Source organism: Lytechinus pictus, chromosome 1 (assembly GCF_037042905.1).
Source record: "Lytechinus pictus isolate F3 Inbred chromosome 1, Lp3.0, whole genome shotgun sequence".
NCBI lineage: Eukaryota > Metazoa > Echinodermata > Echinoidea > Temnopleuroida > Toxopneustidae > Lytechinus > Lytechinus pictus.
Genome location: NC_087245.1, coordinates 9,775,373 through 9,895,019, shown reverse-complemented (window position 1 = coordinate 9,895,019; position 119,647 = coordinate 9,775,373). Strand labels below are relative to the sequence as shown.

General features: G+C 35.0%; 4 protein-coding genes and 1 long non-coding RNA gene across 22 annotated transcripts; 3 read left to right on the top strand and 2 right to left on the bottom strand.

Moving 5' to 3' along the window:
- Positions 1-3,961: 3,961 nt before the first annotated feature.
- Positions 3,962-31,617, bottom strand: LOC129257082 (islet cell autoantigen 1-like). Of its 4 annotated transcripts, XM_064095658.1 has the most exons (14): positions 31,498-31,612; positions 27,933-28,048; positions 27,064-27,099; positions 23,261-23,344; positions 22,224-22,332; positions 21,086-21,158; positions 19,821-19,944; positions 17,569-17,767; positions 16,106-16,330; positions 14,725-14,832; positions 11,661-11,779; positions 10,771-10,970; positions 9,159-9,407; positions 5,514-8,045 (listed from the first exon to the last, which is right to left on the bottom strand). In XM_064095658.1, exons 2-14 carry the CDS (start codon positions 27,944-27,946, stop codon positions 7,777-7,779), a joined length of 1,809 nt encoding a protein of 602 aa, XP_063951728.1. In that variant the 5' UTR covers positions 27,947-28,048; positions 31,498-31,612; the 3' UTR covers positions 5,514-7,776. The 4 variants fall into 4 exon arrangements, with proteins under 4 accessions (XP_063951731.1, XP_063951728.1, XP_063951734.1 ...); XM_064095661.1 differs by lacking the exon at positions 27,064-27,099 and having other exon boundaries at positions 3,962-8,045; positions 31,498-31,617; XM_064095664.1 differs by lacking the exon at positions 14,725-14,832 and having other exon boundaries at positions 6,476-8,045.
- Positions 31,618-42,872: 11,255 nt separating this feature from the next.
- Positions 42,873-57,963, top strand: LOC129257079 (uncharacterized). 3 transcript variants are annotated; one of them, XM_064095532.1, is made up of 7 exons: positions 42,873-43,127; positions 45,122-45,178; positions 46,419-46,441; positions 47,836-48,046; positions 50,362-50,520; positions 52,111-52,611; positions 53,124-57,963. In XM_064095532.1, the coding sequence occupies exons 6-7, from the start codon at positions 52,158-52,160 to the stop codon at positions 53,474-53,476; spliced, it is 807 nt and encodes a 268-aa protein (XP_063951602.1). In that variant the 5' UTR covers positions 42,873-43,127; positions 45,122-45,178; positions 46,419-46,441; positions 47,836-48,046; positions 50,362-50,520; positions 52,111-52,157; the 3' UTR covers positions 53,477-57,963. The 3 variants fall into 3 exon arrangements, with proteins under 3 accessions (XP_063951602.1, XP_063951608.1, XP_063951610.1); XM_064095538.1 differs by lacking the exon at positions 45,122-45,178; XM_064095540.1 differs by lacking the exons at positions 45,122-45,178; positions 46,419-46,441.
- Positions 57,964-59,671: 1,708 nt separating this feature from the next.
- LOC129257071 (ubiquitin-like modifier-activating enzyme 5) lies at positions 59,672-74,152 on the bottom strand. 3 transcript variants are annotated; one of them, XR_010292719.1, is made up of 12 exons: positions 71,529-71,608; positions 70,726-70,815; positions 69,846-69,955; positions 69,027-69,113; positions 68,044-68,125; positions 67,512-67,616; positions 66,709-66,836; positions 66,044-66,179; positions 65,385-65,463; positions 64,247-64,350; positions 61,107-63,479; positions 59,672-60,711 (listed from the first exon to the last, which is right to left on the bottom strand). XR_010292719.1 is itself a non-coding variant. In XM_064095522.1 (12 exons), exons 2-12 carry the CDS (start codon positions 71,565-71,567, stop codon positions 63,381-63,383), a joined length of 1,059 nt encoding a protein of 352 aa, XP_063951592.1. In that variant the 5' UTR covers positions 71,568-71,574; positions 73,749-74,152; the 3' UTR covers positions 59,672-63,380. The 3 variants fall into 3 exon arrangements, 2 of the variants coding, with proteins under 2 accessions (XP_063951592.1, XP_054751284.2); XM_064095522.1 differs by adding an exon at positions 73,749-74,152 and having other exon boundaries at positions 59,672-63,479; positions 71,529-71,574; XM_054895309.2 differs by having other exon boundaries at positions 59,672-63,479.
- LOC135153202 (uncharacterized) lies at positions 72,220-80,218 on the top strand. Its single transcript, XR_010292720.1, has 3 exons — positions 72,220-72,438; positions 72,779-72,907; positions 73,801-80,218. It is a non-coding gene; the product is annotated as an uncharacterized LOC135153202 (long non-coding RNA).
- Positions 80,219-92,109: 11,891 nt separating this feature from the next.
- Positions 92,110-119,348, top strand: LOC129257062 (phosphatidylinositol N-acetylglucosaminyltransferase subunit A-like). Of its 11 annotated transcripts, XR_010292714.1 has the most exons (15): positions 92,488-92,612; positions 93,219-93,376; positions 101,087-101,177; positions 101,505-101,570; positions 102,447-102,569; positions 104,392-104,567; positions 105,380-105,495; positions 106,607-106,714; positions 108,646-108,752; positions 109,296-109,378; positions 111,488-111,573; positions 112,356-112,483; positions 114,923-115,078; positions 116,054-118,385; positions 118,468-119,348. XR_010292714.1 is itself a non-coding variant. In XM_064095495.1 (14 exons), the coding sequence occupies exons 3-14, from the start codon at positions 101,088-101,090 to the stop codon at positions 116,252-116,254; spliced, it is 1,440 nt and encodes a 479-aa protein (XP_063951565.1). In that variant the 5' UTR covers positions 92,240-92,422; positions 93,219-93,376; position 101,087; the 3' UTR covers positions 116,255-119,348. The 11 variants fall into 11 exon arrangements, 6 of the variants coding, with proteins under 6 accessions (XP_063951542.1, XP_063951565.1, XP_063951571.1 ...); XR_010292716.1 differs by lacking the exons at positions 92,488-92,612; positions 93,219-93,376 and adding exons at positions 92,110-92,261; positions 113,141-113,201 and having other exon boundaries at positions 116,054-119,348; XM_064095495.1 differs by lacking the exon at positions 92,488-92,612 and adding an exon at positions 92,240-92,422 and having other exon boundaries at positions 116,054-119,348.
- Positions 119,349-119,647: the final 299 nt, after the last annotated feature.

Sequence of the window (119,647 nt, the reverse complement as noted above, 5' to 3'; positions counted from 1 at the left end):
GTTTAGTCTATTGTATAGTTATCCACTTGGTCCTCAAGCAGAAGGTCTAACTCTCAGATCATTGTGCACCATATACAGTGGTGCTCTAAAGTTAGTAAACCCCACCAGGAAATGTGTACAAGTTCTGCCATGTGTTAGATATTTTAATTGTGAAGTCAGATGATAAAATATTACATTCAATGTATTTTGTTTCTCTGGGCTCGCCGAACATTGTACATGAAGTGCTGTTTATATTGAACACTCGGCAGGATGGAGTACATTTTGTTGTGGGGTTTACTAACTTTTGAGCACAACTGTATGTGGGGATAAGATGAAAAAGGTTGTCTAACTGGAATTTGAAAAATTGGTAGCAGTGCTGAATGTCAATTAGATGAAATGATTAGCAGACACACTGGATGTAGATGAAGTAGGATTAGACCATGTGAGATGCCTGGAGTGAGATGAAACCAAACAGAACCCTTGTAGCGATATATCAACTATTTAGTTGGAGATCATAGATTCTAGAAAGCCATGACACATTGTCTGTAGTGTTTGTGAAACTGATCAGATGCCTTGAAATGCAACTACTTGGTGAGACAAACAAACTCAGTATTCCCAAGATTCATTAAAAATGAGAGGGAAACCAATTTGTTTGAAAGTTTTGATTCATAAGACAAGGAATTGATTTTATAAAGAAGTAATGGAAATACATATCCTGGTATGGTATTTCAAAAACAATTTTTGTGCATTAATTGTATTGAAGCAAAAGAGAATGAAAAGTTTTGCTTGTATGAAAACAGAAATATCAAAGAGTAAGATCAATGAGACTTGAGAACAACTGGACAAACAAGAAGAAAGTTATGAGCATTTGAATGTTGGAATCACTAATGCTATGGAGATCCTCATATTGGCAATGTGACCAAGATTATATCACAGAAGTTCCAATCTTGCCCATGCTTCAGTAGTACATGGATAGACTTGATGAAAGTAAGTATAAAGTAACTGGGGAGTTTATGCAAGTGTGGCATCATCATAGAGATTAGTATACATCTCTATGGGCATCATACATCTTGGTCGCTTTGCCAGAGGAAGGATGTCCTCATCATTAGTGATCTCAACATTCAAATCATTATAACTTTTATTATTCGTCCCAAATTTCATTAATTGGTTTATTTGGTCTTCCTTTTTCACACAAGCTACAATGTAGGTACCAGGGGTTTATTCTCCTTTTATGTTAGAGGCATTATACTTATGGGATTTCAGTGTATGCAAATCTATTTCTATCGGATACTTAATAAGAAGAATCTTGTGATCAATTTGTTTAAAATTTTTGTGCTGAAAAAAAATCAATCTATGTTTCAAAATGAACAGAGATTAGTCTTTGTTTGCATCATAACCAGTTCATGATTATTTTCAGCATTATGAGAACATAGGCTGCAGTTAAATAAAAATCTAGGTGAACTTTTGACCACATGGCTTTATATATTTCAAACAAAAGTTTAGTTTGGGAGATTTCTACATATAGCAAGGCTGTAACAAAATAAAGGGTGTAAGAAATGGCAGAAGGCTGTGTTTGAAAAAGCAGAATAATGGTCTTTTCCTTTAGAACTTTGAATTATGTAATATGGGTATTCTAGTGAAGTGAACTCACAGATGAATGAACAGGAATGCATTGAGGCCTTGGTTTTACCCGGAAAGATAAAAGGCATTTAAAGAATCTGTCTGCATACCTAGGAGACGGTAATGCATACTACCTATTCATTCCTTTTGTATAAAGCAGCGAGCTCTGTTCACTTTCTCAATAACAGCTTTTATTTCTCATTTTACTTCTACAGGGGTGTGAGTGGCCACAAATAAAGATCTGAAAAAAGCTGAAGAGTGTTGAAAAAGTCTGAAATAGAAAGAGCTCCCATACTTTTTGTACAGAGGAAAGCCAAAAATAAGCTGAAATCCAAAAAAAAATCTGAAATCAGATAAAAATCTGAACTCTCATACCCCTGCTTCTATCAAATTTTAGTTCTTTTTCTTCTTTTATCTATCACATACACCCCGCCATTCTTTCTAATCTATCTCCTACCCCCTTTCTTTATTTATCTTTCTACCCCCATCTCTCTCCCTCTCTTTCTCGCTCTGTTGCTCTTCTCCCTACCTCTCTCTCCCTTATGCCCCCCTTGTCTCTTTGTGTTGGTCTATTATTAACATACCATCCACCATGCAAAGCTCATAAGATTCACTGTGCAAAAGCTTTCAGTCAGATTTCTTTTCTCTGAATTGATAAAAAGTTGAATACCTCTTTTGCAAACATAAAAACACAAACCCGAGGTAATTCCAACAACAAATATCGATCTATATAAGCATCAATGGAGAATGAGAATCCATGACTGATAAATATGTTTCTTGATAAGGATTAAACTCTTTATTCCAATCTGTTTATCTGTATATAATCCACATATAATTCACCAATCGTATGCTACTGCAGAACTACTCAACAGTACTGGTAACAGAAAGAATGTCTTCTAGCTTTTGGGAATGTACAAAGCCTAAAAAGAACCATGAAAGAATATCAACAGCAAATAAAGTTGCTTTGCTCTACATAACTGTCATGGGAAGGGCATTAGAATGGAAAAATGAAATGTATAAAACCCAATGCAGGTTAGAGCATCAAAGTGGAAAAGACAAACCTATTCATCGCTGTCATAGTGAATACATAGAGACTCAAAAATATGGCACTAGTGAAAAAAGGTATTAACAGTATTATAACACATGAAAATACAAGTACCAACAGTTACAATGAATAAGAGTGATTATTAAAACTAATGTAGTACTATACTTTATCAGAAGATGGTTATTATGATGAATGTCCATCCTAAAATCACCATCATATAGAGTACTTCAAGGGACAGAAAATACATAATAGTGACTGAAAGAGAAAGTACTGGTTGGAAAGGATATTAACAATGAAAACACATCAGATATGCTGCCAGCACCATGCCTATAATATGTGCACACAATATAACTGTATGATTGGTTTGTTTGTGTTTTTGATGATAAAAGAACAGAGGGAGGTATCTTCCTAACTCTTATTTTTGTGAATACAAAACCTTGCCAGAAAATAACATTTGACACAAAATATACAGAGTTAATGAGAATTTACTAGGATGAAACAGGGATTGATATTCAAATGATGCAACAGAAAGTAAATGGGATGGCTCTAATAAAAGATCAATCTGTTCTAAATTCAAAGTCATAAACCATACCCTACTGGGTATTACTAGTAAGTTGAATAACTGACCAAGTCAGTGCTAAAATCAGAGTACATGTACACTATCCTGATAGTCTAGTGATATAGAATATTCTCCAGAGACAAGTACACCCCTCACAAACACGGACCTTTCAATGCAGCTCTTCACTCCAAAGACAGTTCATAAATCAGAACAATTATCAAAGAATAGAGAGCACATGACAGCAGTGTCGAAATACCTAATCTATTACGACCATAAAATATCTTAAAGGAAGCTGCATAGACAGTTATGCCCATGTAGGGAGTGCTTACTTCTGTTGGATACTGTACATGCTATACATGTATGCACACCTTAAATTCCTTCAAGTTGCCCAGCTATTCATGCAAGTCTTCAATTATTCAATTTTCAGAAGGTTGGCTGTGATTTTCCCATCACAATATGAAGAATTGGTTTATGTATGTTTTACATTTCCTATACAACTATGTGAGAAAGGGTTTTAATTCTTTGATTCTAAGCCTCTAATGTCAATACAATGGGTGGTTGGGAATCTAATCTAAAATACAATGAAAACTATTGCAGAATATAGCCCAAGATAGACCATGAATAACATGAAGTACTAAACAATGTAGCTACCACAGAATAACTGAAAAATAAACAAGGCTACATACATACTACATTAAAGTTTCAAATTCATATACAAATAGAACAAAAAAAGTCGGTTTTAAGTTTCATAATCCAGATTGCACGATAGTAATACTCAAAAGCATGTAATTCAACAGGAAAATTAGTAGCATTTTTCTTTTCATTTCAAATCAAGACAGACTCATTATTTACTTCCTATATTATATCAACTGCTGAAATATATCAAAAAGAGAGAAAAAAAATACAATGTATGCTAATGTAGTGTATAAAACGACCATGAGACATACAATACAAATGCAAAGGACTTAACCATTTCATATATATGTACCGATAGTTCCTTTCCTCCATATTATCTGAATAGCATTTTGAGAGTTTTTTTTTTTAATGTTTGTTTAATACTTTTTACAAAAATCAAAGAAAAAAAAAAAACAACCAATATACAATCTAGAGAAAAATAACCCATGGGATAATGAATTTCAATATCTTAGAAATACACCTATAAGTTAAACAAAGATAGCTAAAATAGTACAATACAAGCAAACTTTCAAAAAATTGTCAGTGCTGTCAGTCTCATGCAGGCCAGAATATGTCATTTTAATCATAAGGTTTCTACCTCCATGTTTTTATACATCATTATAATGCCTTAATATATATAGATAATAATTATATAATATTGCCTGGCCTCGAGGGGAATATCAAATATATCTCAGTATACTCAGTCAGAAGAGCAGGGGTTTTGATTCCCAGTTGGTGCGGTAGTGCCCTTTGGTAAGGCATTTTAAATCCTCAGCGTGCAAAGTCAGAGTGCGCATAGAGACCAAACAAAGTGCAAATAATATACCTTTCCCTTCCCGACATTCATGATATATAGGGCAATATTGTATATGACCAACTCAGATGTTTGATACAGGTAATAATTCATATTATTTGACATAGTCCATGAAGTAAACATTAAGATGCCGTAAAGGTGAAAAGAACTATTGACTTTCCACATCCTTCATTATGAATCATATTATTTAGGATGAATACCTAGGATGCATCACGACAAATTCCTCTTAAGATGCCATCAAAACCAAATTATAAGGAAAAAAAGAGAAAAATTTGTCAAAATGCTTGGAATGAATATTTGTGTGCAATTCCTGTCACTCGTGTATTTCTACGTATCGTGCATATGACGCTTTGCAAAATTTATACATTTCTGATCATCCCCATGATAACAAAATCTTACCGCATAAATATAATTATTGGTTGTATCATAATCAATATTTCTCTATCCCTATGAGACACTTTCTGTCACATATCAATCTCAGACAAGAACTAAGTAAACATTTGTAGAATACATCATTTGAGTTACAGGCTAAAGACAAACAAGGAGATACTACAAATGTCATTAGATTGCCAACCAGGCTAAAGCAAGGGTAATAATATCAGTGCCTTGAGCACTTGGTAAAGTGGATACCGATATGTGCTCTTTCGCAGTTGCATTATTATAGTATGATTATATTACTATTGTTGTTAAATATCAGTATTTCGTATTTTATTATCCTGATACGATCATATGACATGAATTATGCTGGTGGTAGAATGAATATCACAAGTTGTAAATTAAACATTATCACATTAAATCAAACAAAACATTCCCAACTTTTTCAAGACTCTGCAAGACACCTATTTATTCAAATAATGAAATATTTTTCATCATTCCAACTTTCTACTACAATAATTCAAAATGAATAGATTAACAAATGAATGAATAATTAATCAACCAACAAATGAATGAATTAATAAATAAATTGTATATTCATTCATCTACTTTTGCAACAATAACTTATTTATGCATTATCTATCAGTCTGCTTACTTATTCACTTATTCATCAATCTATCCACTAAATTATTGATTTTTTAATGGGAGGAGGACAGGTATGGAACAGACATCACATGTACAGTATATCATGGACAGTTTCTGACAGCTGAACATAAAATAACAAAGGTGACATAATGTAGAATACTTTCCCAGATAAGGTAACATTTTGAATACTTACATTAAACTTTTCAGGACTGGTTTTTATCATTAACTAAAAGAAGAAATTTGAATAGATTATGATACAGAAACAACAATTATTGTAATGAAAATCAATTCATGAGAATAAAGCAGCATATTGGTTTAAATTAAAGGGGAATGAAACCTTTGGAATACGTAGAATTGTGTCGAAACAGAAAAATCAAAGAATAAGAACAAAGAACGTTTGAGAAAAATCGGACAAATAATGAGAAAGTTATGAGCATTTGAATATTGCAATCACTAATGCTATGGAGATCCTCCCATTGGCAATGCGACAAGGATGTGTGATGTCACATGTGAACAACTTTCCCTGTGATGGACTATAAAATACCCTCAAAATGTCTCTTTCTACTTTTTCTTGTGGTGATACAAACTCTTTATCCATGATGTATTCTTTAAAAATCTGTATTACATGCCCTCCTATAGAAAGAACACATGATCTACTGATAGATGTGATAAAAGAGGCAATTTAAGTGAAATATATACTAAAGTAATGGGGAGAGTTGTTCACCAGTGACATCACACATCTTTGTCGCATTGCCAATTTGATGATCTCTATAGCATTAGTGATCACAATATTCAAATGCTCATAACTTTCTCATTATTTGTCAGATTTTTTTCAAACTTTCGTTGATCTGTTTCTTTGATTTTTCTGTTTTCACACAAGCTATCTTGTTTCAAAGGTTTCATTCTCCTTTAAGAATGTTTTTCAAGGGGAAAAATCTCTGAACTTTTTTTGTATGTAACATTTTATGCGTTAAAAAGAATCTAGCTATTGAATGTAACCGCAAAAAGCACAATTTTTACGTACATCAAGACCCCCCCTTTCCCCTCCAAACAAAGTAATAGTAATAAAAAAATAACCAATAAATGGAAAAGTAAAATAAGGGCAATTTGGCAAGCCTATTTAGATGGCATGTAAAATAAAGACTGACCCCACTATCAAAAAGAATCTTTTGATCTGTGCCTGTCATAAAAATCCTCTGAAATAAATAAATTTACTCACTTAGTTGAATCTCTTCAAACTGCCTTATCAATGTTATCCTCATCACTTAATAGACATGCATCTTTGATCATTCATCTTTACAAAGGCTAATTTCACATAAATACATCATCTCATACAAGAAAATCTACCAATGCTAGATATATTACCCCATCCATCTTACACAATTTGGAGAATGCACATTTTTACAACAATGGAATGCAGTCAGTTCTAGTAATAATTTGTTTTTCATTATCTCCTATCTAATAACAAATATACAAGGGGTTCTTTATCATGACTTCATAGAAATCAATGTAAAAAGATGACAAACATTGTATGAAAAATACAATCTATATTGTACAGTATTGGGGTTAGTGAATGTATAAATATATTTTGATATTTAATACATTCATGTATCTTGATTTTATTCCACAATTATATGTATCTTGTTCGCCATACCAACGATACATCTTTACATCAAAGCCATAGTGAACTGGTTTATATCAAATAGTATCTGAGATAAATGGCCCTGCACCATCAATAATACACATAGTGATTTAACTTGTATAAAAAAGCAAAACTATGCTGCCCTACAATGACAGGAGGGATAAAAATGATATATCTACACAAATTTTGTGAATTGTCATATTTCACCCAGTGTTCCCTTCTTTTGGGCCAGATTTCATGCATGAACACTCATACTGCTCAGAGATATGTCAGGCAAGGCTACACAGAATTGAATGACAGACCCATATTTCTTTGCAGGAACTTTTGTCACTTGCTTCCACTTGCCATTGTTGAGCAAATATACATGATAGTTGTATGTTTACATTGGTTGCTATGAAGTCACTAAATGCATGGATACCATGCTAGCAATTCCTATCTTCAACCTCCTTGCCCTCCTCATGTCCAATATCATCAGGATTAGCAAGGGGATCAAGATCAGCAAAGAGATTAAACCAAGCAGACATGTCCGTCTTCTGTCCCTTCTTGAAGGCTTGAGGTTTACTTGAATCTGTTTTGTTGGACTGTGGTGGGGTCTGCTGGGCTGCCATTCGATCAGCGAAGAGGTCTGAGTATTGGGGTGGGGCTGGCATGCCCCCTTCCCTCCCACCCTGGGGTGTGGTAGCAGGGGAACCTATTAGGGGATGAAAATAACAGGTGTTTCACTTACAGGGTATCTAAAAATGAGATCGGTGTCAATGCAGGCATTCTATATACCAGCACACTTACAGATGGACTGAGATTTACATGGTTACATACAGTCTGACAGAGCTTCAAAGAAACTTCTAGGTATCAAAACTTGAAAAAATAATACTCTTTTGTTATCTCTTATTATCATCATTATAATTAGGTTTTTTGTACTCATGGCATATTTAGGCCACCCCCCTTCCCATAAAATGAAGATTAATATCATCCAAATTTCAGATGGGGGGGGGGGGCAGCTGACCATTAGATCTTACCCGTTAGAGAGAGGTCATTCACCAATCTCTATTAGTTTCAACAATGAGGTCACTCTATCCTAGACAATACTTATACCATATTTAATATCTTTTAATGATCAGACATCTCCAATACTAAACAATAAAACCATTTCCTGGTTCATAACAGAGCAGTGTAACCTGTTAAGATTCCCATGTGAAAGATACCCTACAGCAAAGCTCTAGGAAAAACCCTCCCAAAAGGGCAAACCTCCCAAGAGGACAACTCATCAAAATGACAACTCCCTTGAAGACTACTATCAGGTCACCTGGTTATTTGTCCTTGTACCCTTGTATAATGGTTATGGAGATTTTATAATATGTGACCTGTTACCCCAAACCCACAATAAGTCACCAAAAATATATTTTGAGATTTTAACGAGCATGAAAAACATATCCTGAGCTATAAAATGATATATAACTTTTCGAAATTGATAAACAATAACCCACTCAATGTACTTAATTCAATGTAGAAGAAAGTCAGTGAGAACTTCAAGGAACAAAGTTTAATGTTTGGAGTTCACGCAACCTTGAGATGAGCACACTGTGCAATCTTGGTGAAACTTCTTAAATGTTATGTCAAAGAAACTTTTGAATCTTGCATTTTATTTAACTTTAACATTTTACAGTATGAAGAAGAATTACTCTTTCAGATTAGTAAATTTTTACTTTTTGAAGATCAAATTATCATTTTGCCAATTTACAGAGAACTTCACCTGATAACTTATTGTTGGTTTTGGGGTGTCTGCTCACATATGTGTTCAACTAACCTGTAGGCAGTTCACTCATCATAGATGTAATCTCTAATAGATCAGATGGCATGAATCCACCCATCCCCTGATCAGAGGATTGATTCCCTCCTCCAATCTCCCCTGGTTTGGCGCCCTCTACGGGTGTAGGTAGCTCTGATGGAACACCAGAGGGCGTATTTAAGATCTCATTTAATAAGTCCATCTCATCCTTCATATCATCTTGGTTCGGTAAGTCTCCCGATAACAGGTCGGCTGATGTGTAGGCACCTATGAGCAAAAGTAATTTTTAAACATATTTATGACAATATCTAATAGAGTGTATGATTTTTATTGTTTTTTTTTTTGCTTCTGTCTTTTAAAGTCACATTTTAGTAACTGGAAAATGAAAAGTTTGATAAATACATGTAGTTTTATTTTCACAGGTTGATGGTTGACTATTACAGACAAAAATATGCTGAATATATCACAAAGAGATGAAGATCATCTTATATCGTTTTGAAAAATGAGAAGGTGATAATAACTCCAAATTTCCCCTCCCATAAAATAAAAAGGAAAAACACACATGGTTTGAAAATTATGACATACCCTTTCGAAAGAAAACATACATTTATATCAAATGACCCTACAAAATTAAGCTTTCAATTATATCAACATAATTGAGCTTTTGACCAATACATACAATAGAACCTGCTTCTACTTGTGATGAAAGGAGTTTAGAGGGTGTGAAATACTTTCTATTCATCCACTAATAGCTTCTAGACAATGAAAGGATTATCACACCAAGTCTACAAGTCAAGACAATGGGAGTGACTGACTAAGGTAAGGGATGTCTATAGTTGTGATAAATCAGCATCTATAATTGAGCTTTCAGTAACCAGAGATCTAGCTTGAATGTAACCTACACATGATTAACCTATACAGCTTGCAATGAGCTTGGTTAATTTTTAACACAATTTTTGTTATCTTTTCATATAACCAATTTAAAGAAATTACACTGAATTATTTTCATCAATTTTCATCAAAACAGGAATTTACGCTCAAGGGACAATAAAAACTTAATTGGGAAATGATCTAGTGTGCAAGTAACTTGTCTTTGAAATCAAGTCTCTATATACTCATGCCCTTTGATAAGGTATCAATCTTTGTTACCCAGTCCCTCTGAAAAGTCACAGAGCTGTCAATCCCCTGGTTATTAATTTACAGGCAAAAAACACTTTAAAAAATCAATTTATACCTTGGTCACATTTGTTCTACGGCGGCCGTACGGCGAGTCGAAAACAGTCGTTTTATTCATTTTTATTCAAACCACCTATATGTAGCTGGTACAAAAAAAAATGTTAAAACGGCTGTTTTCGACTCGCCGTACGGCCGCCGTAGAACAAATGTGACCAAGGTATAAGCCAGATTTATCAAACAATATAGATCTGGGGTTCACTTCATAAAGTTAGCTGTTAGGGTTACACATATCTTTACAAACATCTGGTATGTAAATTGCCAAGAGTGACCCCCCCAAAAAATATATGACATAAGATAATAACTAACTAACTAACTAAACTAACTAAATCAATCAATAAATCAACAAAAATTAATAAAGAAAGAAAGACAATTCTTGATATAATGACAATCTTACCAAATTCTTCTTTATCTGCTCCTTCTTGCCCACCCATGAGATTCATGAAAGCTGTCCTCTCTTTCTCTGATGGATCTATCTCCTCTCCAAGAAGATTATTAGCTCCTTGTCTAGAAGGATCATGTACACCATTGTTCCTTGCATCTAGGGACCCTCCAAGGTCTTTGTGCCTTTCAGGATCTTCACCAAGGGATATCAACCTAAAAAACACCAAAATAATGATGATAAGAAATTACAGTCTCTTGCTCCAATTCCAAAACTGTCAAAAACCTTCTTGTTTTGAAGGATTTTGGATCCATGGATCCCCCTAGGTTTTTGTGTATCTCAGTATCTTCACCATAGAACACAAAACTAAAAAGAACAATACCAGTCTGTTTCATAAAGCCATTCGTAAGTTACAAATAACTTTATGTACAACCGATGACCCTTTCTTGTGCTAAATGAAATACTGTACATATACATGTATATAGCTGACTTAGAACCTAATAGCATGCTCAAGTTTTGCATAAAGCTGTGCATATCTTTACAAATAGCATTACGAAACATCCAGCTGGACTTGTTCCTTTGAAAAATGATTCTGCTGTTGAATCAAGGATAGACAACATTCTAATTACATAATTCAAATAAGTATCTGGCTTTAAGTTTGAATTTTTTTTTCTTTTAGTGTCACATTAAATCTTGGTCCTATGTCACACCTGAAAAAACAACTAATAAGAATAAGTTGAAATAGTTTGGCAGTATAGACACAGTATATTGATCAAAATGGACCCCTGTCAGAGCCAACTACCGGTACACACATTTCACATGAAAACCAACAAAATGTTAGATCTGTGTTAGAGTGTTGCATAAGTGTGATTGTAAATCTATGTACAATGATTGAGATAAATTACCTTTGTCGAGCGACTTGTTCAAGAGTCTCTCTTACTTCTTGTGCTTCATCAACATCTGTCCGACTAGCTTTCTTAGGGTTAGTCTCTTCAGCCAGCTGTTTACTGGTCTGTGTCAAGTCCTGCAATGCAAAATAATGTGTGGTCAGATTCAATTTATGCAATAAACTCATAAATCACACAAACAAAAAGAGAAAGAGAGAGAGTAGTTTATCTGTACACAAAGGCTATATATTTTTTTACAAGCAGAACAAGTACAAATGTCACAAAAATTGTATATATTCAAGATTTTCTGAATTGTAAATGGTAGGCAGGTTCCTTTATTCATTATGTTTTTAATGAAGAAATCTAAAGTAATGCAGACCTGATTCAATTTGATATTATTAGAAACTATGTTTTAACCCTAAAAGGACTGGGCTATTTGAGATGTATTAAGGACTGGGGGGGGGGGGCATGATGGCCCCCTGCAGATCTTGGCCGCCGTTCACACGATCGCGTCGAAATTTGGCACGCACATTCTTTACCACATAAACTACAAGCTAGTATAAAATACAAATTCTGAAAATAATTATTTTTTATTTATCATGAATAAAATATGCAAATTCATTAATGAAAAACATTATTTGCATATTTAACACCCAATTTCACTTCAAATTTTCTTCTTTTTTGCAGATGTCATCTTTGTAGTCTAAATTAAAGGTTTCCACACACAAAAATTGCAAAAGCCAATTTTTTTCCTGATGTATTTCTTTGTTTTTGTTTTTTCAACGGAAATGATTACAGATCAATTAACAACTAAATTAAACCCTAAATTAATCATGCAGACCAATTAGAACGAAATATAATCACCCTTTTATGAATTTCATCTCCCATTGGCTTTATACCCACATTATAGAAATGAGCCATTTTCGCCATGACATTGTCTTGTGAAAAGTCATGTGATGCTATAGTCATGCTATACCCATATGTCGCGAATTTGGTCTCAAAAGTTGCGCGAGACTTCAAAGAAAAGAGTAATAAGATTTTGCGGAGTTAGCTTTTTGTGTTTCGGAAATATCGCGAGAAGTGTTGAGTCCTTTTAGGGTTAAGACAATGTTTTGAGGCAATACGTCAGTTATGTTAAAGAGCACCAGCTCAAGATCTAAACTACTCATACAGAACACGGCTCCTTACCCAGACTGCAATATTCTGAGCACAGGCTTATAATATATGCCTTCTAGAATAATAATTTTTATCCGCATTCACAGTATGCATCCAAGTGCATGTATTCTTGTTGTTCGATAATGATCAATGCTAATAGGAACACATCAAGCTTAACTGGTTTGTATATAATTCTATTACGAGGTCTTCTCCTTTCCTCCTTTCATTTAATTAAGTGTTTGTGGACATAGTGATAAGATTTTTACATAAGTGCATTGCACATTTTAGTATGTTAGAATTCTGATAAGATATTACATTACCATCCAAACAATAAATACACAAACATGACGAATGTTAACTCCAACATGACCCACTATGAGTGAATTATTACATAAATGAAAAAAGTTATCGTTTGCAATAAGTAACAAGAATTTTAATAATTATTTGATGTAACTTTTTCAATGACAGCCTCATTGTAAATTTTTTTTTCGAATAATTAATGGAGTGCAAATAGAATGAGAAGTGATAGGGTGCATTGAAATGATATAATAATCAATGATACACATAAGTGCAAGATTGGCAACAAGGCCAAGATCATGTTTCATGAAGTCTCTTAAAATGGCCATTTCAATGACAAAGTTGATCTCAGCCAATCAACAGACATGATTTCAATAGCTTTTAACAGATGTTTACTTGTAAGGGATCAATAAAACAGGACCAAGATCATCCTTCCATAAGCCAGCAATGAAAATGAAATATTATACTGAGAAAACAAATTCAAGCTGTAATCATCAAGTAGCAATACATATAGAGTAATCAAACTCTTATACTACATATACAGTTACTCAGAAGATTGAAAATGAAATAAATAGAATTTTACAATTTTGAATGAAATGAACCAAATGTAGGAATACCATGAAGTTGACCTGCCATGACACCATAGATATGTTAAGCTAATTTGACTAATCTATTTCCTATCATGATAACAAATCTTTAATTTCCTGCTGAATACATGTATGCATGGAGAGGAAGGAAAGACGAACATAAAATGATTCCACACAGCCATAATCAGATACATGTATGCAGAGAAAACTACTAAAGTGACTACATTGTACATATAAGTATAAGTAGGACGCATTGAAAGAGATTTGAAATCAATTGCAAAACAATTATATAAGTCTTGCAAGTGGTTAAAATGTTCATTTTGGTAATTGAATGCTGGTAAGCTTTTCATAACAAAAATAATATGTATATCTTTTAAAATTAAATTCACGTTATCATTAGCAAATTTGTGATTGATTGCAATGGATAGCAAATGTTTTGTATAAAACTCCTGTAGACCGGTCAGATGGTGTCCTGATGGTGCCAGTTTGCCAACCATGACTGGATGAGCATGCTTCATTTTAAAAGCAAACCTCTCGCATTAACCATGCATTTGTAAGAATTCTACATTTCTTCCAGGGATTGAAGTTAATTAAGCCATTTATGTACAGCACTTTGCTTTCCCCTATATCACAAGATATCATAATAATGATAGATTTATAATGCACCAAAATCCACTGAGTGTTTTAGCATTTCTTGTGTCTATTCTGAGATATAGGAGCGGAGCACTTCATTCTAATCACAGTATTTTATGGTATGCCAGTATCATTTTTTTTTATATTGAGAAAAAAAAAAAAAGAGCCGAGGGAGGAATTCTTTACCTAAAAATAAACATGACCCCCTCATTTCAAAGGCAATGAAAGACGAAGTCTTATTAAAACATCATTTTAACAGAGAGATAAAAAGAAAAATGCATGGCCAAGTATAAGCATTCCAGGATATTCAGGCCATAATCCCATCACCATAATCTACAACATGCAACAAACACAATGAGATGAAAGTTAATTGGAATAAATAGTATGATCGTTGCAACGTGAAGATTTACGTTTGTTTGCAACCGGTGTTCAGCTCTCTGGTCTAGACCATCCAAATCAGGGGCTACATCTTTAGCTCCAGTCATCTCTGCTAGCTGTTTACTTGTCTCTGAGAGCTCCTAGAGACATCATCACAAACACATACACAGGGTCAATAACAAATTAAACAGGTAAAGTCAGGAAAGGTATTATGGTGAAAGGACAGTTGATGGGTGTTTCATATTTGACTTCACGCACGACTATATACACGACTAGAACATGTTGTTAGGTGCTAAGTCAGCTAAATAGAGATTATCATTTAGTACAAGAAAGAGTCAGCAGTCGTTCGTGAATTCGTTTGTAATTTAGGAAAAGCTTTATGAAACACCCACTGGAAAAGGAGGGACAGCAGGACAAAAACTTTGATAACTGGGGAAGCAGAAAACAAAAATGGCATGTGAAAGCTGAGGAATTATGCTATTAGGTTGTACATGGTAAGATTTATTAGAAAAATATGTTTCCTATACTGATCTGTCCTCACATAAAGCATGATTTTTTTTCATTGATTGCCTTAATAAAAAAAGCCAAATTCTTCCTTTTCCTCTGACAAAATACCACGCAGAAGGCCATTCAAAAGTGAGGAATAACAGCAGCCAATGAAGAGAATTCTGCTTTTGGCATTAATAAAAAAATGAGAAATCATAAAGAATTTTTTCAAACAGTTTTTTGATCAATGACTTACTCTCCTTTGAATATCATTTTAGGAAATCAGGTGGGTGTTTCATTAAGCTGTTTGTAAGTTAAGAGCAACTTTAAGAATGACTGGTGATCCTTTCTTGTAAATAGTATACTGTACACCAAAATGTTCATTGGCGATGGTTTAGTAAGAAAGGTTCACCTGTCGTTCTTAAAGTCGCTCTTAACTTACAAATAGCTTTATGAAACGGCCCCCAGGATATACAGTTAGTGTATGGCAATCACTGTAAAATAAACTCAAATTAACAATGAAAAAATGTGTATTTCACTTTAATTGCAATAACAAATCTAAAACATTTGCAAAACAAAGGAAACACAATTGCAGCATACAATATTTGTACTACTAAATGTGAACCACATGAACAAGATGAAAGGGATATAATAACAAATGAGGGAAAATTTCTTAATGACTATTCATGCAAATAAGAAATTCCTGATGATGTCGCTTATATAAAGATCACAACAAAGGTTCAAATTTCTTGTCTTTCATGTGGTAGGCCCCTAAAAAAATAATAATTATGGGTATTTATATTGCGCAAAGTCAAACTTGTTGATAAATAGTGATGGATTTCTGACCGAGGGTGACTGGCATTCATTAACATTGAATTCACTATAACACCAATGCACATAGTAATTGAGTAGCTGTCAATACCATACCTTGAGCATATTGAATTCATAATGTTGATATCCTCTGAATCCCTCTTGGACGGCAGCCATGGTTCTTGAAGTCTTCTCCCAGAAATGAAGCAGTGTGTTCTGATATGAAGCCAGTGTGTGAGAGAAGAGATTACATCTACTAGCTCCAAGGAGATCCACTTTCTGACAGACGTCATTCTTGAGCTTCTCAAAACGTGCCTTGGTGGAGCGTACCTGAGCCTGAACCTGGTGGGATCATATCGTACAGACTTGATAGTAACCAGTGATTCATAGCATGGTCAGGGGACATCAGACACAGTATAACAAACAATTTTCCCATGCATGATTGTGAACCTGGCAAAAAAGTAACTAGGGCAATTCGATTAGTGTTTGCAAGGGTTGCCCAGTAAAGATAAATGGCTGTTCTGTTTGGCTTGTCCGAAATTTTAAGACAAAGAACACTATTTCAACAGCAAGAATATTTTCAACTAGTTTTCCTTGGCAGAACTGTGCGTGCTCAATGACATATACAGAGCTATGGCCAAAATATATTTTTCTTGTGATTTTTTTTTTTTTTTTAGATCAGGTGGGCACCAATTGACTAATCGTTTATTCAGAATGCTCATGAATATTCAGAGAAGGAATATACTGTAAATTGTATATTACTGTCATTATAATATTAAAACCTTCTCAAAGTATAGAGACCATTGAATAATTTTTTCATTGATTCTTCATATCTGAATTTGACTCTTGATGAGACTAGCACATTTCCTGGGTAATTTTATTATTGTTCTTGATAAAGGCAGTTCAATAACTAAATGAATTCAATCATTAGATATCAGAAATCTATCAAGAGTGTACTGTATCCCGATTTTTAGGGGGTCCTATTTCACTTCACTTCAGAAGTGACTTCATATAAAAAAGAGTTTTAGATCTTGGATTGCATCTTTGTCCTGAGTCTAACCGTTTTTTTTGGTTCCGTTTGTTTTGTAACATTTAAGCTGTATAGTGTTGACGCCCTCTAGATTCATTGGTCACAAACAGAACATTATGGCTGCGTGCACAGGCAACAGGATTACATTAAACCTCTTCGGGCCGATAAATTCAAGCAAGAAAGAAGAGAAATCCTGCTTCATACTATTGTTTTCAAAACTATATTTCATTGACCAAGCCTTGTAAAAAATAGTACCATGTGAAAATTGTTAAATATTGATCTAGGTAAGGAAATACAGTCCTAAACGTGGTTGATAATTCATAGACTTTGGTGAAACTAAATTTCTCATGTGTTTCTTTATTTTAGCAGCGTGCCAGTCTTGACAAATATGCAACCGTGACTACCATCGTCGGGCAGGCACCATATGACTGCCCAATTCGACTCAGGCCTATTTGCTTTTTATTTTGATCTCTGATTTGAAAACTCAAACTACTACTACTAAGAGTAGTTACTTATCATGAAACTCATACAAGATACATGGGTGTTGTACCTTTCTGAATTTCTCCAACTGTTTATAAGTATCTGGATCAAGTTCTTTTGAAATATCTTTCATCCACAGCAAGGCCGCTCTGTATTCACACCGAGCTCCTTCCATTCGATTGATTGTCATCAATGTGTCTGAGATAGCACGGTAACGGAACGTCTCAATTTCCTGATACAGCCTTGCAAGAGGAGGACGCAATGCCAATCTGAAAAACAAATAATATCATTTTAATAAAGATATTCAAATATTAATCACTTGTACTGTCTGTGAAGTCATCTAAATAAAAGTAGGGGGGTTTAATAAATAAAAGTTGCTATAAAGTAAAAAAAAAAAGACATTAAACCTCTCAATCCATCTCAAATATGGGAAATCAAATAAAATTCTCACAATTTTTATCTAACAGGCATACATTGGATATCAACTACACTAATTTGTTATACTTCGGTGAGAAATATTGAAAACAAAATGACACTACGTGACAATTGTTTATAACATAATGTCTCTTCATGTCATATTGCTTGCCAATTTTCAAGTTGTTCTTAACACAAAAATACAACCCTACAGAAAAGAAAACCATAATGAAAGTCTCTACAATTAAATAAGGGATTCAAGAAAATCAAGATCAGGCAATACTGTATATGGTCATCGTCCAGTTTTCTTGAATTACCAGATTTTTTTATATTCCTGTTAATATAAAAGAAACATACATATATGTATATAGATAATAAAATAATGCAAACTGATGTACTATAAAATGTAAACTCTTCTGTAGATCTATCTCTAAACCATTCTCAAATCTAAACCCCAATCTGTAATCTGACTTGGATTCAGAAGTGAATGCCTTTTATATTGGTCTGGTCAAGAATCGCTTGACCAAAACATTCTGTACCACAGAACTTTACTCTGAATTGGGGGAGTGGACCCTTTTAGTGATAACATGAGATGTAGTCAATAAGAAACCTATAACATACACGTGTGTGTGTCAGAAGTTTAGCTGGAAGACGAATGAGTCGGTAATACTTTCTTAAGAGAGTTGGAGTTGGTAAACAAACGGTTTCCTGTTATACTTTCTGTAGAAGTATTGATTGTGTATTGATATATTATTGAATATGTGAGATATGTCTTTTCATCACATAAAAATATGTTTTGAGTTTAAATTAATCACATGTCATTATCAATACCTCCAGCTTGGGAAATAATTAGTGGACCATACCATATGGGAGTTTAGTGGAAAAGTGGTCTAATGATTATTTCCAAAGCTGTAATTGCAGAAGATCTGATTTCAAATGACTAACTGCATGTATGCTAGCATACAATACTTTCCAAAGATAATTCCTGAAATCTACTGGTATAACTTGAGCTATGAAACCAGCAGGGTTGATTCAAGAGCTAGACTCCATGTAATCTAATTACAATCTATCTACAAGCATAGATGATAACTGCATGATATTAGTATTGAATTTCACACACCGAGGCATATCACATACAATCCAGGGCTGGAACTGGAACGGGAAGAGAGGGGGTGGTTAGGGGCCTTTCTTATCCTTGCATGATTACACATCTGCTTTTTAGCATGCCATCATGAATTGCATTAACAATCAAATTAATGTAAATGTCATTGCTTATTGTTATTTACTCCTCTTGTCTGTTCGGAAAAAAAACAATGATGATTATCTATCTGAACAATCACCGCAAAAGGTAGCTCATGATGTCACAATAATATTTCTCTGTGATGTATGAGTATGCCTTGCCAAAAAAAAAATCATATTGAAATGCAACTAACAATGTACGCAAGTCTCAAACTTCCGCTTCCTTCTGATGTTTGAATTTTCATCAAGACAAATTGATTTACCATGAATACAACAAATTATGATTTGAAAAAAAAATCATAATTGTTCTAAAAATATCTATATAGATAATGAACTGAATTATTAATAAATGTTTAATAACATGGTAATCATATTCTGATTATGGTTGCAATTATCTCATTGTCCAGGTATGATCTCTTCTGGTTTTGAACCTATACTGTATGTACATGTACAAAAATATAACAATTCACCATGAAGTTGTCAAATGTTAATCAGGGTTAAATAAACAAATAAATAAATAAATAATTGAATGAATAAATAAATAAATTGAATGAATGAATAAATAAATAAATAAAATCAACCAATAAATAAACGTGCAAATAACAAACAAATGAATGAATAAATAAATCAATAGATATATAAATTAATAAAGAAACAAGATTTGTATACCTCTGTTCTGATGAACTTGTCTGTGCTTTACCCACTGCAGCCATCATTTTACCAGCTCTTGTCTTATCTACACTGCTGCACTGCTTCAAGAAACGACCCATTCCACCTTCCTCCTGAGATAGAGCTATATCAATAATAATAAAAAGATTTATTGACGCAAACCCTACACCAATACCACCCCAATGAAATGTAGCTTGTCCGATACCCATGGGTTATTTGTGCCATTTCACTCTGGGTGCAGAAAAGCTTGATGAAATTAAATGTATTGGAAGCAACTTTAACATTGTCAAAGTGGCCTGTTGATATACGGTCAACATCCTTTGTTCTTTTTTTTTTCAAATTGAAATTCAATTCAGTTCCCTTTAATTTTTTCATACATACTGTACATTTAATATTCTACAGAATAAAAGTCTGTCAATATCATGTCATCATTCATCTCTTGTTTTATTTGGTGCTAATTCCCATAAAACTTAAAGCCAAAATTCTACAATAAAATTTTCCACAGCCAGCTAATAAAGACAGGTACATGTAGCTTATAACAGGTGCTGAATAGACAATGTAGAACAAAGTGACCACAACAGTTGTTTAACCCAATAAATTTTCAATTTAGACAAAAATAATACAAAAATACATCAGAACAAGAAAAAACCTACACATACTGTGCCCAAGTTTAATGCATCAGAATGTTTAATTCCAAGGAGAAAAAATATTTTATAAAGAAAATAATCTGTTAAATCATTTAACAGTCAGTTGCTTGAGGTTATTAAGAAATAAATACATCTTCAAATCCATCAGCACATGCAATAATGTTTAAAAAAAAAGAGTCTAGAATTAGCCGCTAGATTAGAACTTGCTTGTATATGGGATGAAATGAATAGCCAAAACTTTTTATTCTGTAAAGTGGATAAAGAAAAGTGATCATCAGTAGTTGCATTAAAAAGATCTGAAAATTTTCCTGATCCTCAATATAATCATGAATTCCGAAGAAAAAAAATTAAAATTCCATCCTTGTAAAATGTATATTAGAACAATACTTTGGAAATATTTTGAACAATATTCTTTAAAAAAATGGATATTAACTGTTGCAAACTGAAGTAAATTTGTTGAGTCCAACACCTTATAATCAATTATCTGTTTATAAATACCCAAATATACTTTCCAATAATTTTCCTTCATGTAGTTTCATTCAGGATCATTCTCCACAGTATGCAATATGACATCACAATGAAAATTATTTGATTCAATTAACACCCAAAGTAACTTACCACACAAATTGTCTTGATATTTCTCTATTATTCTCAGCATCTCCATACATGTGTTCTGAATTGACTTGAAAACCTGCATAGATATTAACAAAAAAAAACTTAACAAAACTGAAAAATTACCTGTCCATTGATTTACTTTAAGTACATGCACATTTTGCAAAAATGCAATGCAATTCTGTCCTTTTTTTCTGTCCTTTTTTTAAATATTCATTTACTATTGATCCCCTTTCATTTACTACACTTCTACCCTTACAATAGAACCCAATACAGATCACCATACACACATCAATACCGTACTAAAAGATTGATCACATTGCTTCATGTAAACATTCTCCTTGTTTTCTTGTCAAATTTTTGCATGCATAGCAATGAAATTATTTCACTAGTCCCTAAACATATGGATAAAATGGATCTTAATCAAAATTTCAAGATTGGTCAAGAGTGTACACTTGACCTGTTGCATAAAATTTATGGTAGCTTTGCCTTTCAATGGTCACTGTATGTACCATGGTAACGGTCCTCAACTGCCTATCAAAAGCAAGGATTCCATGTAAGATACCATTTGAAGGGAAAGTTACTAAGCATAATAGTACCTTTCATTCAATGGGGCCAAGGCATTAGACATTTTGTCCAACACACATTTTTAAAACTTTTATTCAAGAGATATGAATGACTATCAAACAAAGACTTACATCAATACCTTCTAAAAGAAACAATATGATTTGTTGGGGCACTATTACATACCACATTCCATAACTACAAAAAAGAACATAAACCCAAAGCCCCCCATTCCATTATGCCAATTCAAGAATGCTGATTTTTCATGCCAATCTTCCCGAATTGAATAAATGCCAGCTATTACCCCGTCCTCACAATCTTTTTGCTACAATGTTCCTGATTTAAACCAATTCCAATACCTCCCTCTGCCGATCTAATGATCTGGATGTATTGGGATTTTATATTGTGGTTTACGGAATGACCCCTTGAGGATAAATTCAGAACTGTTCCTTTAAATTATGTGCATACTGTATATGTTTCTCTACCAAAATAACTCTTTAAAATAGATATAGTTTTAATAGCAGCCTAAAAACACAATCTGAGTACCTACTCATCCCTCCACCCACCCTGAGAATCATACCTCTAATTTAGCATCAAGTTCTGAGTCACCAGCTATCACATGTTCATCTTCTTTCCTTCCAAGTTTCTTGATCATACTCTGTTTGGTAACCCAATATTGCTGCTGCATTCTAAATCATGAGATAGGACGATAAGGCAAGAAACTCATATCATTACTCTGCACAATTTGGGGGAACTGAAACCTAGTTTTTCTGCTGCATTCTAGTTTAGAAGACATATGAACTGTGAAATCATAATTTATGTTGTTACCAGTACCAGAATTTACATGTATCTCTTAACTGAAGTGGAAACATTTGATGAAAATACATGTAACTTCAGTTTCTCTGCAGAAACTAAATGTTGTGATCCCTTTCAGTCTTACAAAAGCCCAAATCTCCAGATCACATTAATTCTACCTGACTCAATTTCAAATCGAAATTCAAACACACATAGAAACAAAATACATGTAAACAAATGAATGAACTAAGTAGAATGAACCATACTATTTTTTTCATATATGGCCTATGTATGTACCACACTATCTGTGTGCAAAGTTTGGAGAAAATGATGTGGAATTAATTTTAAAAGTGGAACGTTGTTACCTATTAAAAGCAGGCAGCAATGTCATGTATGCCAAATACAAATATTGCCTGCTTCCTTTTCAGTCCATGGTTACCTCAGAGGCTCAGGGCAAATATTTCTACACTCCTTTTTAAACCACAGTATTTGAAAACTCTTTTATACTTATAATCACAAAATATAAATTTGTTGACTTTGGTAAAAACACCATCAAAGGAAAAGACTGCTCTGTGGATAACTCTGAAACTCTCTAAATCTGAGAAAATAGCCAGAAATACAAAGAAATTAGTCTTTCATTAGAAGCTGAATCTAAATGTAACTTCATACTAAACGGAAAACCCTTGTTATTACAAAAATGAAATTCCGGAAATTAATATTGTGATGATTTTTTTAGAAACAAGTATTGCAACAACAACAAAAATCCTTTGAGTTTGAGAATTGAATTTCAGGAAGACAGAGTATTATAGAGTGTTATCTTACCTGTTAGCAACAGATTTCTTGTTTCCTGACTGTTCCTGTACATACTTATCATAGGAAGAGGAAGAATAGCCAGATTCCCAACTTCTGAAAAATAAAACAGCATTTTGGAATCAATCATTCATACATACATGTGCACATTGATGAGGTGTACTCAGAAAATGCAATGGACATACAGATGTTTATCACAAAACCATTCTAATTTCTACTGAAGGGCTATGTATATGTATGCAAGACACAAAATTCACTAATCAAACAATATTTTATAGAAAATTACACTTGAGATTTTCTTTTCAAAATAAAAGCAGCAATAATACATTGAGAATACACACGCTTAGATATTAACTAGTACAACTACACAATTAGATGGTTTCTGTCAGATGATCTAAAAATGATGTAACAAATTTAAAAAAAAACCCAGAAGAGTCATAGAAAATTAGGAATAAGAGTACGACTGAAGGGTCTTGGGATACATATTGTGATATTTTAGCTTGAATTAGTACTACAGTGTACATGTACTATGTAGTTATACTGCATTTGTTGGCTGTATTAAGACCATACCTTATGAAGGCATTGAGCAAAACAGTGTATACACTGCTACTTGTACTAGCATCAGGAATTTCAGGATATTTACATTTGGACCTAAAAGGTAATTATGGCAATAAGTTTGACCAACAAAATCTAACAATTGTCACTATGCTACTCGGTGTCCACCAAATGTAGACACCAAGTACCATATTGGCAGAAGGAAATCTACATGTAGTCCTAGGCCTCTGAGGTCTATAAAAGTCCTTGGCTGTGGACAGGATATTAAAGGGGAAGTTCACTCTGACAAAAATTCCATTGTTAAAAATAGTTTTAAAAAAATTACATTAATACTAGATGGCTCAGAATGGAATACCAGTTCTTTCCAAGACTTCGGGGAAAATATTCCATGAATCGCAGATGAGTGGAATATTTCTGGTATTTCATGAAATTAACCCATCCAATATCATTATTATCTATCCCACCCCACAACAAAGAGGGAGCAATTTGATTGAACAAGTCATAGATCACTTTATGCCATCATCACTTCATTGGACCAATTTTGGTCGTCAACATGCGACTTGCATGTAGCTCATTATGACGTCATCAAGCATAATTGTGCTCTATGCTGCGCATCGCATTTGCTTTCATTGTTGTACGCGTTGTATATTTCACGCATTCGCGCATGCGCATGCTCTCATATTCAATAGCAAATTTTGTACAGGAGCCTATGGGATATTCATCAGATTTCGGTCCTTTTTAGGGATACGCGATGATAGGGCAATTGATGCAGACTAAAATACACGTTTTAATACATCGCTAGAACACTCTAGATGATAATAAAAAATATTGTTGAATGTTCAAGGAAAATCCATCAAAGATTTAAAAAGCTATTAGAATTGTCACTTTTTGATTTGTGACGTCATGTGTTACAATATGATACAATTTACATACAAAAGCTCATACTTAAAAAAACAAAAAAATATGTTAATGTAAAATAGCAACCAACAAAAAATTGTGCTTTCAAGCTATTATAGTGTGTTAGTTGGACTGCAATGCAAAAATAGTGGCAAACAGAACTACAAAAGTATCTGAACTATAAATTGGGAAAATCTATATTATTAATTTACAGTAGGCCTACTATCTAAATTACAAACATAAACACAAATCTATTACCTTTGTACATGTAAGGAACATGCAGATATGCCTTTAAATAGCAGTACTTGTACTTGTACTTGTACATGTACTTGTATCTATATTCTGTTACTTTTTGAAATAATGGTCTCTAAATTTCCAACATTTTATATGGAAAACAAAAATTTTTCATTTCCATTTTAGATTAAAAACACTTAAATACCGCAAATAAGAACATTTAAAAATTTCGAAGAATCAATATGATTTTTTTGGGGGACAAATTATCCCCCCCCTGTAATGGTATCAAAATTGATAGGGAAGGGGTGTTGAAGGCGATGCATGTTTATTTCTAAACGGAGGCCCTATAGCAAATAGCAATAACTTAAATCAGCATTAACAATATTTTTGTCACCTTTCATTAAATACATATGTTAGCCAGTCCCCATCAGCTTGAGTTTCAAACTCAGAGGTTCAATAGAAAACCTGCAGGTCAGCTTTGACATTTTTGTGCAAAATAGAATTTTATTCTTCTATGGTGAATTAAAATATCATATGTCTGGTAAAATTTTAGAATTTTGGCTTCAATTTACAGTACTTATAATTGCATTTTTTATTGAACAAGTTCAGCATTCTTTGTATTTTGTAATCTACATGTGTTATAGCAAGGCTCCACATTAACTTTTTTTGGTGGTGGCCCGTTCGGGCCACCAAAACCTTCAAATAATTTTTTTTGGTGGCCCGATATTAAAGTTTGGTGGCCCGAAAAATATAAAGAAAAACATTAAAAATTAATAAATGGGTATAAATGGTTTAACCACTGTCAAAAAAATGAAAGAAAATAATAAAACGGCAAAAAAAAAGTGTGAGAAAATTCCTTCCCTATATTTTCCAAAATGTTGGAAAATTCACATTTCATATTAATGAAATGCCTTCCCAAAGTATTTACTTTCTCAAGAGTTGTTTAGGAAGTCATTTATAAACAAGAAAGAAAGTAACTGTCTGTTTATTTTTGGCTAGAAAAGACCGGAAAAGACACAGCTTCGAAAGAAACCAAGTAACAACATACAGTGTACATACAAATGCACACGTGGGACTGTGATGTACTCACCTATGTGTTTTTATGTGTATTATTTTCATTTGGAAATCGGTCTTTTTGAGTCAAAAGAGAGGTCATGATTCCTCTTTTTAATGCTTGCAAATAATCAGGATACACCAGATTTTAGCAAAAAGGTCTGTAGAAGGGCATTTCATTGGTGTAAAATGTGATTTTGACTTGGATTTTCACAGTTCTGTGGAAGATTTCTTAGCAGCAACATTTCGTATTGCAGCTCCCTGAGTCTGAATAGGCTGCTGACTCACAGCTGCTTGAAGCATGCAAAGCTCACGCCAGCTAGCCGGCCAGCACGGCCGGCTGGATAAAAGCTACTTAATGCTATAGCGGTAGGCCAATTTTGTGTGTGTGTTTGTGTGTAGATCAACAAAAAGGGCGCATGACGAACTGGCTTGCAATTTGAACTGTAGAAAGTTGATAAATGCGTGCAAAATGGGGAGAAAAATTGCGCTATTCTGAAAATTATTGGTTGCCCGATTCGGGCCACCAAAACTTAATATTTTTTCAATAATGGTTGCCCGAGGTGAATTTCTGGTGGCCCCGGGCCACCGGGCCACCGCTAATGTCGAGCCTTGGTTATAGCCTAAGTGAGAATCACCTCACTTGGCCTGATAAGAAAGAGAATCCAAACTCTCTTCACTTTCTTTCCAGACAGATCTGGGGACTTTTTCAAAGAATGAAATCTGAGTACAACAAGTCATGCTTAAATGCCAACAATACACACATGATATTTTATGTGTAATCTTATTGATGAATATGCAATAGTTTTAATCCTATGCATGATTTGATCAATGCTGCGATGCATTGTACCGCAAACAATTTAAAATTTAAGAGTGATTTCTTCATCTAGTCAGACTGAAAGCTTTATGAAACACTCCCTGATCTGGCTCAAATCAAGTGCTTGGGCAAACTCATGGCCGATGGAGAACTAACCATGCAATCTACACAAAGGCTTTGAAAACAAATACAAGTTTGATGAATTTCATGCTCTTGAAAGAACAGCACTCTAGACAAACAAACATCAATCAATACTGACCGTTCTACCAAAGGACCTTCCTCTGGATTCGCAGACCTACAAAATATTTATCATAAATATGGAGGTTTGTTTTAAAAACAAAATAATTTCTTCCTCTATGAGAGTAGTATTTACTGTTGGTGTTTTTTAATGTACAGTGTAAATCACAATAATTGCAATTGATTGATTGGATATGAATCATCGCTAAATTCCTATAACCATGTGTGTATACATGTATGTAACATTTTTAATATTTCAGATTCTCGTGTAATAAACGGAAGTTGATCTTGCAGGAAAATTAACATGTACCAATAACAAGTTGAAAATGTTGAATAGAAGTTAGAACCCAACTTATTCCACATTTTGAGAAGAATGAACACCAAAACGAAAGGTACAAGAGCAAGAAGTAACATGTACATGTAGGTAAAGGCCTGAAACCTGCAATATTTCTATCCTACATGTAGCTAAAACATTAAATGTATGACACTGTAATACTGAATATGAAAAAAAAAAACATCTAAATTTGACATTTTAAAGAATGGTTAAGCCAATAAACACAGAAATATAATTCTGAAAACTGACATCTTTGTTGACTTTATGTTGTATGGCATATTGTATAATTAATGCCACTGTATTTAGAATTCGATTTCACATTTTCAAAGCTTTAAACATCTTTTTATAACTTCTTACATTGTATATATTTGTACCAACCGACACAAGGCCAGCAAGCTATTATCCATTGATTATAAAAAAAAACACATGTGATTAATCAATTGGCTTAAATGTCAATCAGAGGTTCGGAGCAGACAAATACTTTGCCCACAAGTTTCAAGACTTGTTTTAAGCCTCATTGGGGGTATTTGTGTTTTAATGTAGCCCATGAAACTTACCTTTGCTGATGCATGATGATGCTTGCTAATCAGCTGAATAGTGAATGATTTGGCGTTCCTGTTATACAATCTTTTGGATTATTCAACAGCTACAGATACGTCTGTGAATTTCTCGCCTGAAATGAGAAGGAAACCATATAAAATAGACTATGAATGTAAGTCTAAATGCACAATCAAAAGTCCATCTGGGGAGCGTTTCATGGAAGAGCTTGTCAGATGTTTTATCCGACAAGTCCTGTTTTATCTGAACAGTAACAGTGCCTCTCAGCCAATCAGAAATCAAAGAAAGCCTTTGTAGTTTTTTGTAGCAAAAAAATATATTTTTCCTATTTCTCTCTATTTTTTTACTTTTTTTTTATCAAACGGGACAATTTTTTAAAACTATTTTTACAAAATTTTCCCTATTTTCAACTCACAGACTATTTCTTTGCTATTTTTACAGGTGAAATAGAATAAAAATAGGCTATTTTTTATTCTTAATGCGCATACTATTTTTTTTTTGCTATTTTTTAGCCTTGCCATGTTAGCAAGGCTATTTTTTAATCAAAGACGTTTGTATCTATTTTAATGCTTCATGTCATGATGGCAGACTATTTTACATCTACTTTTCCATATTGTATTTGTAAGAAATTTATATAGATCTATGTTTAAACTAATTTTCTTACTTACTTGTCATGATGCTAGGCTATTTTGTATCTATTTTTTATAGTGGGAAGTTGCATCTATTTTTGAATCATTTTTCTTACTTGGTGTCATGATGTCAGAATATTTTTTTTTCAAATCTAAGAACCTTGTATCGGATTTCAATTTGATTTTCTTACTTTATGTAATGATGCCACGCTATTTTTTTTTCACCAATTTGTAATAGGTTTGTATCTATTTCCAAACTATTTTCCTTACTTAAAGTGTCACGATGTCAGGATATTTTTATTACCTTATTTTCAAAGTCTGTATCTATTTCAGACTATTTTTTCTTACTTGGTGTAGACAAAAAGAAAGGGAACAAGTATTGGTCATTTACTTCAAAAATGATATGCCTGTTTGCTTGTCTTGCTCCCCCACCGCCTATCAAAATTCCCCCCCCCCCCCCGGACTACCCCTGATTTCATCTAAGTTTTGAATATTTTCTTTTACTCTAATTACTCATGTAAAAATTATAAAGGGTAAAGGGACTTAAAAAAAAAAGATCGCCCGCGGAACTTTTAAGCACACTTCGCAGTTCCGCCAGGCCAGGATATGAGTAAAAAAAAAAAGGGCAAGCACGAAATGCAGCTACAGTGTAGCCATGGGCAGAAATCCCATGGGGGACGTGTCCCCCTACCATAAATAGTAGGGGGAACACAATATCAAATGTCCCCCCTACTATTTTTAGTCTTTTATGATGGAGAAAGAAAAATCATTCACAATTGATCGAAATAATTGATCAATAACATGTATTTTGGACTAAATGACCTTACATTTTGGGTGAAAACCTTTCTTTTTTTGGTCAAATTTTCCAGCCCCTGGTCCCTCTACCTTTGGGGGCAGATTTACACTCATGAGTGTAGCTAAGCATGCGCACTTCGACATCACTCCCGCCATTATTTGAAAAAGCCATCGTAATTCCCCGTTCCAGTAATAGTCGAGAAGCTGAAGATGGCCATAAATAATTCAACAACAACCAAAATGAAAGATGTTTGAATATAATTTTTGTTAATTCGATTTGTTCTGAAAGGTATCCAATTGTTTTAATTTTCAGACTGAAAATATCTCCTTGGGTCCGAGGATCAGGCTACTTGTATTTGCATGTACTGTAAATAACAATACTTTTACACAATCCATAATTAATGTGCTACAGTATGTACGCCCTGACTGAAGTTTTTAATCAAGCAAAGTCAAAGGTTCTTCATTTGCTGTCAGCTACAGCTGAGCGTACGGACACGCCAGCAGATTGACACTGACAGCGATCGAAGAAGAACCTGGCTGATCCTGATCTATTCGCCATTGAAATTTGATATTTTCCAGGCATACTTTCGGAAAGGTGCTAAGCTGAATGTATTTAATATAAATTCATCTTATTACTTCTTCCCTTTTACCACTTCAAAAAGCAAAATTTGAGAGTAACCAAGGAGGGTGCGCAAACCACACCCTTTCTCCATAGACGCTGTGGTTAAGTGGCAGTTGTTTGCCCCAACATTACGAGCCCAATAGCTGTCATCGGTCTATTGACGAATGACGGAGGGGATGCCACGAAGCCAGGCAAAGTCTCAGCAGAGCATATCCCTGACAGAAATAAAACCCTTTTATTTTAGGGACAGTGATTTTCCATTTCTAATAATTGCATTTTCTGTTTCAGAAAATCTTTAATACCGTTTCAGCATGTCTGAAAATGGAAATTCCATTTCCCATCTAGACTTTGTGTACATGAAAAAGTGACAATTTACAAAATTATTCCCAAGTTACTAATGAAAAATAAATTGCAAATGTATGGAAATTAGTAATTTTGGTCACAAAAGTGATATTTTAATGATTTGTTAAAGTGTGTGCTATGTACAGCATTGCCATTGGCATACCATAGTCCTATCTGTAGATTCCCCACAGGCAGGATGGTTGCAGTCAACAAGCAGTAGAGGCGCACGGCCAATATGGGAGACTCTCTCCAATAGGGGAGACAATCTCCCACTTTGGAGACTTGCTTTGCAAAAGGACAAAAGAAACAACGCCAACAAAAGCATGATTTATTCCACCCCAAATTTTGTCTCACTGAGGTCAGAAGCCCATTTGTTTTGTGTGTGATTGACAACAAAAATCCTTATCAAAACAAAAGTAGACGGTGAATTTTTAAAGTAGACGGTGAAAAGGGGTAATTTTTTATGAGGAATCTGCTTATCACATTTTTATTTGCCGCCAAGCCCGCCCAAGGTAATCCTTTTGCAGCAAATGTAAACAAAGGAAATTGGTCTCCAAAACTGGAGACTGTCTCTGAAATTGGATACCCAAATTCTTTACAAAAGTTTGATATTGGAGATAATCTCCCACATTGGAGACAGTCTCCAATATTGGCCGTGCGCCTCTACTGACAAGTGATGTAAACCGACTACTCAAAAATCCATCAATGACAATGAAATCATGTTCGTAGACCATACGTACCGGTAGTCGTAGACGTAGTGCGAGCGAGGGCGAGGTTAGTATAGCATAGCCTACTAACCTTGCAATACGTATGAGTGGGTGAGACATGAAAGATATTACGCTGGCTGTATGATTTTAATAATATAAGATTATAGCTTCAAGAAAAGGAAAGACACACACCACACTACACCTCGCACAACCTACATGCTGTGGCAGACGATTTCGCTCATGCGCTATTCCAATACAAATAGCATGAGATCGTGAAAACGCCTGATATTGTGTGCAAGAGAAATTGTACGCATTGGTACCGGTACTTGTGAAATAACTCTTGCCGTCTTGTTGCTGAGTGGAGGATGCGGCGCAGCAGCAGGTAGACTTTCAGCCCATCAGAAACGGACACCAAAAGAAAAAAAGTAAAAACATTTCGATGTTCAACGATAAAAATCAAACATCTTACCATCCACTTTCATCAAAGCATGACTTGACTCCACAATGTCCTTTTAATCAACGAAAAAAAAATTGTAACATATTATTCATTACGTGTATTGCTCCCAATTTTTTTTAATAATATCACTATAGCGCCAGCTTTAGTTTTTGCGAAGATCGAAGAAGAAGGAGGAGGATGAGAAGAAGAAAGAAAGAAAGCCGAAAGAACGGAAGGAAGAAATAAATAAATAAATAAGTAAATAAATAAATGAATAAAGAAAGAAAGAAAGAAAGAAAGAAAGAAAGAAAGAAAGAAAGAAAGAAAGAAAGAAAGAAAGAAAGAAAGAAAGAAAGAAAGAAAGAAAGAAAGAAAGAAAGAAAGAAAGAAAGAAAGAAAGAAAGAAAGAAAGAAAGAAAGAAAGAAAGAAAGAAAGAAAGAAAGAAAGAAAGAAAGAAAGAAGGAAAGAAAGAAAGAAAGAAGGAAAGAAGGAAAGAAAGAAAGAAAGAAGGAAGGAAGGAAGGAAGGAAGGAAGGAAGGAAGAAAGAAAGAAAGAAAGAAAGAAAGAAAGAAAGAAAGAAGGAAGGAAGGAAGGAAGGAAGGAAGGAAGGAAGGAAGGAAGGAAGGAAGGAAGGAAGGAAGAAAGGAAGGAAGGAAGGAAGGAAGGAAGGAAGGAAGGAAGGAAGGAAGGAAGGAAGGAAGGAAGGAAGGAAGGAAGAAAGGAAGAAAGAAAGAAAGAAAGAAAGAAAGAAAGAAAGAAAGAAAGAAAGAAAGAAAGAAAGAAAGAAAGAAAGAAAGAAAGAAAGAAAGAAAGAAAGAAAGAAAGAAAGAAAGAAAGAAGGAAAGAAAGAAAGAAAGAAAGAAAGAAAAGAAAGAAAGAAAAATCGATCAAATAGGCCTATTATCTGATGATAAAAACATAACTGGCAGGGAAGAGAAAAAGAACACAGTCTGTATTCAGGCTAAATCAACCGTATAACATATTGTTTGCATCTGTACTCGCCCTGACGGTCTTTCAAAAATGTACTAAGCATTTTGATAATCATTCTATTGTTACTTTATTTCTTAAATTGTCGCATAAAAAACGCGATTTGTGTTCTCGCTTACTTTCGTTCATTCTATTTGCAGACGATTATCTGACCAAGACACAAATGTTCTCCTAAGAACTGCAAATACGAAACTAATAAATATTTCACAATGGATCAGATCAAACAAATTTTCAATCAATCATTTTAAACTAAATTTGTATTATTTAGCAATTTATCTTCAAGGCGTCTTAATCATTGTCAACACCATGTTTTTAGAAAGCTATACCTCAACTAATGTTTTAGGAATTATCTTGGAAATGTCACATTAACAGCATATGTAATTCTATTTCCAGAAATATCGGAACAATTAAGGAATTAAACTTTTATTTGCCATCCATATCTCTCTTAATGTTATATTCTACTGTGATATTCTATTATATCTTTATCACGGTATCCTTGCTTGGGGAAACGCTTCTAAAGTTCATCTTGACGAATTTTACCTGCTCCAAAAGAAAATTGTCCATATTATACCAAAAAAGGGTTTTAAATCTCACACTATAATCCAATTTTCTATGCCAATAAACTTGATCTTTCTTACTTTCAATAACGAATATTCATGTTTAAATACAAGCAAAAGAAGTGCCAAACATTTTTTTTTATTTATTCACTATAGCTCCATACATAAGTACCCAACATGACATTCAAACTCTTTTCACATTACATTGCATCCATTGACAAGAACAATTTTTGCAAATCTATTCTCTCCCCTCCCTCTCTCACTCTCTCTCTCTTTTCTCCTATCGATCTTTCTTATACTCTTTCACATCAGATTTTCATTCTTATTTTTGTCTACTGTTATTATAACAATAATATGATTTTAATCTCAGTTTAATCACTGTGTGTGTACTAGCTGTGTATTATTCTCCGCAAAACAGCGTTTTATTCACTCTCTGTAAAAACAGCGTTGATAATCACATAGGCGTATCCTATTATATTGAAATATTGAATGATAACAGTTTCGAAATGTGATAAAACCGAATTATTTGACATTTTTTAAAATCAACATTTTACAAAATCCCACACACTTCCACACTACAAATGTTATGATTAGTTTGTTGGAATGTATCAAATTGTGATGCTATATATGTGTCAGAACTGCGGCCAAATGCGACCAGTCGAGTAATTTCAAATAAGATTTCAAGAAATATTGCAACATTTATTTTTGCTGTCCCCTGTAAAAGTGAGCAATGTGCCTGCTCATATTATCCGACAGGAAGCAGCGTAAAGTAATTATCATTACAAGAGCATGTTTCCTTTTGTAATTCGCCTGTAAGTCTGTAGGCAGGAATCTTGTCTACAATCTGCAAGAAATATACAGTGTGTAACATATTATATCATTGCGGCATCAAAGTGGCTATAAAGGAAAGTATAGGTTTGATGGTATCTCCCGAAGGTTCGTAATTCCGAAACACGTAAATTGTCCATAATAGGCCTATATGTCTGTTAATCCGAAAAACAAAATAGATAGGGTTCGTTATTCCTAAAGATCGTTAGTTCGAACTTCGAAAACAAAATGAGGTTCGTTAGTCCGAAAACGAAATAAGGCTCGTTAATCCGAAAAAAATGAAGTTATCTGCGGCGAAGCCGGGAAACTCGGAAGGGCAAGCGTGCACGGGTAAAACACATATGTTATGAGAATGGGAAGGAAGTCGGCGGAAAGTATTTTCATTTTTTTTTTTTTTTTTTTGGGGGGGGGGGGGGCAAAGCCAAAAAAGGCACGTATATGTCTAAATGGGCATTTTTTGCACACGGATATTTTCACCAGGATATTATAATCTGCATGAAGTCGGAGGCCTATGTAGGCCTAATCAAGTTGAGCAAAGCCTTTTTGAAGTGATTACTTAGTATGATAAGATGTATATTTAGGCTTAATTTTTCCGCTATAGAGTGTAGCGTGCGAGCGGTTTTGTGAAAAAAAATTCACTGAAATCTAATGTACAAATCGGTTTTTGGTAAAGTGGCGCAAATTACTGTTAAAAGGGCATCCTTGTGAGATGTTGCGAGCGCGAATCGCAAGCTCCAACTTTTGGACATTTCAATAAGAAGTAAAAATTAAAAATTCCGAGCAGTTTTTGTAATCATGAAAAAGATTTGAATCTGACTAAAGAATTAACGTGAGCGCGAAGCGCAAGCTGAAATTTTCAATATACTGACCACGAAAGGAACGGTTAAAGTGATAATCCGTGATTCTCCTTCTGTAGACACCTTCAAAAGCAGACTCAAAACATATCTATTCAATGGACTGTAGTTCGATTCACTGATTCCATGTCACCCCTGCTGTTTTCTTTAATTACTTATTATAATATCTTGCAATGTAATTTAATATAATGTAATTTAATGTAATATTATGCAATTGTAATGTAATATAATTTATTATGCTCTTCACAATTCTTATACATGTATTACGTTAAGATATAAATGTTAAGCGCTTAGAAACTACTGTAATAAGCGCTATATAAATGTACAATATTATTATTATTATTATTATTATCATTATCATTATTATTATTATCATCATCATCATTATTATTATTATTATTAATAATAATAATAATAATAATAATAATAATAGTGTATATTTGTAGAGCGCGCACACCGTCAGTAGACGCTCATGGCGCTAGCCGAGCAACAGTTCTCTTTTACAATGGAACATGAGATTTTATAGAAATTTATATAAATACTACACAAGAACCATGAACAAGTACAATATAAGAATAATAATTTCACATCTGCTTCATTTACCCCAACCCATCCATCAGCCCATCATCATGCGAAATTATTATTATTATTATTATTATTATTTCCATTGTCCACAACTTGATGTTCTGTTGGTATATTAAACAGCAACCGGACTTCTTCCAGAAATCTAGGGTTATTGTTCTATATTCTATCAAATGGGTCCTCTTCTCATTGTTCACTTCTCTTTCTAATTCAAGACCTTCCGTAAGATATGAGCTGTTCCAAGCAAGCTTGCCTTCTGTATCGTTTCAAAGGACACCTCGACTCCTAGAACAGCCAGAAAGCTTCTGTGTCTTGTTGTCACTGTTCCTAAGGCTCCGATGACTATTGGTACCACCTTCGTCTTCACCTTCCATATCCTTCTCAGGTCCCATGCCAGATCGTTATACTTCTGTATCTTTTCCTCCTCTTTACGCCAAGCTCTGCAGTCTCCCGGAATCGCAATATCTATGATGAGACATTCATTTTCCTTCTTCTTTAAGAGAACGATGTCTGGTCGTCTAGCTTCAATGTCCTTGTCTGTCTTGATATTAAAATCCCATAAAAGTTTTACATCGTCGTTCTCTACTACAGGCTCTGCCCGATGTTCGTACCATTTTTCCGCATGGGGTAAATGGTACTTCTTGGCCAGACCCCAATGAACTGCAGCTGCTACTCTGTCGTGCCTTCCTTTGTACTCTGTCTGTGCCATTTTGCTGCATTCACTCACCAGATGAGACACCGTTTCGTCTTTGTCATGACACATTCTACATGAGGGAGATGTATGCTCCCCGGGTATGCTCCTTTTCAACTTTGGCTCTTCGGTAATTTGTTCTAATTGCTTGGTCCTGAGCAGCAACTAGCATACTTTCCGTCTCCTTCTTAATTTAAACTTCCTCGTTTCAGCCACTGCCAACTCTCTGGTCCAGCAAACTCATCTGTCTGTCTTAAATGCTGCCCGTGCATCACCTTCTCTTTCCATCCTTCCAGTCTCATTTTCCTTTGATCAGCCTTCAGCTGATCAAAGGAAAATTATTATTATTATCATTATTATTATTATTATTATTATTATTAAAGAATGCATATAGTGACTCATGAATAGGATACATATTTCCCCAATCGAACATTGCGAGCGCAAAGCGTGAGCTGAAAATTTGTGATATTGCAAACTGAAAAATAATGGACATTCTAAACATTATTTTTTGTAACAAAAAACAGAGTGAGTATCTTGTACTAAACAATAACTACATACTTTTTTTTATTTTCTAACCTAAAATGTATTATGTTGTATTTTAAAAAGGGTGGGCCTATTTCATTTCGAAAAATGTCACATTTCATTTTGAAAAAGGGTAATTTCCATTTTGAATAAAGGGCATTTTTCCTACGGGAAATTTTTTTAGGGGGATGGCAAGTTCCCTATGCCCCCCATGTGGGAAGGGGCTGATCTATCGTTACAACGGGCGTTTACGTTAACAGAATCCTCTCAAATGGGTGATCATAGGATTATAAGGCTATAGTTCTTAATATTGATCCCTTATTCTCAGGTTAGTGTAGGCCTATTGATGCATTTTTAAATTGAAGAAGAAGAAGTTTAAAAATTCTACTAAAAGATCCATTCTTGATTGAATCGTTTACCATATTACTTCTCTAACCCTGTACTCTTTCCTTGCCTTCTCCTTTCCAAAAATCTTTCTTGATCCTGACAATGTACAATTATGCATGAATGTAATTTTATCCCAGGAATTGTATTAGTTTTAATTGTATCATTAAAGGGGAATGAAACCTTTGGAACAATTAAGTAGGCTTATGTCGAAACAGAAACATCAAAGAATAAGAAAAAAGAAAGTTTGAGAAAAATCGGACAAATAATTAGAAAGTTATGAGCATTTGAATATTGCAATCACTAATGCCATGGAGACAAGGATGTGTGATGTCACATGTGAACAACTTTCCCTTTGATGGACTATAAAATACCCCCAAAATGTCTCTTTTTGCTTTTTCTTACGGTGATACAAACTCTTTATCCATGATGTATTCTTTAAAGATCTGTATTACATGCCCGCCTATACAAAGAATATTATGCTCTACTGATAGATGTGAAAAAAAGAGGCAGTTTTAGTGAGATATATATACTATAATGGGGAGAGTTGTTCACAAGTGACATCACACATCTTTGTCGCATTAGTGATCGCAATATTCAAATGCTCATAACTTTCTTATTATTTGTCCAATTTTTCTCAAACTTTCGTTGATCTGTTTCTTTGATTTTTCTGTTCTCATGCGCACAAGTAATCTTCTTCCAAAGATTTCATTCTCCTTTAAGATCAATGGTATACGGTATATACTTTTCACACTCTTGAACTTGTATTGTAAAACGTATTCAAAGAAAATATATTGTATTTTTAACTTTGTAATTCACATGCAATTCAGTTTGTTAACTGCAATATATGGAGAATTTTAATAAATACCATTTATCTATCACAATGTGATGTGTGCACATCCTCCACTCCCTGGGGAGTATTCCAGCCAGTCGCCAGTGAGGCGCACACAATACTGGACAAGCTATAATGACTATATACGGAGTTATTAAGGGATGGTCCGTTCTGAAAATATTTATATCTTAATACATACAGTAGAATACACTAAGCAAAATGCCGAGAATTTCATCAAAATCGGATAACAAATAATAAAGTTATTGAAGTTTAAAGTTGAGCAATATTTTGTTAAAACAGTCTTCATGAATATTCATCAGGTGGGCTGATGACGTCACATCTCCACTTTCCGTTTTCTTATGTTATAACATAAAATCAAATTTTTTCATTATTTCATGCTTGTGTGCAAATGTCTCCATTATAATGAAATAAGTTGCAGCAATAAATATCTAATGCACTAAATGAGTTGCCAATCCAAATGAATAAACCTAATTTCATATAATAAAATACAAAAGAACCAGTGGAGATATACACTCTAAAAATAAATCAGTCAAAAATGACTAGTTAAAAGGGTCAGCTGGGTGCAACTCTTATTTTAGTCATATTTGACTATTTTCTAGTCATATTCTACTAGAACAGAGTTATTTCTGACTAGAATATATGTCAGAAATGTGATTATCAGGGATTGCCATATCAGTTGCTCCCAGCTAACTACTGCTCTAGTCAATTTGACTGATCTGTTTTAAGTGTATATTAGCCCACCGAATGAATATTCATGACGACTGTTTTCACAAAATATTACTTTAAAAATTCAATAACTTTGTTATTTTTTTTCCGAGTTTGATGAAATTTTCGGCATCTTGCTCAGTAAATTCTACTTTATTTATTAAGCTATACATACTTTTAGCCCGGACCATCCTTTTAATGAATGGCTATAATAATGAATTTGTTGTGAACTATACAGTTCGAGCGAGCGAGCGAGCACATTTTCAGTAGTTGGAAGACAGACATGATGACCAAAATTGTCTTTCATGAGGTATAATTATTGGATAATGTTTCGAATGAGCATAGCGTCTTGGAAGAGGTTTTTAAGGGTATTTGTATAGGGGTAAATGACTGCGTGCGTAATACTACCATGAACGACTATCACAATCATTATGATGGTTATATTGTAATGGATTTGTTGTGACGTAAACTACAGGAAACAGAAACAAAATGATTATCAAATCGCCTTTCAAGGGAGTATTATTATGGGAGAAATTGCGGCGGTGAGCGTGGTTATAGCGAGCGTTAAAAAAGTTGCTTCAGTCGTTTAAAATAATACGCATGCCAATATTATCAATAACGTAAACTTTAGAAGGATATGGACAAGAAATATATAAAAAGAGCAAATAGGGATTTAAATAGTCGAGTTTATAGTTTAATGAAAACTCTTTTGCTCAAGCACTGGTCAAAGGTGAGAGGAGGGTGAAAACAAAAAGTAGGATCATGATTATCAGGAATAAGGGTGCCATATGAAACTCATATAGGCCATCACAGGCCACAAACTTCCAAAAAACGTGGAAATATCACAATGATGAATACGAAAATGAAAGATTTAGAATAATCTTAAAGGACAAGTCCACTCCAACTAACATTTGATTTGAATAAAAAGAGAAAAATCTAGCAAGCATAACATTGAAAATTTCATCAAAATCGGATGTAAAATAAGAAAGATATGACATTTTGAAGTTTCGCTTATAATTTCAAAAAACAGTGCACATCCCGATCGATATGCAAATGAGGGAACGGATGACATCACTCACTCACTATTTCCTTTATATTTCCTTATATGAAGTATGAAATATTCTCATTTTCTCCTCATTGACCTGTGAGACAAAGTTTTATTTCTCCCTGAACATAATTATGTGGAATTACCATTGTTTGACATTTTATGGTTCAGTCAAGTTTTTTTTTTTTCAAATCCCTAAAAATCGTAAAAAACAAAAGAAATAGTGAGTGAAGGACATAATCCATTCTCTTATTTGTGACTAAATAATTGTGCATATATTTTTTGAAAAATAAGCGAAACTTCATAATGTCATAACTTTCTTATTTTACATCCGATTGTGATGAAATTTTCAGCATTATGCTTGTCTCATTTTTCTCTATTGATTCAAATCATCATTTTTCTGAGTTGGACTTGACCTTTGAGATTATATTGGGAGATGATATGAAATCCAAATTTTGAGCAAAATTCATTAATGAAATACATTGTTGGGTAATTTACTGTGATTTTAAGTCCCCTATATAAGTCGATAAAATGGTAAAGATGACCGTTTCATAAAGAGCATTGGTCAATGTCTTTAATATCTCATCATATACTTTTGAAGAATACGGTAGGCCAAATAATTTTCGTACAAACCCCCACTTTCACAAAGGTAATTTCAATTTTAAATTTCGATTTATTTCAATTTCAACAGAACAAATTAAAGTGGTCGAAATAATTACAATGAACTTATACAGACATTATAAATGGAGGCATGTACAATGTATGATATTTTTCTACGAGTAAAACAAAACAAAGATAAGCAAAATATCATAAACATTACAAAATAACTACTGAGAAAATGAAGGGTTCCACTACAAAGCAGTGCTTGGTTTGTGTGGACCCCTCCCGCGCTCAACCTATTCCTAGATACAAGATGAACCCCTCCCATATTCACGAGTGTATTTAAATGTTTTGATTCGTTTATGATAAAAGTTATAATCATATTTGAAATTCATTGGAATCACATATTCATTCATAAATGATGCAGTGGAATGAGTGGATATAACCTTTGCAATAATCTAAGTAGGACAGCCAAATGATTGTAAGAATAGGCTGAGCGCAGGAGCGGAGCGACCGCGTGAGAAAATAATTTCTAATTTTTAGAATGCAAAATTTGGATAATTTTGTGATTAAAAAAATATTTTTCTATCTTGAAAGGGGAGGGGGATGATTGTACATGCTACCCCTCTCCGACATTTTTTTTGGGGGGATGCCTATCCCCCATCTCCCGGGATTTACGCCCGTGAGAGGGGAGGGGGCAGAATTAAATAATTTTTTACTTTAAAAAAAAGAAAGCAAGGGAGCGAAGCATCCGAGCTTTTCATTAAGGGGCTTTTGCATTTTTTAAAGTGAAATTTGAGGATTTCATGCATTTTGTGAAAATTTCAAGTAAAAATAATGATTTCTGGGGGCAACTCATGGAGTTTTGGGTTTATACAACTCTATGGGGCAACTATATAGGGTCTATAACCGGGGTCTATAAACAGTGGCGGATCCAGGGGGATGGCGCAGGGGGCGCGCGCCCCCCCCTAATATTTGAGCGGCGCCGAAGGCGCCGCTCAAAAAAAAAAAAAAAAAAAGTAAAAGAAAGAAAAGGCGCTGCTTGAAAAAAATAAAAATATAGGAGAGAAAAGAAAAGGCGCCGCTTAAAAAAATTATACACTGATATAATATTAGCAACAGTAAGGAAAGACTATCCCCCAGCAAAGCACAATCACATCATCTTCCTTATCTTTTCTTTTAACTACCCTTTTCCGAACAACTTCGCCGGTTAAAAATAATCAGCAGTGCGCTGCCTGCATATAACTGGCGCCAATCAAGAATAATCAGCGCCACCTTAATCTAAATCGGCGCCGGACAATAATAATCAGCGCCATTTGGTTATAAATCGGCGCCGGTACAGAAAAATCGACGCTGCCTGAGTTCTTAACCGGCGCCGATCAAGGATAATCAGCGCCACCTAAATCTAAATCGGCGCCAGACAAGAATAATCAGCGCCATCTGGTTATAAATCGGCGCTGCCAGAGTCTTAACCGGCGCCAATCAAGAATAATCAGCTCCACCTAAATCTAAATCGGCGCCGGGCAAGAATAAACGGCGCCATCTCGTTATAAATCGGCGCCGGTAAAGAATAATCGGCGCCTCCTGGTTCTAAATCGGCGCCAGTCAATAATATGAATTGCCGCTGCCTGAATCTTACGTGACGTCGGTAAAAATAATCAGCACTACTTGTTCTAAATCGGCGCCGGTCAAAAATAATCAGCGTCCCCTGGTTCCAATAAATAGGCGCCGGTAGAATAATGAAGAAGGGCCTATTGCCAACCAAATCTAGATCGGCGCCAGTCAAGAATTAATGATCAGTGGCACGGTTATACATTTTATTGTTGAATGGTCATAACAAAGCTTATCGCATGCCCTTACAGAGTGGACTGGGGCGGGGCAGTTGCCCACAGAATGACAGATGTCATGAAATCTTTAATTTATTTTAAAAATCCCAGAATCATACAAAAGCGTAGAGCAAATCCTTTAATTTTGATCTTATTTTCCAATGCTAATAAAAAGAAGGTCAGTCACTTTTCTTCTTTACACATTCCACATTGTGCTACCTCTATGGCCTTTAGTTTAAGACAGCTACTATAGTGTTGTGTAAGATGGGTCGATATTTTAGCCCAAAACTTTGCTATAAAACCCGTTGCTAGTACCAGGAGTGTATAATTACGCAATCAGTCGTATATTGAGATTGAGCTACACAACTCGTTCTTTATTTAAAATCGTGCTTAAATTATCCGCTTCTCAGATTGGAATATAAAAATTTCAGTTCGCGCTTCGCGCTCGCATCATTTCTGTAGCAAAACCCCATACTTTTCATGATTAAATAGGTGAATAGAATGTCCCTTTTTCAGGACTAAACGTCAAAAGAACTCCCGCTTCGATTTGCAATAATATTTTGCTGGATATAATCTTGTTCTTTATTACAAACGTCCATTAAACTGTCATTTTTTTTTTAAATTCGAAATATCAAAATTTTAAGTTCGCGCTTCGGGCTCGCATCTATTGTTTTTTTAGATACCCATCTTAATCATTGGTACCAAAAATGCATAGAATATCAAGCTTTCTTGTCATAATATAAAGAAATTTCAGCTCGCCCTCGGCACTCGCATTATCTGTGTAGTGAGATATGTATCCTCCTCATGAGTTACTACAAACAGTCCTAAACAGGCACCTTTTTCCTGTTTTCAGGTCAGTATACTAAAAATTTCAACTATCAATCAATCAATAGAGTCTACAACAGTTAGACTAGCTACTAAAGGTGCGCGGGTCCAGGCAGAGTGGGGATTCCCCATCTATGGGATTCCCCAATTCCCAGCCCGCCGCCTCGCAGCGCGCGCTTGGTGACCCCAGCTAGCCGGCCTTGTCCTTCGATCAAAGTCGTCTGGATTCGCGCTTCGAGAACAAAATCCATATTAGCTTTCGTTCAAAGCAGGCCAGGTAAAGGCAAGGGGACAAGTGTCAAAACTATAAACTAGCTAGCCTAGATGCATTAGAACTTACAGGGGCCGCTGCGGTATACTACTACTACTTCTCCAGGACCAAGTTCAACAACGTTAGTGACAGGTGAGGTTTGATATCCGAATACTTAGACTAGAGGTAAGACTATGATTAAGTATGAACAGGCCTTTTCAGGGTGAGCATGATGAGTAATATTTGGGCCTAGATCTATATAGAGTCTAGGCCAGATGATATTTTCTGGAGGAAACAAACTAGAAATGTTTATGTATATATTCTAACTTAGTACACAAATCAAATCCTGAAGTTTGAATAGCATCATTTGACCAAAAATATATTCTCACAATCTTAGTATTATGCGATGATGCTGTTGAAAATGAAATCACACTGAAGAATAATTACCATGCAATCTCTTCTTGGTCAGTGAGGTTTCTCTACCGGGCAAGTCCCATGATGGGGTAGCGCAGGCACTAATCCGCGTTTCACTGAGTGCGTGGCTTCAGGAAAAGAAGATCAATCATTGCAGCGTGTTGTCTATATTTTGGTACAGATTAAAGAACGATGAGCTACGAGTACAAGAACTAGTTTATCAAGATCTATTATTTTAAATTATCGAATACCGGTATAAAAGGTAGGATAGGATTATAAAACAAATATTTCAGGCCTTTATTTCAAGAATGTCACAGGAATTATTCACCAGTTGTATTGGCAATGTTACTATTTTTCCTTTGGGGGAAAATATTAATGCCAGTCCAACCTCGAACAATTAATTCCCATTATACTTTAACTCAAAGCCTTGTATATTTGTATAGTGTAACTGGATAATGCATGGGATGAAAATTTCAGGATATTATTCTAGCTGTCTGTAGCTTTCTGCTATCCATATTTGGAAGATTAGTGCTCAAAGGGACTGAGAGTGCGAACTATAGTCTTATCGAATTTAAATTGTCCAAACTCAATGGATGTGAAAAGATTTTGATTTAAAGATTGGAATGTTAATAATACAGGGTATAATTTATTTACATTATTGTCTTTAAACAGGCTTTCAATTTTATTAATGATTCCTTACAGTTGGACATATTACTAGCTAATATGGCCGAAGAACTTGATCTTGGAACAATTATAGGTTTGGGTCTCGTTGTAGTTGCAATCCTAACTTTTCAAAACACAAAAAAGTTGCCTGACATAAGTGAAAAATCCAAACTGTAGTTGAGAATTTGAGATTCATCCTTGGCTAAACTTTAGCCTTTTGAATTGATTTGAAAATTAAGAGTGAAGTAGATTCATTAGAATCTCAACTATAAAATGACATCCTATGATAAATAAAAAAAAGAAAAAAGAAATAGCATTTTGATCTTCATTATGATGAAAACCCCAAATTCTTGTGTTTGAATGTAATATTCAACATCCAGTAGCATTGCAATTTATATGATTATAATAATGATAATGGTAATAATCATGATATATAATTGATAATGATAATAATGCTGATATTTAATTGATAATAGTGATGATGATGATGATGATGATAATAGTAGGCCTTATAATGATAATAATAATAATGATGATGATAATAATAATGATAATAATAATCATCATAATGATAAAGTAAATAATGATGATAGCGATGCCATGAAATGTTATTCACCCATTGGCCCGAAGGTGGTTTTGAAAACCCACGGTTGAATCCATGGTTTATGTAGATTTCCTGTATAAATTACGCTTAATTTAGGGCGTATCGGGCGCGTGTATGAAAATTCCAATGCTGATGCGCGCTTTTGTTACAGTGCGCAAAATTGATGCCTGTTGCCGTGGTTATCGACGCTATTTTATTCATGAGTCCACTCTTCAAACAGTGGACTCATGAATAAAATAGTGTATCTAACCATGCTAACAGGCGTTAATTTGGCGCACTGACGAAAGCGCGCATCAGCATTGGAATTTTTTATACACGTGCCTAATACGCGCTAAATTAAGCATAATTTATACAGGAAATCTGCATAAACCATGGATTTAACCGTGGGTTTTCAAAACCACCTTTGTGAATTCGGGCCTTTGAGTTTGACCAATTATTCAATAATTTTCACTTTTTTTATTCACAGTTGGCAGTAGTGTCTGTAAAACACCCATAAAACTGTGTTTAAACAAACTTTGTCCAGGTGAGGAAAAAGAAATTGATAATATTTGAGAATATTTCCCTTCAAACTATATGGGCAATTCCATAGGTTGGTGGACATGAGCTTAAAAATTCAAATTCAATATATAGCCCATCTGAACTGTACATTTTAATTGTGTTTGCCTTACTTATACTTATTGCTGGTTCTTTAATTGATGTTGAGGGCTTGAGGCAAGAAATGGAATGCATTTGTTTTACATTTTTTGATTTACACAGCCCAAGCCAGATCTCGTATAGTTTAGTGAATACATTACCAATATACTGACCAATAAGTAAAAGAGAGGAGGAAACTTATTCAGAATGTTACCTTTAAACATAAACTGGTGTCTGAAATCTTACTCATATTATTACAGAAACATAAACGCACATTATTGAAGTTTTAGTGACATTTATGTTGTTGACCATACATGAACAAAATATAACATGAGTAACCGTAATGTGATTAACCATTTTATCTGCACCCCTAGTAAAAACAATGTGTTCTTTATTTTTTGAATTATATACAAAGTTTATCTCCCTAATATACTTCTTTTAAATGGATATACCGTAATCAACTTTCATAAAAGCCTTGTATGAGGACACTTTTCACTTATGTCGACTTTTCATTTTATGCATGTCCAAATTATGTAACATGAGTAACCGACACATTTCAAAGATTTTCCAGGAGCATAATAACATTTCCCAAGTTTTGTTTTTATACAAAGGATAGTCAGACTGCATACTTTGTTGTGATAAAGAGATGTTTAGTTCCTATCAATAATAATGGAGTTACAGCTCCAAGTACGAGTCAAGGTGTCTCCAAATGTAACGTGGGTAACCGTTGGATAGCCCATATGCCAATAATTTGGAGAAATCGAATGAGAATGATTGCCTCCATTACATAATTTTTTGTTACATGCTTTGGTATATACCAGAGGATGAAATCAATGTTAACATTTTTTTCATGTTACAAACCATGAACATCAAAATGTCTTTATGTATCTTTCAACCTCACGCTCAAAATTTTTTTTTTCTTCTATATACCATGCTTAACTTTATTTTGCTTCCAATTAGTTGACATGTATCTCGCTTTAATGAAATTGGGTCTTTGGTCTTTTGGAGATTTGGTATAATGTGGAATATATCATAAAACAATTAAAAAGGTAAATCTGTTGGCGTAACTGACCAATTTTACAGTTTATTTGGAAATGATATCATATGATTCTTTCTTTTCTCACATCTAGGGAGTCTGAAAACTGCAGATGTTGTGAGTATCAACGTACCATGTCTGTCTTTATATCAACCTGTACCTGTATTTATAGCACTGTTTAGCAACTGTCATGCTCATTGTAAGGGAGGGGGGGGGGGAGAGAAACTTCTTAATTACAAGCCCATAGTCAAGGGGGGGGGGGGTGTTAGTTTGAACCCCCCAAATGTCCAAAACAAAAAATAGGGAAGGAAAATAGGGTTCCATGACATTTACTCTGGCGACAATTGCTCTGATGGAAAATCTGCAAATGAAGCCTAACATAAAATCAAACCTCCAATACTAATTAAACCATAATCCTTATCTTTGCATTATTCTGAACCAAAAAAATCTATTACAATCCTAACTCTAACCGTACGCCACCTTAGATATTAAGTCCGGAGCAAATGTCACAGGAGCAAATGTTTTGTCACCAAAAATATATTTTCTGAGACTAAAGGGCCAACAATTTTGACAGATGACCCTGCTTGTCAAATTTTCAGGCAAGGAAGAAAGGATTCAAACTCCCTATAAATTGAAGACCCTGGCTACAGCTCTGCATTAGTAAAAATTTCTTTAGTCCACTCTCCTTGGTTGCATACTATGAGCAGTATAGATTACTGAAGTGTGACGTCATCAATTTTCACTTTTTGCATTTCAGCGCTATTTATACAATATTTTGGTAGAGCATGATGAAAACACCCACAACCCAAATTTGGTGAGAATCGGTCAATGGGGCCCCAAGATATGACCTCATGAATACATAATTAGCCCCATTGAAGTCAATGTATTATTGGCCTGGCACTAAAAGTTAGGAACCAGTTCAATAATACATTGACTTCAATTGGGCTAATTAAGTATTCATGAGGTCATATCTCATGCCCCCATGGGCTGATTCTCATCAAATTTTGATAGTGGGGGTTTTTCATCATGCGCTACTAAAATATGTTATCAAAAACGCTGAAATGCAAAAAAAAAGTTTTGTGTGACCTCATCACTTCGGTACTGTATAATGCTGAAAGTGAATATAAAATTGATAGTCTTTATTGTCATTTATTTATGAGATAAACTTTATATATCTCCATGGAAATGCAATATAAACACAACGCAAGTACGTAAACATAATGAAAGCATTCAAGATATTGCATAACAACTTAACTTGAGATAATAAAGTTCAAGTGAGTAAGGTTGTGAAATATCCATGTTTTTTCAGGACTCAATCTTAAGTACTGTAAGGGACTGGATACACATTCTTTTTTTCAGTTGTTAATAACCCTTCCCTAGAAACATTTAAACTAAAACAACTGCAATATGTCGAATGTTTGTGTCAGTATCTTTCTGATAGAATCAACCATAAGTTTTATTTTATTCTGAATATTGTGTGTCTTTGCTGTTATTTCAATTTCCTGTTACAGGAAAATCCTCAATCTTCAAATAGTCAACAGCAAAATCAAGATAGTAGTGAACGTGAGCGCTTTATAGAAGTCCACGGTCAAACTCATCAAGGAAGTGCAGAAGATCCTGTTCCTGGGACGAGTTCACCAAATGATGAAACTGATAGATCTACACTATTAAACCAGACAAGGTCTTCAGATCGTCTTACAGAGAGGAGTGAAATACCTGAAGGTACAATATTCAACCTTTCTTGCAATATTCAGCAGTAAAGGGCAATGTGCCTAATGCTGGGTTGTAAAAGTTTAAATTTTCCATTAGGCCTGCAAGATTTTTCAATATTGATATATCATGACAAAGAACCTTCAGTGAATAGACAGTAATAGATCCATTTACTTATATCGCAATATGGAAGTTGTGGCTTAACCCTAAAAAGACTGGGGGGGGGGGAATGATCCTGCCCCGCCTTTTCCTTTTTTTTTTGTGATAAATCCACGGCAAATTTTTTTGGACCGCATTGCTTGCTGACATTTTACTTTCAAGTCTTGCGCAACTTTTAAGACAAAAAATGCAACCGCCCGGGTATGCGGCTCTGAAATTACGCAATATTTTGTAAGTGCATGCAGACCCAAAATTGCTTTAAAAATGTGAATTCGTCTACAAATCCAATGCAAATAGTGTTTTAGCAAAAATTCATTAATGTATCATTATTTTTTCTTTTACTGATTAACATAAATTAATTTCTTCTCGATCATGGTCAAAATAAAGAGTCCGACAATTTCCATTGAAAAAACAATAAAAAACAACAAGTAAAAAAAACTAGGAAATACATAAGAAATTTAGAAAACAATTATATATTGTGAATGTGATGTTGAAATTTTGTTAAAGTACTTTTTATCAGATTCCTCTAAAGAGACTGTGAACCAAAAACTAGCATTTTAGGGGCATTATAGAGTTAATTAGAGCAAAGTTTTGATTTTAAGCATGTAAATTAGCATAATTAATTAGCAGTGAGATTTTTCACAGAATCAGATCATATAGTTTTGTAGATTATGCCATGGGTGACGCGCGTGACAATTTTCTTTGCGACCGACGGCTGGGATCATAAAGGGGGAGGCCCCTCATCTTAGGCGTTGAAGTAGCGCAGTCTATTTAGGGTTTATGCATTTCTGCAGTGAATAGAAATAAGAAGCTGAAATGTCTTCCTTCTTTTTTTATTTCAAGTTGCTTTGTATTAACTTTCCCTGTGTTTTCGATATAATACCCTCTCCTCCTGATCTTATATTTTCAATTCTGAAAATTACCAGCCAGTTTTCTAGTGTTTCAATATCTACTTAAGATTATATTTTATTAAGCTGAAAGTTTTGTTGTTATTTTTGCTTAAAAATCGATGTCTTTCCCAAAATTGTGTCATTGGAAATTAATCTCTTTAACTGACTCATTCAAAAATCTTTTTTTAAATCTGTCTTTTTACTTTTTTGTTCTATATGTACCCTTAGCATTCTACATTGTGGATTTGGTGCGTTATATAAAGTCACATCTATTGTTATTTATTTATTATTATTATACTACTACTACTATTATTATCATCATCCTCATCATCATTATTTTAAAACCACCATGTCACCCCTTTTTTAATTTATTCTTATTTTTTTTCAAATATCATTTTGATACTAAAAAAGATATCTTTATGTCTCATATTTTTTATTTTAAACCAGTACTGGTCTTCTTTATTTGAATAAAAATATGCACACATATACATGTACACAAACAAAAGTTTTACAAGTTATTCAGTATTAAATTCCATTTGCTCATATTCATGTACAAATTTTTCTTTCGTTTACCTCTCTCATTACCATATCTTTTTTCCAGAATATATATGAACATAATTTTCAAATCATAAAACTTCATCTTTTTCATTGTAACTAATGTTATCTTGTAACATTTGTAAATATAATATAATGCATAATTCAACATTAAATTAATTTCTTTTCCTTTTTCTTTTCTTAGACCGTAAACAATATGCTGAGGCTTCAAACAAAAATTTTGAATTAGACATTTTCTTATGAGTGCTTCGACGTATTTCCAAAACTTATCAACCTCTGTACACAACCAAAACAAATGTAATAAATCACTCAACTTATTGCACTCACTACAAATATCTGTGTTTCTTAAATTCCATTTTTTTAAGTTACAAAGAGTAGGTAATAAATTATACATAAAATTGAAATTAAAATGGGCTATGGTATTATCTTGAATACTTTTGAGTTTCAGTGTCCATGTAAACAACCATGAGTTCATATTTTCTTCATCCAAAATTTCTCTCCAAAATAATTCGGCCCTTGATCTTTCAACATTTAATTGCAACATCTCTTGATAAATTTGTTTTACTATAGAGTTACAATTAAGCAATATATTTACAGATGGCATACAGGACTCATCATTCAAAAACAAAGTAAGGTTATTTTCTTTTAGCTGTTCTCCACATTATTGGTATTGTCTCATATTAGATTCTTAATATTGTCTCATATTAAATTCTTATTCTGAAGGAAATCATTCAATTGGAACTACTACTACCTCGCCTGTGGTTAATGCTGAAATCCACGGTCAAACTCTTCAAGGAAGTGCTGAAGATCCCATTCCTGTGACAGGTTCACCAAGTGATAGATCTTCAGATAGTCTTACAGAGAGGAGTGAATTAATTGAAGGTACAAGATAAAGAAACATATATTCTCAGTATCATACCGCAACTGAAATTCAGCATAAAGGGCAATCACCATGAATGCAATGCTGGGTTGTCAAAGGCACTTCCATTTTCCATTAGGCCTGCAAGATTTGAAAATATTGAAATCAGTTTGGAAATTTAAACTATTGACATTATTGACAAAATCGGTTTATACCTCAGTCACATTTGCTGCGGCCACCGTATATTCTACAATTTCTACGGCGAGTAGCAATTCTACGGTCGCCATAGAATTTCCACGGTCACTTACTGTAGCAGTCACATACATTAAGGTTGCACATGGCGTATTATAAAATTCATGGAGACAGAAAATCTGCGGCTGATGTATGTCCTTGAAATTATAATTTATGTCGCCTTAGGGTTATCCTGCGGCGGCCGTAGGTTTTTGACAAATACTACGGCAGACGCAAGGTGGCCTTAAGGTGCCCTCAGGGCGGCCACAGTGGGACTGTACAGAGAGTATACAATGAGTGGCTTGTCAAACTCATGATATTCTACTGTAGACATTTCATTTCAGAAAGTTTCCAAAGTGTCGCACTCCCAAGCAGAGAACACAAAAGGAGAAGGGGAAAGGAGGGAAGAAGGGGAAAGGAGGGAAGAAGAACACGTCTTTCAATTCTACCGACGTGCGGCCGCCGTAGACCATTCTAGTCTAATTTCTACGGCAAGCGTAGAAATGAAAAAATTTAATAACTCTGCACTATAATTGTACTGCCAACCCTATGGCCTGTGGCCGGCACAGAAATCTCTGGAATTCAGGTATTTACGTCCGCCGTAGAGCAAATGTGACTGAGTTAATAGAGATGTAGCCAATACGGCAGTACATTGTAAGTCGTGTGTTAATTCTATAATATGACGCAGACTTCCAGCCGTGCATTTTTTAGTGCAGCACTCTGCATTTAATGTACAGCACTGCATTTTTAGTGCATTATTTTCCCATTATGCATAAAAACTAAGATGCCATCTAAAATATGCAAAGAAAAGGGATTTTGATCCACTACTTAGGCCAACATAGTTAATACTCCTGTGATATCTTATTAAAAAGCAGATGAGACCTCATCGTCTGTGCGATCATAGGAATATTTGAGGGATTAGAACATACTTCTCCTTCAAATTCATTTTGCCAATCTGTTTTATATAAAAAATTATGCACATTTTTAAATTCCCAAAGTTAATGATGATACATGCATCATTGTTATCTAGGCCTACACAATATTATGCAAAAGCACTTGGCGAAAGCGTCTCATGCATGTTGCATATACCCTCCAGTCAGCAGTATCTCCACAGTTGTGCATTATTTGTTGTATAATATGGGGTCCAAGATGTATCACATCTCAGGTCATTTTGAACATTTGAGATTTTGATTATACGGGGGGGGGGGGGTCACTGCCATTGAGTGGATAGCTCTTGAAACTGTATGCAGTCACGTGTACATATAAATTTTATCATCTTGCTCTTAAACTATTTGGAAATGCAATCTTTGAAATTGTCTTCTGAAATTATCTTATCTTTCAATATGTGTGTTTATCAAAATTGTCTTTGTTTTATTTTAAAGATTGTGGAGGAAGACCATTGACCGCAGCTGAGCATCAAAGAGAAGTTATGGCTATGGCTAACGATAAGATGAAAGATGTATATTTTGTGTCTTCCTCCGACAAAACACCTCATTTCAAGAAAATGAAGGATATGTTTCTGCAAAATGGGTGGACATTCACATCAAAAGTTGATGCACCACTTGGTGAGCCAGTGATGAACAATGCCGAAGAAGCTGTCTGTACTCATAAACATATTGTTGTGTTATTTGACAAGGGTGACTGTATACAAAAATTTGGGGAATATAATATGACGATGGAGATGGCCTTCCTATCTTTGAGAGAAAATGAGATTGGACGTAAGATTATACCTATTCGATGTTGTGATGAAAAACTAGTTCCGTTAAGGCTTAGATGTTTGAGGGGACGTGCAATTAATGATGATGACCTGGAAGAGAAGATGAAACAAGCCATTGGGAAAAGGATTAAGATTGAAAGAGAAGCACAGCTTTGTTCTGTGTCAGGTTAGTAATTTACCGGTGAGTGAACTTTTTATATTCCAAACATGTTATATACAAATAATGCACATTGATGAGTGTGTTGTGGTGATGCAGGGCATCCGAGGACAAGCATGATGCGCTAGCACCGAGTGCTTTTGCATAATATTGTGAATATCTGTATTGTCACTACCATCACAAACTTAGAATTTCTTGTTTTATGAAATGGATGTGCAGAATGAATTTGTAGTAAAAACTAGTTTGTTCAGATCCCTTCACATTTTCTAGGATTACACAGATGGAAAGGTTACATCTGCTTTCTATTATGACATCACATGCATACCTACTATGCATTCTTAAGTAAGCCCATCGAAATCTGTGCCATAGCCTTTTCTTTGAAAGTAGATCAGATTTCTCTGTATTTTAGTGAGATGAAGCACTTCCTCCTTTTGCACTCTACAGAGTGGATTTAACACATTATAAATTATATCTATTAAGACTAGATACAAAGTAAAAGCTGTTTCATTTCTTCCTCCCAGGTGAACAAACGTTGACGTCCGGAACAGATGAGATGGATGTAGGTAATGGAAGATTTCCACTACTCAGAAATATTCTCACAAATGAATACTTCATGGATCTTGCTCAGGAGATTGGAACTGAATGGAAAGATCTTGCCCTTCGACTGGAGTTCTCCAAGGCAGAAATTGAACGTATAGAAGATCGTGAGAGGGATATTAAATACCGAACCTTGGAAATCCTTCAGTGCTGGCATCAGAGAACATCTAATGTAAAAATGGGGAGGAAAGTAGAGATTCTTTGTAAATCCTTGTTGAAATGTGGTCGGGAAGATCTCTCAGATAAAGTGAAAGCAGATGCTGAACATTGCTCTTAAAGGGCAGATCAGATATTTGTTGCAAGTAAAAGTTTAATCTGCTTCAAATGTTATGATTATAAGAAATTAAATTAAGTTTCCTTTACGTTTTATCCAGCTTGTGACCAAGTCATATCTGACAAAGTCCTTTGTATAAAATTAATGTGATAAGATGGGAAATGTGATGGATTTTTAATTGCTTTTATAGTTGTTACTAAGAGTTTTGTAGACTTGTACTTTTATCCCTGTCCTTATCATTCAAAATTAAGTTGAATGTGGCACTACTACAATAGGTATACACTCTTTACTCTAATTGCTGTATTTCACATAAACTTTTGCAAGTGTAGAAATCACACATTCTGAGGCTTGTTTGTATAGGAATTCACTAAGACCATACTTGTTTCATTAACCAAATGATGCGAGCGCGAAGCGCAAACACTTTGATATTCAGATCAGAAAAAGGGACATTTTAAGGACCGATTTGAGGAAATCATGAAGAGCAGACATATCTCACCAATCCACTAATGCGAACGTAAGCAAGGACTGTAAATGTTTTGTATTAAGACCTTAAAAGGGGGCGATCACTTTAAGTAGTCATGAAAAAGAAGCATATGTCACTACATAAAACAATATCTCAAAATGCGAGGAAATATATTTGATGTATATTGATTTGAAAAGGGGATGTTTTAGTACAACAGGATTATATATCGCGTTAAACAGACACTGCGAGCACCAGGAACGAAGAACACATATATGCCCTGAGCAAATTATATTTCATAAAGTTAGTTTGAAAAAATTTCTTATGCAATATAACATAATATATATTTATATAACATATTATAATGTATAATGATTTCTTCTTCCCAACTACGTTTCTCTTTCTTTTTCTCCTTTTCCCCGGTTTTTTTTTTTTGCCAGCTGATTGGCACGTGCCCCCCCCCCCCATAGTTACGCCACTGCATGCATGGACTATGCTAATTCAGCTCACAATACTTTTTTTTTTTTTTGTAAAGAACAGCTCTGTGTGTACACAGTACAATGCGATGCCCAAATCACTATGATTAATAGACTTAATGAACTCTGTTTCTATTGTGAATAGAATGTGACTTGAGTCGAACAAAGTGGGCAAAGAGTTAAATGTATTTCTTAGGGTACGTTAGTGGTAATGAAAACTTTTTGTAGCATACATATATATATGTATATATATATATATATATATATATATGTGATAAATTATACATGTTCAACAGCTTTGGCAACTCTTATTAAAATATTTTGTGAAAGAAATGGATGAAAAGAACAATGGTAGGTGTAGCTTAAATCAAGGTTCCCCAGAGTCATCTGCCCTTTGGAAAAATTGGTGATGCTGAAAAAATGTCTTAGATAAATTTTGATTGCTGCAGATATTTTTTTTATTCTAGTAGGGTAATTGTGATAAACATAATTACTGTCATGATTCTTTGATAAATCATTGTTGTAACTGAATTCAGTACTCAAGGTTGTGTGTGATAAGGCAGTTGAATTTACTGTATCAGTACTTCATAAGCACCATGATATTTTCCTGTCAAATGTTTCAAAATGATTCCACATTCCTTAATGTGTCAATTGCACTTTAAAAAGAAATCGTTATTGTAAATCAGTATGATGTAGGACCTATATATTCCCTAGTGAGGTCTCCACATGTGTTTGGAATTTAAGCATTTTTATAACTCTTCCATTTTGTAACTTTTATTTTTGTAGCTGCATTCAATGCTAAATTTTTTTTTATTGGCAATAACCAGAGAATGATGTTTGTGTACTCAGTAACGATTGGTCTTTTTATGCTATTTGTAATTGTATCATATGGTATGTATATTCCATGTTCGCTGCATTCATGTAATTTGTTTAATATGAGCATGAACTATCTTGTCAGCATAATGTACTTAATATATCCATTTGATATTTTTACAAATGTTTTGCTTGATTTTAAACTAAGGAAATTTGTTACAATTTTATAGATCAAATTCTTGACACATTTTTGAGTAGATATTCATTTGCTTTAAATAATCATGTGTTTGGGTTTTTTTATTTTAGAAACATTTTTTAATACTGATTTTGGATCAGGATGGTGTTTCATGATAAAGCTGTTTGTAAGTTACACTTAACTTTATTTACAAATGACTGTTGGATTGAAATGTTTTTGAGTACTGAGTGTGACTCAGTCATTTTGATTTCTTTTAGCTAAAGTTGAAATCCCACTTTTTTTATTAAAACTTCTGCTTTTAATTAGCAACTGAAATTATGCAAAGGTTTAATATTAGTCTAAAAAGATTAGAGTTTAAAGAAGGCTCATATCTCTTGTGTTCAATAGACTATATCGCCCGAAATTTATGCCAGTTGTAGAAAACAAATGCTCGTTTGCGATAATAAAATTATATACAATGTATGATTTGGTAATTCTTACATTATACTCATTTAAGATGTGGGAGATGTTATATATATATATATGTGTATGGCTGCTTTTTTGCTATAATAGTTTGCCTCTGCATTTTTATTTCATGACTTTATCTTATGCTTAAAATATTGTATTCATATCTAAATTCTGTTATCACTCCTCTGTTAAACTTTGGTGACATAGTAATGGGCTTTATTGTCATATTATGATTCTTATGAAGACAACAGGAATACACTTGTAGAAAAGATGACTTTGGATGGTCCTTTTCAGGACCAACATATGCCCACGAAAGAATACGTGGTGTACCATGAAACCCACTACACTCATGATTACTCTCATGTATTTGTAAATTTATTTTGAGCTTTGACTACACAATATATGCAGAAGCTCCTGCAAAAAGAATGTATAGATCGATCCAAGGCATGATTGAAGGAGTTCAACATAACCAGTCGACACACCTATGTAATCATGCTCCATGGAAATTGTAAAAAAGGCTGGTCTACATTCAACCAAGTTAGTGTATTGGGAAGATGTTTCAGGAGTTGTCAAGTTGGCTGAGTTATGGAAAGCCAAAGTGGGTTTCTCAATGATTTTTGTCTCACCTGCATAGCAGAGTGAGACTATAGGCGCCGCTTTTCCGACGGCGACGGCGGCGGTGACGGCGGCGGCGGCGTCAACACCAAATCTTAACCTGAGGTTAAGTTTTTGAAATGACAGCATAACTTAGAAAGTATATGGACCTAGTTCATGAAACTTGGCCATAAGGTTAATCAAGTATTACTGAACATCCTGCCTGAGTTTCATGTCACATGACCAAGGTCAAAGGTCATTTAGGGTCAATGAACTTAACCATGTTGGGGGAATCAACATCAAAATCTTAACCTAAGGTTAAGTTTTTGAAATGTCATCATAACTTAGAAAATATATGGACCTAGTTCATGAAACTTATACATAAGGTTAATCAAGTATCACTGAACATCCTGCATGAGTTTCACATCACATGACCAAGGTAAAAGGTCATTTAGGGTCAATGAACTTTGGCCGAATTGGGGGTATCTGTTGAATTACCATCATAACTTTGAAAGTTTATGGATCTGATTCATGAAACTTGGACATAATAGTAATCAAGTATTACTGAACATCCTGTGCAAGTTTCAGGTCACATGATCAAGGTCAAAGGTCATTTAGGGTCAATGAACTTTGGCCAAATTGGGGTATTTGTTGAATTACAGCCATAAATTTGAAAGTGTGTTGGTCTAGTTCATAAAACTTGGACATAATAGTAATCAAGTATCACTGAACATCCTGTGCGAGTTTCAGGTCACATGATCAAGGTCAAAGGTCATGTAAGGTCAAAGAACTTTGGCCACGTTGGGGGTATTTGTTGAATTGCCATCATATCTCTATAAGTGTATTGGTCTAGTTCATAAAACGTGGAAATAAGAGTAACCAAGTATCACTGAACATCTTGTGCGAGTTATAGTAGTTTTCAAAATCAGCACTGCTGCTATATTGAATCGCGTGATGCAGGTGAGACGGCCAGAGGCATTCCACTTGTTAGTTACATTAGCCGAAGTTCGAATCTGCAGGTTTTTATAGTCATTTTATTTACTGTAATCACTTATTTTGGTGCCGATTATGTATTTTTTTATTACATTAATACGAAAATAATGTGAAGTAGAGACAAACATCTTTTCTATCCTCTCCTTGGTTGGCAGAGACACGGAGGGATGATCATTTGATTTAATACACCTTTTTTTAAATTTGTGATAGCTTTACAATTTATGAAAGATCCCCTGGTATAGTTTTAAGTGAAGAAATTTGTTCAGTCTATCATTGTATCATTATGTGATAATAAAGTGATATGAATTTGTAAAAATCATAACTCGTGCTGAAAATACTATTGATTTATTTACCACTCTGTTTTCTCTTTTTATATGTATAGATATTGCTTAGATTTGTTCAATTGTATAGTCAAATGAATTTATTGGGTTACCTGGAAGATATCATTACATTGATATTATTATCATTACATACATATATGGTATCTGAATTAAACGATTGGTTTACAAAACAGCATACATGTATTGTTTCCTCATTTAAATTGGTACTAAATGTGTTTACAAATTTTCTTAGTTATCTGTTAAAATCAATGAGTGAAATGCATCCTACTTATCTTCAGTTCTCTTACATTTGAAACTGATTTAAAAAAAAATGATTTTATGAAACTCAAGAAAGCAAGAAAAATCAAACAAGCATAACACAAGATGTTATTAGATTTTAAAGTTTTCTTTAGTTTCACTTAATAGTTATGTACACAATAGAGTTGGTATGCCCCCCAATCTTCATTCTAGGTCTGGGATTCTCAAATGGTGGTGCGTGTGCCACTTGTGGCGCACCGAGCCTTCCGGAGTGGCGTGTGGGAGCCGATATAGAAAAAAGAAAAAACATGAGAAAATAAAAGTTTGATCTATTAATCTGGAATTGAGGTTTGATCATTTAATTACAAAGCAAAAATAAAAACTCGGCTCTTTTTGAAATCTAAATGCTAATTGATTTCCTCTGATTTTGTGTAATCTAGCATTCGATAACCCCTATTATGGAGGATCGATGGTGTTCTTCTTATTTATTATATTTCATGTATTCATTTACGATTGTACAAAGACTATGTACATAATATGAGAACATAGATTTGTGAACAGTGCTTTTAATAATAATCATAATTACGTTTTATTTACTCAGGTTAGCCATTTCGGTTAGGGAACTGCAGCGGGCCCTGCATTTCCATGTATGTTATTACTACCCTTCTCCAATCTAAATGCTGAGCGCCAAGCAAGAAGGCAGAAGGTTCCATTCCTAAATATATTTTTTTGTATGACTCTGTTGGGGATCGAACCCGCGGCCTTCCGTTCATGAGGCTGACGCTCTACCACTGATCACCATACCCGGTTTGCTTTTCAAACATGAACCTCATCAAGACAAAAAAATAACAAAATTTAATACAGAAACATAATAATTAACACTAATTTGAGCAAGTCACTTATCACTTTTTAATAATAAATTGTGTAGTATGTTGGTGTTTTTATATCTTCTGTTGATTTAGAACCCCTCTCGGCCATTTAAAAGGCTTTCTACTTGAGGGCAATTCCATAGGTTGGTGGACATGAGCTCAATGTGTCTTTGTACATATAGCCCATCTGAACCGTAACGTGAGTAACCACTTTATCTGCACCCCTAGTAAAAACCATGTGTTCTTTATTTTTCGAATTATATACAAATTTGTCTCCCTGATATACTTCTTTGAAATGGATATATCAACTTTCATAAAAGCCTTGTATGAGGACTTTTCACTTATGTCCACTTTTCATTTTATGCATGTCTAAATCATGTAACATGAGTAACCGACACATTTCAAAGATTTGCCAGGAGCATAATGAAATTTCCCAAGTTTTGTTTTTATACAAAGGATAGTCGGACTGAGTACGATGTTGTGATAAAGAGATGTTTAGTTCCTATCAATAATAATGAAGTTACAGCTCCAAGTATGAGTCAAGGTGTCTCCAAATGTAATGTGGGTAACCGTGGAATAGCCCTTAAGCTCTTCAGGTGGTCCTGCATCCCCCCACACCATAATATTTCGCTCGTTCGCGTGTTGGATAGTGGAGCAGTCCAGATTCTCAACAAGAAATTTGGAGCTTCCAACAAAATTGAGAATGGCTGTTCTAGGTTCTTAAATATCCGTCAAGACATTAAGACACATAAAGAATACCAGTAACCACAACTTTGAGCTATAAATATTAACGGATAGTTTATTTCTTTCTATATTCATGCAAACATGCAATAGAACATTTTTGTGACCATATTCATATTCCTCATGATGATCAGAGAGGATTTCTCTGATGTACATGTATAACTGAATTAATAGACAGGGGCAGCACTACCCAGGGGGGGGGGGGGAGCAACATCCCAACCTATGATTTTTCAAATGGGAAGATGGGAGGAAGAAGAAAAAATAAAAATAGAAAATGGGAAGTTTTGTGGGTCACATGCAACTTCAAAAATTATTGTTAGTCAATTGCAAAAAAAAAATGACATCTGCAGTTTATCTTGCAACCCCCCATCAAAATATCTGGATGCTGCCCTGTCAATCGGAACTTGCATAAAATAAAACCTTACTGATGGGGCATTGCAAGAGATCTGTTATCCACTGAAAGTTACTTTTAGATCCTAAAATCAATCACTATTCTAAATTTACAATTGGTAGTCTGAATCTTGCATCAGTAAGTTTTAATTAATTTTATCGAGTTAAAACCAATCCATCACTTGAGAGTTTGTACCTGAAATTTTTCAATTGATTGCAAATATTTTCTTGCAACACCCCTTCATCTCTATGAATAAAGGATGTATGCCATTAATCTACTAATATATCCTATTCAAAATCTAAGTTGTAATGCTACCTAAACATGAGGATAATGCAAAGCAATAATCTGCCAAGAAGGGGGGGTGATAATTTTCTGATTTTCTCAGAATTTTGCAATTTCGGACAATCGTATTTAAAATCTTAAGGGGCTGTTAAACCTGAGTATTATAGCCAATTCATATTGCGTATGTACAGCATTTTAACTTAATTTCTTACTGAATTTTTGTTATCAAGAATTGTCAATGATTTTTTCAATATCAAGATATACTATTTAAGTTGGAAAACAGCTTGCAACATGTGCATTGGCATATACGTGAAGGCATGACGGGCCCTTAATCATTCTAAACAGGAGAGTCATAAACATGAAAGGTAAAAAATATGCACTTTTAAGCCCAGCGCACACTTTGTGTTCGATGCTATTATCTTTTAATAAATCACATTTTGTATCAAATATGAAAGTTCCAAGAAGTAAAATTATTTAATTTGATATTAAAAAAAAAAAATCATAAATTTGCTTTGCGGCAAGCCCTGTGGTCAAAGGACAGTCAAAATCGGCTTCAAGTCATAGCCGATGATGACGTCATTACAATTTGGATTTGAATTTGCTTTTCTTCCTACAGGGAGGCTCGAACTGGACTGAATTTCTGATTTCAGTAGTCCTTCCACTATTCTGAACTCTGATCGCTGAGATTTTATTGGTTGGAATGTTCATTCAAAATGCTATTACAATTTCTTTGAACTTTGGATCGTAACGCATCGCATAGTGTGCGCCGGGCTTTACAATAGATAGAACGCACAATGCAATATCCCAGACAAATGGGAATTATTTGATATTGCACAAACCTAGAGTGCATTATCCATAGATACTGATGAAAAAATATACATGTACAGGAGGTACATAAATTGTTAAGAATTCATGACAAGATATCCATTTCAATGATTGCAGGTGATTGAAAACATTGTCAGCTTTAAATGAATTATAATTTGCTGACCCAGAATTGTAAAAAAAAAAAAAAAAAACTAATGAAGTTAAATCAGTGGGGCATAAATTGCTGTAGCAGCAAAATAATTATTTTATCTGTCCTTTGCCATGGAGAGTGACGACATGACTGCAAAATGAGGACGTGTGGAATATGCAGCGCATTATACAATATTGCCACTAAACTCTATCCACCTTTGATGTGATAAGAAATTGAATGATCAAATCATAAATTATATTCATTACACTCATAAAATACAAATATAGGCCTACATTAACCTCTTCATACACGGATGTTCTGAAAAACACTTTGGTTGATGTATGTGTACCGTGTTGGAATAAAATAGATGAAATGTTTGACAAATATACATGCCAAGATATTAACCTAGCTAAAATGATAATGAAGTGAATAATATTCCATTTGTCATAAACTTCATGCAAATGTTTGATTCAACAGGAAAGGCGTATATCCAGACATCTAAACATTTGTTTATGATATAATGTTTAAAGCACTTAATACAGCAGAGTACTAATGAAAGGAATAAAAAGAGAATGCGAGAGGTCGGGTGAAAAAATAGGCCAATGGAGATGAGATACTTAGAGAGAAGGGGGGATACCAACTTTGTACATGAATGAGAGAAAGGAAGTGGGAAAAAGAAATAAACAACATTAACATAAAGTGGAAGAGCCATTTAACATAATATTGCATACATTCTAAGTTATATAAATTACACAAATAAATCATTAATGAAACATAGCAGAAGTCTCAAATAAGATGTCAAGCCATATTATATAGCATAAAAGTGGAATGATAAATTATATTTACATGTTTGTCAACTGAGAAACAAAGGGGTATTAAGAAAAAAAGGAATTTTGAAGACTTGTTTTCAAATACCTTAAGGTTCCTTGACACGTGTATTATCTCAATATTCAAGATACACAAGGCACCGTAAAACAAAGATTTGAATACATACATTTCCAAAAAATAAGTTTTAATGGGATATGATTTTGATTGTTATGACGTCATTGACATTTGTATTATGATCATCTGTAGGCTATCATCATTATTTTAAGATCATTATTATTATAGTAACTTAATCTAAGTCCCCTTAAAAGAATTGAATTCAACACAGCAATAGTGCCTTTGAGACTATCAACATAGAAGTTGGCAATAGGAATGGCAATAAGTCATTTCATATACTGAATAAATATCTATAAGAAAGGCCCAAGAAAAAGCTGACGATGACCACTAACTATCACAGAAGGTAATCTAAACGGAGGCTGCAGCTATTGTTCTGCTGTTACACTAAACATTTTACATACATCAGATGCAGTGGAACTAAAAGCAATGGTTACAGAGCAGCTACCACCAACATGTGCCTGTCTTGCTTTAGTTATTTTCATATTACCATCTGACTTTCATTGGCATATTTGTTGTGGAGGTGTTGTGGTGTAGTGGTTCTGTCACTTGACTCTTAAACCAAGGATTGAAGGTTCAAATCCCACCCTGTATTAATGTCCCTTGGCAAGGCTCTTATCCACCTTCACCACTCTCCACACAGGTGTCAAATGGGTACCTAGTAGGATGTGGACATCACTTTGATTAGATTGACATGTGTGCACCGATAAATCAACAGTTGCCTGTCCAAGATACCCTCCAGGGAGTAGAGATGGTGCACTTTATGTGTGGAGCAGTGATGGATCCTGTGACCACAATAACAATGATTACAATGTAAAGTGCTTAAGAACAATGTACGAACCGCTATATAATTGTAACTATTATGATCATTATTAGAAGAAATATACTTACTGAATCAAATTTGATAATAAGAAAATGACTAAAGCAAGATGAGAGAATGAAGGTAGTGCCACTGTTTAACAGAACAATAAGACAATACTGCAGACTCCACCTTGATAATAGACTACAAACAAGGCTGTTTTTCCACAGAAGAAGGCATATGCAGAAAAAAACATCCACTGACTTCATCCACTGATATCATAAAGGATTTCTATGAACCTTTCCATGGTGTTCTTGGTAATTTTCAGCTGTTTCTGGTCAGCTTTTAGAAGGATAGATTTATAATGTTTCATTTCAAAGGTTCTTCATCTTCGCCATCAAATCATCTAAGGATTCTCCATCATCTTTGTTCTCCCTTACACTTTCGCTAGTTTCCCCACTAGGCTCACATATCTGGGTGATTAAAAAAAAAAAACCAAAACAAGATAAATATACAAATATGAGGGTGGGGATGAAGTATGTTATTTCTTATCAAATTAGATTTTAAAAGGGGCGTTAGAGAGACTTTACATCAAAGTGCTCTTATAAAAGGGGAATCTCAGTAGTAAAAATAGTCATGAGATAATGAAATACTGGTAGATGATAGAGCATTATCCTGCAACAGGCAAAAGTATGAAACTGAATAGCTGTCACACCTGAACCAATAAGCCAGCATATTCTGATGAGCAAATGTACGGCGAGACATTCTGGCTTTATAAAAATTAATTTCTCATTAGAAATCAAACTTTTGAAATCCAGGATCAATTCTTGACAAATAGGGTTGAACAACAAAATGGCTTGAAATACATATGCCGACATACGCTGGCTAAATTATCAAGGTGTGACTGTCCATTTAGGCGTTCACTTCTCTGAATGCTTTTGGCCCTGTTTGATTTACACCTTTCATTCTTTCTAAGCATTCAGATAACAAACTATTTATCCTTTATCATAACCATTATCATTTGGATCACCTCCAAAGAATTACCTTTCATTGCATCAATGCTAGACATGCTCTTGGTAACAAATATAAATTTGTTGCATCTTAAACTTATCCTGAGAAAGAATGAATAGCGCATTGTGCGAGGGCATTTCTATACAATGCAATACGTGATACACTGATGTGACTATTTCTTGTCTCCCTTGATTTGTTTTTTATATCAATTTTTATCGCATAGGCCTACCTGATCAGCTCCTTTATCATAGGCATATGAGATCCCACTAGCAAGCTCTGGGGCTGGTTTGGAAACTAGATCATCTGCACTGGTTTCAGCTACTAGTTCAATTCCTGAAGAGAATAAGACCAATTATATCAATCACCAATCAAAAATTGCAATCAATCATTACATAGCTATGATGTGAAATATAATTGTTATCTTGATAATGATTCGATTGTATGTTGCCTTCAATAACCTGGTATAAACTTGCAATTACACAATCAGAAAATTGGTTTAGGTACGATGGAGTTGACTTCTCAAGCTTTATTTTCATTTGGAGCAAAGCGAAGCTAAGAAGGACCATATACAAGAAACATCTATTATATTATATTCAAATGATTATAATCAAATGGAAAGATGAAACACATAATTGGATTCTCAACTATGCACTTTCAAAATTATGTGTACATCATTGCTGAATCTGAAATATAAAATGTATTTAACTTTAAAGGTTTCCAAAAACTATATATATATTCACAGAATTACTCCCATAGATCAAGTTAATGGGGAACAAGCAAGTTTTATAACTGGTATCTATATGACATTAGACTTTTAAGCCTTTTGTCCAATGACCAAATCGTTGTCTCTGCTATAAAATGTGTTTATGAGGCAAGTGTGAAGCTTATTTGTCAAATAAACCTTAAGTTATTACAAGAATAAGCCATTTTCATACATTATGACATTCAATCTTATTAGATTGTTGTCCATCAAAACAGTTATTCATCATGATAATAGGCCATTTTCTGGTAAACACTGACCACTGCAACCTTGACCTTTGAACCCCTAAAACCAATCAGATCACTTAATCTAATAGTGGCATACATTTTAATATCAATCTGCTCTGTCCATAAATTGTTGCCTGCCTGGCAAAAGGGCAGTAGGTTGCACGTATGCAGCCATTTTCAAGTCCTGTGCGGCTCGCACTGTAAGGGTATCAGCTCAAGAGTCCCATTTAAAAAGAAACACACTGCACGCAAGAGTTCAGGCCCTTCTGCCTGATCAACAGGAACAGGATGCCCTTCTGTGATCCAAGCGATGAAGTATTTTGTGAGAGCAAAAGCTTGACTACTGATTTACGATGATTGTTAAACAACATTTGACTTACCCCAGTCATTTTCATCATGTATGACCTCTTCTTCTTTGCTTTCTTCTACCTCAGCTACTGGATTCAAAGCTTGCTGCTTCTGTTATACAAACATAACACAATTCATATCAACAAAAATAACTGATATCAATATTAGGTAATAGGTAGCATTGTACATGGAGGATATATCATAAAAACATATTCATACTAACGATGCCTTCATCTCATGAATTTTATAGAAAAACTTGACTTCATAACACTACCTAGACACAACATAGAGTTTCTACACCAAAAATTAGCACATTTTTGGCGTAATTTAGAGAGTTAGAGCAAAAAGTACTTCTGGTATTTTGCAGTAATTAGAGTAATTAATTAAGCTGGAAATCATCCATAAACGTCTGTTCACACACAATTCATGTACAAATTGTCTTTTTAAAGAGATGACGTCGAGCTGGAGGAATGATGCTTTCATGAAACAGGCCCATGTATCTGTTTTTAGTTGAAAACTTTCTTGCATTCTCTAATTTTATCTCTATTTATATTTGTAGTATCTGCACTTCTCTCTTTTTTCTTCTTTCCATTCTTAATGTTTTTTCTATGCTTCCCCCTCTACCACCTTCTCCAAAGCATGATTTGTTATTTCTTATTTTCTTGAAATGATAAAAGGACAATGAGCCCACCTGGAATTCTTTTTGACAATTTATACAAAAGCTGTCATCACAATGAGGGTTTGGTTTCATTGACATTGTAGGGAAGAAGTCTGTTAGGGCACTATATCCCAGGTAGTGAGTTACACTGCCAAACTGCAGTAGATATCTGTAAAAATACCAATAAAAAAACATAAAGGAAGGAAGAATAGCATTTCCACAAAGCATCTTATAATTAATACCTAATGTTAGAATTTATTAGCTTTATATCATTTTGACCAGCCAATGGATATCAAGAACATCACTGAATAATTATAGTTAAATCACAGACAAGAGTCCTTCACAATTTTGTTTCAAAGTTTATGATGACTGTGGCATATAATGATATCAAAATGGAGAAATAAAAAAAAATCCATAAATATTTTTGTCAAATTACTGATGATTTTAACAATAAGTGAGATATGATGTGTCGAACATTAATCTAAAGGTTTTGATCTGCGATAAGAAGAAAGTATGTGTGGTTTTATACTAACCTCCTTTAAAACATGGTAATAGTGCTATCAATGTGTCTCTGATGGAAATCCTTCATGTTCAGTGTTCAGTGCGTAGGCAGGTGTGCCTACGCATCAACACCAACATTCCATATCCATCTTTGAATCACTAATGAATTGACATAGATTCGTTGAGTGGTGACTTACTTGAGTGTGTTTTGTACTAGTAGACCTGCTACGACCCCCATGGTAGTTGGAAGACTAGCAGCACAGACACCTTCTCTCTTTAATGTCTTCTCATCAATGTTCTCTGCTACCACCAAAGGAGGGGCACACTATAGTAAGATAATTAAACACTTAGAGATTCAACAACTACTAAGTATGAAACAAGTATGAAATCGACATTGTCCTCTGTAAGCATATAAAAACATTGTCATTATGTATCTGGTTTGGGGAAAAAAGGTCATATTTTTTATATATATTTTACACTTTTACAGTACCAGTATTAATATTTATAGTCAAACTATTAAGTCAGACTGTTAATTTATGGGGTAGAAAATTGTATTTTGTAAGAGCATGATTCATTTTACATTTGAAGAATTTATTGTCAAACTTACAGATCCTTCTAATAAGATATTCAAACAAGCTTTATCACTATCGTAACTTTCATCCCCTTTTCCCTATATTGTTTCAGTTTTTTCTGTTACATTTTCATTGTGCTACCTACTTTTGATGGAAAGCGTTCTAATTCGTTAAGCAGCAAAGATAGTAATAAGGAAAGCATGTCAAGCGCAAAAAATGATTATGCAATACTGCACTGTTTATAATATTAAAACTTACTGTTAGACTTGGGTATACTGTGTAACAAGCATTAGAAAATGATTTCCAACTTCATTTCAACTTACGGTATATTTTATTAAATAATTTATTGGGCTAAAAAAGAAATGAATGCGGTGAAGAAAGAATGAGTGTTGACTGCGTAAGACTGCAAAAAGGAATGGATTACTTACAGCAAAACAAGCAGTTTCTCCCGGTTTGATGAGTTGTATATGACCAGATACTGCATTCTCACTAACTCCTGATTCTATCCAGTTCTGATTTATTTCATTGCATGCCTGAAAGAGGGGAGAACAAATTTGATTCTTGAAAATATTTGCTTTTGGCTACACATGAACAATGTTGAATAGAATAATAAATGATTGAAAACATATAATGTAAAACATGTACACGTCTTACACAGCTATAGCATATCTGTTTGGAAAAGGAGGAGGAGAAGGAGGAGGAAGAGGAGGAAAAGAAGAAGGAGGAGGAGAAGAAGGAGGAGGAGCAAGAGGAGGAGAGAAGGAGAAGAAGAAGAAGAAGAAAAAGAGGGAGGAGAAGAGGAAGAAGGAGGAGAAGGAGGAGAAGAAGATAAGAAGAAGAAGACGACGACGACAAAGAAGAAAAAGGGATAAAAGAAAGCAGATTCAATATTTGAAGAAAAGATTGAGTAGATGAAAATAAAGGATAAAGAAAAGTAAAGTAAAAAGTTCCAATACCTACCATATTAATTGCCATTCTTGCTTCAAAGTTATCTACACAACTTAGCACCAAGTTAACAGCGTCACCATTCTTACCACCATTCCTGTATAAATATTGAATATCAAACAAACATTTTTATGACTGCAAATCATACTAGCAATAGAAAAATATAAAAATAAGATGACAAGACTATTAATTCTGCTCATAATTTGCTGATCATTATTGATAAAAAAATTTCTGTGATATGTGATATTGGAATGACATCAAGTCTTCTTTATCGCTTCATCAGTGAAGAACAAATCGAATTTGAATTTTAAAGTACAGGACAATCAAACAGCTCATTGTTACAGACTCTGATAAAAGTGAAATACAATTCCACCTAAAACTTGTGTTGTGGTGCTATTGGAAAACTATTCCATACCATTCATTACAATGACTCTACCTCAATGGTCAATTTTAAATCCTCATATATTGATTACAAACTTATGCAACTTTAAACAAATTCATACCTTTCTTTAAGTTTTACTGATTTGTTTATTCAAATCTGTTTCTCAGATTTTTTTTTCAAGCAACTTTACACTTGGGCTGGTTTACTTCAGCAGTTGGCAAACTTTCAAACCTTATTATGCAAAAATGAGATTCTCAGATATGGTTTGGGGGCATGACACAAAACTTAGTAATTGATTGTAAAATTGATTTATCTGCTTGATTGCACAATGACCATTATTATCAATCGTAAAATAACAGTCATTTGATCAAACAGTAAGCTTTGTATTAGGAGGCCCTAGACCCATAATAATTAGCAAGGGAATATACATATACCCAATAAGCAGTAGTACTTGTAAAATGAATCAAAAGGGTCACAATCATATTTTTCACTTAAAGGCAAAAGAAAACCTGATAAGCTTTCATTCACACTTGTTAGCAATCCAAAAAAAAAAAATCCACAAGACATAAGACTATTACAATGTAGATTATGTATAACTATATACATGTATACTTACTGAATCCTGCTCATAAAATGTTTAAAGTTCTCCATAGTGGTGATATTGTAATTATGAGTCTCAAACTCTACATCCGGGTTGATAGATCTACGTAGAGAAAATACAACATTTACTCTGTTAATGATCCTCCTTGGCTTCTCTACTCACATCACCATATTTATTTCAATAAGACTTCAACAAACAATTTTTCAACAATACATATAAATCATACTAATTTTTATAAAAGTTTCTAAGACATCTTACTTAAACTGCAGGGATTACAGGCAAAACTTCAATGCAGTGAGATACTGATAGATCCTTTTCCAGAATCAGACCTCAGTAAAGTTGCAGAAATCTCAAGAGATTATAGCATGAAAACTATCATCTCTCTTAAGATCTTTTTGTGGGAGGGGTGGGAGTGGGGGTTCTTACAAAACATGAAACTTTAAAATAGAAATATAAAAATTTATGTGAAAAGAAGTCAGATATAATAAATGAGATATTTCAAGTACAACTTCTTCAATATTGATATATGAGATAAACAACAACAACTTTCAAACAAACAGCTTCTACTTTATTTTCAAGATAATGTTCAAAGGATGCGCAAAATTAAACAAAGTCAACGGCATACTGGCACATTCAAGAAATAATATCATAGCTCTGTAACAAAAAAAGAAACAACCTACTGAAAAACTTGCAATGATTAAAATATGTTCAATTCAAAATATTAATCAAGCAGAATTGGGTAATATATAAATTTACTTTTGATCACAAGCTTTTGTCTGGAAGATTCTGGATAAAAATTGATCCGTCTGATTAGTTTTTGAAAAGTTGGATTACCTTAGAGTCTTTTCTGCTGCTTGTACTTTACTCATCCCAGCTTGATGAGGTTGAAAGAAAAGACGATTCATGTTGGCGAGCTCTACTTTGTCATAGTCGAATAGCAACAGCTATTAAAAGACAAAATTATGAAAGAAATAAAAAATTAGCTACCTGCAATAAAAAAAAATCATTACCATAATTAAAATCATCACAAAATAAAGTATGGGAAATCTAAAGACTAAGATCCCTTTAAGATTTAGCTAAAACAAATGAAAAAACAAAAACAAACAATTTTCATCAGTTTATTATAGATGCAAGGTATCTAAAAATAGTCAACATTTTACTGTTGTTTTCAGAGGTGACATCAGTACATTTACATGTATATATTTCTGAAATCAGAATAGTAGAATGTTTGAAAAAAACATAACCACAATGCAGTACAAGCATCATTTTAACCAACATATATGACATAAGTACTCTTCAATATAAAACTGCTGCCAACTGACTTATTTCCTTCTATTAAAGGTATATAAAATAATAAGATAAGATTATCTTTCAAAATAAATCAGAAGATTTCTTGGGGAAGAATATTATGAATTATAAAACCACCAGCAAAAATGTTAACTACTGGTATTTCAAGACGATGTACAAAAGCTAAAGATAAACTGCATGTTACACCATTCAATATATTTTAGCTAGCAATGAGTAATGAACACATTAATCACTTGCACTATGCCAGTATATTAAAGGCCAAGGTAATCTCTATCTCACATACAGTGCAAGTATCAGAATCACCATAACAGAGAATTTTGCAGAAAGGGGCAAGATGCTCTGAGTCTGTCATTCTAACCATAGCACTTAGCAGAAGAAAGTGCTACCAAAAAATAAATTGTCTTACCTTTCCTATTCCACATCTAGTCAGCATTTCAGCAGTGACACTCCCAACACCTCCTACACCAACCACAGCTACTGTGAAATCTCGGATTCTCTGTAAACATAATAAATGCTCAATAGTTATTTTTATTTTATTTTTATTTTTTATTTAGATAAAACAATCTTCAACAACAAAACAGGAAACAGAACTTTGCACTGTTGTGTGATCAGATTGTGAACTTGATATCAGAATTATGACCATCTACATGTATTCTGAACTTTCATGTTTAGGACAGCATGAGGGGGGAGCATATACCATTTAATAGCAAGATCACAGATTATGGGAGATAACTGGAGATTGCAGTGAAGCCAAACAGAAAAATAGTGTGATCTATATCACTCCAAGCTATCAAGTTTATAGGGATTTAGAATTGGCTGCAAAGGGTATGTCATTGCGATGTACTATAAAGATGTTCTGTATTTGCTGCAAAATGTTCTAAAATGTAAACTTTGTAAACAGTTTTACTGAGAACAATATTTTTCTTTTGTGAGGACATATCAGTAGGCTATATCAATTTGCTAAATTTGGAGGAAGGATAGTTCTTAAATGTACAATTTCTCACTCTTTAAATTGTCAATATGAGATTTTTATCATTTTAATGACAATTATCTTGTTTGTCAAACAGCTATAACGTTCCTATTTCTTTCCCTTTAAAAAAAAAAAAAAGGTTCAGCATTCTGTTTTCATCATGTTTCATCTTTTTTCACAAGCCATTAATTAGTAAGGATGACTTCCCCCTTTAACTACATAAATAATATGGATATTACCTCATAATTATCAACAATGCCCATCCGCTTCAATGCCATCAGACGACTTTTAGAAGAAAAAAGGAAGAAAGAAAATAGTTACATCCATAAACATTCAGAACATACTTCATTCATCTTTGAATCTGTGATATACAGGTGAAACTAAAGAATTTTGATCATTTTTTTATTTCATAATTACAAAAACTTTGTTATTCTCAATTTGCTCACACTTCATCCTTCCAACTTGTCAATTTCTCTTAAGTTTAGTATAAACATAGAGTCAATGCAAAGTACACTGGAGAAATTGCTTTGACTACCCATGGTTTAAATCTCAGCATCTGGAACTCTACACCTCCCAAACTAAATAAAGCCTAGAGATATCAAAAAATTCAATCATATGTTGTAAACTTGATTTTTCTTGTATTATGTTGTTTCTCAAAATCTAGTCAAAATTATGCTATTTTTATTTTAATATTCAGTCGGGGACCAGTAAATGTTGCATTTGCATAAAATGTATTTAGTGTATAATTCATCTATGTTTCACTCTACTTATGCCAACTTTGTCTCAGCTAGTACTCTTTTCCCTCTCTGCCATTGGCCAATTGTTCAGAAGCTCTGCTTCCTCATTTTTGTCAATTGGTCAATTATTTCCCACCTTTTTAAGGGTATCACTAATGCTATTTCAGGTACCCCCTTTAGAGATTCCTTTGAACAGTTTGGATGTGCACCATTGCACTTCTTTTATTATTTGCTAGGGAGAGTGTCCAGTGACTCATGACACTGGACTAGCAGGGGCATTCCTTAGATTCTTGTTGTTAGACAAGGATATCTGCAGAAGTTTGATTCCGAAGTGTAGAAGACTTCTGTTAGAATCATGTCCATGTGAATTTACACTTATGCTGAATGAAATGATGAGTTATTATTCTGACTGGTGAGTGGTTGAGGGAATGTACTGTTTTGTTTGTATCATATGATTATGTATATATTATTATTGAGTTTGCTGACTTTGAAATATTGATGTTTTAAAGGAAGAATGAAATGATATGATCTTCTATCTAATGATAAAAAGATATAATTCTATATGTACTTTGTCCTATTGCATTTATGAAGAGATGCAGTTTATTCCCTTGATGATAATGTAAATGTGTTATTTGCTTTTTTTGTTCACTTGGAATTGCATTGCCCGTGATAATTGTATAATATAATGCCTTATGTATTATGTAATGTCTTATATTCTATTAATCATTTGCTTGTTTATATTTTGTCATTAGTCATTACCATACAGAGGCCGTTTGATTTTGATGACACTCAATTAAAGAAACAAGAAACCTCAGCCCTCGTGTACATGTTAATGTTTGGTCATCGGCGCGGAACCTTTCACAAGAACATTTGATTATATGGTAATGAAATGTGAGATACAATGTTCATATTTATATTATGCTATTAAATGGTCATATATATGTTAATGAATCTGATGATTTTGTGAAGATTTGAAAATTATATCTGCTATTTAGTCCACAACCGATAAACTGAAGTATGTATATATTTTTACATTGAATGAGCAACAAACGGATGAAAAAAATTTAAGATCATTAAGATCATCAGATCAAAAATTTGAGGTCTGAAAATAATGTTGAATTTTTGAAACCACCAAAAACTAACGTTAGAATACATTGTCTACACTCAGCTCAGTAAAGTTATTTTAAGTATATGCTTCTACTAACTACTTCTATGTCTCAGGCACACTCACACAACACTCAAATACAAGATTCAGTCTTTCTCAGGCCTAACTTAGTCAATATATCTAATGACAAAAAAAAACCCTGGCCAAATTCGCTATTGTGCCCAAGCGCCATTAAAACTGCTCAGCCGAGTGAAAATTCTTATCGCTAGACGTGCGTAAGAGCATGTGCGACCGGTGTCACACATGACCGCACAATAACAAAGCTCAGTCAGCGGGATATCGGCGTTCAGTGAAGTGGCGTGTTAATGGGTATTTCAGCTGTGCGAGAGAGGGGCGGGGATTAGGGATTGGGGGGGGGGGGTGAAGGGGCACTAAAATATATGAAATCGGCGGGTTTTCAATAAAATACTATGTGCATCGTATTTTCGTTTTCTTTTTGTGTTTTCTGTATGATACATGGTGGGTGGATTTATTCCTCATTCATTCATTCCATCCAACTTATTCATCATACTGTACATTTCATTTCATATTATATTACATAACACTGTTTTACTAACCTGATTTTTTCTGTCCTTGATGGGGATCGATCTCGTACCTTTTGATCTGCAGTCCAGCATCGTAGTCAGCACGCCACATGAGATGAGCTGACAGCCGAAACTGGTTTAGCGCTCAAGACGTACGGAGGTTTCCCCGGCGGCAGTTAGCAGGCCAGCGCCAGGGAATCAACGATCAGTGATTTAATTAATTAGAAAATATATATATTTCAGGATCCAGGGGCTATAGATAATGGTACCAATAATTCCAAACAGGATTTTGTTATTTTTTTCACTTCGTTTATATTATCGCTATGTATTTTAACACGATGTGCGTTTACTATTGAGTATATTGAGTCACCTGAAATAACACCCGGAACATTTCTCTGTTTAGGCAACAGGGGGCCTAAACATGGAACAAAAAAGTCACGCAACTAGTTTGCACTTGATGTTCGTAGTCGGCGTGTAGGCCTAAAACTTTATTTTAACATATATATAGCTTCCTTTTTTTTTCATTCTAAACTCCCAAGTTATCCCCTCTACAACAAACATCATGTCGCTATCGGTCCGCCAATATACGATCTTCTCGGATATTTTCAAATAAATGTGGCATTTTGGTAGGCACGGCAAAATTGAAAAAAAAAGTATGCACAAGAAATTGTAAATAATTTCATATACTCACTTTTGCGTTATCCTTTTTGGTTATATATAAATGCCCCGTTATATTGAATTTTAACCTCCTTCACTCCTTCTGCCAAAATATTCCAAGTCAACAAATTTCCTCATTTTTTTTTCGCCCGGCAAGCTCATCAATCATCTCTCTCACTAAACCTTTCTTTCTTCACTCTAATCCTCTCAAACAATCCTCACTCTAATCCTCTGCGAAAAGTTGCGCCCTCCATGTCAATCGTGCCCCACTGACATCAAGATGTGTCTTGCCGCATCTCGCACATAATGCATAAACTTTTATGCATGATTTTATATATTCATGAACTTTCACTTTATGCTGTATTTTTATGTTGTTTCTCAATTTTCCTCCTTCGCGTTATTGCTTTATTCCGTAATTGTTAAACTCTATATAGGGCATTTTATTATGTCCAACATTTTTGCGTATCTTTTCTACTCTTCCATCGTCACCCTATCATAAATGGATTTTGTCAATGTTAGCTTATTTTTATTTTCCTCAAGAAAGAGCAAGACGGACTTTTAATGGGACAGATGTATATTCCAAAGGTGATTAGCTACAAATACGGAATAAAGGAAAAACATATGTTAAAACGCAATTTGATTTTTTTGATGGGCAAATTGATTAAGGTGTTAGTATAGTGACAAACTTCACTAAATACGGGATAAAGCTTAAAGAGAAAACGGAAAACTTGGTGAGCATAGGGACGAATCAACCGAGATTCTAATAATTACTATTGACCGGAGGGCGGGAAAAGTGGTGTTCTGGGTTTGAAATGTCTGTCTGGGCGGGGGGTAGAGCGAAGGAAAAGTATATAAGGCAACAAAAATGGGAGGCATATTCGGGTGAGAGTATAAAATCTTCAACAAAATACGTAAAAACCGATATAGTAAAGTTGAAACGCAATAATAGATTTTTTTTTTTTGGGGGGGGGGGGGGCATAATTATTTAGGTGCTAATAAAGAGTGACAATTAAGCTTCACCAAAATACGGAATAAAGTAATTAAGAAAAGTTTGTGGGCATAAAGTACTAATGAATGATCGAGCCAAGATTCTTAATTCTCTATTGCTTTAGTCCGTATCAATTTGATGCAGTATAGAGTGACTGCATAAAAAATATACAGAATAAAGCAATACAGAAATGTTGGCATATTAAGGTGCTGGTATAAAGTGACAAACTTATCAAAATACGGAATAAAGCGATATAGAAAATTTTGAACACAATTTAATTTTCTGTGGGTATATTAAGGTGCTAGTATAGAGTGACAAACTTCATAAATATACGGAATAAAGCAATATAGAAAAGTTGGTGGGCATATTAAGTTGCTAGTATACATGGAGGCCCAAATTTCTTGAAATATGGAATAAAGCAAGAGAGAAATGTTCTCATTTCATTGATTCCTCAAAAATTGAATATGTTATTTTTATACAATTGTTTTACTAGTGATGATTCTGATTTTAATGTTATTGATATCGAATTCATTCACTATTTGTATAGAACCTAAGTTACACTTTTATCTTTTTGTATATATTGTTATTTCATTTTAACAGGACCATGTTTAAAAACAGTGAATCTGAGCTTGTTATCCTGTATAAAGATATTTAAATAAATAAATAAATTTGTTATATTTGTTTATAGTCTTCATTCTTTATGGTGTATATTGCTTTTATTACGTGTCTCTGTGTCTTTTTTTTTCTTGTTTTCATCTGTTCATGATTTTATTTATTCATGAACTTTCACTTTATGCTGTATTTTTATGTTGTTTCTCAATTTTCCTCCTTCGCAATATTGCTTTATTCCGTAATTGTTAAACTCTATATAGGGCATTTTATTATGTCCAACATTTTTGCGTATCTTTTCTACTCTTCCATCGTCACCCTATCATAAATGGATTTTGTCAATGTTAGCTTATTTTTATTTTCCTCAAGAAAGAGCAAGACGAACTTTTAATGGTACAGATGTATATTTCAAAGGTGAGTAGCTGCAAATATAAGGAAAAACACATGTTAAAACGCAATTTGATTTTTTTGATGGGCAAATTGATTAAGGTGCTAGTATAGTGACAAACTTCACTAAATATGGGATAAAGCTTATAGAGAAAACTTGGTGAGCATAGCGACGAATCAACCGAGATTTTAATAATTACTATTGACCGGAGGGCGGGAAAAGTGGTACGGTGTTCTGGGTTTGAAATGTCTGGCTGGGCGGGGGGTAGAGCGAAGGAAAAGTATATAAGGCAACACAAATGGGAGGCATATTCGGGTGTTAGTATAAAATCTTCAACAAAATACGTAAAAACCGATAGAGTAAAGTTGAAACGCAATAATATATTTTTTTTTTTGGGGGGGGGGGCATAATTATTTAGGTGCTAATAAAGAGTGACAATTAAGCTTCACCAAAATACGGAATAAAGTAATAAAGAAAAGTTTGTGGGCATAAAGTACTAAGTGATGATCGAGCCAAGATTCTTAATTCTCTATTGCTTTAGTCCGTATCAATTTGATGCAGTATAGAGTGACTGCATAAAAAATAAATAAAGCAATACAGAAATGTTGGCATATTAAGGTGCTGGTATAAAGTGACACACTTATCAAAATACGGAATAAAGCGATATAGAAAATTTTGAACACAATTTAATATTCTGTGGGTATATTAAGGTGCTAGTATAGAGTGACAAACTTCATAAATATACGGAATAAAGCAATATAGAAAAGTTGGGCATATTAAGTTGCTAGTATACATGGAGGCCCAAATTTCTTGAAATATGGAATAAAGCAAGAGAGAAATGTTCTCATTTCATTGATTCCTCAAAAATTGAATATGTTATTTTTATACAATTGTTTTACTAGTGATGATTCTGATTTTAATGTTATTGATATCGAATTCATTCACTATTTGTATAGAACCTAAGTTAAACTTTTATCTTTTTGTATATATTGTTATTCCATTTTAACAGGACCATGTTTAAAAACAGTGAATCTGAGCTTGTTATCCTGTATAAAGATATTTAAATAAATAAATAAATTTGTTACGTTTGTTTATAGTCTTCATTCTTTATGGTGTATATTGCTTTATTACGTGTCTCTGTGTTTTTTTTCTTTTTTTCATCTGTTCATGATTTTATTTATTCATGAACTTTCACTTTATGCTGTATTTTTATGTTGTTTCTTAATTTTCCTCCTTCGCAATATTGCTTTATTCCGTAATTGTTAAACTCTATATAGGGCATCTTATTATGTCCAACATTTTTGCGTATCTTTTCTACTCTTCCATCGTCACTCTATCATAAATGGATTTTGTCAATGTTAGCTTATTTTTATTTTCCTCAAGAAAGAGCAAGACGAACTTTTAATGGTACAGATGTATATTCCAAAGGTGATTAGCTACAAATACGGAATAAAGGAAAAACATATGTTAAAACGCAATTTGATTTTTTTGATGGGCAAATTGATTAAGGTGCTAGTATAGTGACAAACTTCACTAAATACGGGATAAAGCTTATAGAGAAAACTTGGTGAGCATAACGACGAATCAACCGAGATTCTAATAATTACTATTGACCGGAGGGCGGGAAAAGTGGTGTTCTGGGTTTGAAATGTCTGGCTGGGCGGGGGGTAGAGCGAAGGAAAAGTAAGGCAACAAAAATGGGAGGCATATTAGGGTGTTAGTATAAAAACTTCAACAAAATACGTAAAAACCGATATAGTAAAGTTGAAACGCAATAATAGATTTTTTTTTTTTTTTTTGGGGGGGGGGGCATAATTATTAAGGTGCTAATAAAGAGTGACAAGCAACCAAAAAATTACTTTTTTTCTTTCCAGGGCTCTTTTTGGAGAAACTTAGAAATTTTCCAGGGCTACTTTTTCATTTTCCAGGGCTCTTTTTCCACTTTCCAGGGCTACAATTTCTGGAGCTATTTCGCGTCTTTTTTGCGTTTGTGTGTGTGTGTGTGTGTGTGTATATATATACACACGGTAGCTAGCATATACCAGGGAAGTATAACACTTCCCTGGTTTGACCTTCGCATTGTTTCTTCGAAGTGATTGTTTATGATTTTAGTGTTGTGATGATAGATTGATTTTGATGCTTGAACGATATCTGAGTTGATTCATGGACCTAATACAGACCTATTCAGATTAAATCATGGAGGTAGAACCTCCATGAATTAATCCAAGTTTGAATGTTTGATACTTGGTTGACGTGAGCTTTGCGTGTTTACTATTTAGTGTTATAGCCCATTTGCCAAATTAATCTAGAAAGATCTGTATTCGTGTCTAAAGACAATGTAAAAGAAAAAGAAAGTTCTGAATTTGTACAATTCTGAGGTAATTTATTTTATCATACAATATAGGTACCTGCAAATGTTATGAAGTTGAACAAATATCCTTCGTACATATTTGACTGAAAGTTATTTAAATGACACTTTTTAAAAAAGACTTACAATTATTCATATAAAATAATGATATAAGTCATAAAGGTCATTGAATTGTTAAGCGTTCGTATCAGTTACACAGATTCATGACAAAAAGGCCTACCAGAACCAAAACTGGCAATTTCCATCATCCATCATGAATGCCTAGCCTTGCACGGCCTCTAATTGAAATGAACTTATCCACGTCTTTGCAAATTTTACCTGACCTAATTTCTCCACACAGTGAGAGAGGCCATGTGGCAGCCAAACCAAAACAGAATGAAAAGGGCGGCAATCTCGTACCCCCCCCCCCCACCACCACCACAAGAATATCAGATTTCCAAACATGTGCTTCTCAAGATTGTGCAATACATGACGGAGACAAAGAAAGTTATGTAAACAAATTGCCGAGGGTTATGTCCCTGAATTAAGGGGCTAGTCTACGTTTTCAGTCACTTAAGAAAATGGCGAACTGGCCAAAGGTGAAACATCATTGAAAAAAAAAATGAATGTTTGGATTAAAATAACGAAGATTAAATGAAATATGACTGAAAAATATCCATAGTTAAATCTCTACTTTTATTACTGACAGAACAATAACATCATTTTTTTTATTAACTTCTTGCCAATATTCCAATAAGGCAAGACTCCAATTTAAGACTAGCAAGCAAACGTTATCAATGGGATTTTGGAATGAAAGAAAAAAAAATCAAAGCGTGATTTTTTTTTAAGGGATAGACGAGACTCTTGTTTTGAACAGAGATATAAAAATATTTAAAAACAAACAAGAGGTGATAAACACTTCATTAAAATTATAATGAAGTTCGTAGTGAATTACAACTTGTAAAAGGAGAAATTAACAAGAATAATGGGGAAATAAAGTTTGGAAGAAAAGAAGGAATGAGGAGAGACAAGCTTTGGGGGGAAGGATCAAGATGGGTGGCTGCAGCTCGACATGCATGGGGCTAGAGAGTGTACATAAATGGGAGGGGGGGGGAGCAATCATCTATCAAGTCGCCCAAAATCTTACACCTTCACCAAACTTCTCACACAATCCACACACAAATCCCAGTTCATGATACAATCACAAGTGTCGCTCAACACATGCGCACGTGGTCTCTACTGGCATTTTACAGTCACACACACAGAAATACACACTACACACAATGCATCCCCATACCACATGCAGTCACACTGAGCCTAAAGCACACAAGCAGAGAAACGTTCTGCTCCTAGCTCCAAGTATATGACTCCTCGGCTCCAAATTCTACATTTATTTTATCTCAGTGCTTGGAGTCGGCGCTGGGGCCGATTTTCGTCCATGAATGAGAGAGCATGGCAAAGACTCGAGTCCCTTTATCTCAGAACCGCCGCCGCTTGGTACTCGAGTCTCCAGAGATCAGGGTTATGGAAGCAGGAGACCGTCAAAAACACGGATATACGTCGTGTCGTAATTCAATTTACTACACGACGTAAATAATTACGTAGTGTAGTAATTCGAATTACTACACGACGTAAATAATTACGTAGTGTAGTAATTCGAATTACTACACGACGCAATTCTGAATTACTGCCCAACGATTTAATGTCATGACGTTAAATGAATTAGTGTCGCTACATCAAATAATTAAGGTCGTGTAGTAATTCGAATTACTACACGACGTAAATAATTACGTAGTGTAGTAATTCCAATTACTACACTACCTAAAGAATTACGTCGTGTAGTAAATAATTACTACACGACGTAATTCCGAATTACTGCTCAACGATTTAATGTCATGACGTTAAATCAACCAATGGGATCGTTCGTTATAAACCTATAAAGCAATGCCAGCGCGGGGGAACTTGAATGCCGGCCGATCGCGCTGGAGTTATCGACCAATAGCGTCCGACCAATAAGGATTTTGAAGATAGTGAACTATAAATCAATAGATTTTGTGTACCGTGTCTACAAAAGCACGAATTGAAATTGAAAGTAAGTTAAAAGATATCGGTATCAAGAGTAAACGATTATCTATTGAAGTTGGAACGAAAAAACTTATAAACATCGATTAGCATTGGTAATGATTAATAATTATGTATTGGAAGATGTCTGACATTGTGTTTTATTGCAACACTTAAGGGGAAGAAAATGATGTTTAATTTATGAGTTGTCAAGGTATGCATCAATTTGTAAAGACATCCAACTTCTATTTGTTATATGTATTTTATTTTGTATATGAATTGAAGTTGTAAAAAAAACACTACTGAATACAACAAAAAAATAATAATGATAAGAATAAAAAAACTCATACTGATTGGTGGTTCCGGGAGCCGGATGAGGGGCGCGTACGGATGACAACAAAACAAAGACGGTGATTTTTCGGGTCTTTAAAAAAAAAAATTATGCCCACAATTCAAAACCAGGATAAAAACACACAGACCATGACCCATAGGAGTAGTTAATGGTGTATGTGTTTGGGAGGGAGGGAAGGGGTGACGGACACAACTTTTGTTCTCTTCAGTGAGGATTTCTATTAATTTTTTTGGCTTTTTTTTTGTTTGAGAGGCTAGTTGTTTTTTGCAGGCGTAACCGTTATTCCAAATAATTATGGGCCACGGGGGGGGGGGGGTGGCAAACATGGCGTAAAAGACAAAATCTGTTAAAAATGCAAGAGAGCAAAAAAAATGAAACTATACAGGAACATCAGTCACTCAATTTTGTTGCATGCACAAGAGCGTAAAATGAAATGTGCCGTTTTTCGAAATGAAATATATTTTTTAAATTTGAGTGACTGATGTTCCTGTATAGTTTCATTTTTTTGCTCTCTTGCATTTTTAACAGATTTTGTCTTTTACGCCATGTTTGCCACCCCCCCCCCCCCCGTGGCCCATAATTATTTTGGACTAACGGTTACGCCTGCAAAAAACAACTAGCCTCCCCAACAAAAAAAAAGCAAACAAAAATTAATAGAAATCCTCACTGAAGAGAACAAAAGTTGTGTCCGTCACTCCTTCCCTCCCTCCCAAACACATACACCAATAACTACTCCTATGGGTCATGGTCTGTGTGTTTTTATCCTGGTTTTGAATTGTGGGCATAATTTTTTTTTTAAAGACCCGAAAAATCACCGTCTTTGTTTTGTTGTCATCCATACGCACCCCTCATCCGGCTCCCGCAACCACCAATCAGTATGAGTTTTTTTATTCTTATCATTATTATTTTTTTGTTGTATTCAGTAGTGTTTTTTTTACAACTTCAATTCATATACAAAATAAAATACATATAACAAATAGAAGTTGGATGTCTTTACAAATTGATGCATACCTTGACAACTCATAAATTAAACATCATTTTCTTCCCCTTAAGTGTTGCAATAAAACACAATGTCAGACATCTTCCAATACATAATTATTAATCATTACCAATGCTAATCGATGTTTATAAGTTTTTTCGTTCCAACTTCAATAGATAATCGTTTACTCTTGATACCGATATCGTTTAACTTACTTTCAATTTCAATTCGTGCTTTTGTAGACACGGTACACAAAATCTATTGATTTATAGTTCACTATCTTCAAAATCCTTATTGGTCGGGCGCTATTGGTCGCATAGAGATGTATACTAACTACTAGTATATATCTCTATGATTGGTCGATAACTCCAGCGCGATCGGCCGGCATTCAAGTTCCCCCGCGCTGGCATTGCTTTATAGGTTTATAACGAACGATCCCATTGGTTGATTTAACGTCATGACATTAAATCGTTGAGCAGTAATTCGGAATTACGTCGTGTAGTAATTATTTACTACACGACGTAATTCTTTAGGTAGTGTAGTAATTGGAATTACTACACTACGTAATTATTTACGTCGTGTAGTAATTCGAATTACTACACGACCTTAATTATTTGATGTAGCGACACTAATTCATTTAACGTCATGACATTAAATCGTTGGGCAGTAATTCAGAATTGCGTCGTGTAGTAATTCGAATTACTACACTACGTAATTATTTACGTCGTGTAGTAATTCGAATTACTACACTACGTAATTATTTACGTCGTGTAGTAAATTGAATTACGACACGACGTATATCCGTGTTTTTGACGGTCTCCTGCTTCCATACAGGGTCGACTCCCCGACTCTGGCATTGAGAATCGGGTAGACTCGATTACCCGGCGCTGGCTCCCAAGCCTAGTTGACGGGGGCGATTATGAGTTTTGCAGTCGCCCTCGTGTGAATGTTTTTAGCCCTTTTCCGGGGCTCTTTTTGGACTTTCCTGGGCGAATTCGCCCGCCGCCCCCGTGTAATTTTTTGGTTGGACTGACAAGCTTTACCAAAATACAGAATAAAGAAAAGTTTGTGGGCATAAAGTACTAAGTGATGATCGAGCCAAGATTCTTAATTCTCTATTGCTTTAGTCCGTATTAATTTGATGCAGTATATAGTGACTGCATACAAAATATACAGAATAAAGCAATCCAGAAATGTTGGCATATTAAGGTGCTGGTATAAAGTGACAAACTTATCAAAATACAGAATAAAGCGATATAGAAAATTTTGAACACAATTTAATATTCTGTGGGTATATTAAGGTGCTAGTATAGAGTGACAAACTTCATAAATACACGAAATAAAGCAATATATAAAAGTTGTTGGGCATATTAAGGTGCTAGTATAGAGTGACAAGCTTCATGAAAATACGGAATAAAGCAATATTGAAAAGTTGTTGGGCATATTAAGGTGCTAGTATAGAGTGATGAACAAGCCAAAATTCTAATAATTCGTGTTGGCCCGGAGGGCGAGAAAAGGGGTTTTCTTTTGGGGGTATATAAGCAGCGGACAGGGGGATTGAAATGTCTGAGGGGGGATAGAGCGAAAGATAAAAGTAGGAAAAGCAAATTTTATTCAAAATTCTTTTGGGCATATTAAGGTGCTAGTATAGAGTGACAAGCTTCATGAAAATACGGAATAAAGCAATATTGAAAAGTTATTGGGCATATTAAGGTGCTAGTATAGAGTGATGAACAAGCCAAGATTCTCATAATTCGTGTTGGCCCGGAGGGCGAGAAAAGAGGTTTTCTTTTGGGGGTATATAAGCAGCGGACAGGGGGATTGAAATGTCTGAGGGGGATAGAGCGAAAAGAGAAAAGTAGGAAAGGCATATTTTATTCAAAATTCTTTTGGGCATATTAAGGTGCTAGTATAGAGTGACAAATTTCATGAAAATACGGAATAAAGCAATATATAAAAGTTGTTGGGCATATTAAGGTGCTAGTATAGAGTGACAAGCTTCATGAAAATACGGAATAAAGCAATATTGAAAAGTTGTTGGGCATATTAAGGTGCTAGTATAGAGTGATGAACAAGCCAAGATTCTCATAATTCGTGTTGGCCCGGAGGGCGAGAAAAGGGGTTTTCTTTTGGGGGTATATAAGCAGCGGACAGGGGGATTGAAATGTCTGAGGGGGGATAGAGCGAAAGAGAAAAGTAGGAAAAGCAAATTTTATTCAAAATTCTTTTGGGCATATTAAGGTGCTATAGTATAGAGTGACAAGCTTCATGAAAATACGGAATAAAGCAATATTGAAAAGTTATTGGGCATATTAAGGTGCTAGTATAGAGTGATGAACAAGCCAAGATTCTAATAATTCGTGTTGGCCCGGAGGGCGAGAAAAGGGGTTTTCTTTTGGGGGTATATAAACAGCGGACAGGGGGATTGAAATGTCTGAGGGGGGATAGAGCGAAAGAGAAAAGTAGGAAAGGCATATTTTATTCAAAATTCTTTTGGGCATATTAAGGTGCTAGTATAGAGTGACAAATTTCATGAAAATACGGAATAAAGCAATATATAAAAGTTGTTGGGCATATTAAGGTGCTAGTATAGAGTGACAAGCTTCATGAAAATACGGAATAAAGCAATATTGAAAAGTTGTTGGGCATATTAAGGTGCTAGTATAGAGTGATGAACAAGCCGAAATTCTAATAATTCGTGTTGGCCTGGAGGGCGAGAAAAGGGGTTTTCTTTTGGGGGTATATAAGCAGCGGACAGGGGGATTGAAATGTCTGAGGGGGGATAGAGCGAAAAGAGAAAAGTAAGAAAGGCATATTTTATTCAAAATTCTTTTGGGCATATTAAGGTGCTAGTATAGAGTGAAAAATTTCATGAAAATACGGAATAAAGCAATATATAAAAGTTGTTGGGCATATTAAGGTGCTAGTATAGAGTGACAAGCTTCATGAAAATACGGAATAAAGCAATATTGAAAAGTTGTTGGGCATATTAAGGTGCTAGTATAGAGTGATGAACAAGCCAAAATTCTAATAATTCGTGTTGGCCCGGAGGGCGAGAAAAGGGGTTTTCTTTTGGGGGTATATAAGCAGCGGACAGGGGGATTGAAATGTCTGAGGGGGGATAGAGCGAAAAGAGAAAAGTAGGAAAGGCATATTTTATTCAAAATTCTTTTGGGCATATTAAGGTGCTAGTATAGAGTGACAAATTTCATGAAAATACGAAATAAAGCAATATATAAAAGTTGTTGGGCATATTAAGGTGCTAGTATAGAGTGACAAATTTCCTGAAAATACGGATTTAAGCAATATTGAAAAGTTATTGGGCATATTAAGGTGCTAGTATAGAGTGATGAACAAGCCAAGATTCTCATAATTCGTGTTGGCCCGGAGGGCGAGAAAAGGGGTTTTCTTTTGGGGGTATATAAGCAGCGGACAGGGGGATTGAAATGTCTGAGGGGGGATAGAGCGAAAAGAGAAAAGTAGGAAAGGCATATTTTATTCAAAATTCTTTTGGGCATATTAAGGTGCTAGTATAGAGTGACAAATTTCATGAAAATACGGAATAAAGCAATATATAAAAGTTGTTGGGCATATTAAGGTGCTAGTATAGAGTGACAAGCTTCATGAAAATACGGAATAAAGCAATATTGAAAAGTTGTTGGGCATATTAAGGTGCTAGTATAGAGTGATGAACAAGCCAAGATTCTAATAATTCGTGTTGGCCCGGAGGGCGAGAAAAGGGGTTTTCTTTTGGGGGAATATAAGCAGCGGACAGGGGGATTGAAATGTCTGAGGGGGGATAGAGCGAAAAGAGAAAAGTAGGAAAGGCATATTTTATTCAAAATTCTTTTGGGCATATTAAGGTGCTAGTATAGAGTGACAAATTTCCTGAAAATACGGATTTAAGCAATATAGAAAAGTTGTTGAAGTTCATGAAATACGCAATAAAAACGATCGAATGTCGACCTTTAGAAATAGCACCGAAATACTTCACATCCCCGATCCCCTAAAAAAAAAGAACCATGTTAAGGATTGAACCACGAAGGCTTGGATGCCAGAGTACTATGCACTGCGCCACGCTCACCTATTCACTCGTTGCAGTGAAATTAGGATTTATATATACCGAGTAAAGCTTTACCAACAAAAAAAAATCCGGGACGGGCGCAAAACGCACACATATGAACACACACAGTGCTTCGCTTCGCGAAGCACTGTACCCGTGTGTTCATATGTGTGCGTTTTGCGCCCGTCCCGGATTTTTTACTTCGATGAGCGGTATTAATGGCGGCTGGGCATATTAGCTAATATGGCCAAAACCCTTTTAACTTTAGAATTTAGATAAAGACCAAATTTCCAAAAATAATTAATGATAGAGCCATTACATTAGTCAGTAGAGGCGCTGGTCAGAAAATTGGGATCGTCCCAGTTTACAGGGACTGTCTCAGTTATCAAAGATTTTTCCACACAAGAAATCAAGGAAAGTTCATTCACCTGTCAAGTGGCGACATAAATCAAGTGCGCTAGTCAATGTAAACATATCAGGTTTCATAACAAGATTACTGGAAGACGGCAAGTTGTCAAAATTAGACAGTGAACTGGGGGAGAATTAAGGTCACTGAATCTATTTTTAGCACTCTCCATTCCCGTCTATGTCCCGCTTGGTTAAGTGAAAAAAAAAAATATGTCCCAATAAACAAGGACAATCTCAATTTATCAAGACATGATTTGTCTTGTTTTATGAGGATATCCTTGTTTTCTGGGGTAATCCCAATTTTTGGACCAGCACCTCTACATATAGTATAAATAATAGAAATTGAAAATTAATTCTACTTAATCGGGCACCCTCTAACTCCAATTTTTCTTTTCATATAATGAATTTATACTAGCCTAGCTTTTGGGTTAGAAGAAAAGCTTCAGGGCAATTCCATCGGTTGGTGGACATGAGCTCAATGTGTCTTTGTACATATAGCCCATCTGAACCGTAACGTGAGTAACCACTTTATCTGCACCCCTAGTAAAAACCATGTGTTCTTTATTTTTTTAATTATATACAAATTTGTCTCCCTAATATTCTTCTTTGAAATGGATATAATCAACTTTCATAAAAGCCTTGCATGAGGACACTTTTCACTTATGTCCACTTTTTATTTTATGCATGTCCAAATCATGTAACATGAGTAACCGACACATTTCAAAGATTTGCCAGGAGCATAATGAAATTTCCCAAGTTTTGTTTTTATAAAAAGGATAGTCAGACTGCGTACTATGTTGTGATAAAGAGATGTTTAGTTCGGTTGTAAATCGGATCAAAAATCAGATCGAAAATCGGATCGGCAGTTAAGCTTCTAAAATCGAAATCGAATCGAAAATCGAATCGGCGATGTTTAAAAACAAAGGAATACATCAACATTTTGTTCGCGGTCGCGCGCATCTTCCTGACAAAGTCACAAAGACGAATGTTTAGGAATGGAATTAGTCGACATGCGCGATCGTTTGGAACATGCTTTTAAAGGGTTTTGAGGTTTAACTGCTTAACAATAAAATGAGTGATTTTTATTAGAAAGATAAACGAATGACGCATCTTCCGAGCAGTCGCAAAGGAAAATAATTCTCGTAGATCACAGGTCAATGAACGATCGGCGGGACATCTTTTATAAGTATTTTTATGTGAAGCTGAGCTCAGCTAAGTTCGCTCATTATAATATGTGATTACAGCCACGCCCAATAACCATTCCAAAGTACACCCATTTTGTTATAATAGCTTACTTGGTACATCATTTCTCCGAATCAGTTCTGGGAAAAGTTAAGTCACGCCTCAGTATCGATCTTTTTGTATACCCACCCACTCAACAATATCAGTGAATTACGCAATGCGCGCAAGCATTCACACAATACAAGATAGTTTTGTGGCATAGCCGAGAACTGGAACCGCCCAGACTCAACGGGCTAGCGCAAAATTCTTTACACTACCTTTTGGCATGTGCACGTGGTGGGTTTGATGGCTTATTATAATCACTCGGGTCGCGTTCGCGTTCGAAATCACTCGGGTCGCGTCCGAAATCACTCGGGTTTTGGATTTTTGGCGATTTTTTTTTATTTCGATGCAATTTTTTTTTCTAACGGTGTCTTCAATGGGACAAAACGCTGGTAAAATAAAATGAAATTGAAATTCTAGTTTCGTTTTAAGCTGGCAAGTGCCTTAAATAAAATGCACTCGCCTACTGCTTAACATAACAAACAAGCAAATCAGCCATGTGGCTCAACTATCCTAGAATACATCCAGACTACTGTTTTTCTACGAGGACTACGAGTCGGAACTTGCCATATCTGCCACATCGATATTACATCGTCATTCCCATGTGCGGACATGCATGCCTGCATGCAATGGCCCCAAGGCGGGACCCGGCCGGCCACGGTCGGACACGGCGTGCATCGGTAGCATGGAGCAAGGTAACGTGAGTCGAGCCGAGTTAGATCCCACGTTACAGTGCCAGTCAGCTCGTCCGAAAGTATTTTATTCAGCGGTATGCATAGCCAGCCATCCGTGGTTTAATGCATGTATACGTAATTAGACCAAAAGCTTCGGTCTCTGTAATGTTCGTTGTTCCGCTGAACTCCGTTAGCTCCACTCACCAATACAGAGACCGAAGTTCTAGCTCGATCTGTACAGGGACTCAATGGCCATATGTTTATGCATTAAGTTCCGATAAAACGGGGACGTGAAGTTGCTTGACAGCCGAAGCAATTAGTTACTGTTTTTTCCCCTTTTAAGTTTATTTTCCCTTTTTTGTGCATTTTAGGACAAAACGGAATAATAATATTTATTTGATACAGTTCTTTTCATATATTTTTATGAAATAAAGACAAAAATCGATGAGCGCCGTCTGGTGGATTTTGCATTGTTAACCCCTAATGATGGTTGCACCATAGCGAGCCGTCTATGTACGAGGAGAAATAAAAATAAAATAAAACTCGAAACAGACGGCTGCCAGCTGTCTAATACGTAATGAGCTTTGGGACGATCTTTCCGATAGGCGTTTTAAAATTCTGCTCTTAATTATTGTCCATTTCTCATAAAATTTGTCTTATTTTATAGATAAAATGGCCATATCATGTTTTAAGTAACTGGAGACCTAAAAAATTCCCTTATTCTCGAAACATTGCATTAGGTGATGTGCTTAATTGATCTTTTTTGTGCTCGCGTGCCAAACGTATACGTTGAGCTGAACGGGGATCAGTCTTTCTCTCTCTCTCTGTCTCTCCTACCTTTCCGAAATTAAAACGGTCCCTCGATCGGACATAGTTATTTAGACGCAGGACAAATAATGCTCTGACAACCAAACTAACTTTTCGTCAGCATTAGTAAAAATGTGAATGGGCTTTTAAAAGCTAATACTAAAACTGATCTAAAACTGATCTTAGATCGATTTTAAAATTGATTTTGGAAATCGATTTTAAATCAATTTTAAAATCGTAATTGTATGTCCTGTTGTAATTAACCGATTTTAAAATCGGCTCCCGATTTTACCACAATCAGCGCGATCACCTGCCAATCTTCGATCATGCCCCTTGAAGGAAAAATCGGATATAAAATATCGGCGTAGATCTAGTTACAGTGCGTGATCGTTCAGAACATATTTCAAGATTTTTTTGAGGTGCTAGCTATTTAGAGGTCGCATTAATCAGGGAGAAAGACGCGGTATTATCTCTGACGATGTCTACCAGGATAGATATCTTCTCTTCAACCTCGTGGTGATAGCGGACGCCGCCGTGAACTTTTAAAGGTCGTATTACCGACGGACATCACTGCACTACTCTCTTACCTCCTTTATGATAGACACTTCTCTTCAACCTCGTGGTGATAGCGGACCCCGCTTCTTTTATATTTCTTCTTGGTTATCAAAATTAAGTTAATTTCTGAAGATAGTAATAAATTGATTTGAAAACGCTAGCTCCCCAGAGCATTTTAATAACATGTTCCGAATCATCGCGCGTGCTTGCGACTTCTACTACATTTTAATTGCACTTGCGCCTTTAAGATAATGCATTGTATGAGATCAACTGAAGAGATCATTCCAATAATTCTAAATCGCTAGCACCTAAAAATACTTATAAATGATGTCCCGCCGATCGTTCATTAACCTGTGATCTATGAGAATTATTTTCATTTTATTTTCCTTTGCGACTTTGCTCGGAAGATGCGTCTTTATCTTTCTAATAAAATCACTCGGTTTATTTCAAAGCAGTAACACCTCAAAACCCCTTTAAAACATGTTCCAAACGATCGCGCATGTTGGCGACTTTAAAAAAAAATATTTTGTTCGCGGTCGCGCGCATCTTCCTGACAAAGTCACAAAGACGAATGCATTGGAATGGAAGTCGCCAGTTTTGTCCTAAAATGCACATAAAAGGGAAAATAAACTTAAAAGGGGAAAAAACAGTAACTAATTGCTTCGGCTGTCACACAACGTCACTTCCAAGTTTTATTGGAACTTAATTCATAAACATATGGCCATTGAGTCCCTGTACAGATCGAGCTAGAACTTCGGTCTCTGTATTGGTGAGTGGAGCTAGCGGAGTTCAGCGGAACAATGAACATTACAGAGACCGAAGCTTTTGGCTACTGATGCACGCCGTGTCCGACCATGGCCGGCCGGGTCCCGCCTTGGGGCCATTGCATGCAGGTATGCATGTCCGCACATGGGAATGACGATGTAATATCGATGTGGCAGATATGGCAAGTTCCGACTCGGAGTCCTCGTATAAAAACAGTAGAAGTCTGGATGTATTGTAGAATAGTTGAACCACATGGCTGATTTGCTTGTTTGTTATGTTAAGCAGTATGAGTGCATTTTATTTAAGGCACTTGCCGGCTTAAAACGAAACTAGAATTTCAATTTCATTTTATTTTCCCATCGTGTTTGTCCAATTGAAGACACCGTTAGAAAAAAAAATCGTATCGAATTAAAAAAAATCGCCAAAAATCCAAAACCCGAGTGATTTCGAACGCGACCCGAGTGATTTCGAACGCGAACGCGACCCGAGTGATTATAATAAGCCGGTTTGATTGACACTGCTAACAGTGCTATTCTTTGAGTTGGCTCACTGGCTGGATTAATGACAATACATGTATATCACTGCAAGTATGGCTTACATTATACATACAACACGCAACACATCCATACACACTGCTCTCAAACTCCCTTGCTATTATTCGTACCTAGGCCGTGTGTGCACTTATGGGCGGGATTTAAGCAGGGCATTGACTAGCATATACAACACATCCATGCACCCAGCATTCATATACATTTCTCAAACTCCCTTGCTATTCGTCCATTGTGTGAACTCATGGGCGGGATTATGACAAAAATTAGCGCAAGCACTAGCATACGTAATACACACAATACATTCCTGCACCCACGCGGTCACACATAGCTCTCAAACTCCCTTGTCATTCGTCCATTGTATTCACTCATGGGCGGGATTTATCAGCGTAAGCACTAGCATACATAATGCGTACAACACATTCATGCAGTCACACACAGCTCTCAAACTCCCTTGCTATTGGTCCATTGTATTCACTTATGGGCGGGATTTATCAGCATAAGCACTAGCATACATAATGCATACAACACATTCATGCACCCATGCAGTCACATACAGCTCTCAAACTCCATTGCTATTGGCCATTGTGTGCACTCATGGGCGGGATTATGACAAAAATTAGCGCAAGCACTAGCATACGTAATACACACAATACATTCCTACACCCACGCGGTCACACATAGCTCTCAAACTCCCTTGTCATTCGTCCATTGTATTCACTCATGGGCGGGATTTATCAGCGTAAGCACTAGCATACATAATGCGTACAACACATTCATGCAGTCACACTCAGCTTTCAAACTCCCTTGCTATTGGTCCATTGTATTCACTTATGGGCGGGATTTATCAGCATAAGCACTAGCATACATAATGCATACAACACATTCATGCACCCATGCAGTCACATACAGCTCTCAAACTCCATTGCTATTGGCCATTGTGTGCACTCATGGGCGGGATAAATGACAAACACAGTACAAGTACATGTTCATTGTTTGTATATTATACAATACATTCATTCCAAGTTACACTCCCGCCATACCAGTCAGCGCAGCTACCGGTAGGTCATCATAAGTAGGTCAACCTTTTATGAGTCATTTCTGACATTCTAGGAATCTCGATTGTTCGAACTATTCGATTGTTAAAAAGCTCTAAATAGCTAGCACCTCTGCAAGAACAATCTTGAAATATGTTCTGACCGCACTGTAACTAGATCTACAGGTATGCCGATTTTTTATATCCGATTTTTTCCTTCAAGGGGCATGATCGAAGATCGGCAAGTGATCGCCGATTGTTGTGAAATCGAATGGAATCGGTTGCCGATTGCAAAATCGGTTACAAGCTTACTATCAATAATGGAGTTACAGCTCCAAGTATGAGTCAAGCCTGTCAAGGTGTCTCCAAATGTAACGTGAGTAACCGTGGAATAGCCCTTCAGTCTCTGTTAAAGGGGAATCCAGCCTTGGTCATAAAATTTTGTGTTGGAGAGAAGAAAAATATATAAAAAAGAATGGTGAAAAATTGAAAGAAATCGCATATGCAATAAGAAAATTATGGCCGTTTTAAAATCAAGATCCCCAATACTATGTAGATTTCAAATTGGCGACCGAGTAAGAAAATTACGACAAGGGGAAGGACAACTTTCTTATAGGCCATGTACTTTATTATCAGGGATTTGTGGTTTTCTCTTTGGTACCCTTTCCCCTGGGGCAGTAATCTAAATATGACCCAGGTTGCATATTGTTTTATGTCCTCAAGAAAGAAAATTACAGTTTGAAGTAAAACTTTTGAAAATAATGACATTTTATGTATTGGAGTACATGGAAGAGTAGTCCTTGCCTTACATCACTATGACATCATTTATATGCGGCCAATTTGAAGTCTCTATAGGTATAGTGTCAGTGATGACCAATATTTACAACTTTTAAAAAATTATAACTTTCCTATTGTTTGTCCGATATTGTTAAAACTTTCACCAATAAGCTCGTCTGATTTCTCTTTTCCCTCTAAAAACAAGTTTTCATTTGGGTTGGATTGTTCTTCTGAACTCCGTTGGCTCCACTCACCAAATACAGAGACCGAAGTTCTAACTCGATCTGTACAGGGACTCAATGGCCATATGTTTATGTATTAAGTTCGGTAAACCAGGGAAGTCGGAGTTGCGCGACAGCCAAAGTAAGTCATTGTTTTTTTCCCCCTTTTAAGTTTATTTTTTCCCATTTTGGTGCATTTCAGGCCAAAACGGAATGCTTATTTTGGTCTAGACAGCTGGCAGCCGTCTGTTTCGAGGAGTTTTTTAACATTTTTTTTTTTTTTTTCTCCTTGTACACAGACGGCTAGCTAGCGTGCAGCCACCATTAGGGGACTTGCAATGCAAAATCCCCCCGTCGGGGCTCTTCAATTTTTGTCTTTAATGAATAAAATTTTTGAAAATTAACGTGACCAAAATGCAAATTAATATTCCCTCTTGGCATTAATTGCCAAAAAACAGAGAAAAATCAAGTTAAAAGGAACAAAAACAGTGACTTACCTCAGCTGTCGTGCAAATTCACTTCCCTGTTTTATCCGATCTTAAGTACATAAACATATGGCCATTGAGTCCCCTGTACAGATCGCGCTAGAACTTCGGTCTCTGTATTTGGTGAGTGAAGCCAACGGAGTTCAGCTGAACAACCAACATAACAGAGACCGAAGCTTTTGGTCTAATTTTGGTCTAGCCTATTTCTTTTGATATATTTTTATGAAAGACAAAAATTGATGAGCCCCGTGGGGGGGATTTTGCATTGTTAACCCCCTAATGGTGGCTGCACGATAGCGAGCCGTCTGTGTACGAGGAGAAATTAAAAAAAAAAATTTAATGTTAAAAAACTCCTCGAAACAGACGGCTGCCAGCTGTCTACCCAGGGTCTAAGTCTAACGTTAGCTCGAAATTGCAAACACAGTTATTAATACATTTATATAATGTAATCGTAGACTTGAATAAGAAACAAACAATTTGGGGAATTAGTAAAAAGGGCATGACGAACAGAGCGGCAGCCTGCCAGTGCAGTGCAGAGGCTTTAATTTCTAGAGCCTTAGCCTACACAAAACCTCATATGTGGGACAATTCGTTTACCTGTATGGATTACTGTCGACTACTTCCGAGCTCATCGTCTCTATTTTTTGCCTTCCTGTCAGAGAAATATTTTTATTCTTCTCTGCCTGTAACTCATCTTCTAACTGTTGTACTTTAGCTCGAAGTTCTTCAACACTAGCCATTTTTCTGAAGTGCTTTTACATGGAATTTACAACATATGGTAGACTCGAACTCGATCGGTTGTGTGGCTGTGATATCCGCTGTGTCTGTCTGTGTGCGTTGGCGTCGATCGACGACTAGTTAATAGGTCGGAGTTATAGACTTTTAATCTGTATAAATTCAATCAACTGTGGTCTATAGAACCTACTAATAGTACCCAGGCGAATTTTTAGCGATGTTACCCCTGTAGTTTTTTTTACAAATATTTTGTGTGGGAGGCATTTCAAGCAAGAAGAAAAATGAAGCATAACGTCTGGTAAGTTTCCTATTTTCATCACAGTCCCATATGTTGAATATGAACGTAGTGTAGTCCCAAATGCAAAGTTTGGTGTAAAGTCCGGCCATGGCAATGTAGCTTCTTTTCTTCTTAACAGTTAGACCTAGTTTAGAACTCTCGATCTACATGTAGATGCAACACCTCTTTAGGGTTAGATCTACTTTTTTTTCTGAAGGTAGGCCTTAGCCTAGACCAAAAGCTTCGGTCTCTGTTATGTTGGTTGTTCAGCTGAACTCCGTTGGCTTCACTCACCAAATGTACGAGGAGAAATTAAAAAAAAAAAAAAAGTTAAAAAACTCCTCGAAACAGACGGCTGCCAGCTGTCTAGCCTTAGCCTAAAGTAGAATAGTTCCCAATGGCAATGCACGATGTGGTTGAAATTTATTTTATGACATCTTGTTACTTGTCAGTTGTCACTCCTACTGTCCCAGTACCAATGAGGTCCAAACATTACATGTATGGACCTCATAGGCGACATCTGTAGTATTTTGTGTCAGAAATCTTTGTGAAGATGATTATTTGTGTATTATAACACAAGTACGAGCTATCGTACTGTCTATTCATTAAATTTTTGTTTAAGAAAGTTAAAGCATTGTTAGCAATAAAAAAAAATTGAAAGAAATGAAGGGGAACTTGCATTTTGACGACTTTTTCCAGATTTTATTGCCAGTTGCTCTTCACTTCTGACTCGCGATCGAAGCTGATATGCAGATCACGTGATACGCGTTCTCGTCAGCTGATCGGTTGGTTATTCTTTTCGCCAGACGTTGATAATTATATATTTCATAATGCTAGCATTCATCGCAAATTTAGGTGAAAGAGATTGAATTTAAACAGCGCAAGCTTTAATTTTCTCAAAAATAACATTTAATTGATTGCACAAGTTTCGCCTTGGAACAAGTAGGATCATTTGGTCCCATGTTTGCGTAACTACGGGGGGGGGGGGGGGGGGGGGGGGGGGGCAGGGTGTCCCTACCACTATACACCCACTAGCCAGCAATTATCGTTTTTTTCTTTTTTTTAAACCAAAATACCCCCCCCCCCAAAAAAAAAAAAAAAAAAAAAAAATAGGGTTAAAGAGAAAGAGAATTGAGGAACACAATATGCTTTATTTTTTCCTCTTTTACTGTTTAACGAGACTTGTAATCAAATATTAAATGGGGCTTAATTAGAACAGCCTTTTTTAAGTCAATTAATAAAAAATATTCCTCCTCGGGATTTGAGCTTTCATGAAATATGAATCTTTTTCATGACTACCGAAAGCGCTAAAAATGTCCAAATTTTTAATTGGTATATAAAGCTTTAGCTCATGCGTTGCGCCCGTCTTATTTTAATGTTATACAATTTTATGCTTTTAATGAATTTCTAATTCTCAGATCTTGTCGCAATCCGATTGGTAGCTATAATGAATGATTATTATGTTTCATGAATTGTTCAAAATGTGTCTCTCTATCAGTTTTGAATATTTAAAAAAATGTCAGCTCATGCTTTTTGCTCGCAATATTTTGATTAGTAAGAATTTTTTCTCTTGTATATGCGAGTTTGAGTAAATAACTAGAGAGAGAGGGGGGGGGGTCCCTCAGCTACTTGTCCTCGCTTATTCCCAATTTTTTTTATATTATACTCGTGTTCAGAGTGTTTCAAAGTCTTTTCTGATTTTTTTTACACTTTTTATTGTCTCGGAGCTTCCCTCTATTTCTTTTAACTATGATGTAGCCCTTTTTACTTGTTTCAATTCTTTTATGTCTCATTTCATTGAAAACATAATTATTAAACTGACTGACTTTATTACGAAATTTTGATATTATTTTGTCTTGTTTGTTTGGCTTTCTTTTTTTCTTCTTATCCTTCTTCTTACTTTTTCCATTTCCTTATTTTCTCTTTTATTTCATTTCATGAGGCATCCGCCAACTTATATACAACAACAACAAACATATTTATTTGGTGGTGTGCCCCTCTAAAAAGGGAGGAAAATAGGAAGGAAAAAAAGAAGAAGGGAAGGGGAAAAAAAAAGAAAGATGATGATGATGAAAATTATCTTGGTGATGATGGTGGTGATGGTGGCGGTGATGATGATGATGATGATGATAATGATGGTGGTAGTGGTGATGATGATGAGAATGAAGTTGGTGATGATGGTGATGATGAAGACTAGATGTAATTTTGTTATTTTGTCTTTGAAAAAATTAAGTAGTGCATAGGTGAATTTATTTAAAGTTAATTATGAAAATAGCAGAAAAAATAATTTGAAAAATTGGTATGCGTTCAGGAAAAATCCATTCCCCACCAAAAAAAAATTAAATGTGAGATTTTTTAAATAATTATTCGTGACGGCGTAGGCCTTTGCGAGCAGCTATATCGGATATAATTATGGTAAAAAGTAAATGAAATGTCAAGAAATACGTGATAATGACTTTTATTGTACATTCAGTATATCAATAGATAACTTCATACTCTCTCCAAAAAGAAAAAAGTGGGTCATTACGGACCATTAAAAATGGGAAATTTTGGCATTTTATATTACATAGAATATTGAGCAACTGCTCGTTTATGACGTCACAAATCAAGCATTCGAAATTCTACTAACTCCATTTTTTTTAAATAACACCTTCACCGATGTTTTGAAATTATTTTTCTTTGGCCTATATTTTCACAATCTTTTTATCAAGGTGAAATTCCCCTTTACAAAACAGTATCCGCATGATCAGTGTGTAGCGGTAAATTATTCACCTGATAACTATAGACCTATCTATAATTCATGCGGCTATGTTTAATAATATATTGCTGTGAATAGAATGAATGTCATTAAAAACATAATCTCACTGATCACTAATGCCAGCTCGACGCGCGAACTGAAAAAATATATTTTCTGCCCCGATAATTTGATAACCCTAACCTAACCCAATTTCTAAGTATTTTTATCATAAACAGGATAACTATTTAATTTATTAATTGAAAACTTGATATTCTTTTGCGAAAATGAATATGAAGGACAACTTTTTAATAAAGAACACAGTTTTAGAGCGTGATTTATACCTACAACCGCTTAATCCTGTCACTGTCGGTATGACACAAAGCAGTTGGAACTTTCCGATTCCATCAGCTTAATAATTTTTGCAACAGGCGCCAGTCCAACAAACAGACAGACATTTGCCCAAACAGACAACATCTCAACCTCTGCTCATTTCTTTTTGCACGGACACATAAAATCTCGACCTACCCATCACTTTTCTCACTATTTTCTCCTCCCTTTTATTTTCCATTAATTTTTCTTTCGTTCACTTTTTTTCTGTCCTCTTTTTCCTTCTATTTTTTTTTCTCGTCTCACCGCTTTTCCTCATCCCCCAGCCCCCGACGCCCACGCAGATTCGCAAACAATATCAAGTGTACTGTTAGGCAAGGGCGGAAATCTCTCCCCAAAGGTAGCTGGGACCAGGGGCTGGAAAATTTGACAAGAAAAAAACAAACAAACAAAAACAAAAAAGAAGGTTTATCACCCCAAAAAGAAGATCATCTTGACCATAAGAAATTTGATAAGCAAACAAGCAAAAAAAAAGGGCACCCCAAAAGTAAGATCGTCTCTTCCAAAATACATATTTTATTTCGATTTTGAATGAAAAGACCAAAAATAGTAGGGGGATGACATTTCATAATGTGCCCCCCTACTATTCTAGGTGAGGGGGACATGTCCCCCTGGAATTTGCGCCCATGTGGGTGGGGGGTGTTGCGCCTCCCTTTCGGAATCATTATGGAAGAGTGTAAATACTCGCTGTGATTTCGATCTCATACCTATTAAAAAAAAATAGAACAGCTACGCCTTGAACACAGGCCAAATAGCCTAACGATTTCTCCGCGGCATTAACAACTATCGTAAAGGGCGCTCCATTTATAAATAAAGATGGACATGTAGCTGTCTATGGCGACAAGATTTGCCGCGAATATTTCCCAAGAATTGTGAGAATTGGGCTGAAAATGCAACAAAAGAACCGGTGAGTACCGATCAAACAGTATCAAGCTATTTAATGAAATATATTTTATCAGTATAGTTTAACAATTTCTAGATAATAAACTTTAGTTCTAAGCTAGGGCGGCCCAAATGCGCGTGAGTGGAGTCCCAGTTTATTAACACGGGTAAGTATTGTGGTGTTGCCTAGAGTGGTCAGTTGTATGGTTGAAATTAAATTGAGCTAAAATTCAAGTAAAAAATCAATTCTAAATAAAAGTTGAAATGTTAAACAGAAAAAGTAAATAGGGGGCATTCCAGCAGATAATTAAGATTTATTTTGAATATGTTGCAGTGAGTTGTAGACCAAAAGCTTTGGTCTCTTTTAATATTGGTTGTTCCGCTGAGCTGAACTTCGTTGGCTCCACTCACCAATTACAGAGAGAGAGAGACTGAAGTTCTAACTCGATATGTACAGGGACTCAATGGCCATATGTTTATGTATTAAGTTTGGATAAACCAGGGAAGTGGGAGTTGCGCGACAGCGGAAGTAAGTCACTGTTTTTTTTTCCTTTTAATTTTTTTTTCCTGCTTTGGTGCATAATAATCTTTATTTTGGTCCAGTTCTTTATATATATTTTTATGAAATAAAGACAAAAATCGATGAGCCCTGTCAGGGGGATTTTGCATTGTTAACCCCCTGATGGTAGCTGCATGATCGCGAGCCATCTGTGTAAGAAATTTTAAAAAAATTAAAAATGTTAAAAAACTCCTCGAAACAGACGGCTGCCAGCTGTCTATGTATTTGGTTTTTCCGCTGAACTACGTTGGCTCCGTCATAGTAAAATGTCAGAAATTGTTAAAGAAATCCCCAGAAACGATGGTTATTCCTGTCTAAGTGAGTTGTGGCATGCTATTAACTCAAGTCTTTGATAGAAGTCCCCCTTTAGGCCTTTTCTCATAAGTTTGAGAATGAAGCACAGCATTTTGATAATGCACCCTTTTTTAGACACTGTAGTGTAAGCTGGGAATGAAAAAATGAAAGAATCAACATGACCAAAATTGAAGGTATAGATTAAAAACATTTGAAAAATACTTTTTGCAAAGCCTGATATATCAGTCATATATAATGACTTAAAAGAGTAAAAATAATGACAGAAATGATTATAAATAATGATTTAAAGAAGAGAAAAAAGATGAGCAGAGGGATCTGACTGAAGAGGAGGAATGAAGGGAGATTACGTCTTGGAGGTATTGGGTGACATATGAGAAGAATCTTGAAGGTTATGCAATAGTTTACTGGAAGCCAATGAAGATATCGTAGAATAGAGGAGACGTGTTCAGTATTCTTAGATAGGGTACCATTTTTGCTGCAGAGTTCACCATTCACTGATGGGGGGAGAGAAACAAACAGAGAGGCTAGCAAAGAGGGAGTTGCAGCAGTCGAGATCTATATGTGATGAGACGAAAGTATGGATTAGTCTTTTTGTGGAGGCTTGGTCGAGAAGTCGCCTGATCTTTCAAATTCTGAATAAGCCCCATGAAGCTGATTTGCAAGTACTTCGATTGTGTGACTGGAGTGTAAGGTGTTTATCCAAGGCAACTTTAAAAGAGTTAGAAGTGGTCTGTAAAGGATTCGTAGCTTGGAACTGTGATAAAAAAATCAGTTCTGATTTGCTTTCATTGAAACAAAGTCTGGTCTTTGCTGACCAGACCTTGTCTTTGAGGACATTGAGTAGAAAAATGTTGACTGATGATTCACATACTAGTACTGTCTGCCATGGAGATGGTTTGGAAGATTAGAGAAGCTGCCCTTTCCATGGGAAATGGTTACTGTTCCTACATGTACAGTATATCTTTTTATCATCCACAGTGTCCCATTTGATCTTTAGCTTGTGCAGGGGGTTACAACTCTTATTTCTATTTCATGTTGCCTCCGCTTAAAGTGAACGAGATGTGATAACTTCTAAATGATCAGCTAGGTGTCATAGTCAGAACATCACATATGTAAACTTGGTATTGGGGTTCTCATCAGGAGAAAGGAAACCATCTACCGGTATGTTGTATTTCTGTCTCCCCATTGTCTGAGTAGAATGCATATCATCTTTACTGCAATGAGCAGCAGTGCCAGTGAGACTTGAATGTTCATTCATAAAGATAGAGCATGTCTTCTTGGAAGTGGAGACTGTATAAACGTTGAAGTCACCGATAATGGCATGAGAGGATGATGGGTAGCTTTCACGGATTGCTGGAGAAGGCAAGACAATTCAGTAAGGATGTCTTTTTGTAAGCAATTACTAACAGTCACATTTTAAAATTTTGATGACATTGCCAGGATCAAACTATATTGATTTCCTTTTGTTGTTTCAGTATGGTGTCTGACTTTTTCTTCCCTAATACTGGAGGTGTTGAGAGTCATATTTACCAGCTATCACAATGTTTGTTAGCCAGAGGTCACAAGGTATGTATGAAATTAATTCCATAAAAGTTACAAGCATTTATTGAATATAAATCAAGTCTTGTTAAAATCATAAGTTATGACATCCTTTCTAGAACAGTGGTTGTATTCCAGACACATTCTATAATTCTGTAGTGAATAGTGAAGTTTGATATACTAAGACTTAAAAAAAAGAAGAGCTGATTTTCCCTTGATAAATAGTTTTTAGATATTGATTAATTTCAGAAACTACATGTATACTCTATTTTTAATATTCATTATCATGTACAGACTAAGATCTTGCAAAACTTTTGGAAAGTAATAACAGGCTTGATGTTTTCTTTATGTCAGGTGATAGTGATAACTCATGCTTATGGAGAAAGAACAGGCATCAGATACCTTACAAACTATCTCAAGGTAAGGCTATTATCTTTCTAAATTTACATTATGAAGTAGTGGTTCTGATTCCTTTCTTTTAAGGGGCAATCACACATAGCTGGTTGTGATGGTGGTTCAAGTCAGTTTGCCCCCTCCCCCTCCCCACAGGTTGGATGAAGTCAACACCCTTCATTATAGAGTTTGGCCAATTTGTTTTCAATGTGTTACAAGGCATATATTGCTTTGTTAGGCAAGCACAATTCAAAGGAAATTGTTAACAAACAAAACCCACTGAGAGTGAATTGACCAAACTCGATAAGAAAGGACATTGATGTGCTGTTAAAACCAGTGATGTATGATCTCCCCTTACTCTGGACATTGATTCCCTTCAGTAAGAATTTCATCCCTAATTAGATAGAAAATTAGGCAGAAATTCAATTCTTTGAATTCAGAATCATATGCATTGCAGTAGCTATGCTCTGAAGCCATGGTAAAATACTGCATTATTGTAGAGTGCTTTAAATTGTACATATAGATACTTCTGATGGAGAAACTTAAATTTTTTAAAAAGTTAAGAGTATTGCCCTGGGAGTCTCCTATTGTTGGGATCAAATGAAAGTGAGTATCTTCATTATCTTGGTATAAATGTGGGAGGATTGACTTTCCAGTACATTACATAATTTGACCACTTAGTTTCTATTTTGGCTTGTCTTGCATGTACACAATGTGGTGCACAAATAATTTCTTGATTGTAAAGCAGCACGGAAATATGCAGATACGCTGAATGCATGACTGAATATAACAAAATAATTGATCTGTTTATCTTTTTAACCAGCAAAAATTGATCACTTTGATATCTGACAATAAGTAAATCCATTTTGTTGTACTAAATGCATCTTTATATTTGTTCTATAGGTGTATTACTTACCATTTGGACCATTCTACAACCAATGTATTTTACCAACGCTCTTTACAACCCTGCCTCTTATTAGGAATATCCTCATCAGAGAAAACATCACTATAGTTCATGGTCACTCAGTAAGTTTACATGTATATGTTCACATTACTCTTGTTACTATGAATGCATACCGTCTTAATATTTTCATTCATTTTCTTAATTAAGATACAGATTTATTTCACACTAAAACACTTGTATGTTTGATATGTCAAATTATTATTTGCACAATATTGTTTTGATGATTTCTTAATTTAAGATTACTTATTGTCTCGCCTGCATAGCAGAGCGAGACTATAGGCGCCGCTTTTCCGACGGCGGCCGCGACGGCGACGGCGGCGGCGGCGTCAACATCAAATCTTAACCTAAGGTTAAGTTTTTGAAATGACATCATAACTTAGAAAGTCTATGGACCTAGTTCATGAAACTTGGACATAAGGTTAATCAAGTATTACTGAACATCCTGCCTGAGTTTCAGGTCACATGACCAAGGTCAAAGGTCATTTAGGGTCAATGAACTTTGACCATGTTGGGAGAATTATTTTCAAAATCTTAACCGAAGGTTAAGCTTTTGAAATGACATCATAACTTAGAAAGTATATGGACCTAGTTCATGAAACTTGGCCATAAGGTTAATCAAGTAAAAGTGAACATCCTGCTTGAGTTTCAGGTCACGTGACCAAGGTCAGAGGTCATTTAGGGTCAATGAACTTTGGTCAAGTTGGGGGGTATTTGTTGAATTACCATCATAACTTTGAAAATTTATGGATCTAGTTCATGAAACTTGGACATTAGGTTAATTAAGTACCACTGAATATCCTGTGCGAGTTTCAGGTCACATGACCATGGTCAATGGTCATTTAAGGTCAATGAACTTTGGCCGTGTTGGGGGTATATGTTAAATTACCATCCTAACTCTGAAAGTTTACAGATCTAGTTCATAAAACTTGGACAAAAGAGTAATCAAGTATCACTAAACATCCTGTACGAGTTTCAGGTCACATGACCATGGTCAAAGGTCATTAAAGGTCAATGAACTTTGGCCTTGTTGGGGGTATTTGTTGAATTACCATCGTAACTCTGAAAGTTTATGGATCTAGTTCATAAAACTTGGGATATAAGAGTAATCAAGTATCACTGAACATTCCTTGTGAGTTTCAGGTCACAAAACCAAGGTCAAAGGTCAGTTAAAAGTCAATAAACTTAGGCAATGTTGGGGTAATTGTTGAATTGCCATCATAACTTTGAAAGTTTATAGATAGAGTGAATGAATGTGGACATGGGTGTAGTTGACAAGTCTTAAGTCACCGTTCAAATGTCATTTATGGTCAATGAACGTGGTATTATGTCATTATATGAATGGTGTTTTTGTGAATGATTATTTTATAGTAGTTTTCAAAGTTAGCACTGCTGCTATATTAAATCGCGTAATGCAGGCGAGACTGCCAGAGGCGTTCCACTTGTTAAAATGTAATGTATAAGATAGTCACTAGTATTTGGCATAATTGTTATCTGATAGAACTTCATAATTCAATTAGACTTATTCTTGCATTATTATCATATAGTTGTGCATGCATAGAAATCATGCAGTGCAAAAGTATCAATTATTTTTAATTTCCTGGCAAGTTTTTGATAATTTATAATTCCCTTTTCATTCATGATTCTTTCTGAGGTTTTTCTGTCTCATTTTGTTCCTTTTGTTTCACTTTCTCTTCCCTCCCTTCCTCCACCTCTCCTTTCTTTCTTCCCCTTCACCTGTCCCTCCTCCATTATCCACGTCTCCCCCTCACCTGCTCCCCTCCCCCTTCATCCCTTCTTCCTCAATCCTCCTCTTCCTCCCTTCTCCTGCTCCCTTTCTCTCCCCTCTCCCTTTTCTTACCTCCTCTTGGTATCTCTTTATATCAGTCCTTTTCTACGATGGCCCATGAAGCCATGTTTCATGCCAAAACCATGGGTCTCAAAACAGTCTTTACCGACCATTCTCTCTTTGGTTTTGCTGACGCAAGTTCAATTATCACCAATGCAATCCTCCAGTTCTCATTGGCTGATGTCAATCATGTGATCTGTGTGTCACATACAAGGTTGGTGAAAAATCATACTGTCTCTATTTTCAGTGTCATGTTAAATATGAAATGATTATAAATATTTTTTTTATATAATTTTTTTTGTATTTTCCAGGCATAGACACGATTGCATGTGTGTCTGTACAGTCTATGAAAGCATATATGTAGCTCATATTGGTAAATAGATGCTAATGATGACAGATCTACATTTATAGTTTGAGAATACGGTGACTGATATGTTTTATAAAAACCAATAAATTTTTAATATTGCAAGGTACCCCCCTTTAATTCAAGATACATTCCTTCTCAATCAGAGAGCATATTTCACTTTTGAGAGAACCAGAAAGTAAACTATGAATTTAATTTTATACGAATACAAAATAAATGTTGTAGAGTTTTAATTCAATAGGTCTTTTAAATTCATCCCAAGTTTTCTCACACATGTATGTTTTGTAGTATACAATTTAAGAACAACATCTCTTCTTTAATACATATACAGGGATTACTTTTGCTTTTGTCATAAGAGAAAAGCTCTCAACTCACTTTTTTTTAATTCTATTAAAAATTCTGCTACACAAAATAATTTTTGTGTAGCAGTCTTACACTTTAAAAAATGTGGAGCAAATTGCAATGTGATACCAGGAAAACTATTCCCTACATGAAGGTGCGTCATAAGCAGTTCACAATCGTTTTCCGATAGTTTCCTCCATTCATTTTTCAAATTCACCACTAGAACTAATTTCCTCTTGAAGTACGATTTAAAATCACTCTTTGTGAAACAGTCTCTAGAGCAGAAATAAAAATGTATGCAATTTCTTTTCCTATCCAAGTAAAGAGAACACTGTCTTGAGAGCTACTGTGTCACCAAGTCTTGTCTCTGTCATACCAAATGCTGTGGATCCAACCGTCTTTAAACCTGATACAGCCAAGAGGAAACATGATAGAAGTGAGTATGAATGAGTGAGTGACGGGAAGAGAGAGAGAGAGAGAGAAATGGAGAAAATGGGAGAGAAATAGGGATGGAGACGGGCCAGCAGATAGAGACAGATCCACCCAGAGTGTGAGAGAAATAGAGAGAGAGAGAGAAAAGATAAAGGTGAATAGACAGAGGATACGAGAGAGAGAAAAGATGGATAAACAGACGAGAGAACATAGACCCTGTTCATAGTAACTTTCATGCTGGGATCGGTTTAATAGGAGTTGTGATTAAATGCAACTCAGAAAATCAAGCACAACTAGATTTTCAACCAATCAGATGTACCCATTTATTCTTATCTGCAACTGTTCCCTGGATTGATCCAATGAGAATTGGACCAGTGTGACTTAATGCCAAACGTGAACCAGGAAGCGATGTTATTCTGAACTGCAGCCTGTTTCATAAAGATCTTACATGCATGTGTTTACATCCATGGAAACTTTGATTTTGATTGGTTGCTGACTGAGCCCTTGCTCTGGACCAACTCGAGAGACAATTTTAGGAATGACTTTTCACAGTTTCATCACCAGCAGTACTTGTGAGCTTGAAGGGTGAGATGAATATGTTAAGAAGTGCACACAAAGATAAAGATCCCACGTCCCAACACTTAAAGTGCTCTCATAACAATATGAGATCCAGCTTTAGCTTGCTGCAACTGTGAACAGAAACAAATCATACACAAAGAGTTGCAATGTATTAAATCAAACACAAATTATGATTGATCTAAATGTGTGTAGTTGAGAGATATGCATTTGAGATCTATCATAATTTTATCTATTGCAACTCTATGTATGACAGAAGCAGTTCAATGGATTAGTCCGGCAAAATGATTGTGATTTGGTTATGGTTATAAAATGTCTGCATAAATATGTCCATAATGACTTTCTCTTTGATTTTATCCATTTGCAATTCATAGAGTCCACTAAACATTGGTGTAGTCCATTTTGAACTATAAAAAAATGCTATCAGGAATTTATTGATCTTTTATATTTTGATATATAAATATAAAATTGTATGTTGTTGATAGTCATTCAACTTTCAGAGTTATGTAATTTGTGTCATTTTTATATTTTCCCTCAAGTAACAATTGTAATAGTGAGTCGGCTGGTGTATAGAAAGGGTATGGATCTACTGGCTGCCATCATCCCTGTTATCTGTGAAACTCATCCAGACGTGGACTTTCTCATTGGTGAGATACATTTTCTCACATTTCGTTTCAAAAGTAATCTGAATCATATTTTGGTCATGTAGGCTCAGTTTGAAATGTGGGTGTCTGAGAATTAGATTATATTTTAAATCTAAATGAGTCACTAATATATCAGGGAGGGGGCACCACCCCCCTGTACAGTAGTGACTTCTCTTGATTTAAAAAAAAAAATCATATTTTTGCTAGGAAAATACTTCTAGCATTTGATGGTGACTTTTGACCTGTTATTCATTAGTAAAATAAGAACCAATTTGCATGGTTTATTAGTGGACATGCATTTTTAAGATGAAATGATAAAAGCATTGAACAAGGGTTCTCATTTCTCATTAAATCAGTGTAACATTTCAAGGTTAGCAAAATCATCACAAATTTGTCTTCTCCCATAACTTCCTTCATTTGGAATCAGAATCTTGTATGAAATCAAATATAATCTAGTATAACATATGATGAGGTTTAAAGGAGAATAAAACCCTCAAACCAGTTGAATTCATATAAAAGAGAACAATGAAAGAAACAGATCAATGAAAGTCTGAGGGAGATGGAATGTGTTATAAGGCAGTAATGAGCACTTGCATATTGATATCACTCATGGTATGAAGATACTCCCATTAGCAATGCGACCAAGATATGTGATTTAACACACCTACAACTTCTTCATTTCTTTAGGACATATTTCACTTTAATGTTCTCTTTAATTTAGTGTATTGCAAGATTAAGTGATCTTTTTTCTATGGGAAGACATGTAAAACTGGTTTCACAATATCATGGATGATTGTTTATCCTATCATTAGAGTGAGGAAAAAAGGAGATGTTTCGGGGTATATTTTCAGTATGCCAAGGGGAGATTTGTACTTCTGTGACATCTCAAATCTTGGTCGCATTGTCAATGGGAGGATCTCCATTGCATTAGAGTTCTCGACCAGAGGCGGCGGAACAGGCTTGGACAAAGAAAGTGGAGGGGCAACTTTTGTCTGCCAAACAATAGGTGCCCCTCCACTTTCATTGTATGAGCTTGACGTTCCACCGCCTCTGATCTTGACATTCAAATGTTCATAACTTCTTATTGTTTGTCCATTTGTTCTCAACTTTCATTGATCACATTCTTTATTTTTTTTTCTTTTAATACAAGCTAACTTGTTCTTAGAGTTTCATTCTCCTTTAAGAGGAAGGTTCGAAAGTGATAGAGGGTTACTGAGATGCTTACATAATTGTCCATGAATTAAGGCTCAATCCATTGCTACTAGCTCAAATCTAGCACCTATGCTAAACGTGTGTGTATTATTGGGCCTTTCTTTAATATTACGGTACTTGCTACATCAAGCACACTACACTTTTCCTTACTATGACACTCCAGTACTCCATTGAGATACACAAAATGGTGAGTAATCATAATAACTAAACTAGGTTCCAAAAGAAACTGATCAAACTCTACAAGGGCACTTCACAAATTCCACTCACTCAAAATGAACAATATTTTTATACAGGCTAGCTTCAATAATCTTTAAAGCTCAAGACATTAATTAAGAGATGAGAGATTGTGACTGAGCAAATCATTAAACATGCCTGTGAAGGACATGTGTAATAAAATGGGAAGTTTGTTTAATCACATCTCATTTTCATTGGTCTTTCTTTTGCCATTTTGTGAGTTTGGATTCGAAAACCAATTGATGTGAGGGGCTATAGCCTGTCTGTGAATGAACCAATCTCTTAATTGTTGACACATGCTTAGTAGAGATTATTGAAGCCAGCCTGTGTAAAAATGTTGTTCATTTTGTCTGAGTGGAATTGTGCAGTGCCCTTCGAAAGTTTAATCGGTTTCTTGTAGAACCCAGTTTATGTAACTCCAAACAGGTGCATAAAGTTTTCCGATTTAAAATGTTTCATCAGTATCTTTGTCTCTGTATTCTTTTTAGGAGGGGACGGGCCTAAGCGGATTGATATTGAAGAAGTGAGAGAGCGTTATCAGCTTCAAGAACGTGTCACTATGTTGGGTGCTGTGGAACATTCTAATGTCAATAAGGTGAGATATTCAGTGAAAGATCTGCAGCTTTCTTTTAAAAGGGAAATATATGTAAGTGAGGGAATGTGTTTGTTAAAATGTATGAAGGAATTTTTGTATTCATCTATTTCAAGTTTTCAATATAACAAGTACAAATTTGATAAACGTGTGAATAACTATTAAAATGAATTTTCAAATATTTGTAAATAGTAGAAAATGTAAAAGACTTCTTTTAGAAACTTTTTAACCCCAAAATATATTTTTATTTTTATGATTTTGATAAGCATGAAATTGTTATGATTTTTTATGATTTTGAAAAGGAGAAGTTGATTTGTATTTCTTTTTTCTATTTTATTTATGTCTTTACAGTGATACTTAACTGTGATCATTACCAGTGTCTTGTAGATTATATTAACCCGCATTTCAGCAGTAGCAGCAGCAGCCAATAAGAACAAGATTCTGATGGACGTTGCCATTAGTTGCAACCATCACATCTGAGTTTCTGTATCTTGTTTTTTAACAGGCCCTAACAGTAGTTTGGGGGTTTCATATTGATCATTTCAGGTTTTGAACCAAGGAGACATATTCATCAATGCATCACTCACTGAAGCCTTCTGTATTGCCATTGTAGAAGCAACTCTTTGTGGGTATGTTGCACTACTGTCTTGACTTATCCCATGTCTGCATAATGGGTCAGAAAACAGTTGTGGGAAAGATGAAAATAATCATTATGAGCTATCAAATTCTCTGCATGATATTTAGGAAGGATATCATGAAAATAAATAGCAACTACAAAGGATTGTTCTGCAAATGAACTTGCATTCAAAATATAATAAATAACAAGTGAAACCGTCTTGTAGTCTTATTGTAGTCTTATAGATACATGTTTACCTTTGTGCAATGTATGTGACCTTCAGGAGACTTGTCATTTTGTTATCATATTTTGAATAAATCCAATACTTTACAGCAAATCATGATAATCTATTATATTTAGCCTTTTATAGTTTCTCTGAGTCTGTTTCCTCCATACTTTAAATTCGCAACCAAAATTATACTTTTTATTCTTTTAACAACACCATGAGTGGTTAGGAATTCTTTTGATTTCTATCTTTGTCAATGTAAGTTCATATAATGTCTATTCCGTGCAAGAACGATCTTAGAACAACATGTAAGTGCATTGCGTAGTATTCTTGCACCAACCAAACATGAATAGAAAGTTTTTCAAATCATAGCAGAAGAGAATGTAAAAATCAAATTAAGATCAGTCTAGAATTATTTAATGTTGTCTTACTAAACCTAAATGTCCTCAAATTGTTTTTATGTTGGATGTATAAAGATGGTAGCTAGGGTGTTAGCTTATTTGCCAGACAAGAACCAGCCTATAAAAGAAGTGCATTCCCTCTTAAAGGCAGTATAATTGTCAATAAATTAAGACATTTATTTGGGTTTGAGAGTTAGAGGGCAAATAAAAAGCTTCATATAGTCGATGGAAATGGGTCACCTTTGAACCCTCAACTCTGACACTCAAATAAATCACCATATGCCAACGTTGAAAATTATATCTTTTTATTATTATCTTGTTATATGATTCTATAGTGGAAGATCATAATATAAGCATTATCATATATATTTAACAGTCAGACTGCAGGTCCCAAGAAAGTGGCTTCTTTCATCCAAGTGATATTCATGACTTGAGATGTTTTGCATATTTAATGAGCTTGATGCGGACCAAAACACCTCTTTTCATTCGGTCATTGCTGCTCTAATTGTGCATCGAATTTCATGAATTTGGTACCATTGTAAAGAAGATGAATTATTCTTTCAGGTCATGTGTTTGGATTTATTCAAAGATTTTGTGATATAGGTTAAAATTTTGATCTAAGTATGCTACAAAATAAATATTTTCACCTGACAAAAGCTGCTATTTTCACACTTTATTTTTGTTTGAGCCCAAATGATTTTTATATCATGATAAAGCTGAATATGTATGCTTTGAAATGATATAGGTTTCAAAATAAGAATTGGTTTAATCGGGTCAAGATCACACTTTTCATTTGCCAAGTACATAAAGCAGCTTGAAAACAAGAATACTGCACTCTGATTGGTAAAAAAGACCACACAATGGCAAATTCCAACGGTTCCAGTGCCTGGGTTCGTGGGAAGGTCACACTTCCCATGTGGTAATCTCCTCAAATACCCCGCGCCTGTTGTTCTGTGAACCTTATCCAGCCAATCAGAACTCTGGATTTCATGCAAGTACAAAATTTCAGAAATCTCGTCTTGTACCTTGGTGGGAAAAGTGTGAACTTGACCAGATCAAAAGGTGCCGCATATCAAGAGTGGCATTGTGAGAAAGTACAGAAATTCAGCTTTATGGTGATATAGATATCATTGAGGCTCAAAGTAAAAAGTTTTGCACAATTTGCAAAAGAAAACAGAGAAAGAAAATTCAATTTTGAGGCACATTTTCAGGCCAGAAATTTACTTATTTAACAAAATATTGTATACAAAATAAATGACCAATATGAAAGAGTAACTTTTACTCTATCTGATGGTGCAATAATATTTCATTTAACTTGAGGTTAAAACAGGTAAATTCTTAGAGAAAGAAAATCTCACGAATCACGAGATTTTGCAAGGAGAAGGATTCAGCCACGAGATGATTTGGATGAATCTGGCCTTTTTGCTCATTAGCATAGGGACCTGCGGTCTGACTGTTAAGCTGACCATCCATTTTATTTGTTATTCATTTCAAGTTTACAGGTTGTAAGTACAAGAGTTGGAGGAGTGCCTGAAGTCTTGCCAGAAGATCTGATATTACTTGTTGAACCTAGTGTTAAAGGTAAGTTTTACCCTTTCTTTTTCCACATCAAAAACAAGGATTTCATTGAAGTTGTCAAAGCTGGCATTATAATCAATGCAACTTTCATGGAATTATTCCAGGTCTTGGAGAGTTTTCATGAAGGCATCTTTTCAATGATTTTCACTGGCAAATTTGCTCTCAGCCACTGAGATTGAAGAGTTGCTGGAGCATATATTAACAAGTAGGCTATGAGTTTAAATCCCAGCTCTGCCATTATCTCCACTTTAACGGAAAAGGATCAATAGTAATATCTGTCGTCTATAATGGTCAGCCACTATGACTGATTAACCTAGGCATGAAAATATAAATATGTAATTGGTTATATACCAGCTTGGCGTTGATGCAGTAGAAAGCTGCTTTGCCAAATTCCTGCAGGAGTTACCTCAGCAGAAACAGAAACAGAAAGTAGTGAAAATCACTGTCTATTTTGTCAGGAAAATTTTCCCTGGTGTTGGAATATCCAAGGTAATCTCATATTTCAAACCTGTGTGTAATGTAATTCAAGTAATTGTGCATGATCTGTAAGATCCATAAAGCAATACAGCGTATATCACATCTTGGCTGGCTAAATAGCAATAACTCATCTATCATGCACTACACAAAAAATGTGGGGAACTCAAACTAGTGACTGTTTCCAATTAGTCAGTGTGATGTGTATCACATCCTTAACCATAATCTTAATGCAAGTTTTTCCAATTATTGATGCTGTGATATAATATGTCATGTAATTATTGTTGTGATGATTCTTTTAATCTTATCAGGTATCTTGAGTGGATTAGAAGAAGTCATATCAAGAAGGAGACAGGGAAGCTTCCTTCAACCCGATGCTGTCTATCAACGAATGGCTCAAGTCTATACCTGGCAAAATGTTGCCACAAGAACAGAAAAGGTAGGCTCAGTTTGTACAGGTTGATCACAAAGATGGTCCCAGTCGCTAGATCAGGCATTAATCAAACATTTTTTTTGGTCCTGCAGATTTTGTTTGTACTTTTGATTGTTTTGTCATATAAATGAATCAATATAGATACCTTCTGTTGCACCTTTTTGATCAATATCAATACTACCTCCCATTTCTTGTTTCACATTGATGATGTTTAATAAATAATACAAAAAAACATAATTAATATAAAAAATAACTAAACTATCCTCTAATCATCATTGTCATCATGTAAAGTAATGTGTCTGTATCATTATTGTCAGTGAAAAACATCATCCACAGCATCTTGGCTATTTCATTTATAAGATGTAAATTATATTTTATTGTAAAATACTGTTTTAAATTTTTATACGCCTGTCCTAGACGGGACGTATTATGGTATCACGCTCGGTGTCCGTCCGTCCATCTGTTTGTCCGTCTGTCCGTCAGTTAACTTTTCTTTGTAAACGCGATAACTTCAGTTTAACTTAACCTAGGCTCATATAATTTGGTGTGTATGATACTAGCATAGATCCCAGCCATTCTATTGATTTTGAGGTCAGGTCAAAGGTGAAGTCGCCACCTTCCACTTTTCTTGCTTGACCAATATATCTATTTTACGTGTTACAGGTGGGCGTATTATGTGCTCGCCTTAGCGACACTCTTGTTGATACCACGGAATGTTTTCTTGGTATGTTTGTTTGGTTATATCTATTTCCAAAATCAAATAAAAAAGGTTACATAAAATAAAACATACAATATGAAGTAGTACAACATATACATTGCATACACTGGCGGATCCAGGAGGGGGGGGCACACCCGGCTCGTGCCCCCCCCCCTTTTGAGAGCTATAATCAATTTTTTTAATGTAAATACACCATTTCTTTAGAAAGTGGGGAACCTTTTTGTCTCGCCCACCGGAGGTGAAGGCGAGACTTAGGGATCCAAATGTCGTCCGTCCGTCACAAACTTAATGACACATAACTCCACAACCGTAAGTCGATTTTCAACCAAACTTGGATGGTAGATGGACTTGGGGGACCTGCATGTTATGCTGCAGTCGGAGGTCACATGGTAAGGTCAAAGGTCATTTTCAGGTCAACGTTAAAGTTTACATGCAAGACTCTCTTATGACACCTAACTCCGCAACCGTAAGTCGCTTTTCAACCAAACTTGGATGGTAGATGGACTTGGGGGACCTGCATGTTATGCTGCAGTCATAGGTCACATGGTAAGGTCAAAGGTCATTTTCAGGTCAACGTTAAAGTTTACATGCAAGACTCTCTTATACCTAACTCCGCAACCGTAAGTCGCATTTTAACCAAACTTGGATGGTAGATGGACTTAGGGGACCTGCATGTTATGCTGCAGTCAGAGGTCACATGGTAAGGTCAAAGGTCATTTTCAGGTCAACGTTAAAGTTTACATGCAAGATTCTCTTATGACACCTAACTCCGCAACCGAAAGTCACTTTTCAACCAAACTTGGATGGTAGATGGACTTGGGGGACCTGCATGTTATGCTGCAGTCGGAGGTTACATGATAATGTCAAAGGTCATTTTCAGGTCAACATTAAAGTTTACATGCAAGACTCTCTTATGACACCTAACTCTGCAACCGTAAGTCGCATTTTAACCAAACTTGGATGGTAGATGGACTTGGGGGACCTACATGTTATGCTGCAGTCGGAGGTCACATGGTATGGTCAAAGGTCATTTTCAGGTCAACGTTAAAGTTTACATGCAAGACTCTCTTATGACACCTAACTACCCAACCATAAGTCACTTTTCAACCAAACTTGGATGGTAGATGGACTTGGGGGACCTGCATGTTATGCTGCAGTCAGAGGTCACATGGTAACGTCAAAGGTCATTTTCAGGTCAACGTTAAAGTTTACATGCAAGACTCTCTTATGACACCTAACTCCGCATCCGTAAGTCGCTTTTCAACCAAACTTGGATGGTAGATGGACTTGGGGGACCTGCATGTTATGCTGCAGTCGGAGGTCACATGGTAAGGTCATTTTCAGGTCAACATTAAAGTTTACGTGTAAGGCTCTTATGACAAGTGTTATTCCATCCCAGTCATTTCACAATGCAGTTTCGATATAATTCTCTTGCGTGCCCTCGCAAATCACGATATTTCTGGTCATTTTCATAAGTGGGCGAGACACAAAATTGCTTTTGCCTTGTTTCATTTTTTAGTCCTTTTTTTTGCTTGTCAAATTTTCATGTGCCCCCCCCCCTTGGAAAATTCTGGATCCACCCCTGATTGCATAGATAACTATCGGATGATAGCTCAATTCAAAGATGTTAAAAGAATATCCCTGTTCTTGCTCCATTTTTAATACAATGGATTAGTTTTCACTGATACGAGTGCATTTTTTTCTTATTTTTTCTTCTTGTTTGTCAGGTTTACGACAGCATAGATAATGATGAAACTCTGAGCTTATCACAGAGATTTGATTACTACTTCAAGTGTGGACCAGCAGCAGGGAAGTTCTTTATTCTTCTTGCAGCAGTCAACTTTATTTTCTTCTGGTTCTTGGAGTGGTTTTGTCCAAGAGAGGTATGACACGATCCCATCTAGAAGATATTTAATTTTAAATTAGCATCCTTTTCCTTATGGTTTACAAAGCACTACACATGCTCTACAGGTTTTGATCATTTATATCAGAATATTAAGATGGCATTTAAACAAAATAATAATCAATCAATCATTTATGTGTATTGTTCCAACAATACAAATGAGCAAGCTTTCAAAGTAAGATTTCAGTTTGCCGCATCATGAGACAACAGATTATTTCCTTTACGGATTAAGATATACCTATTCAAATAATTATGTTTTTTTCCTTATGATTATTTAAGAATGTACAAATAAGTTCATTTATAGTAAAACTCTACAATGTAGCAGATAAATAAATTGTCATTTGCACCCTAAGTGTATCAGAGCAGAAACTATACTTATTATTAATCATTAACATATGGGCACTTTTATGTAATATCAACCTTTTATGTACCAGCAGGTACTAGGTTTGAAGACAGTCATTTTTCCTCATTTTTAATTTACCCTTTCTTGTACTTCTCTTACTTCTCTTTACTTTTATGTTTTGCTCTCTTCTAAGCGCCTTGAGCATTTGATCAAAATGGAAAAGATGCTATATAAATCATATGTATTATTATTATTTTTCTGACCACAATTTTTCTCCAGTCTTCTCTCCATGGACTTTCCAAGCCATAGTCATTTTAGAGTATTACAAATTTCCTAAGCACTAGAAAACACAGATAAAGCATTTCAAGAATGTCGTGCACATGGGGAATCAGACATACATACTTTTTTGTATTGTTCTATTCGTAGTGTTGTAACTAATTGAGGAAAAAAGCAAGTGACATGATCAGGACATCTAGGTACATTTGTTTCCTGTGCTGTAGCCTTGAACATTCCTTTGCACTTGTAGCCTATTCTTATTTAAGAACCCAGGAAAATATATATATCCAGTTCCTGTATTTCAAAATTTTTCTTTATGTTTGTTTTATTCAATAGGATATAGACATGGTCCCTGAAATGCCTCAGTTAGAGGCAAGTACCAGAGAAGCCAAGCGTCTTTCTACTACCAAACCGAGTGTAGATCAGTCTGCTTACCATGGGACAGTAGGTCCTTCTTCAACTGAAGATTCTTCTACATTGAATCACAGAGTTACAAGATCTCAAGCAAGGAGAAACCATGTTGAACAAACAAGTTGACACAGAAATTATAAACAGGACTTTATTTATAATTGCCATGTCAATTCTTATCCTTGCCTTTTATATGTCAGTAACTGTCTATTAATGTTTTGGGGGGCATATCATGAAGAGTTTTGTTAGTGAATTTCACTAATTTGCTCTGAGCCAATCAGATGCAAGCATTAATAGCTTAAAACAATAGTGTGAAACTTTTTTCATGATACTCTCCCCTGATATTTGAGCCAATCAGATGCAAGCATTAATAGCTTAAAACAATAGTGTGAAACTTTTTTCATGATACTCTCCCCTGATATTTGAGCCAATCAGATGCAAGCATTAATAGTTTAAAACAATAGTGTGAAACATTTTTCATGATACTCTCCCCTGATATTTGCCAGAATGCCTGGGCCCCATCGTACAAAGATTTAAGATTGATCCGAACAACCTCAACTGTATGGAAATTTATCAATGTCCTAATTATTTCTTCCGGAAATTTGTACAATGTCCTTTGATAACAAATTGAAGCATACTGAATGGTCAAGAAAACAGTGAATGTATAAATATACATCATACTTAGAAAATATTTGGAACAAAAATTATTTTAGATGTGTTTTTGCTGGCTTTCCATAGTTGTGGTTGGTTGGATCAATTGTAACTCTTTCTAAGACGGGGCCCAGATCAAACAAAATAATGTTAGTAAAGGAAAGATGACGATCCCCACTGAGATTACATAGATTGATATTGCTTTTCACAAGTTGACAGCAAATTTTGAATCTACTTCCTATAAAATCAAAAGATAGACTGACCACAAATATGGTGATTTGTGGAGTAACAATGACTAGTTCCATGGCAATTTTGCATATTAATTCAAATACCCACACCTCAACCTGACACTAACTTTAATCATTATTATGTTATAAAAAATGCACACAATCCTAACCATATGGGCCATATTCATATAACTCCAGTTTAAATTAACTTTGGTCTAAAATGTCAATTTAATTTTGGAAAGCTGAATGTGCCACTGCTCTCCTAGAGTATAATTTCAATTTATTTAAAGCATATTTGACACTCAAATAATTCAATCACATTTTTGGAATGATAATCATTACAGTTTCTGTACTATTGAAGCATGGAAAAAGTCAGGTAAAAATTTGTATATCTTATATTTTGGCTCCCCCCCACATGCGATCATTCCTATTTACTGTTTGTAAGAACCCGTTGGTAATTTGCCGAGGCTATTTACAGTTCATTAGACCATTTTGGAAATTTTTTGGGCCTTATCGTTTTCAGCTTCCCATAATTTCAGCCCATACTACAACATAGGCATAAGTTAAACCAGACCACTGAGAATATGGGCTAGTGCGTTCAGAGAAATTGAGACAGGATTAACTGTTGCAGAAGCGAACATTTGGTCCAACTCTGTTAGTAATTGTCTACTTATATATTATTTAAATGACATTAAAATGTAAAATTAGGAAATATCTTATATTTGTCTTTTTATAAGTGATGTTACGTTCATACCTTGTGCTAATAGTCAAACTAATTTATTAGCAAAACATGCATTTGTGTAAAAGGTAGTGTATGCATCAATACATGTATGTCCACAATGCATTCTTATGAAAGGCCAAAAATAATGTCATCCATCCACTTTTTATACTTTTTTTTTTAATATGCAATCATGTTATATATGTGCAGCTGCTGAATTTTATAATATACAATCAATTTTTTTTTATATTCAAAGTTCATTGCAAACTTTGCTTCCACCATTGTTGTAATGTTATTTCAGTGCTTGTAGAAATACTACGGTGATCACTGGCAAATGTCATAAAAACAATCTAACAAATCCTGAGGGTTTTTCCTTAAATCTGATTGTGTTAACCCTGTCACACACTGTACAATCCAACAACCTGATTTTTTTTTTCCAAGATTCATATTTTGCATTAAATACTGAAGTAAAGAAAAATAAATTTATCTTATTTAAAGTTCGGAATAGTACTAGGAATACTAAAGTATTAACAAATTCTGCTTTGCTGCAAGCCTTATGGTCTTAAAGGCCATATTTTTAACTTCAAATCGTAGCAAATAGCAAACATTTTATGGTTTGTAATTGACTTTGCTTTTATTAATCCAAGGAAGCTTGTAATGGCCTGTTACTTATATTATAGTGGTTATCCATGCTATTTTATTCACAAGTCCACTGTTTTGAATTAATTAGTCCACTCTTCAGACAGTGGACTTATGAATAAAATAGCGTACTTAACCAAGGCAACAGGCATCAATTTGGCGCACTGTGACAAAAGCGTGCATCAGCATTGGACATTTTTTTATACATACGCGGGAAATAAGCATAATTTATTTAGGAAATCTGCATAAACCATGGGTTCTACCGATGGTTTGAAATACCACCTTTGTGAATAAGCCAGTTCGTAGTTCCTTTCTGCGCATGATCAAAAGATTCTACGCATAATCAGAGGAAGGTCATTGTACTAAAGTGACATGTTGGTTTAAAATCTAATGAGATGAGCACCAACTTTGATGTCTTGATTATTCATATATTCTTTTGAATTGTGGTTTTCATTTACATCCACAAAAAACAACAACGCGTCCACGAACGACTGGTTTTCACAGTTTGCCAAGTACATTGTGCAACATGCTATGATATGCATTCAAAGTAGGAATGCAACAAATACCTTCATAAAGTGTTCATTGGTGTGCTATTCTAGTCACCTGGTCTATTCAATTTCTTCATCCTGCTATGTAAGGCAAGCTTACGTAATATTTTGCTTTGAAATCTGCCTATCATAATGAAGGAAATGAAAGGTCATTTGACCGAAAATTGTCCATGAGTAACTACGAACTGGTCTATTCGAGCCTAGGTTTGAAATTACGCACAGCTTTAGAGAGGACTGCCATGAGGTCTTACCCTGAATCAATTCCTTTATAAGTTATATTCATGATATGATTAATCTTCTTGGTACTGTTATATGTATGCATTGAAAAAAAATCTAATATTTGAAATTATGAGAGTAATGTGTGATTTTGTTACAATACGTTCCTAAATATGTTTATTGATATGAAATGTGGAATAAAGATATTGGTATATTGAAGTGAATTTTTATCCTCCTGATCAATTCTTAACTTCATATTTATTGTGTTAAATTGGTAATCATGGTAATATGATATCCTTGTGAAAGCCACTGACTAACACATACAGACAAAGACAAATATATTATAACTAAATAGTCTTTTTATACGCCCGTCCTGACGGGACGTATTATGGTATCACGCTTGGTGGTCCGTCCGTCCGTCCGTCTGTCTGTTAACTTTTCCTTGTAAACGCGATAACTTCAGTTTGGCTTAATCTAGGCTCATATAATTTGGTATGTATGATACCACTATCAGCATGGGTCC

Coding starts and splice junctions, on each gene's coding strand:
- LOC129257082 (XM_064095658.1), bottom strand. Junction 14,833..16,105: donor ATGAATTCAATATGCTCAAG/GTATGGTATTGA, acceptor TGATGTCTCTAG/GAGCTCTCAGAGACAAGTAA. Junction 10,971..11,660: donor GAACAAGTCGCTCGACAAAG/GTAATTTATCTC, acceptor GGTGTTTTTTAG/GTTGATATCCCTTGGTGAAG.
- LOC129257079 (XM_064095540.1), top strand. CDS start 52,158: ATGGCTATGGCTAACGATAAGATGAAAGATGTATATTTTGTGTCTTCC. Junction 52,612..53,123: donor ACAGCTTTGTTCTGTGTCAG/GTTAGTAATTTA, acceptor TCTTCCTCCCAG/GTGAACAAACGTTGACGTCC.
- LOC129257071 (XM_064095522.1), bottom strand. CDS start 71,567: ATGGCATTGAAGCGGATGGGCATTGTTGATAATTATGAG. Junction 68,126..69,026: donor CATTTTATGAGCAGGATTCA/GTAAGTATACAT, acceptor ATATTTATACAG/GAATGGTGGTAAGAATGGTG. Junction 66,180..66,708: donor CTAGTACAAAACACACTCAA/GTAAGTCACCAC, acceptor GTATTTTTACAG/ATATCTACTGCAGTTTGGCA.
- LOC129257062 (XM_064095472.1), top strand. CDS start 92,164: ATGACAAACACAGTACAAGTACATGTTCATTGTTTGTATATTATACAA. Junction 106,715..108,645: donor AGACGTGGACTTTCTCATTG/GTGAGATACATT, acceptor TATTCTTTTTAG/GAGGGGACGGGCCTAAGCGG. Junction 111,574..112,355: donor TGTTGAACCTAGTGTTAAAG/GTAAGTTTTACC, acceptor TAATCTTATCAG/GTATCTTGAGTGGATTAGAA.